We start from the raw sequence: 105,633 nt of genomic DNA on the forward strand, positions 1-105,633 counted from the left end.
GCACATTCATCTCACAAGGACAGAGTGCCTGAAAGGAAAAGGATGGAGGCAACACCTGTGGAGAACACATAAACCAAGTAGGTGTGAGGACTGCAGCAGCTGGAGGATCCTTCCCACTAACCTGTAGGTAGCAAGTGGGAGGTTAAAAGGAAACATCCCTCCATTTCTGGCAGCATACCTCAGGCAAATTTCAGATGATAGATTCAGGTGTTACTGTAAGGAATGACAAAGATGGAGTAGGACACACTGGAATAAGAGAAAAAGCAAGCAAAAAAGGAAAAAAAAGATCTTGACTAGTGGTAAGTCTGGTAAAAGAGCAGATTTATACTGAATGTAACAATTAGCAATGAAGATGCATACAGAAATTTAATCTGTAGACTGCCTTTGTCTTCCTCTGACCATTGTACATTCTATAGTCCAATCAACTCTACATGGAGGAAACAGATGTTTCTCCCTGTTAGTCTGTAAACCAACAAAGCCCAGCAAGTGCCCCTGGTAACCATATGCAAAATCTACTGAATAGTAAAAAGCGAACATTCTATTAAAAGGCAGAAAATGTTAAATCACAATCATCTATAAAAATAATATATTTCTATACAGTAAATCTACCATTTCTCTCTTCTTTCAGGTTGAATTAAAATCACACAAATTAAGAATATCTTACAAACAGCAATGAGGAATCTTAATTTATATTTTGTGGGAAAGCTTTCCTTGCAAACTCCTATTTCTGAAGTGATTTGAAAAGAAAAAGGTCTTTTGAGATACAGGGTTAGTCAAAGTTCAGGAACCTTTAGTCCAATTCTTGTCTCAAAATGTTTTGTTTGTTTTTTTTCCCCTCGGTAAACAGAAATGACAGCAGCCCTGTGGTCAGCCCTTGGGTTCCTATAAGGAAGGAGAGCTTTATCAGCAGTTCACCCATCAGAACAAAGGGAGAAAATGAAACAGCAAAGATGTGAGATGGATATTTGGTATTCCAGACTGTTGAAAGGGGTTTTCTGAGCCACACAATGAGCTCTCCTTGCCTAAAGTCAGCAGAGATAGGAAGTAACTATCTGAACGTACGCTCAAAATGTTTTGAAGAAATAAAGTTATACCCAGGCTGCTGCTGCTCAGTGAGGAGGGTCTCACTGAGATTACCATCAGCTATGTGAATGAGCACAGAGACAGTACACATTTGGATAGATCACTTTTTGTTAAGACCTGCCAAAGGCATAACATTTCCCCTATAGTGAGAACGGTCTAATTTGCAGTTCTGCAATAAGAATTATTTATCATGAATCTTTCACTCTTTTCACCCAGGCTGCTACAGCTGCTACAGCAACTCTTCCAGGATGGCACAAACACATCACTTCTCCATGGCTCCTCTTTATCTCAAGCAGGCTCTGCTACAGGGGTGGTTTTCACCCCTGGCCTGTGAAATTTCTTGAACTGTCTGATAGTGGAGACTTTCCACCGTAAACACAGCAAGTCCAGGATTCTATCCAAAAGTTATTAAGAAATATACAACATAGCTTGAAGTATGGCAAGGGTCATACTGAAACTTCTTTACAGAGGCTTATAGAAGTTGAGCACAGTCTCATTCAGAAGTACAATTCACCTCATGCAATCAAAATCATCAAAACTGACTTCAAAGAAAGGGGTATTTATTTTTATAGTCGTATTTTCTACTAAGATCTAACCTCAGGCAAAAATCACAAATATTTAAGAAAGTCAAGACAGTAGCACATTTTTAATAACAACGATAGTAATTAGACCACGCTGCCTTAAGTTTTCAAAGAATTTTACAAAAACCTTGATTAATCAATCCTCACAACACCCTTGTGAGATAGGTAAGTACTGTTAGTCTCATTTTAGAGACAGGGAAACAGGCATGGAGAGTATGATCTGATCATCACCACAAATCAAATCCAAGAAGAAAACACTTGATTTTCTAGTTTCCTGCCATATATGATCTGAGTTCTTAAAAAAAAAAAAACAAAAAAAGTTGGTCTTTAAATAAAGTTTATTTCTTATTCCTTTTAAGACACCTGGTTGAGTTTCACTCTAATGTGAAACGGTACCTGCCAAGAGCTACTCACAGTAAGCAAGTGGAATTGGGGAAAAAACACTTTTTACAGACTCTGTGCTGCTGGAAGCTGTTTTTTTTTTTAAAAAAAAAAAAAGACTCGACATAGATGCTTCCATGCTGCCAGAATCAAACAGTATCACTTCTCTCCAGGCAACAGGAAACTCACTGAGGCCTATTGCAGTGCTGCAAAGACTTTGCAGAATCTGAAACAAACAAAACAAAGAAGTAAGGTTTCTTTGCTACTTCCAAACAAGGAATCTCTGTAGTGGGGCATCTTCTCCAGGAAGAACTCATGTGAGTACAACTGCACTGAAAGCAAAGATAGATTTATTATCAGGAGATGCTGGTGGTGCAGCCAAGGTGCACATCTATCTCTCGAAAACCTGGAAATGTTTACATATTGTGCTCTACTTTAAAAGAGAGGGTCTGGAGGCACCAGACATCCCAGGGATAGAAAATAACTCCCAATAATCAATTAGAGCAGAAAAATTCCCTTAGCATATAATTCCTGCACTGAACTATCCAGTGACAGTCTAGGATTAAAAATTCCAAACCACCTGACAAAATTCAAGTCAGCAGATTAACTCTTTGTAAAATGTCAACTCACTGCTGACTGCTCACAAAGCCAGGCTCTGATGTTAGTGGAGAAACAGAAATGAAAATAGTCTTTCCACTTTCAGTTACATACGTCCATTAGACATTATGATAAGTCCAGGAAGTTAGTTTCATGACAGCTCAACCTGAAGATCCTCCCCATACTTTCGGATCAGCTTTGTGTGGTTGTGGTCCACTGACCACTGCTCTGGGAGATGTTTGGGCTGCATGCTGTCCAAGAAATGCTGCCGCCAGCGTCTCTCCAACTGCATAAGGGAGCGCAGGCCTCCTTTAGCACAACACTGTACCACCTTCAGTCCATGTGGCATGTAGCTCTCATTGCAGATCCTGCCAGGACAAAAGCAGAGTTTATTTTCACACAAGTCCACTGTCAGACTCCATCTGACTCATCTAAAAGGAACAGCAAGATGCTTAAGATGCCTTCAGCTGCCTGGTTTAATTACAGCCACATGGTAAGCTAACCAGGAGGAGACCCAGGAGGGAGAATTAAACTTTGCTTCAGTGCCAGACTGCTTTCTGGAACACAGCTACAGTGGGAAACCATGTTCTTTGAAATGAGAAAGTGTTATTCTTTTATAGCAATACTAAATAAAGCTCTCAAGGCCCATTATATGCTCCTCAGGAGACAGACTGCAAATTTCCAAGGCAAGAACAATATGCTGCTCCAGAGCCTCAATCCTGTCCATTGGACTCCCTGCCTGGATATGTACTGAGATGTAACACTGGCATATTACAAACAGTGAGCTTAACAAGGAGAAAATATCTGCATGCAGTGAGAGACCAGACACTAGTTAAAAGATGTTTGGGGAGGCTGAGAGAAAGAAGAGAAGAGGAGACAAAGACAAATCATAGCGGCAGTCTCCCACTCTGACGTGCCCTTCAAAAGGAGCAGAAAATAGTGGAAGGGATGAGAGGTGAGTAAGAATAGATGGAGACTTGTGGAAAATAAATGGAAAGAGGGGGAAAAAAAACACAAGGACTACAGTCCACATACCACTACCAGGGTGGGGGCAAAGGCAGTAAATAAAACAAAAACACAGGAAGAAATCCAGGGTTTATCTGTCTGCTTAGAGACTCATGATACAGCACGGACAGTTATCTTCTTTCTCTCCTTGATTTCCAGTTAAGTTTATCAGAGTACTATAAATCCTGACTCTGCAGGTTTATACAAGCAATAAAGTTGTGTTTTTAGAGGCTTATTTTTCCTGTGCAGAACAACTCCTAGACTCAAATTCAGAAATTCCTTAACTTAACTTTTATGGAAGGTGCTTCATATGCCAAGGAGACCAGCAATGGGTCTCATCTTTTTTTCATTTAAAGGCTTAGCAGGAAAATGTCAGCATGTATGAACCTCAGCTCTGCAAATGCTGCTGGATTTTGATTTGTTTTGTTTTGTTCGTATTTACCCAAGGCTCCTTGTGTATGCTTCCTTTCCCTGAATTCACATGCTAACATAAATGACTGAAATGTTATATCTACAGTTGGATTTGCTATACCTGGTTTCTAGACCAGCTGCTTCCTGCAGCATCTCTGGGGTCACAGCTTCTACGTTAAAGAAGTCCTTGATGCTTTGCAGGAGTTCTGCCTTTCGAGGGTCTGGCAGGCTGTCTGCATTCAGCAGAGCTCGGGCCCCGGAGCGCACCTGCCTGCGCAGAGGGTCCTCCAGCAGACGCACTCCTTCCTCAGAGCCAATAGGAGCACCAAACTCCTCAGCCAGCTGCTGCTTGAGATGGTTGTCATAGTAATTGGAGATGGCATGGCAGGAGGTGCAGAGTAGGAGCACATCATGGGAGTTGTGGTCCTTCATCTGAATTGGGAAGTGCCTTCGATACTCATGAGGAACAATGTTCTTTCTGGAGAAGAAGCAGAGGATTCACTAAATTTGCCTGGAACTGCTACTCCCCAGTTCCTTCTCTGGCCCACAAAAGCACAACTAACAATACTGTAGTTGTACTAAAATACAACTAATACTATAGGTGCAGGAAAACAAAGAACACAAGGGTCAGGACTCACAAAGCACCTTGTTGTGACCTCACAGACTTCAGGTCACATAAGCCTTTCAAACATTTAAGGAACAAGTACTAGAAGAAATAGTATATTTATTTTGTTCCCACACCATGGGAACAGCATGTGTTTGCATACTGCTGCTCTCTGTAATTAAAATTGTAAGACATACATGTTCTCTCCACAAGCCAGCTCCTTCCTCGGTAAGAAGAGTGAAGACTGGCCTGTTCAGTGCCAAACTTACCCAGATGTAATTGATCATGGAGCATCTAAACAGCAGTGGACCATCCAAGATGTGAACAATGTTTCACAGTGTTTCAGGCAACTAACTTCTGGATACTAAACTAGATGCAGACTTCAGTCCTGTTTTATGTGTTTTTCTCTTGTCCCACTAAACAACTCACCGAATATAGGACTCCCGTTTGCCACATACAACACACAGGTTTTCTTTAACCATCAGATAATAATCAACTTCAGACTCAGGACGTCCTGAAGGCTCAAACCGCAGCTTCACAACAAACGGGTCTGTGCTAATTAGATCTGAAAGATAAAGGCAAAGAGAATATTCAAGACAAATTTGTATATAAAGAGACATTCAGAACAGCATTTTCAATAAAAAGGGTACCAAAAATTCATGCCCTGTGAATGAAATACAGTACAAAAGTGCTGTATTTCAAACACCAGCTGGAAAAGTGGTACGCTCACCTCCAATCCCCTTGTCCAGATACCACTGCGCTTTCTTGCGATCACAAGTGCACAAGGGCTGTCCATCTGGCGCATGCAGGAAGCAGTTGTCATACAGTGGGGATTTTCTGTAAACAAGGACAGCATTGCAGAAACTACGATAGCATAACAGGTTTATCTATAGTGCCCCATACTGCAGCCACCTGCAAATCAAGCATCAGCTACCCAAGACAATACTTTAAAGTTTCAATAAGATAATTTGTTAAAACTTAGTGTGAAGAGCAATTACTTCATTCTTCCAAGAGCAATGTTAAAAAAAACAAACAAACAAAAAACACCCCACTCTTGGAGCACAGGGAATTCACACAGTATTTGCTCAATCCACTGTATATTCACTCAGTGGAGCTCTATCAACTGAAAATATGTACGCAATCTAGCTAAAGGATTTCTGCTGATGTCCATGAGCATGTGTGGGGAAAAAAAAAATAGCAATAATGATATGGGAGGAATCTTTCCACTACACAGCAATGTTTCAGCTCTAACAACATCATAAGTGAGAGTACATTCAAACTAAACATGCTTACAGAAGGCAAAAGAAGAAAATGACTTGAAATCACATCCAATCTTACTACAGAACCACAGAACAGTGTGCTGGAGATACTATAAAGAATAATGAGTCTACAGATCTCTCATGAAATCAAGCATGGTTAAAAACAAATAAATAAACAAGCAAACATAGTGAGATCTCATTCTAGCTTGGAACGCAACTTTGTTTAAATCTTAATCTTTCCATGAGGTGCAATCTCTGTGCTTTCTATGACACAGGTTCCAAGTTTAAAAAAAAAAATCTGAAGAGACTTACTGTGTACAACACAATATTGTTAATGACTGATAATTAAATCAGTATTATAGACTACATTGCAGTGTCTCCAGCCAATCCAGTAAACTTGAAAAGGAGAAAACAAATACTGAAATGAATGTTTTTTCTTCCCAAATACAGGTAGTCACGGAAAATTTCACAGAAAATCACATGCATGTGATTCATTTTATTAGAGTGCATCTAAACAAAACCAAACATGCTGATTCTCCGTGTTTCCTACTACACTAAGAGACCTCAAAGAGACCTCTCCTACTTGTTTTATTTAAAAGAATTGAACTTGCAATAGCAAAAGAACATAGGAATTTAGGATTTGTCCTACAAAACAGCCTGCTGTTTGGGGATCTTAAATACAGCAACAGCTATCTCTGCAAGGACAGAGTAGAACTGTCCCCTCCTTTCTCCATGGCCCACACAGAAATGCAACACTGTCACTGCTACAGATGGTCCTTCCCGCACTGCCTGGCACCTCATGTCATCTTTCAGGTCTGCTTTGTCTCTTAACACCTCTGAACTGGAGCAGTTCATGAGGCAGACCCTGTTCACAAGATCTGCTCTACCCAGTTTTACACCTTTTCCCTGGAGGAGACGGGGCACAGCTGTTGGGCAGGAAATGTCACCTGAGTAGCCAACTCCCTCCTTCTGAGACTTTGTTCCTGAGCGAATGTCTCAATATTATAAGGAAAGGTAAAAACCAAAGATATCCTCTCAATCTTTTCGAGACCTAATACAAATCTGAGTGCTCCTGCCAACTTTCAATAGAGAAAAGCTGGGAAAACAGAAATAGGACCTGGTTCTCATAACTGCTGAGACTTGTGTTTCCCTCCCTTGCTTGGATTATCCACTTTATTTAACGAGTAGAGCAGGAAGTATCAATCAGTTTTCAGCTGTGGTTCAAGCAGTAAAATTTACTTAGATACTTACCTTGCAGAATATCCCACACCCAGAGGCTTTCGCTTCTGCCTCCGAGGATCTCTCACTTGCTGACTGCCAGAGGAATGGACATTCACCAAAGATTTCCGATTCTTTCCTTTCTGAGGAGAACGTGCCTCTCCACTCTTGTCCTCTCCTGTGCTGCCACTTTTTCTTCCTTTAAATGGGATATCCACCAAGCCTTGGCATTTACTCAGTACTTTTTCCCAAACAGAAACAGAGTTTTCACCTTTAGATGTAGCAGGGAGACAGGCAAATCCCAGCAAATGGAGGAACAGAGCCACCGAGACCTGGGCATCTCTAGCAGCATAGAGAACCTGCAGAAAAGCATAGACATTGACATACTGGCAAATGGCAAACACTTCCATGCACCATCAGTCTTTAACACTAGATCCAGCAAAACTGGATTTATTTCCCTTCAAAGCTCACACAAAATTCTGGCAGTTAAGTGACACTTTCATACCATTGTATATGCCACATTTTAGGGTCAGTCAGACCTGAAATGCTCACAGGTGTTCCCACACACTACCTGCTAACATTCAACATGATTATTTGTCCTGCCACTCCCTCTACTGGTCACTGATTTTGTAGACATCTGCAGCATGACTGAAGAATGTGAGCAATAGCATAAAGATGGTGAACATAGCTTTGGTTTTCAGCATTTCTCCAATATTGCACTGACTGCTATGTATGGGAGAGGGAAAAAAGTGAGGATTTGGGTGCACAAATACTTCCAGGGATCTTGCCTTAAAAATCTTCAAGAATTAAAAGAAAGCAAGTGTCAAGAATCCGCTGAGAATTACAGAAAATCACCTTCACTGAAAAGGAGGAAAACTCAGGCAAAGAGTCCATAACTGACTTCACACCACAGATACACAGAAGTTACTGAGGCAGAACTCAAAAAAGGCACAAATCTCCATATTACAATGCCTCTCCTCTCATAAAAAGGTTCCTTTTTCTCCCAAAACACTAAGTTAAAGTGGAAGACACACCTGATCTTGTGTCAGTTCTTCTGCCTCCCAGTTGCTGCAACGCATATGAGGAGACTTGTCAAGCGGGCAGTTCAGGACTTTTTCAGCTAAAGACTTAAGGCTAAGGCAGTTGTGAAGTAGATCCTTCCTTTAGTTTTAACAAAGAAAGTGAAACAAACATATTAAAAACAGAACTAAACACTCATGAAAATTCGGATGGCCTCATACCGCCTGATTCTGCCAGAACCAAGTGCACTTGATGCATGACTCCCACTCAAGCAGCATATAGCTAGCTGCCTGTCAGCTTTACAAGCCCTCCCCCTCCACTAAAATGTCCATCTTAGACTTGGCAATTATCTAGTGTCTGCAATATGCAAAACAGGCAAGGCTGGGAGCTGATAACATTTAAGGCTGAAGTATTCTGCTCTGAACTACCTGCTTACCAAATAGAGAGATCTGGCATTGAGTGATGGACTGTCTGCCCCAGGGATTCATAGGCTGCTAGGCCAACAGCTGGGCCTGGAGACATTTTCTGAGGAGTACAAGAGCCAGGAATGGCTCAAGAGGAATCCTGGCCTCTAGGGACAAGAAGTCCATCCTCCACAATACAAAGGCACCACCAGGTGAGCAAGATCATGCCCCACACCACTAACATCACACATATACCAAACATGAAGAACATTCAAAGTAAAACATTTTATTTTAGGAGCGATGAGGAATGACATCACAATTGTAACCTATAAATGGAAGCAGTGTCATTATAAAAGAATATTAAAACTAGTTTTAGTCACTTTTCAACAAATCCTGTCATTCAGCAGTTCCACTTATGTGCCACTAGCATATTTACCCCATACCAGTAGGCAGCATACTCAACATCTGCATACACGGTGATCACTATGTCTGCATCATATCACAGTACTTGGCCTTTATACAGGCTGAAGCATGATACTCAGAAAAGCCTTTATGGATATTACAGGAGAAGACTGACATGATTAACATTCATGAAAGTTTCCTTTTCTTTCAGACCACAGAAAACAGGCATGACATGTTCTTGGGATGCTGCTGTCAACGCTCATGCTCTCCAAGAGAGTGCACCACCTCAAGAACTCCAGACCTACCTGCCTGGCATCATCCAGCACACAGAAACTATCTTTTAAATATTTAAACAATACAAACGATGCCCTCAAAACATCTGCCTTTGTCTTCAGACACTCACCGCTGCCTCATGGCTAAATACCGGAGATCCACACTCCCTTTGACTGGAAGACTATAATCCTGAAGTAACTTGCAAGCGTCTTCCCAGCATCCTACTCCTACTTTCAACACAGCATCATCTGCCATGATGTCCAGGAGGGTCTTTGGGACAGGCTGTCCACTGGCAACAAGCCTGGGCAACCGAACGAGAATGCAAAGGCCACTGGAAGAAGCCATCTGTAGGAGGGATACGGGATTTGCTTTTCCCTCCACAGATACCTGAAAGAAAGACAAAAATCACAGGCTGAGTTTCAGCATTACTGGCAATACTGCAGCTGGAACAAATTACAGAAGAGGCCACCAAAGACAGGAAATACTTGTCAGAATGTGCAGTCAAGAGTTGTTACATGTGTCTAATCTTTTTTTTCCCCTGAACATTAAGTGATCTGTCCCACAGCTTATTATTACTGTTCCGCAGCAGCTACTTCTTGCCACACTCCTACAAGAGAAGTTTCCCTCCTCTAACCCTTACCCCCCATAGGGGGGGAGCTGGCAGACACATTCCTTAATCCCTGTCAGCACAAAGCCACCCATCACGTAAGCGCGTATGGCAAACACATTGTTTAACTGCGGTTATACTAATGAATGTGGTGTGAATAAATTTCCAGCCAGAAACAACAGCAAAGTCGAGCTTTATAAATGACTCCAAGTGTGCGCTGAGAGCTCACATAAGCAAACGCGCAAGTGGAATCAGAGCCCTGCTCCCTGGGACAGCCAGTGAGCCCCAGCTACTATCAGTAGATAAGAACATCTCCAATTCTGGTTTATTATCTCTGAGAAATGCTTTCCCCAGTACGCAGCTGGACTGAAGATAGCGTAAATCCAAACCGCTTTTACAAAATCAGACTTAGAGAAACACGACACAAAACACAGAGCGCTTCTGAGCCACACAACGATCACCGCACGTTTAGAACCACATTTATCACAACAACCCAGCAAACAGATACAACTAGCGAATGAACTCCCTACCGTCGGCAGACTTAAACGCGAGAACAATCACCGTTGGCGGGTACCTGGCTGGTGCCACGAGAGATGATAAATTTCAGCGGTTGGCCAAGTTGTATCCATACGGGCAAGGACTCGCCCCTCCCCAGAGGATTTCCTACGGCAACTCGCAACCGAAAGGAGAGGCGCTCCGATCACTCACCCACTCGCAGTCCATTCCAAGCACCGGCCACTTCTCCAGCTCCTTCTTCAGCAAAGGCTCCACCCGGTCCCACTCCTGCCGCTCCGACACGATCACTATATCCGCGCCGAGGCTCCTCTCCACCCAGGAAAGGGTGGGGGATGCGAAGAGGGGCAGCGCTTCCCTGCCCCCCGCCTCGCTCTCTTTCCCCTCCGGCCGCCCCCCCGCCGCCTCCTCCGGCGGGCTCCCGCAGCGCGCTCTGCCCCTCCGGCGCTGGGCGGCCTTCCACAGAACCAGCCCCCCCGCGGCGATACCCAGCAGGGCCGCCAGAGCCACGGGCACGGCCGCCTGCCTGGGCATTTTGCAACCGTGCGCTTCACGCTCTCGGAGCGGCGCGGTCGGGTTTCGTCATGGCCTGCAAAGAGAAAGGAGAGGCGGGCGTTAGAGGCGACGTAGCGACACGCGTTCCGAGCTCCGAGACACCCACGTCCGTAGCTGGACGAAGCGAGCGCCGGGCACGGGAAGCATCCCGGCGGCAGCGAAGCCCTGCGGCCGCCGCTCCCCCGGGCGCCCCCGCAGCGCCCCGATGCGCTGCGTTCGGTCGCTCGGGGCTCCTCCCGGGACGCGTACCGCTACCCCTCGCTCGCGGCTGGGCCCCGCCGGCCCGCTAGCCGCCTGCGTTTCCGCGGAACCGGCTGCAGGAACCCCTCGCGGGGCGGCCGCGGCGCGCACCGGGACGCTTAGAGAGGCGGACGCTTCCTCTTCCCCGCGGCCGCGGGCGGCCCGTGGGCGCCGCCATGTTGTACGGCAACCGGCCTCGGGGGTGCCGCCGCCGCTCCGGGCCTGCGGGCGCGGCCGTGGGGGTGGCGGCCCGCGGCGGGCGGGAGGACTGCGGGGGGAGCGGCGGGCTGCTCCGCGGAGGGAGCGGAGCGATAACGGGGAACAGGAAGCGGTGGGGAGAAGGGAGTAACAAAGGCGGGATGGGAAATGGAAACGGGAGCGTCGCCTGCTTAGCGGCGAGTGTGAGGCAGGTGGAGGGAAACAAAGGGGAAAATCGCGTGGAGAGGAATAAGGGCTTAAGAGAGGAATCGTTTCTGTCAAAGCTCGGGAGAAGCACGTGTGGGGAACTGCGGAGACGTGACAGCATGCCCGCCACACGGAGAGCAGCTGCAGCCACCAGGGATTGTCACCATTGGGCCTTGGTGACAGCAAACGAGTTCCCAGCCCCGATCTCGTGGGAGCTCACAGACGCCAGAGCGCCTCACTCCTTCCCATTTCTTCCCAGTTCCCCTTGTTTCCAAATGTTGCGCTGACAGACCCCAGCTATGTGCATCTGCACAAAGGAGACCCCAAAGCCACAGGAAATACTGCTTCCAATGGCTCCGACTCTGGCAAACTCCATTCTGTTTTACTCTTTGCCTGTTGCAGAGCTCCCTAGCAGCTGGCGTTTAGCAGAGCGCTGCGGCACAGGGGCTGTCCCAGGGGAAGCGCAGACGGAGCAGTGCTCAGTCTGGGGGACATCAGTCACAGCCGAGCTGCTGCTTGCTCTGGGAAGCAGGCCCAAGCACAGTGAGTGAGCTGGTATCAGCCCACAGCTGATGGGATCACCTCAGGAAGTTTGTTTTCTGTCACATTGCCTGGTTTGTGCACGCAAATCCTTTTACCTGAAAGTAACAGCTCCTCCGTGCTATCTTTCTGCAAAGCCCCACAGTCTTGCTCTACAGGGAAAAAAATTGTCTTCGTATTTACATTTATTCACCAGGGCCTAGAGAACAGTGCAATCTGCCAGCCTGCAGTGACTCCCACCTGGCTCACTCACCCTCACAAGAAAGAGGGGCTTCTCCCTCACGGCCATACATGAGCTGTGGCTTTTCCACCCACCCCCTGCCAAACAGTGTAGCAGACACAGCTGGGAGCTGAAATGCAGGTCACAGGGCAGGATCCTGCTACTCTGAGACTCATCGCATGATTCAGTGTACAGACAAGAGGACAAGCTGGAGTAGTCTGCCTGTCATGGAGAGTTCCCAGAGTTAGAAGGGGACTGCCTGTAACAGAGAGTTCCCACAGTTAGATGGGGATGTTCTTTTGTCTTCTCTCCCTCCCCCCTCGCTTCATTTTCCTGCCTTCTTCAAAGCATGTACTGCTTTGTTTTACAGGGTCATCATCACCTAGCACAGACCTGGAGCACCTCTAGGATATTCGCACAATTCCTGTTAAGCCTGACTGACCACTTCCTGCTCCCTTGCTGCAGCACCAGCATTCCTTAATAACAGGAGCACAGATTCAGGGAACTGAGCTGGGGCTGAAAAAAGCTAACATCTGGAGTAACTATACACGTATTTCAGAGACCATGTAATCAAGAGCCAGGGACAGGAAGAAGACCCAGAACCCCTCTGTAAAGACTACAGAACCCAGCTGCCCTGTTAGGGGGTGAAGAGTATCTGTAAAAACGCCGTCAAGAACTTACAAAATCTGAACAATCCTGCAAAGTTTATTAGAAGTGTGCTGTTACAAATAAACTGACATCCACCTAGAAATCTGAAATAGACCAGTCTTTCCTTTTAGAAAGTGTTTGTTTTAGTTTCTAAGGTGATAGGAATTTTGTGTAAAATCATAAAGGAGGGGGGAAATAAAATGCCCTAGCATTTATCACATAATGAAAGTCTTGCAGAGAAGATACGATGTAATACCCAAGCATAACTTTTGAACAATAATGGAGTTGTATTCTTGGCTGCATCTAAAACCTCTGTTCTTCATGGTATCACTGACATCAGCAGAGTCCTGTAAACCACAAGTCTCTTTAACAGCTTGTCTTACTACCTACATACTTGATGAATTCAAGTATGAACGTTAAAGTAAAAATAAATGAAAGTAACAGATGCATGAGTGTGCTCTGGCAGAGAAAAAAAAAAAAAAAAAAAAAAAAAGTTCCCAAAGCCTGATGGGGACACTGCAGAAGAAAAGAACCAAGTGAGTAAAAAGTAACCAAGTGGAAAAGTAACCAAGTGAGTAGACACCAACTACTGGCATAACCTTACCTATGGGAAATCTGTTGTATTTGCTAACTGAGGCTTTTACATGGTAAACAGCTAAACTTACTTTTTCCTTCTCTCTCTGATACCTGATCTGAGATCTTTACAGAGACCGCAGTCAGAAGATTCATTTTTAGCCTGATTTCCTAAGGAAGTCTGTTGGCGCTTTTGCCTGTGGATCCCCTTTCTTTCTCCCTTTCCTTGCCAAAAAAACATGTCTAAGCCATTGCCAATTCCATCTAAATTTGTACAAAGAGATAGAGCTTTCAAAGGTGACTGCTGTGAAATGCAAAGCCGAGTCAATGAAATAGACCGTAATAAAATTGCCACCGATAAAATGGCAAGCATGTGCAGACACTGCTTAATATACATCAGAGAATCCACACAGCAGTGCCACATCAGGACAAGTCCATAGGAAAGCAGACTTCACTTGTTCTGCTGATCACAGAAAAAAAAAAAATATATATATATATATATTTATAATCCCATTAGCTCATCCTTTAACAGGGGGAAGAGTAGAGTAAATGACTCAGTGTTCAAAGGAAAATCAATGATAGTGGAATATCAAAGGAAAGAGGCTCCAGTCAAGACTTAAATTGCTGTTAGCAGACAATGAGCAGAGAGCTGCATGTAGTCCTCACTAGCTCATTAATAACACTCCATTTGGGGCCCCATCCCAAGCTACATAAGAAAGCCAACTCACATTTCAACTGCTAATGTCATTTATCTTCCTCGTGTGGATGCTAGTAACCCCATGACTATATATTCAAATAAGTAATTCTGAGCAGGATTTGTTTTAATAAGGCTGATATCAGGGAAATAGTAGGACCACTTCTTTTGTCAAAAGTTGAAAATCAACTGTCAAGCCACATCCTAAAGGCTCAGTTTCACAGTGCTGCAAGGTGGATGGAAGGTTTAGCACCTGGTTGAAAAAACAATTCTGCTTCCCTCTTCTGCCTGTAGTCTTCCTTCTGCTGCTTCACTTCTACAAACATGGGTGCCAGTTTGATTCAAGGAATTTAGTGAACAGAAAGCTAGTAGCAAAAAATAGAGTTTTCTTGTGGTTTAACTCCTTGGACTGCTCACCATAGAGCCAGATCTCAGTGAAACTATATCCTAAGCCAAAGGATGAATCAGCTGCAACTCAGTCAGTGCAGGAATCTGCCAGAGTTTGCATGTTTTGCAAATAATCTGATCTGCTCTCAGAGGTGTGAGCTGCCAGATTGATCCCATGAGGATGAGTTGTATTAACATGAATCATCATCAACATGTCTCTTCATTAATTGCCTAATCTTTCACTGTAGGAATAGAGAGGAATTTCACAATTTCGTTTCTTGAAGAGCTGATCAACTTACCTCAATGGCTGAGTTCCAGAAGATAAAGTAAGTTGGCCTCAGCTCATGGTTGCTGAGAAAGTGACATTCCCTATATATCCCAGAACTCTGCTCCCAACTATGCACTCCTGACTGGCCTGCGCTGATTTTGGCACTCATCGGGACACTTCTGTGAGCCAAATGAACTCTGCAAAGTGGTAGACAAACAGGTCCAATGTGTAGCAGCACCAGTACAAAGAAAGTGACAGAACACAAAGCCAAGAAAAGTAAATCCTCCTTACAGAAGCTACAAGTCATTGAATAGACTCAGCTGCAAGTTAAAGCTACATCTTAAGCTGAACAGCCCCAAGGAGTGACTGGGAAAAGGTGCGACTGGGAAAAGGTGCTTGTTCTTCCCACCTTTCAGCTGTGAAATGAATGAATAAGCAAAAGACAAAAAACCCAGAAGCTACCTAGTTTCTGCTAGAGGGAATAAACTCAGTAATCTATTTTTTTATTATTTTAATTTATTTTTAATGTTATGGCTAAAATATAACATCATCTTCTTGGCTCGCTCTCCTTTTCCTTCTCTCTCTCCATACCTCCCACCATCAAAAAAAAAAAAAAAATTAAAAAAACCCAATCCTGTTTTCAATAAGTAAAAGCCTTTACCCCGCCCCATCTCCCCCTCTACCTGTCTCTCTGGCGCATTTGTAGACTGACTCCACAGACACCAAACTTCTCCATTTCCACTGTGGATTAACCAAAGCCATTCAGAGGCTCAACAGAGCTCAGAAAAGAATGTACTTGAGTCTCACCGTCTTTGACCTGACACAATTAAGCATGCTTCACTTTAAATTTCATTTTACCTATTTAGCCTTCCTTTCCAAGTGTTCTTAGACAGATTCTCCTCATGCTGCATCACAGGGCTTGGTCTTTTGCTTTTATCCTCCCACGCTTTTTTTTCCAGAGTTATTGCATCTGAAATACAAGTACCATCTCTATGCAGATGATTTACAGATCTGCTCCTTTCCCCAGAGCAATCTATCCAAACTCAAATCGTAACCATTTTCTCTCTCTGTGGATGACTAGCAGGAAGCTATAGCTCAACAAAAGTAGAACTTGGTTCTTTCTCTTCCCTGGATGTCCTCTTCTTTGTCCTCTTTCTTTGTGTTATCTGTGGATAACACCACCAGCCTACCATCCATTTCAAACTTCTGTGTCAACTTTTAGCTCTGGCTGAGACCTGTGTAGATTCTAGCATCCAGGCTACACCTAAATTTAGACTTGTGCTACAAGGCACCTGTAAGACAAGGTCCTTTGATCTATCCACGCAACTAAGACTTTTGTTTAGGTCTTTTTCTTCCATAACTGAATTGCTCCAAACACCTTTCCCTCCAGCATTAACCAGCACAGCTCATAACACAACAGCCTTTAACAGCTGTAAATGCCATTTTGACAATACAGTAAAGCTGACTATAGTTTTCCCATTAACGATCAAATACACCACAGTCATCAAATGGAAACCACTAATGTAATTTTAACTCATTCTGCCAATTTAAATTTCATCAGTAGAAATGTTGATGGGATAATTTTGCACCAGCAGACATTAAAACAACATCAGGTATAGTCAGTCCCTGCAGAGGCAGAGGAAAAACTCTGTAGAATGGGCACAAACTGATGTGAGAACAATGTGACAGCACGGCCATACCTGGTCTGGACTATTTTAGCAGTGCTAGGAGATCTGGTTGTACACAGGCCTAGAATTAGCAACCTTGAAACCACAGCCTAAGATTATTTATGTAGATAATTACTCTGACCACATCACTTCTCTGTTGGAAACATTCTGATAGTTCCTTGTTCTGTATTGCATCAAACACTGTTTACTCATCTACATTTCCAAGAGCCTCCACAGAAAGTCACTCCCTTTCATCTCCCACTTCCTTTTCAGTTGGCTTCTCCTTTGTATTGTCCACTTGTTAAAGTTACAATCAAAACATTTTTGTGCTTTATTTCATGCTGCTTTTGAGGCATGGAGGAGACTACAAACATCCTACAAAATTCAGCTGCTTAAGCAGTCAGTACAAACAGACCCTGAACTATCCTGCCAAACTGCAGCCTGGCCTAACCTAGGCCAGTTCAGCCCACAGTATTCAGACAGTCCCAGTACAGCTCCCTACATGAAAATATGTCCCACAAAATAGTAATTTGTGGAAGTTGAGTTGGTTTTAAAAAGTACTGTCCATACCTCTGTTCCATTCCAAGCTGCAGAAGTTTCTCACTGAACTAGAAAAAGGCACTTCATTGATGCCACTCCAGCATGATTCAGACCTATTGTGCAAACGTTCTGATGAGATTACAGCATTCAGGCACTAACACAGCAACATGTTATTTTCAGAGAAAAAACTACCACGGTACAGGTCACAATGATTTTAAGTGTTCAATATTTTCAAAATTAAATTAAGCAAGGGAATCAGAATGCAATGCAAAAGAAACACCAGTTTTAATCTATATGGTCTTGAAACAATATTGTATTTAACAAAAAGGCAGGCAGTCTGCTATTGGTTTTCTTTCAAATTCTGACAACATGTTAACTTCTTTCTAACTCCTTGTGACTAAAAAGGCTCAGTGAAATCTTTCCTGAAAATCCTGGCAATGGAGTTTTAGGAAGTAATTTAATTTATTTACATCTGACCATGCAAGTACACAGCCTTCCTAGAGACTAGATTTAGCACATGAAGGAAAACCTCTGGAGATTTTATTATACTGTATCACAAATGAAAGGTTCTTACATCTATTTGTTTCAGTATAGAAACAAAAAAATACCTGACCTACCCAATAATTCAGAAAAGGAGAGAAAATGAACCACATGTGACAGAAGTGACAGCCACATTACGTCATGTATTTCTGGAAGGCTCTCGGATGCAAGCTGCATTGGAAGTACAGGGGAGAGAATGGAATACAGACTGCTGGAGTCAGCTCAGGGTCCATAGGTAGAAGAATATAATATCACTAAACTGGGAATTTAGAAATAAACAACAGTTTCAGATGTAATTATAATGCTGTTGAATTTCATAGCATGCAAGCAAAAGAGCAACAAAGTAGGATTTATACCAGTAGAATTCACCTGTGCCTGCAGCTAGGGTAATAAACACAAATCATGACAGACAGGGCCCTTGCCTTCCCACACACCTTACCCTGCAATGGCTGCCTCTCCACAGCAGGAACCAAGCAGCTCAGTTACAGGACAGATTAAGTGTACTTGGTTTCCACTTCCACATTAACATTTCTAACCATCATCCCAACAGAACATTTAGCAGACTGTGTATAGATATTCCCTTTATGCGGTTATTGTGTCTTTAATTAACCTTTAAACTCTGATCTTTACACCTATTGATATCATATACAGAGAAGTTGAAATATAAGAGGCGTTCAGTGATTTTTTAAATTTCATTAGAAGACAAAAGTTTGTTACTTTGTTAAAAGCAAGGTGATAGTGATGCCAACTAAACCGCATGGCTTACAGGTGTAGTTCTTTTTTCCTGTAGACCTAACAAACGAGAATCCCAAGCACTCAACTTTCTCTAGTGAAATTGCTTAAGCTCGCTGAGAAGCTGCCCCTGAACATGGCAGCATCCCAGCAGCACCAGGTGTTGCTACACCTCAGTTTGTGTCAGGAAGGGGTTTGGTTTGTTGTTTTTTTTTAAAGTCTGGGGATTCCCAGTTGTCAGTGGGCACAGTGCTGCACAGGGCAGGTCATGGCTGTCATGCCAATTCCTCACCTTCCCAAACCACAGCTTCCCTGGGTGCTGCTTCTCAGGCACCTGTGGGAAAATGCAGACCTGACAGTTTCACGCTGCAGCTGTGGGACTACATACCTTATGCTTGTGGGACAGCAACCACTTACTAGATGATGCTCCTGTTGCCCCCACACAGTATCGGGAGTTAAACATGGAAGATGCAGTCCTGTGAAGAAGAAGAAAGAACATGGTTTTTCCTCATGAACCCATGAAGTACAACACAGCTCAGTTCCACCTGTTTAACTGTCTGTCTTTTAGGGTTCTTCTGCTGCTAAGTAGAATGAGATTCACCCTCGCTTCCTCTGGAGCAGAGTCCCGAGAGCACAAGGGGCACCCCCCTCTCAGCACCATTTAAGTGGGGGGAGGACAGAGAGGGCAAGCAGCCACATCTCACATTGCCCCACAGAAACTTAAAATCAACAAGTTCCTGCAGACGCACTGCTAGAAATCTCACAGAAGCTGTTCAAGGTTAGGGGAGGATAAAGCCCAGTTCCAGGAGCACACAGGTGGGCATCTTACCCTCACGCCCCTCCAGCTCCTACTCGGCCGTGCCTCAGTTTCCTTCTCGGGCCGGCAGGGGACGGACGGACGGACGGACAGCTCATCGCCTCCTCCGGCCAGGCCGGCTTCCAGAAGGGACGTGGTGGGAAGTAGGACTTGAAACGAGGAGAGGGGAGCGCCGCGATGAGCGACTCGGAGCCGCGCCCGCCCGCGGTGGCACCTGCCCGTCGGCGGCGGGGAGCCTCGCACGGAGAGCGGCCGCGGATCCCGAGAGCCGCGAGTTTCTCGGCGCCCCCCCGCGCCGCTACGGAGTTAAAAACGGCGGCGCGACGTTAGAGCCGGGCCGGCGGCGGGGAGGCGCGGGCTGCAGCTGAGGATCAGCTGCTGAGGGGAGCGGGGAGGAGCCAGCGGGATCAGGAAGCGGCGGAGTGTCTAACACCTCTCTGCCATGGCTGGCTAAAGAAAAATCATCATAACCACCATAACAAGGGGGGAAGCGGGGGAGGGGAGGCGGCGGCGGCGGCGGCGGGGGAAGGGGCGGCGGGGAAGGAGCGGCGCGGCGGCAGCATGAAGAGGCGCGGCCGGGGGGGCAGCATGCGCTCCGTGGTGGGGTTCCTGTCCCAGCGGGGCTTGGAGGGGGACCCCCTGCTCACCCACGACTTCCAGCGGCGACGCCTGCGGGGTTGCAGGAACCTCTACAAGAAGGACCTCCTGGGCCACTTCGGCTGTGTCAATGCCATTGAATTCTCCAACAATGGAGGCCAGTGGCTGGTCTCAGGTAAAGCGGGCGCTCCCCGGCCCTCGCCCCCTTCCCACCGCCCCCTCCCCGCGAAGCATCCTCCTGCCCGGCCGCTCCCCTCGGCTCGGAGGGGGGGGGGTCGCGGCGCCCGCAGCCGTGCCCGGAGCCGGCCCGGAACTGTGCATCCCGTGTGGGGACCTAAAATGGTTGACAGGTTTTAAATTCTGCAGTTATAGCTGGGGAGGGGGATGAGGGGGGCAGCCCTGGACAAAGTTTTGACGCGAGTGTTTCCAAGACGCTGTTGGGGGGGGAGGGAGGGGGGAAGGCTGAGGGGTGCCCTTTTATTTGCTGGATTCTTTGGGTTTACCCCCTTTTATATATTAACATATATATAGATATAAAATATATTTGGGGAGGGGGCACAAAAGTGCGGGGGGAGCTTAGTGACGTTGGTCAGTGCCTGCCAGGAGCGGGGCCAGCAGTGGTGGCCGGGGAGTGCGGGGAGGGGGACAGCGGGGCGTGGGGACTGGCACCCCGCACCCCCAACCCTCCCCATCTTTTGGGGAAGGAGAGGAGCGTTTGTTTTGTTCCTCCTGCCCCCTTCCTCCCGTTCAGGGTGCTGCGGGCAGGGGGATTATTTCGTGGCGACGTTTTCTTTTTGGGGAGGGGGTCGGGGCTGCGCCGCCGCCCGCGGGGCTGCGGGAGGCGGGATGCTGGCAGGTGAGGGCGGCGAGGGCTCGGCATCAGCTGCGGCACGGAGGGGGGGAAGGCTGCGGGGCTTCGCACCCCGTTCCCCGCCGGGGAGGGGCTGCAGGGCTCGGCGGCCGCCCGCCCGCCTCCCCCCACCCTGGCAGCGCTCGGCGCAGGTGCTTCTTCCTCCTTCTCCGCCTTCGGGCCCGCGGGGCTGACGGCGGAAAGCGGGCAACTTCAGGCCGGGGCCTGGCCGGGCGCTGCAGGCCGCGCTCTCCTCGGGCGGCTCGCAGCGACAGGCCGGGGAATCGAGGGCCTATCCCGGCCTCGAGGGGCGGCGGTGCTCCCGTGGGGGACCCGGCCTGGACCGGGGCGCAGCCCCTCGGGGCCGCCGGCCCGGCTGAGGCCGCTGCCGGCGCGGCGTCCGTTGCAGGCCGCGGGGGAGCCCGTCGCCCTCAGGGGAAGGGGGCGGAGGAAGCCCCCTCCCCCCCGCCCCGCCGTGCCCGGGGCCTGCCCGCCCTCCCGCGGCCTAGGCTCGCTGCCGGGCGGGAGGACGAGTCGGGGGGTCGCCCGGCTCCTGGGCGCGAGGCCTCGGCAGCTTTGTTGGGAGCGGTCTCTCCCTCTGGGTGACGGCCTCGGGAGCAGTGCTGCTCAGACTCCCGAGGGTGGGCTGTGAGCGGCGGCACGGCTGGGCGAGTGGGTAAAGGCACGGCTGTAGGCTGTGCGCTGCCTCGTCTGTGTCTGCTGGGCAGGGCGGCATCCGACACACAAAGGTAGCGGGGATGGCTGCGGGAGTAACGTCGGGATTAGTGGAGAGTTAGCATCGGCAAGGATGAAATAAAAGCACCAACGCTTTTTTTTTTTTTTTTTTTTTTTAACTCCCCGTGGAGTCCGTCTGATGTGCTAAGACCTTCCTCAATTTAACTTTTTTAACTGAAAAAACTTTGAAGTGTAAGTCCGGTGACTTCTGGAATAAGCATTACTCAGGGAATCTTCTATCCATGTGCGTTCACAACTTTTAAAGCATGCATCCACTTGTCATGTGAGTGTATGTATGTGTGCTTTTGTGTTGGAGAAGCATTGATTCGTCTAAAGCTCTCAGATGTGCTAGATCTGGCATGCTGGTTTGTACTGGTCCTTTTCCAGCAGCAGGCTATGCATTTCTTGTTCTAAAGTGCTATGAAAAGCACATATCTTATTCCTTTTTATTTTACGTAATAAGTGATAGAAAAGCCATCAGAGTTTTTAACTCTTGCTCAAGAAGGCCTTGGGAGGCACTTCAAGTCTTGTCATATATCACTGATGCACTTAGCTATGTTGACATCCATTCTTTAGGCAGAAGCAAACAAAGTGGAGAGCTGGAAGGGACTTCAAGAATTAGTTTTGTCCAGGTGCCTTAGTCAGAATAGGGGCAGCAAGATAACGGAGGTGTTTTTCCCATCAGGTGGATGTGTAAAGAAGTGATAAAAAGAAGACTTTCAAACCATGTCCGGTTCTCGATTTCTCAACTTCTTTAAAGATTCATATTGTGGACATTTCCCTCAGTATACAGGAGGTGGTACCCTTCTAAACTCATATGATGACTAAGTAGTAAGAAAGCGTTCTTAAAAAAATAATAATAATAATAAAAGGAGAGGGGGAGTTAAGCATTCTTTCCTCCTCTCCTCATTCAAGTTACTTGTGTTAGCAGTGCATGTATTTAGGGTAATTAAGAGCAGACTACCTTAAGCCTGACTTTGCAGTGGTGCCCTGAGAAAGGTCCTAATTACAGTAACTGCTTTTGATGAAGTTTTGCCTTATCTGTGACCACAAGATCTAGAATGCTTTGTGTGACATAGCAAAAACAGGCAGGTGCTTTGTTCATCATTCAAGAATAAAAAGTTAAAAGGCAAAAGATTTATGGATGCTCTTAAATTTTGTGGTTGTAAGTACAGGCCTTGTTGATGTTACACTCAAAACACTACTTTTTAGAGTCACACTTCATTGTGAAATGCTGAGAAATGGCAAAAACAATGAGAAGGGGTGCTCAGAAGGAAGATAAAGGAGGGGTATAAGCTGCCTCTAATCTGAAGATTTTGTGGAAGTGTTGCTTCAAAAGACTTCCAAATGTAGATAAAGCCTTAGAATAGATGGCATGTGGGTCTGTCCTCCCCCAAAATAGTCAGTGTGCTGAGGTAAGGATGAGATGTTAGATACTCCCATCTGCGCTTGTAGCAGCTAAGAGAGTTAACAGGGGATGGATATTGGAGTGTGTGAAAAGGAAGAGTGCAAGCAGTTTTTTTCCGTTGTTCAGTTTTAAGTAATATGTATATTCTCAACATTGAGGAATCTGTCTCAGCTAATTGACTTGTTAACAGCTTAAACCTCATTGGAGCTGCTTTAATAAAGTACAGTGTGTTGGTACTGGCTCTACTGATTGCATTTAAATACTAGCCTGCATCCAAATTAGTGCTGTTCTCATCTGTATTGTCTGGAATGCTTTTCTTGAGTATGTGTCCCACTTTTTTTTTTTTTTTTTTTTTTTTTTTTTTTTTTGGACATATCTCCCAGAAGCAAGTCTGTAAGGCTAATGATTACTGTTTCAGTAAACATTTCAAGCTGCTTAAACAGGGTTTACGTTACAGATAGTTTTCCTGTTAGGATTTTGGAGTGAACTTCAGTGTAGACAAGCTTCAGCAAGCCTTTTGGAAGCAAGTTTAGAAGTTCTTGGGATCCTAACCTCATTAAATCTTGTATTAGTGATTTCATGTTTAATAGTAACTAATTTTGTTCCTAACTGTGGTTTTGAATAGCACCGTATTAGTTGTTTTGTTTATGAAATTCCAATGTTCTGGGTGCATTTGGCCATTTTGGGCACTGTAAAAAAAAAAAGTTGAGGTCAGCAAATTAGATGGGATCTTTTGGCCTGTTGGCTTTTGCTCTGCCTGCATGGAAGTCAACAGTCTCACTTTAGAGAGGGAGAGAAAAAGAAACGCTAATGTTCTAGGGCAGGAGTGCTGTAAGAAGGGACAGGCATAAGGAAATGGATTTAAGAGAAATGAAAAGAGGAAGTGGATACTCAGGAGACAATGTAACAAGCAGAAAAGACCTATTTGTAGAATGACACAAGGGAAGAAGAAAGCTCTATGTAAAAGAAATGTGTAGCTGGGGCTGAAATTGTTAAAACTAGCTGCTAGTTGAAAGATTTAACTGGACACAGTGTCTCATTGCAACTTTTTATATACTGGGTGGTGGTATTCTTTTTTTTTTGCTAACAGTTTGAGAAACACATGACTGTCAGTGCATGGAAATTAAATTCACTATGCAACGATAAGCAGCTGACTTCTTCCCTCAGATATGCCAAGCATCTCCTTCTGCAATTTAACTTAAAAAAATCATCTTTATTTAGTTTGTCTAATAAGCTTGCTTTCCCTCATCCACAAGTTTGGTGGATGAGTCTTTCTATTTGTTTATCTGACTGTCATTTTTCATGTGTGCTATCTCTTAGAAACATAAGTATCTTTATCAGAACCTCCTCCCCCTCCCCCCCACCCAAAGTGTACTTTCAAGATAACCCCTTGGAAATGCTGTAATCTGAGGCTCATTTAATCCATGCATGTGTTCTTTTTCTCCCTCTCTCCACCTCTTTTTTTTCCTTTTTTTTTTTTTTTTTTCCCCAGATAACGTAGAAGTTAATAGCTTCTCCATGATCGTAAATTTGTAGGGTTGTAAGCAAGTGCTGGTAGTTCATCTGTCATTTGGTTGCCAGGTAAATCCAAAAGAATATGAGCCTAGCACAGCAGACACAAAGATAGTGGAATATTACTTCTGAATTAAGGAAGTTTTGTATCAAGTATGTTTTAAATAGAGTTATTCCTGATCTTAGCCTTTTTATATAGAGTTCTGAATGAGGAGTCATCTTAGATTCAGTTACTACATATTATTATCATTAATGTCTGAAAAATTAAAAAAAATTAAAATAAAAAAATTGTACCTGGAAAGGTGGCAATAATTTCAAAGGATAAGAATTGGATTCAAAATTAAAATACTACCTGGAAAAAATGGCATGCAGCTTGATAGGAATCAGTGCAGAATATTTCAAAACGGTCAACTTTATAACTGCACCATGGAAACTTGGCAGTAGTCATGCAGAAGAGAATCCAAATGTGATGGTAGGCCACAGCATAACTAATGCTAGATACAATAAAGCAAGGGAAGTAATGGTTCTGCACTGTTTGGCCCTGGTGGGGTCCCTTTGCTCCATTTTGGGCACTGAATTTTGGGGAAGATGTGGCCTAATTTGAGAATATTCATAGGAGAGTGAGAAGGTTATGAATAGTGATCAGAGGTATAAGAAAATGAAAGCATGGAAGAAGGGATTTTGTTCAGTCTCGTCATTATCTATCAGTGCTCCTTGTCAACAGGTGAGGTCCCAGAAGACCGGAGGCTTACCAATGTGACTTCCATCTGCAAGAAGGGTTGTAAGGAGGATCCAGGGAACTACAGGCCTGTTAGACTGACCTTGGTGCCAGGGAAGGTTGTGAAGCGGATTGTCTTGAAGAAGATCACGTGGCATGTGTGGGACAACCGGGGGATCAGGCCTAGCCAGCATGGGTTCACGAAGGGCAGGTCCTGCTTGACCAACCTGATCTCCTTCTGTGATCTGGTGACCCATCTGCTAGACAAGGGAAAGGCTGTTGATGTAGTCTACCTAGACTTCAGCAAAGCCTTTGACACTGTCTCCTGCAGTATTCCCCTGCAGAATCTGGCAGTCATGGCTTGGACAGATACACTCTTGGCTGGATTAGGAACTGGCTGGAGGGCCGGGCCCAGAGAGTGATAGTGAATGGAGCTAAATCCAGCTGGCGACTGGTCACAAGTGGTGTTCCTCAGGGGTTGGTGCTGGGGCCTGTCTTCAATATCTTTATTGATGACCTGGATGAGGGCATTGAGTGCACCCTCAGATGTTGGTGTCAGATGATACCAAGTTGGCTGAACGTGTCGATCTGCCTGGGGGTAGCGAGGCCCTACAGAGGGATCTGGACAGGCTGGATAGCTGGGTTGAAGCCAATAGGATGAGGTTCAACAAGGTCAAATGCTGGGTCCTGCACTTTGGCCACAATAACCCCAGGCAATGCTACAGAACTGGGGGGGAGTGGCTGGAAGACTGTATAGAGGAAAGGGACCTGGGGGTATTGATTGATGCTCGGCTGAATGTGAGACAGCAGTGTGTCCAGGTAGCCAAGAAGGCCAATGGCATCCTGGCCTGCATTAGAAACAGTGTTGCCAGCAGGAACAGGGAAGTGATTGTCCCCCTGTACTCAACACTGGTGAGGCCGCACCTCGAGTACTGAGTCCAGTTTTGTGCCCCTCACTACAAGAAAGACACTGAGGCCCTGGAGCAGGTTCAAAGAAAGGCAACAAAGCTGGCGAGGCATCTGGAGCACAGGTCTTATGAGGAGTGGCTGAAGGAGCTGAGATTGTTTAGTCTGGAGAAGAGGAAGCTCAGGAGAGACATTACTGCTCAAGCTGCAGGGTGGTAGTAGTGAGCTGGGGGTAGTCCTCTTCTCTTATGTAACTGGTGATAGGACTAGAGGAAATGGCTTCAAGCTGCACCAGGGGAGATTTAGGCTGGCCATTAGGAAATACTACTTCTCTGAAAGAGTGGTCAGGCAGTAGAATGGGCTGCCTGGGGAGGTGGTGGAGTCACTGACCCTGGAGGTGTTCAAGGAACGTTTGGATTTTGTGTTGAGGGACATGGTTTAGTGGGAACTGTTGGTAGTGGATGGTTGGACTGGATGATCTTGTAGGTCTTTTCCAACCTTGGTGTTTCTGTGATTCTGTGAAAGAAAAGCTGGCTAGAGAGGCAAGTCTTAAAACATATAAAAGTGCTTTAATTGTTGTTGCATAAAGTTGTAAACTTCTCTCTCTCTCTCCACTGGGAATAGGACAAAAACTGTCATGAGTTATAGCAAGGAAGAATTTAGGATGTGGTTTGATCTTAAGCTGCTGTAACTCATGTGTACGTCCAACAGGGATAGCCTTTTTTTCCCCTCTTCCCTTCATCCTGTAGTTCATTCGCTTTTCTTTGCCTCTCCCTTGTTTGTAATGTGGCACTTGTATGGCTTAAAGTCATAAACAAGTTTGACTGAAGTATCTGGATAGGGGGAGGAATAGAGAGAGGTTGTTTGTCTGAGGGTTGGTTTTCCATCAGGTCAACCTGAAGGTATTTACTTGCTGGCTGCATCGCTGCTGTTTTTGAGGGAGGGAAAACAGCAGAGCACACATGGCAAGGGGGAGTGGGATTATGTGTCACGTCAAACTGTACCCTTGGGCTAGCTATTAGGATAATCTGCCTTATGGCAAGGATAATGAAGCACTGAAATAGGCTGCCTAAGGAGGGTGGTGAAGTCTACCTCAGTGGAGTTGGTTGTGTTGTTTTTTTTCTTTTAAGACTATATGCATCTACTGGGAGTAATTCAGGCAGTCTGCTGTTTTGCCTGTGATTGACTTCTTGAAATGTCTTCTATACTTTCTGTCACTCTTGCAGCTTCTTGAGCAGATACAAGCAATAAGCATAATCTTATGTTCCTATTCAGAACTGTTGCCCACTTGCCATCTAGGTTCTTCAGTGACTAGGCCTGAAGAGGCATACAGGAGAAAGAACTGTAATGTCTTAAGCTTTGTCTGCAATTGGTAAGGTTAATGCACTTAAACTGCAGTTTAAGTCCTTAGTGGTATGATTTTTTTAAAATGCTTTTCTCTACATGGGGGAGTTCGAGTGTGTTTCATAAGCTATGCAGGTCCTGTTAGGGCTAGATTGGCTTTCAGCAAGGGTATGCACTGGCCTCCTTCAAACTTTTGAGGAGAACTACTTAATCAGTTCAGGTAGACTACTATGGGAGTAGAATTCTCTTCTAGAGTTAATTGTGTGTGAATTTACAGGCTCTGAAGGTAGCCTGTTCAGGGAATGTTTTAGGGAAGAACTAGCCCAAAAGTGGGGCAAAATTGGAATGCTTTGATTTTGACACTGTGAAGGTAGTGAAATGTTTGTTCTTGAATATATGCCATGCTAACTCATTTAGGATCAGTTTGGTTGTTTAAAGTAGACATATTCTACTTATGTTGTGTCTATGCTACTTAAAAACAACCAAACATCACCTCTGATGTGTGGGTTTTTTGTGTTTTGTTTTGTTTTTTGAACACTGTTCTTACTTTTGTTCTCCTAAACTCTTGGGGTATACAGTAAGCACAAACCATTCTGAAGTGGGCACACAGTAAAAGGGTTTTTAATTATTCCCTGAGGTCCTCTTTGGGTCGACAGGAACCAGAAAATTGTCAAGGGTGAACACAATGTTTACTTACTTAGAAGTCTATTTCAGGATATCTGTCCTAAGACTTGAAATGAAAGCTTTATTTTTAGCTATGTTGTGTGTCCTCTGTCCTGCCTGTGTCTCATCAAGACAGAAAACACTAAACATTAACAAAGTATTCCAGTGGTTCAGGGTAGAAGAAGAAATGTGTATTTGTTCTTCATTCATGTATTCTTGTTATTTATTTTTTAAATAATAATTGGAATACTCTTCTTCTCTACGTTGAAAATGATGTGGAAAGGTGATAAATTTTTCAGCCTTGCTGACCACAAGTATTTCTTTGGCTGGAGTTCTCTTCCTGCCTGACTTCCATTTTACATGTAGGAGCAGGTATGACCTATAATGAACACAGAAGCACTTGGCTAATTAAGTCTTTTAAAATATGATTCCTTTCTGAGAAGTGGCTGTGGCGTGACATTCTCAGCTGGGTCACACGAACGTACACTTTTCAAATTGTCAGTCACGCAGTCCTGGACAGGAGTATTGAAGTAAGAAGAAAGTGAATCTTTTCCCACTTTGTGGATGTCAAACTTACTTCTGACACTCTCATAGTTACATTGTCCCAGGTAACTTTCACAGTTCAAGTTACTGGGATTTCAATGAGCAACCACATAGCCCAGTAGGAGATAGCCTCCAATGTGCTATTAACTATTTGACTTATGAGTGCTAGAGGATCAAGAAACCCATAAAATAGTCTTCTATTTGTATCCACACCTGCAAATACTTGCAACTTTTTGTCATTAGCAAACTTCTGAACTTTGTTCAAACATTATTAATGGTATCATAACGTAAGAAAGCAGTACTAGAAAGTGATTGCCACTGCCGTTCTAAACTTGTCAGTAGGTTGCATTTGAATTCTGTATAGTTAAATATATTTAAATAATATCCTCTTGAAAATCAATGCTAGTATTTTTTAGGTATCTCTTGCATCTTTGCTTGACTTTCTTAGCAGAATTCTAAAACACATTCTTTGAAACTTTCTAAAACATAGTTTTCAGATCATGTGACGTCAGGAGCACGAAAATTGCAAAGTCGTGGATAAGTGGGACTTAATTTCTGGAAAATCCCCTAGAAGAGCCTGGTGCTGAGGTGCTTTCCAGAGATCCCATATATCTAGTTTTTTTGAATGTGTAGTAAACATGTTGCTATTGGTATATGCTTACTATCATGTAGTTATACACAGTTAATCTCATTTGGAGAGCACTGCAGAGCCATCACAACTTTGCACAGTGGTTCCAATGCTATTGGAAAACGTTGAGCTTTGCATCTTGCCCAATTAGTGTGTGTGCACAATAAGTCCACTGTAAATTGAAATTATCTTAATTAATCTCTATTCACTGACCAACTGCACAGAGCAAATGCTATAGGCATGAATTTTCCTGTAGTTCTCAGGCTTGTAACTTACATTCCATTATGCACGCGCACTTTGTGTCAGATGAATCACAGTTCCTTTCTACAGAGCCATCTCTTTCCACATCTTAACATTTTCTTTGCTGTCTCCTTGCGTACCTGTACTTGTATGCTTCCATCCTTCCCTTTCTCGCTTTCTAACAGATTTTTGTTTCTGGTGGAACTGGTTGCAATCAGAAGTATTTCTGGAGTAGCTGAACTGGAGGCAGAAGGCAATGCACTTCCAATTCATTGCAACATCAGCATTTTGTTAAGCTTTTTCGTCTTACTGAGTATGAGGGGAATAAAACTGAGTCATGAAACTCACCTGAAAAATGATGTGTAAGTGGAGAAGGGGCAGAATTGTATGAGTGTGAAGAGCATACAAGCTCCTAAGCTGTGGAACAGGTGCCACTATAAGGGCAAGCATAATTCTCAGACCCCTGTAGTAGTGAGGCCTTTTGCCTGGTGTTTGGGAGCAGAGATTCATTAGGGAGAGTTGTTTCTTATCTGGAGCTGTAGGCAACAAGCATTGAAAATAGGGACTTTTTTTTTTAAGGTTATGATAACTTTGATCAAGGCCAAAGACTTTTCTGTACAGGCTGTAATTTCTCCCTCCTATTGTTCTGTATGTTTGTTGAAAACCACAGCAATGATTGTTCTAACTGGTGATCTTCATTTTTTTTGTTTATATCTGGACTAGGTAGGTAGCAAAAGTAAATAAGAGCTTGCTGCTGAAGTGAGGTTCCTAAGTTGCTCTGCTACTGGGTAGGAGGATGTGTAGACTTTAAAGCAGGGGTTTAGCAAATTGCCTTGCTATGGTAACAATAAAACTGTTATTATGTTTTGCTGGGAAATGTCTTTTGCAAAAGTCTTGAAAGACAATAGATGCAGTCTGATAGAAGCAGTAGCCTTAAATGTTGCCGATGTTATTTGTCAGATGATGATAATGTTAAGACCTGGCTGTTGGCAGCTTCTGGAAGTAACCCCTTTGAGTCTGACAGTCGCTCTTTTATTTTAGTGTGACTGAAGTGGCCATGTATTTCACCAGTCATCAATTCTGTGTCGTCTTATTATTAGCTCATCTGCAATCACTGGAGTACAAGTGCAGCTTTCTTTCCTGTTTCTAGACGGAAAGGAATTTAAGCTTATATCGATTTAAATTACCATAAATTATGGGTTTTTCTGGAGACTTCACATTTGACTCTTGTTCTCATTAGTTATCAGATTCATTACAAATCTTTTTACTTGTTTGCATTCTAAAGTACCAAATCAGGGGGAAGGACACACAATATTAATTTCATGGAGAATGGATAAATGTAACATGCAGCTGTACTGTCTATCAAAGTGATTGTCATAAAATCTCTTAGGAGACTTAAAGGCTGAAAGACTGTTAGCTTAAGGGATATTTGATATAACTCAGTTCCATGGAAAAAGACCCCAATAAAATCAAATGGTGTGAAATTTTAGAGAAATCTGAATAACAGTAGTGAAGAGTTCTATTTATGCATTTGCCTCTTTGTGGAGTAAAACAGAACAATTTTGGTTTCCTTTTGTCTCTGTTTTGTGACTTTTTTCCTTCAGGGTGGGAACTCAAAAGGGACTGAGGTTATGCTTTCAATTGTGAAAAAGGCAGTAAAATGTTTCAAGTGAATCAAGCAAGTTTCTAGTGGTGCCTTTAACTTGTGGTGCCTTTCTTTCATTTGTTATTAAAAGGAAGATAAAAATATTTTGATTCAAAGTTTAAGTATCTTTATTTGAATTTTATGAGGCATCCAAAACTGATGTTTAGCACTATCAAATATAATAGAATCTTCTTTTTTTTTTTTTTTTACTTCCTAATAAGCTGTTCCTTAATGCAATTAAAGCACAAACATTATCTAGTATTACTTTTGTTTCTTTTGTTTCTAGTGCTTCTTTTTGTTTTCAGATAGAGAAGGAGGCACTTTAATGTATTTCTGTGTGAAGTTCTGAACTGAGATCCCATCTTTTACAGTGAGGGCAGTGAGGTACTGGCACAGGTTGCCCAGAGAGGTGTTACATGCCCTGTTCCTGGAGACATTCAGGGCCAGGCTGGACCAAGCTCTGAGCACCCTAATCTGGCTGTAGGTATCCATGTTCATTGCAGGGGAGTTGAACTAGATGAGATTTAAAGGTCCCTCCCAACTCTAAGGATTCTGTGATTTAACTGCAAATAGGCTAACTATTAGAAAAAGCATAGAAAGGTAAGAAGCAAAAGAGATTTGAACTTATTTGGCTGTCCTCTTTATCAGGAGTTCACCTCAGAAATATCTGCCTTAACCATTACAGATCTAAAAGTATGACATGACTTGACATGCTTAAGATTCCTGAATGCTTTAACAAAATCTTTTTACGGCCCTATGTCAGTCCCATTACTAATCTATGTGATGGGAACTTTTAAACTGTTAGTGGAGATATAGCTGTTGGTTAGAGAGGGGAAAAAAAACCTCCTGTTTCATGAATGACTTAAGCAATGCTGACAATAAGAAGTTGGTATGAAAGCATTCTGCCAACATGCATATGTTAGTTTGGCATGTAACTTATCTATAGCTTTGTGCAGAATTTTACATGCCAGTAAAATCCCGAGTCACCAGGTTGCTATAGCTTGTCAGTATATATTGGCAGAATAGCAGCTTTTTATTCCAAACTTCCTGCTGATTTCTCTGCTATTGTTAATATTAATTGAATACCCGGCTTCATGGTGTCTTTATATAAATGCTTATGTATCCAAATCATTACAAGGTGTGATAATTTCTTTTAATGCTAATTAGGGATTCTTCAACGAGTAACTGCAGAATTAAATAACTTGCCTGTCACCAATTTACACATGTCTCGAGCAGTAATGTTTCCTTCCTCTCCTCTAGGAGGTGATGACCGCCGGGTCTTACTTTGGCATATGGAAGAAGCCATCCACTCAAGAGTCAAACCAGTTCAGCTGAAAGGGGAGCATCACTCCAATATCTTCTGCCTAGCTTTCAACAGTGGCAATACAAAAGTGTTCTCTGGAGGTAAGAAGGAGCACCCTGATTTCACCAGTCTGCATTGTGGTTACCTTACAGTAGGAGCCAAAAGTGAGATTCTGCCCCACAGGAAAGGTCTTTTCCATAATCCCCTAGAATTCTGGAAGCTGGCATCATCAGGTCAAGGTTCTTTGGGAACAGGGAAGTCTTTAGCTAGCCCAGCATTCTCAACTTTATCATGTTTTGTTTTGTTTTGTTTTTTTTACTTTCCCCAAATCCTGTTGTGTCACAAACTGTCATGAGAATCTTGGGTCCTGTCTTACACATACTTGTGCTGCAGGTTTGAAACATCATCTTTGTCACTCCTTAACTGTGCTCAGAGCAGATCTTTCATCCCGTCTGACACTCCAGCTTGATCCTTAAAACAACTCTGCTGCTACTGATTATAATGTACCCTCAGCTGGCTGTTGCCATCTGTTGGTGGGCACTTTTTCTCAGGTTGGATGGGGCCCTGGGCAGCCTGGTCTAATATTAAATGTGGAGATTGGCCCTGCATGTGGCAGAGGGGTTGAAAATTCATGATGCTTGAGGTCCCTTCCAACCCAAGCCATTCTGTGATTCTTTGATAATCCCTAGAATTTAGGTTCATTTAACTCTCATTGCTTGGGTTGTTTTTTTGTTTTATTATTTTGGGGTAGGAAGAAGAGTTGAAATGAGAGGAAAAGGAGAGGTGTTTAAGTACTTAAGACTGTCAAAATGCAGTCGGCATCCTTTTCTATTGTACTTCACTTCTCTGGCATGATTATTTGAAGGAATAGAAATTTTTATCTTCTATCAGTGTCTGTTAAATGTACAGTTAGACTTATTTTCGGATATTATCAGACCAGAGCATTTCACTGCCTCTCTGTTAGCAAAATTTTTAAACTGCATATCAGTGCCTTAATTGTTTTTAAGGATATGTATATGGTGGAAACTTCCTTTCCTTTAATGATGTGTTAAAACCATAGCACCCCTTAGAAGGGAAAAGGGTAAGAGGAAGAGGACATTACCAAGCTTGAGATAGTGTCAAATTCCAGGGATGAAATGATTCAGATATATTGGAAGTTGAGGTAGAGAGGACCCCAATAGTGTTGAATACTGATATCTGTCTTATGATTCTTGAGACTGGTTTTTTTTGTGAGAAACAGCAGTCAGCGCCATCCTCGAATGCGTTTTTGTTTGAGGCCTGCAGTTATTCCAGTGAAATATTGCTAGAGGCAGTTTTATTTTAGTTTGAATTTAGACAAACGAAATCTTATGTGAATATTCAAGAGATTAACTGGCAGATGAACTGTGATAAATCTTGCTGGAGCAACTGTGATGATACTTTTCCATTTCTAAGTCAACCCTCTCTCCACTGGCCCAAGCTGTCAGATACCATTACCACAGCAGTTAACACCTGTAGTTATAGATTTGTATAATTGATTACAGTATATTATTGCTACGATGCCAAATTAGATGAGCTGTGACAACTGAGGCACAGACAAACTGGCTGTTCTTGTCTCTTTCTGCTTCTCCACATACACACGCTCCACCTCTGCCAGAAATTATTTCCATTGGAGGAGTTGGGAACTCTTTCAGCTGCTCCATCAAAATTCACAGAGATCATCTGCCAGGGCTGCAAGTCTGACTCTTGGATCCTCTGTAAAGAGTTGCTTTGCATGGCCTACATGTACCATCTGTTATCTCTCTGTCAGTAAAATGGGGCTGACTCTATTTATTCACTCAAAAATGTTGATTTTTTTTTAAAAGGCCTGAAAGAAGCACAGGTCCTAAAATCTGTTGATTTTCCCCCCTTTTCTATAAGTTGCTGAAGTTGGAGTTGGAATATAACTTCCATAATTTGACTACTACAAAAAAAATTAGAAATTAAAGTATAGAAACTAGCATGAAGGGCACGTAACTTCATTCATTCTGTAAATAATGTTGCCAACAACTAATAGCTTAGAATCTGAGGACTTTTCTGTCAAAAAAACCTCTTGACAGTGAAGGAGAAAAGATTTTTGACTTCAGTATAAATTGAATTGCATCCAAGGAATTTCAAACATCCTTCCTTTGAAGGAATGGCTGTGTAGCAGGCACCATATTAAGTTGCTTCAAAAATGGATGGCTGGAACTGAGTGGATAGTAGTTGCGTGTAATCTCAGGAGAAAAAGATACCAAGGAAATTCCTGTCTCTTCTTGATCCGTGAACATTGGGAGCAATGAAACACAAGAAGTTGAAGATCTCCTCTTAAACAACTTGGGATTTATTTTTTTTTAAATTCTAGGTATACGCAAAATTGAAATTACAGGAAAATCAATTTTTCTCTGCAAACCTATTATGACAGCTTAGGACACCTTAACTGTGCTCCTCTGTATGTAGGCTGCACTATTTCATCCTCATAAGTATAACTGGAAGGAATGGCAGATACTTTCTGTCTTTTCAATCATTTTAACTGCTGTTATCAAGAGCAGAGATAATATATACTAAGCTGCATATAAAATTACAAGGGAAACTTCTTAACTGGAGAAACTAGCCTACGTTTTTAATTGATGAAATACATAGACATTAGTGTATTTTTACCAGGAGTAAATTTTGCCTCTAACATATAATGGACAGATTCCATTGCAATTAATGGTTAAAGGACACTTATCCATAAGTGACTCGTTTTTTTGGTTTTTTTTTTTATACCATAGAAAAGATGAGCTGCTGCAGTAATCCACGACTAGTACAGTTTAATCAGGGCTTGTACAGAGAAGAAGTAGGTATAGAGAAGTCTGATGCCTCATTAGTCAGAGAGAAACTTTCTTGTATTTATTCTATTGGGACAAATGAATTGAAAGATATATGGGATGAATGGAAATTTTGTCATATGAACACTTGAAAATCATAATAGATAAAGTCTTGCTCCTGAACTTCTGGCTTTAATGTACACTGGAAAAGCTTCACAGCTTGATATCACAACTACAAAGATATACTGAGCATAAAAACGTTTGGTTTTTTTGTTGTTGTTGTTTGGTTGGTTTTGTTTTTATTCATTTGAATAAAATGTGTGTTTCCTTGAATATTTTTAAACAGTTGGTGCCAAATTAGGTAAATTAATATTCAGTGCAGAAACTGGGGGGAAAAAAAAGTACTTTTCTGTCCCTTGAAAAGCACAGCAGAAGCCAGTGGAATTACTTTGTAGCTGTGATCTTATTCTGCATGCATGTGATTAGTTTCCATTGTATTCAATGGATGCAATCAAAGAAAAATGACATGATTGTCTGCATACTTGGCTTGGTTTTTGTTAATACAAAAGAAATTACAATTCATGCTGTCACATTTGTGCCTTCTCAAAGGTTGCCAAACTCTGAAGGCTGGCAGCATGAGCTGGCATCGTTTGACATGTGAGCCCAATGCATTTTGCTTTGGCACCTTTTTGCACCCTCCATTACCTTCTTAGGAAGCATTCTCTGAGCAGCGAGAAAGGTGCATTCAAAGGTGAGAGCTAAAGGTGTTCTGCTGCCTTGCAGTATATTCTTCTCTTTTCTACAGATGTCCTGCTCAAGCTCAAACTGAATGAAGGATGAACAGTAGCACAATTCAGTAGAAGTATTTGTTAAGCAGTAGAAAATGGAATGCATTGGTGCATTAGGTTGTGACTGGAAATGTCGCATGGAGCTTTTCATGAAACTGAGTGCAGGACTGACCACTTGGCAACAACACTGATCTTTTCACTGTTTTGGTTTTAATTTCAAAATAGAAAAAAAATTAAAATTCCCATTAAAAAAATTTTTCTCACCCTGGTGTTTTTTAACCGCTAAAACATCATATTAACTGTTTGTATTTATCTTTATAGGCAATGATGAGCAAGTTATACTCCATGATGTTGAAAGGTAAGCAGTATACACAATTCTTGTTCTTACTGCTTCATGAGCTCCACGTTGGATGAATTTATTTGGTGGTTGTTCTAATTTAACGGTCTGAGAGAAGACCATAGTTTTGATTTAACCCTGAAATGTGCATTTTATTTATCTAAATTCATATCTGGAATAAAGTGTTCCTCTCCTCATTAATTTAAGTACTTGGTTTCCGCATCATTTTGACCTTGGTAAGAGAGTGATTATTGAATACACATGCCCTTCTACTGGCACCATAGCAGGTTTTATGTAGATTTAGAGTCAGATTATTCTGGCACGTATACAAAACACACCTATGTGTCATAATATTTGTTTGTTTGTTCTGTGCTGTGTTGTTTTGTTTGTTTTGTCCTTTCCCCCCATAAAAAGCAAAAACCCACAAAAAACCTCAATCAACCAAAAACAGTTGAAAATTGAGCCTTGATTACTCAAGACTAGGTTTATTTTTTGAAGTAGAAAATCTGTAAATTAAAACTTTGATCTGTACTCATAGCTTCTATAGATTGAAGCATAACCACTGAAATAACATGAACTCAAGAAAATCAAGTATAAAGAAAAAGAACAGGAAGAGAGAAATGAAAGAGCAGAGAAATATAAAACCTTAAACCTTTTTAAATTTCTTAAATCCTGGTTGATGTAATCTGGACATACTTCCTGCTAGGTTAGTCCCAATTCACTGTACATCTATGTTCCATCATACATAGTATCTACTTCTCTTTAAATCTTGGGTGAGAGTTGGACAAAAGTAACTTTGCCTTGCTCTTCTAATGCTTTCTAATAATGCTGTTTTGTCTACTTGTCAGTAGGTGGCTGTGCTTGTTTTAATTAAATCTAGAAATGTCAGAATTTTAGATGCTGGTGTTTGTTGTGATTTTTCAAGCTTCTATAAGAACTTTGTTGCTGACAATTTGCTGTATAAAATATTTGTTCTACTCTTGCTTAGATGTTAAAACAAGTCGTCTTTCTTTAATTCTGATGTATTTTTAATGTGCTTTTGTTTTCAATTTGTTGTCATTGTGTTTTTTTGTTTTGTTTTCTCTAACTGTGCTAAGTCTAGTTTTAATCTTCTATATAATTCTTCCCTATAAAGCTGTTTGCTTCTGAAATGGAAGGAACCTGTATTAATCTGCCGCTAATTCTAATTGAATTTTCCAGAAAGCTGCTCTATTGTCTTGCTTTATAACAGTGTATATACTTAATCCATCAACTGTTTTTTCGTTCTTTAAAATGGCTGTTATTGTTTTTCTGGGCTTTTTGTTAACTGTCCATGGAACAAAATTAGATCTCTCACCAAGAGGAGCAATTTACCATATTGGCAAAACACTGATTTTGTATGGTGTCATTTTGGTGGAGTATCCAACAGATGTAGAGATTCTATACGAAGTATATTCCCTAAAGAATATTCCCCTGTGCCATGGCTGAAACTCAGACACTTGTTTGACTTATTTTTTTTGTATTTCTTTCTGCTTTTTCTATATGAGATGGGTCTGATTTATCCTGGAGACCCAAGTAAACCTATCTGAAGAGTCAGCAGGAAAGTTGTTCTTTTGTGAACTTTGGCTGAACTTTTGGGTGATACAGAAGCCTGCATTAATGAATCAGCTTCTGTATTGTTTTCCTTACCAGTCTAAGCACTATAACTTGGTCCACAGGTCCTCAGACCTCTTTCCCATTACCTCCTCCCAAGAATAGTTGTTGCATGACCTCTTGGTCACTCTACATGGCTTTTCATTGTGTAATTGTTTTTGTTTGTTTGTTTGGCTTACCCCAATTAAACACGAGAATCTTTATATATAAATGTACCTTATCACTATTACCGAATAGGTAAAACTGTGTCTTTCTTCCAGCACCGAGACCTTGGATGTGTTTGCCCATGAAGATGCGGTGTACGGCCTTTCAGTGAGCCCAGTTAATGATAACATCTTTGCCAGTTCATCAGATGATGGCCGTGTTCTTATCTGGGATATCCGAGAGTCTTCTCATGGAGGTGAGATATTCAGAGAAAACGATCGTGGATGTGGAAAGAACTTGGTATATGGACAAGGCAGGGAAAGCAAAAGCTATTTTTATCTGGATTATCAAAGAAGAGAATGTTGGAGAAGGGTGAAAATAATGCATAATTCTTGTGATTCGTTTTAGGTAAACTGTAGTTTTTACAGTTCATTGTTACTGTCCTAAATGACTTCATAAAGAACCTGCATATAGCAAAGGGTAGCATAGAACTTGGTATGGAATAGGTTTTAACTTGAGTTAATGAAGCAGTGTTTCTTCAATAAAAAACATCTTGCGAAACTTGAAATCAATTAGGAAAGTGGGTCAGGTGTTTGTTTTAGAACACTGTTTTTGTATATAGCCTGGGATAAAAATTTTTTGGAAGTTTAGGAAGCTATTATTTTCATTTGAAAAACTTTCCAAAGCTAATTCTAGTTTTCCCCATTACACTAGTGATTGCTTTTGTGTGTTTTTCCGGTTTTCTTGTGATGTGTAGATAAAAATTGGCAGAGCAAAATCAGTTTATCTGGGGAAAAAAATGTTTTTGCATTTATGTAGAAACTTAGAGCCCTTATGACATAACTAAGAAGCTTAATTTCTATGCTTCAACCTTAATTTTCTAAAACAAAACCGAGTGCTGTTGGTTTACATAGCAAACCTGCAGCTTCTCAAAACGCTTAACAATCTGGGTGTTAGTGGTTTGCTATTTTTTTTGTTTTGTTTTAGTTTTTCTCCTGGAGAATCTCAATTTAGCTCTCTATTTACGTAATTCTGAAGTGAAATACTTCAGTATATGAATATGTCAGTAAATTGTTATGTATTCACCCCTTCCTAAAGAACACAAAGCTGATAATTTAAAACTGAGGAGTCTGCAGGCAGACAGAATCTGGTTCCCTTCCATCATAGTTAAAGTGGCATTTCTTCTGTAACATGACTAAATAAAATTGCCTCAGTCTGTAGATTCTGTTGGTCTTGCAAGAAAGTTGTTTGTGGCAATTTGTTTACATTTTTTAATGAGTCAAACTTGCTGTTTAGCTGAACTAGGTTTTTTTGGTGTTTTTTTTTTTTTTTTTTTCCCCAGAGCTAGTGAGTTTGCTAACATATTGAGATTACAATTCTTTTCCTTTTTGCCTAGGAAGTGAAAGCTGAAACTTTCTAGTCTTGTATCAGTCTTCTAGCCCCTGTGACATGACTAGCTCTTTAATGAGCAAGCACAAGCAGAACAAGGTCTTCCTTAATAACCCTCACCAGAATACTCACAATAGATTGCTTACTGATGCTCTCCCTATGCTGGATGTATTGCCTTAAATGCGTTACATCTAATTTTCTGAGTCTTACTGTGAATTCTGATTGTGTTGTGCAGTTGCTATACCCTTTTATCTCTGTCCCATATGATAATTTTATTAATACTTCTGAAAAACAGAATACACACTCAGGTGTGGGACATTTAATAACAACATCCACAATGTTTCTTCTCTGGATCATTCTCTGAAACTTACTAGTAACTTACCTCTTGCTCAGAAATCCCTTACTATTGCAGTGAAGTGATGTATCTTCTCTTCAGCCAGTTGCTTAGCCACCATAGAACTCCCTTTGCCAATCCCAACTGCCTGTAGCTAAACTTATACCACATGTGAAATGTAGTCCTGATTAGAACTGCCGTATTTTCCCTAAGTAAAAGGTCACTTGCTTTTTCAAAGAAAGAGCTAAATTGGTCTGATGTGGCTGTTCTAACTTTGATAAATCCACGCTTCTCGTTTCAGCCCCAATTTTCTATTTTTATAATATCCAAGTGATTAGACCACCAGGCACTTAATGTGGCTTCCAAGTTAGAAATGGCAAAATGTTACTTACTGCATTTTCCTGAGCTCTGCATTATAAAGATCTGTTAGGAGAGCTGCCTATGGTTGACAATTGGTGGAAGTGAACACTGCTTGAATTCATCTGTATGAAACTGTTCAGTATTATAAGCTAATGCCTGATCTCATCTAAGTTTTTGAAAATGTATAGAATAACGTTTGCCCTTCTTTCTTACAATTAAACCTTTCTACTGCTTTACTGTTGCTGAGACTTTTAATGCAAATTCTGCACAGGTGGACAATAGTGTGAAATAAATTTAGCTGTAGTATGTCTGGGGTTCTTTGAAGTAGTGTCTTAGGTTCTTTGAACCCCCCTATTTTTCATTAAAGTGACTTAGTGCCTTGTTAGTTTGGCTGCTGTAATATCTCTTTAATTTGTCAGGCTGAAAGGCATCTTTTGATATGTGGTTCCAGGCTATTTGAAATACAGGTGTGAAGGTGTAGCAGGGCATAAGAGGAGGATACAAATGGGGGCTGGACTGTCTCAGTTGTTTGCTATGCAGTAGATTCAGGTATTAGGGTATTTGGGAGGATTGTCTGAAACATGTCTTAATGAGAAATGTGAGTGAAGATGATGTGCCTTTGGAGGTGCTTGTAGGGCTAAATGTGCCTGCAAACAGTGACCTAAATAAGGGTAGTTAGTCTCCTAAGCACATGAACAACACAGTGATTGCATCAAACAGTGAAGTGGTGAAGACTGGCATAGTCTTGTTTCTTAGTTGAGTGAAAGCATGGCAGCATGCCACAAAAGAGGTACACAACAGAGACTTAAGCTATGCCTAAAGCTATAAAGCTAGCAGAAAGAGACAGAGAAGGATGACAAAGTCAAGGCTTTTTCCCACTCTTTGTAGAGGCAACATTTAGATGGAATGAATACAGCAGAGTAGCAAGCCAAGCACAGTCTTGTTATTCCTACCCAAGCTGAGAGGAAGAATCTGGATAAGCATGTTTTTAACTCTATATGTGAACAGCAATCCCAACTATTAATATTTTCATATTAGAGGAGCTCCCTCTCTTGCATACTTGTACAGTTGCTGAATAGTACTTTAAAGAAGCCTCTCTTTCCCCAGGGATAGCAACTTGCTTTTAGAGTGCTGTTCCATACAACTTATCTCACTTTTTGTGGTATTGTACTCCAGTGTAAGCAATTGCTGCTATATTTATAGTTTGGGTAATCATCAATGGCTGTGGAGGCTTCCAGACATACGTGGTCTTTGCTGGGAAACTTTGAGAACTCCCCCATATGATCCTTCTTAGATGACCACGTGATCATGAACCTTAAGAAGACTCAAATGCTTTATTTTTGTATGTGGCTATTTTTAAACTCAAAATTTATAAACAAAACAATGCCTTGAAATCCAGTATGAACCTTTCTGTAATCATACAAAGTTAATGCATATGTGGGTGGATTTTAAAACCTCAATTTTTATATTGCTTTGGATTTGCCAGCTTTAGAAATTGTTTGAACATGTCTCTGTATCTTCAGATCTTGTTATGCTGTTTCCATGCTGAGCTGCCAAACTCATTGCATCAAACAGTTGTATGCTTTGTTTGTTCTTATGTCTGAAATCACAACTTTTTCAACAGAGCCCTTCTGCTTGGCACACTACCCATCAGCCTTTCACAGCGTGATGTTTAATCCAGTAGAACCCAGATTACTGGCTACTGCCAACTCTAAGGAAGGTGTGGGTCTCTGGGATATTCGTAGGCCTCAGAGGTAAGTTTTGGCTGTCCTGCTTTTAGGCCACTTAATCTTTTTCTCTTAAGAAGTGATGCCACTATTTTTAAGTTGGGGCATATGGTAGTAAGAAAAAGATGCAGAATGTATTTAATAGCAATGTTAGTAATGCTGAATTAAATTATTTTACATAATTACCCTTTCCAAACATACTATCTAGTATGGATTCCAAGTGGGGCTAGATCTTCAATGATAAGTGATGTTTTGGAAAGCTACCTGGCCTTGTCATTGCAGGATTAACTCAGGCTGTTGTCAAGTTCTTGTCATTACATATATTATGTATAGCATTGGCTTGCTAAGAATAGAAGAAACCGTGGTGGGGTGCTACATGGCTTACAGTTTTGTTTGTTTGTTTCTACCCAACAATATTTGCAGTGGCTAGAACTAGGGTCAGCTTTTTGCACAACGTCTAAGAGTTATATATGACTTCCTAGACACCTGGATAATCAGTTTAGCTTCATAGGATTTTGAACAAATTTACATCTAAACAGAATAAGTTTACAGTATGAAGTGTGGTTAGACTGGGTTCTAAAATGTACTTTGCAATGTCTGATACCGGAGTTAGGTATGTATTTTAAGCAAATGGTGCTCTTTTCTTCTCCTTAAAAAAAAAAATATATATATATATTGTTACAACTTTTATGTTTGTAAATTCCCAGTTACAAATGGAAACAGATTAATTACAATGAAGTGAAAAGAAAGGAAATCTGTAGTGTTTTACAATACAGTAGGCTCAACTATTTAAAATCTTCCATAGAATACACTGGACTTTCTGTTTATCAGCAAACTTTATGGAATATCTAGAAGATGTGTATCACTAAAAATAATTGTTGAGTTTGTTCTGTACAGAGAGAAAAAGCAATATCATATGGAATTACTTATAACTGGCGTAGAAATAATCCAAAATGTCTAGGCATCCATTACAACAGCAATCAATTAATGGTTTCAGGGGACTTTATTATTCCTAAACTATAAACATTAATGGTTTGAGTTGAGTTTTGTTTGTAAACTGGAATCAAAACTTGATTGCTGATGCTGGTGACTTTAAAACTCTTTCATCTGTAAATTTTGCAAGTGTTCCTGGTACCAGCTGTTGTGCATTCTGCTATTGCATTAAGTTTGATTAAATTAACTAAAGGAAGGTGCTATATCAAGCCAAATATAATTATAATGTAATTGTATTGGTAATGCTTATTGGCAAGCAGTTTGTATTTCTTCAAGTTTAGCACATGTATGAAAGACTTGTTAACCTCTGATAAATCTGAATTCTACTGTCTTTTCTTTGAATGATGAAGGGGGCGATGAAAGTTTACCTTAAGCCTTCAGCCTGAGGTTATAACTTTGAATAAATTAAATGGGTGGAAGTTTGTATGCGCATGTTTGATGAACAAGAACTATTTTCTTCTGAGTCTTAATCTGATCAAAGTAAATCCTTCCAATTAAAAATCTAAGTGTTGGTAGTGAAACACTGTGCTGAAGTTCCTGGGTGGGTAGGTCATGCTGCTTTTTCCATGTTTAGGGAATGTTTGCAACACCTCACTTTACAGGTGGATGTACACAACATGTAGCACGCAGCTGATTCTTAACACTGAATTGACAGCACTTGTACCTGCTAAGTATGTATAGTCTCTTGTGACTAATAGGCATCATGCCTGCAGCCTTTTCCCTTCTGGTCTGAGAAACTGCAAAAAGAATAGTAAGTGCCCTTCTTCCATTAAGTGATGTTTGGAGTCTCGGACTGAGCAAGCTGTAAATTAATGCAGGTGAAAACAGTTTACTTTTAGCTGTCATCTTCTGGGATGGGCATCAGCTTTCCTCCTTTGCCTGACCAGAGAGATGCCCAAAACATGTTGAAAATCTTTTGGTGTTGGTATCTTTTGGTGATAGAAAAGAAAATGGTCTATGGTGCTGTGCTGTCGTTAAAATTTGATTCCAAGAAACTCTTAAGAAGGAGAAATCTTTGATGGGCTGTCCATGTTATGCTGGTTTGCTGCCAAAGCCAAGTCCTCAGATTTAACTAAATTGAATTATCTGCTGATGTAGTTTACTGATCATGGAACTTTGACTTGTAACATATTTGGAGCAATTCACCTTGTCTTATAAGGAAACAATTTTAAAATGTGTAGATCAGTTAAGATACAATCCTCATTCCAAACATAATGTCAAATGAAAGCCAAAATTCAGATTTTTGTTGTTGGCTCTTAATTTATTACCATCTCTTCTGGAGAAAATATACTGTGAACTTAATTATATTTAGAAATAAATTTAAAAAAACTATCAAGAGTGAAGTAACCCACATGGTGCTGTAAGTACTTGAGATAAACTTTACATAGAACTGGAGTTGCTATGTGAGTCAATTTTCATCTGTTTTCTCTTTAAGTGGTAATACTGAAAGATACAAAATCTAATTTCAGGTAAGATAAATTCCAAAAGCCTTTTGACGGCTAAGAAATTTTATAGGGCTAAGGGGCTAAACAGCCCTGAAGTTCTCCATGATCCCAGGAAGCTGCTTGTGTAAGTGCATGCCAGAATACCAGCACAGCAAGAGGGGTTACTGCATCAGCTGCTTTTCTTGTTGTCAAGAGTTTGCTAATGGTAGAAATTCTCTACTTTGTTGTTGCTGTTTTATAGAAGTATCTAAGAAAATGTAATGCTATGTAAGGTGTGGGAAGGAAGAGAGGAATACAGACTTTGTTGATGCATGATGTAGAAGCAGTAACTTGCTGGGATTGTTGTAGTACTATGTAATTATAGTTATAAAATTGCTAGATATAGTTATGGGAAGGCATAGATCTCTTTTTTATTTCCATTTCTGTGCATGAAGAGTATTTGTGAGGACTATTTTACACTCTAAGCAGTTAAGGGAACTTCTCTTGTTGATATTGTGGGAATTTTTCAGTCCTGTCATTCTACCTGTGGTTCTAGCAGAAGTGACTTGGTCAGATAAACTTTAGATGTTTTGTCATAATGTGTAGCAGTGGGGGTTATGATCTGAGGCTGAAGATAGAAAGGGGAAGTAGTGCATGTGCTTGTAGAGATTTGCTGTATATTGCCAAAATAGTGATTTCCAGAGGGTTATACATTTGTACAGCATTCTGCTACAGGAAAAGTGAAACCACTGTAAGTAATTAATAATTTTGTGCCAGTAAAGCAGTCTGTGTAAACTGATGATGCAGCTCTGGTTTCCCAAAACTATTGCTCCGTTTTCTGTCAAATATCAGATGGAAGCAGAGTCCAATTGAAATGTGCCCTACCTGTTTTTTTCCTAACTGGAGACTGTTCCGGGGAATCCTGCTGTTTCTACCCTGCAAGATTCAGAAAGCTAATGAAAAGCCTAGAATTCTGAGTAACTTGTAATACTCTTCACCTAACATGTACTACAGCTGACAGCAGCAGTGCAGTAATATTCTTTGCAGATACAGGTGAGGTTTGATACTCCCATGGGATTCAGCTACCTTGGCTCATCTGAATGGGATCAGGCTTAATGTAAAACTTCTGTTTTTAATCAGCAGAGGTCCTCAAGTGATTATAGTCTAACTTTGATATGATGCACTGTCAAAAAAAAAAAAAAAAGGATGATTTGCTGTTATCTTTATAACTTAAGGTGGTGGTTGGTAAAATACAGCTACTTGACTGTGCAGTTTTAAACTCTGAATTTTTAGAGATACTGAATTTAGTTGTTTCCAAATGTCATCTTTTCTGGAGGTTTAGTTTGGTCAAAATGTTTCACCATCTTACTCTAATTAGTGCTTTTGAAACTAAGACTTAGTGTGTCTTAATACATATTTAACTTTTTTTTTGTCCTCAATCTAGAGAAGTAAAAGTCCTCTTAAGATGTTTGAGCTCATAATTTCTTGTAGTTTGTAGAACCAGGCATCCATACTGATCACTCAGTTTATATGATCACATTCTAATGACTTTCTGCAGCTGCAGCAATAGGGTTATGCACCTGGAGGTGGTGAGTTCTCTTCTCCACTTACTGTAACCAAACTTAAATAACACCCACAAATAATCCCTTGATGCCATATGGATGAAACTGCAATATATAGAGGTCACTCTGAAAGAAATGCCTCTTATATATTTCCGTAGAAAATATAACAGCTACAAAGAGTACAATAATGCTGTTTGATAGAGCAAATTCTCAGCTACAAAACACTGATCTTGCTGTCTTGCTGCCATAAGAAGGCTAACTTTGCATTTTTCAAAGCTCACTCACAGCTTGGTGTCTCTTCTGTCTCAGGTAATCTTAGTGCAACAGCTGAGAGTCTTTACCATCCCTGCTCCAGCATTAATAGAATCTGAATGTGGTGGGCTGGCTTATCAAAGACAGTACGTGATGCATCTTAAAATGGAACTCATGGAATTCCAGTATGATTTTGAATTGACTGATTCTTCAAATACTCTTTTCTTTTTTTTTTAAAGTATGCTAGTATTGCTGTTTTATTTACGTGCATGTTAAACTACAACCAATTGTTTTGTTTCATCTTTTAAAATCAAGCCGAAGAGCTTAAAGATGTTCTTAATTAGTGAAGCTGTTGTAAGGCACTCTCACCACTAGATAGCGCCTAGAAGCTGTGCAAGAAAGCCACTTCTGTGTATCACAAAAAAATACATTGTGGGTATGTATTGTTACAGAATTGCTGAGGTCAACTCAGCAAATCAGTTTACGTGTGTATTTCAAGCGGTAATGTTACTCAAGGTATTTCTTGTTACTCCCATATTCTTTTTTTTCCCTCCTTCACATGGCTCCATGACCTTTTGACTTTTTTTTTTTTTTTTTTTCTGGAGTCAAAGCTGTGTGGGTTTTTTTGTCCCTCCTTTGGAATGGCCCAGTGATTAGCAGAGATGATGGGAAAGAGTATTCTTTCTTCTGTGCTAATAGCTTTATTAAGTTAAAATGCAAGAATCTCTCTACTCATATTAGTCTAGGGAAGTAGAAGTCTTGCAAGGGTTGTTGTTGGATTGACATACTGATGTGTAACTGGAAAAGGTAGGTGAACTTTAGGGATCACAGTCCTTTGTTAGGTATGGAAAAGAAGCAGTAGCTCTTGGAACTATGTAAATTATAGAATAGTTCTTCAGAGTTTAGTCAGATGCACATCAAGCAGATCATCTTTGCAAAAGAGGGCTGGGTAATAAAGGCTTGTGGTGGTGGTGGGTGGGAGTACAAGAAGGAGGGAAGAAATGCAGATGATGGGTATTAGTTGTTCTGCCTGTGCCACAGGTGGTATATTTCACTTGTGGAACAGAAAAGAGTGTTGAGAACTTGTGTAGTGGCAGGGAAGATATTAAAGGTTGTAAAACCATCATTGTAATTGACTCCTTAGGTATAGATCTCCAGCAGTTGTCAGTTTTAGTTTCCAGACTCATACCTGGTCCTGGTATTATTTGACTCTTTAAAGATGATGTCAGAAGAACAAAGCACATACATAAATGTTCCTCAGAAAATAGCTGCTAGGTGTTGTTAGCCTTTCTAGCTTACTTTCTGGATCTCACTCTAGCGAGTAGCTGTCACCTAGTTTGATCTGTGTGCTGCTAAGATGTCTGGTATATTGACTGAAATATACTTAGCTCCTGGAATTGCAAATGTGGGATCCAGTTGTTGATGGTTGTGCTACAGGAGATGTTAGTCCAGGGGTAGCCATGAGCATTGCTTCTGACAGCCAGGTTTGGAGTTGTTAGGAGGATAAAATTGATGGAGTGGGAATCTTTGTTCAAAGCAACGTCTTTGGTTGTATTTGTTTTATCCTTACAGATTTTTAATCTTTGGGATGACAGAAATTTGTGGTGGTTTAAGGTTTTTCTTTGACAATTTTGCATTTTGACCCTGCATGTAAAGGAAGGAAGCCTGTGATGCTACTGATCAATTGTAATACCATTGTAAATGCATGCGCATTACCAAAGTTCCTGTGGATGGAGGAGGAGTCCTCTCTCTACTGCTGAATCTCCAGCTACCTGTTTGAATTATTTCAGTGCAGCAATAACATGCTGTGTATTGCTGTTTTGAGACCTCTGCCAGTCCTGTTCTGAGCAGAGCACTATAGCAATGAGTGGAGAAAAAATGTGTGTTTCTTGGCAACCGTTTTTCCTTGTCAAGCTTAACAGTTCATTTCTTTCCCTTCTCAGTTGAAAAATTTTTTTTACGAATTTTGATTAATTTTGTACTGCCTGAAGTAACTGATTTAGCTAGGTTAGAACATCAATTTTAAATTCTCTTTAGGCACTTACTGGTATAGATCAACCATACCACCTCAAATAGTTAAATAGTTATTTATCCTCTCTCACAGTTCAGGAAATAGAACTTGCCTGCAATTGTAGAATCCTGGTCTGATTTGCTTTTGTGTAACTGAGTCAGTTCAACTGATTTTTTTGTGTCCCAGCCTGGAATTTGAAGATTTCCTGACCAGTTCCAATTTAGTGTACTTTCCCCAATGACACAGAAAGTAAACATAGATTTCCCCCCCCACCTCTCCCTCCATTTGTTTTCTATTATTTCTTTAACACTTTATTTTATTATACAAAGTGAATTTATCACTGAAATTTGTGAAGAATTATTCTTTTATGGAAATCTTTGGAATGTGTTGAAGGAACTGTTGAATGGTTATGGTACGGTATTTTAGTGGGATGCTTTTTGGATTTGTTTTCCTCACTGCAATCATAAAGAAATCTCCAAACTGTTTGCCACAGATTTTAGGCAAAATCAAATGACAAATTTCCCTTTTTAGAAGTGGGGCAGTGAAGGAAAAAGGGAGAACTTTCAAATATACCTTTCTGAATTTGCACAAAGAGAAATGTTTACAATTATTAAAGCTTTATGTGAGTGATATCTCTGCTGAGCAGATCACTTTCCTGCACTTGCACTCTTCGTGGTTGCCACTTTGAGCCAGTAGAGTTTTGACTACCATTTAATGTCCCCAAATGATTTGTTGATCAACTTGAGTTTTGGAGTACTAATGATCTTTTTTTTTTTATGAGTAATTGTTGGTAGTTCAGCTTTAAATTCTTTGGTGTTGTTCTCAGACAGTTTCTCACACAATCTATACTCAGTTCTGCAAGGTGCTATTTCTGGCCAGGGTGAGTAATAGCCTGTAGAATTCAGAGATCAGAAAAAGAGAATAATTATGAGATGATATAAATGGTTTGCTTGTGATATTGGACAGTTGATCTTTACTTTGTGTTGTCTATTTTCTTGTTTTTAAACTGGCCAAATGTTTTTTTTATTTTCTTGCAAAACTATTTCTCTACTAGATCTTATTTCTTACTTAAATTATAGTAACACATAGAGAATTCAAGTGGAATGAGAATAGGGCACTTTTGTGCCTGCTGACTCACATCTGCAGTGAGGGCAAGGGTAGGCTGGTGAGAATGTTTGCGAACAAGTCTTTAATAAGACTAAAACACTAAGGAGAGCTGTAGGAGGATGGGAAACAAACAAACAGGTTGTTGTTGTCATATCCTAATGAAAGCTTAATTGCTATAGTAGCCTTAGGCCCTGAAAGGATAAAAGTAATACAGATGAGGGGGAGAGTACGCTTTATGCCTGTGCTCTGTCATCCTACTGAAAATAATGAAATTCTGCAGGTTGTGGGTTTTTGTTTCTTTGTTTTTATGAATGAAGGTAGAATAAAGAAAAACAATGCTTTCTGGAGAATTGCCAAAGACCACTGATAAAGCATGGTTAGTGTTCAGCTGCTCAACTAGATAATAAGGGTTAAACCACACAAGCATTTGCTGTTACAAGGTCTGGTTGTTCTGAATACGTAAATGTGTTTATATCTGACGTTCATAAAGTTCCAGATTCTGAAGTCAATTATCAGATAAGAATCTCCCTTATTTAAATAATAATTATTGCTCTCTTGGTTTGAAGGGAAAGATGAAGCTTTTGTTCACTTTACAGTTTGCCAAGCACAGAAGTTTATTAATATTGGAGATTTCTTTTTTTATATTAATTTACATGTTCCTGAGCCTAACAGTAAAGACTAGAAAGAATGACATGTTCTTGAACATACAGGATCTACCCTAAATTCCCTACTTTTCCAATCTTGGTGGATGCATGTGATTTTACATATGTATACTTTCTGAAGATAGGCCCCTCCTTTGTCCACCAATGTGGTCACTCTATTGTAGATGTCCATCAGATGGGTCAGGCACGATCTGCACCTGGTGAAGCTGTGCTGGCTGCCTTAGATTGGGCTCTTCCTAAGTGTTTGCCCCAGATTAAGTAAGAACTGTGTGGCTTTCTATACATGCACAGAATTTCTTTCTTCCAAATAAAAGCCCAAACCTTCCTGCATTTTTCCAACACTGTATGCCAAGATTTTTTTTTTTAAGTTCCTCAATGTAGTGGTTACAGAAATGCTGACAAACACAGTTGTATGCAATCATATGTATTAGTTACAAGCATTCAACACATTTTTTTCCTTTTAAGGTCATTCTTTCATTAAGTTAGCTTCACACACTGCTGTTTATGATACCAACACTTTCTCACTTCCTTCCTTCCTTCTCCCTCTTAAATGACTTTTATTTCCCAAGTACAGTGTCTGTACTGCAGTTCATTGTTGCATTTGTAGCCTATCAAGAAAAACTACTCAATCATTGTATTTAATGGTGCTATTTAATTCTGTCATGCATACATCTTTTAATTCTACCTGGACACTGATTTTTCAATTCTGTCAAACTAACTCTTGAATAGTCTGGATTAAACTTATGTTGCCAGTCAGGCAACTGACCTTCCAAAAAAGGATTAAATTATTTATTTTAAGGTGAGGTAGGGGAGAAGAGGAGAGGGAAACTCTTGTTTCAGATATAGTCTTTTCCTGCAGAAGAAATGTTTAAGTGATGCAAATTCTGACTGCGGTGAGACTGCTGCTTCCCTTGCCCCACAAGCTGCCAGTAGAAATGGATTTATTTACACTAGTAGCGCTACTCTTGGATTGAAAGCCTTCCATTGTTTGGCTGAGCTGCTGTTTAGTTAACACTTGAGTGCTGTCTGCATCCAGCATATCCAACTGTGGAAATGGACAGTTGTATGCACTATGGTCATTCTCTCTCTCCTCAGCGTCCCTCCAGCACCAACACGTGTTTGGATTGTAATGTTCCATCTGTGGACTAAACATTTCTCTTTATCACACAAGACGGCTTTTTAAAAATTCGGAGGTGTGCTCGTCTCTTTCCATGCTGATTCCTGAGCTGGTAGGCAAACATTAACATTCCACAGCTACCTGGACGAACCAAATTTGGAAGAAGTCTAATGCCAGGAGAAGCCAGGGAGTGGTGTGTGAAGGTGTTGCCTGTGGCACAGAGTGGGTGCTGCCCATCTTGCTCAGACATGCCCTTTTAAGATTGCCCTCTGACTTCTCAGCAGCTGTCCCGGTCTGGGTCTTTAGGATGAGTGTATTGCTTTTAGTCTGACATATCAGATGTGCTTTTTGTAACTGCAAGAAGGTGCTGATTTCTTTGTTGGGACATGAAATAAAGAGCAGGCAGAAGTGGTAGTTCTAACATGAAAAATGTATCCAAGCACGTCTACAGTGGCCCACCTAGTCCTGACAGAAAAAAATCCTGAAGTAGCACTGACTAAAGGTATGAAGCAGCATCGTGATGCCATCCAAAAAGTGCGGGTGGTTGTTTTACCACTGAACATCAGCTGAAGTACAGGTTTTTCCTCCTCTCCCTACTGCTTCCTCGACAAAGGGCTGCCTTGGTTCTGGTTTTGATTAATTGCAGACTATAGAGAATCTTGACCAAGGCATCCTCTTGAGTATTAATAAGTATTAGTAACAGTTTTAATACTGTAAAAATAATATAACTTGCCTCAGCTTCTTTCCTTGCAGTTTCTTTCTTTCTTTCTTTATTCCTACAGTTTTAACAGAGACAAAATATGCTAGAAGATGTCTTAGGAATTTTTTTTTTCTGAAGCCAGTACAGTTGTTCTGTAATCAACTATATTTATAATGGAAGATCATTAGCACCTCCATTCTAGATATCTAATGTGTGCTGCCCAGAGTAAAATACAGAGGCAGAGAGATGTCATAAGGTGAACTCTGTGAGCTGGGCTCCTAGCTCTTTCACCAGTAAGGACCCGTGAGTTGTTTTCTCCATCTTACTTCTAACCACATTTCTCAGACATTCTCTCTTAAGATTAGAGATTGAACAAATTCTTCTGCTATGTTTGGTCAGGAAATTATTTTGGGGGGGGAGGTTAGTGTCATTTTTTTTCTTTCATCTTCACTTAACTACATACTACCTCTTTTTCACAGCTTGTTAAAAGCAAACACTTTAATGAGCTCTGGTTGAAAACTTTAGTTACAGAGAGGCAGACAGGAGCAAGAACACAGCAGGTTGGGAAAAACAGAGAACTCTTGTTTTGTGCTTAGTGCAGGAAAAAAATGTCTGATTCTGGAGACAGAATTGAGGCAAGTGGAGGAAGCATGTTGCTCTTGTTTGTGAGTGCTAAATGCCTATTTTAGCATTTCTTTAGCAGCCATACTTTGCTCATGGTCTCTTTTTAATCTGTGTTTCTTATTTATTTTTTTTCTTTAAGGCAAATATTGCCAAGGACAGCACAAATGATTTCCATTACATGTTTGGCTGAACTGTGTGAAGTAGGCAAAACTATCAGCCTTTTGAGGGGTCTTAACTATGTAACTTCATAATACTAGGGTTCTCATATTTGTACATGATCATAATTTCTAAAGTTCTGCTCTTTTTCACTTCAGTTAATTTCAGTAGTATAATGTTCTTTTAGAGCTTTATTTCACAGAAGTTACTGAAACATGATACAAAATTCTACTTCAAGAACTGTTTTATTTGATAGCTTAGGCTGCTGTAGGAGCCTAATAAAAATATCTATGTGCAGAATGGAAGCTAGTTTAATATTACACTGCTATTACTATAAAATATAATCTCAAAATATTTCAGACCAGAAATAATAATAGTAACCATGGCAATTTTGCTTAGAGGTTTGGAAGGATGGGATATCTGGTAGTCTTGCTCGTCTACGTGAGCTGCAATTAGAGCTGAGAAAGAGAATTGGTGATGAGGAAGAGGGCTTGGGTTTGGTCTTAAGATGCAGGTCAGTGTTGCACCAACTCTGGTGCATGTACGTTATGGTGTTCTACTGTGATGGATAACTTTTTTTTTTTAATAGAAAACCTGATGCTTGTTTACCAAAAGTGTATGGGCTTATTTCTTCTGCTGTTCTGCTGCATCTTTTGTGATGCTGTGAACTTTTTTTTTTTAAGAAACTAGAAATGTCTTGACAAAACTTCTCTGGGTTAAGAGAAGAAAAAGCAAAAAACAAGCCAATTGTATTTTTTCTTTTTGGTTTATGTATTTTGAGTTGCTGAGTATTTTTTTTTTATCTTGATGAATGTAAAGTAGGGCTGACTGGGGCGTGGGAGGGCAGAAATCCTAAATCTTTTTCTGTAAGATTGCAATTCATACCATTTTCAATTATTTTCTAATATTATTCTATTTTTTAATTACTTTTTCATGTTTTCATTAAAATCCATAAATGTAATTAAGAGAAGCTCAGCAGCTTTACCTAGGAGAAGGGGAATGCACAAGTGAGAGGGAAGGACTCTTCCTGATGATGCAGACATTCACAATAGATCCTCTTGATATATATATATATTATTTCCACATCTGTACCTAAATGGCAAAGCTAATTGCAATTGAGAATCGTTTCTGTACGTACTAACTAAAACTAACAGGTAAGTATCACTTAAAGCAGTTAACTTGTGACATTTCCCTGTGCATTGGCAGCTGTTTGGGAATGCTGTCAGAACTGCACCAAGTTGATTTAAATCTGCTGCCACCAGTGAGGTATTCTCAGCTCATCTTTTGCTGGTACTCGTGATCATAGGGCCATAGGGAAAGCTTGTACAGAGGTTGTGTCTGGCTGTACCTTCCATCTCCCTAGAATTAGTGTGACCAGATTGAAGCATAAGTGCATGAGAGAGAATCAGTGCATGAGAGAGAAGGAGACACAAGGGAGATGCTCATAGGTCATTTCTGCCCCAGCGGGCACAGGTGTGCTTAGCTCAAGTCTAAGTGAGCACATTTCCCCTGGTGTGACTGCCCTGTGTAACAGGCCTACTTGCTCTCATCTCAGCTTGTTCTGGCTTTCTATGACTTCTGCCCTATAGCGACATCAGATTTTGTGTGCTCAGCAGGAAAGGGGAAATGAGTAGGATCAAAACTTAACTCTGTTTCTTTGTATGCTTGCTTTCTATTTCTTTCTACTTAAGCCAGTTTCTTGGTGTGGTTTGCTCCACACCAAGGAGGTGAAGGTGTCATTTGCTCTATCAACAGCAGGCTGGTTTATGCTGATGTGAAGTGGTGATGAAACTGCAGGTGAAGATAGGTGAGCTGATCGATGGGATGGGATGGGATAACTTGCTGTTACCAAGTGAGGGTCGTCTTTCCCTGCTAATGAACAACGGGCTTTGTCCCATTTCTTACCCACCTACTCAGATACTCATTAGGCTCTTTAACGAGCTGGCACAAACCAGCTGTCCAACAGGAAAGCTGTGTTCTTTTTTCCCCATGTTGCTGAGCTGACCTGGCTCATGGAACTGTCCAGTGGCACAGATAAGTCATAGGAGCAAGTGATTGTGATTAGGGCCTAAGAGGAAGGGAGTGAAATGAGCAGATAAATCAGCACAACTGTCCTATGTTTTGTTCTTTTACATTTTATTTGAACCAAGTTTCCATGTAGCCCAAATCTATATTCATCAAAAGTTAAACCATATGTCTCACTGCTCAAAGCAAAACAGTAAAACATGTTAAAGATTTTTGTTGCCTAGCTTTTGAAACACTCTTATTTGGCTTTGAAAAGGCGATTTCTTGTTCTTTTGTAGCACCATGGCTTTGACTGTTGAGTTAAAAAAGCATGTGTGCAGGAGCAGTGTGCTTCTAGTGCCTTTATTAGGTGGAGTCTAGCCTCCTGTTTTGTTTAACTATGGTTTATTATGAACAATAGTTTAACTTTACAGTATCTCATGTAATGATGCATGCTTCAACCTGTGTGGAATGTGTCTTCTCATACAAGCAGAGTGACTCATTTTTCACAAATGCTGAGGCAGAAGGCTACATCAGAAAACATTATGTATTAAAACCAGTGAATGACCTCCCTTCTAGAATTTGCAGCTAATGTTCTGGTATGCACTATCTGGTCTCGAAGGTGTGTAAAAGTCACAGCTCCTAATATGCAAGATTTGATAGAGATTGCTCAGACCCTGTTAACAAAAAATCCAGATTCAGTACTTCTTAAGGTAGTTTCAGTGATCTATGAAGGAAAAAAAAAACAAACCACAAACTGACAAGGAAAATATCTTCTTTCTTTGTCTCCCTCTCCATACACATAATGATTTTGAGTAAAAGAATTGAATGTGTCTTTAAGAAGAGAGTCTGTGCAATGCAAGTTGAATTTCAGACATACTATGATTATTGTGAAGTTTCTGGATGGGACAAATTCCATATTCTGTTATGGTTTTAAAGAGAGAGATTAGAAAATTGTGATTCTTAGTTTTTGTATTGTATATGTCACTAAGAACTGGAACAGATAGTCTAGCTCTGATCATGTAGCCTTATATGGAATAAGGAAACCAGCCATTTCAACCTTGTGAGATTTTTAGGTAATAGTGTCATGTGTTAGCGTAATTGTCCTGCCTATTTGTTCATGAAGCAAGACTCAAATTAGCTAAGTGTCTTATTTTAGCATTTTTTGTAATAACTTGTTAGTAATGTGGCTTTTTTCAGCTGGAACTGATTTTATAATTCAAACATCTTCTGATGCTCTGTAGAGATGTAAATAGAAGTGGAAGTGAGATAATAGTCAGAGAATCTGCAGTTGGAGGAAATACCATCTAGTGTCTGAGTAGAGGGAGAAAGGGTAGTTTGACTTGGCTGGATTGGCACCATCTGAACACAAAGAGCAGGGCCAGACATCCCAGAAATACAAGAATGGCTGTTTAAGGCCTATGGTTACTCTGTGAGACTTTGCTCCCATGCAGGAAATGTATTGGTACTATTCACATCATTCAACTTCAGTCTTCTGGAAACTTAGCATTTTGAAAGTTTGTCATTCAGATTTTGAATTAAATTTGTTCAGGAATTGATGCTTTGTAGCAGAAGCTACACAAGATTAGAGTTTATGGGGCCTGTTTGTTTGAAATGACTCAGGAAAGTTTGAGATTTCTGTTTATAAGCAGCTCAGTTTGTATGTGCAGCACATCTCATTCGTTCCCTCCGTTTTTTCCCCAGTTCATTGCTGCGCTATGGTGGAAACCTCTCTCTTCAGAGTGCCATGAGTGTCCGGTTCAACAGCAATGGAACTCAACTGCTGGCACTGCGCCGGCGCCTGCCCCCTGTCCTCTATGACATCCACTGCCGACTGCCTGTCTTCCAGTTTGATAACCAGGGGTACTTTAACTCGTGTACCATGAAGAGCTGCTGCTTTGCAGGTGATCGTGATCAGGTAATAAGCAATGCTCTCTGGAGTCTACAGAGCTTCTGGGAGTGGATGAAAACACGTTTGTAGGGGTTGTTTGGTGGTTTTTTGTTTGTTTGCTTGTTTCAGTTGGTAAAACAGGAGACAGAACATATGTAGGGTTACTTCAGAACTGTTTTGCAACATAAACTCTGAATGAAGAAAAATGTATATTAAAGCATATGATAAATTTTACCTCTTGGTCAACAGAAGGTTGTATTCATAAAAGAAATACTTGCTAAGCCTTTTTAGGTCCTCTGATTATGATTTTAGAACCATGACTGGACAATAGCATTCACATATGATAAGGAAGTGTATTACTTTCATTTCAGTATTGCTTTTGAGTGTAGTAGAGACAATCCCACCTAAATGTAAATATTGTGAATTTTAAAAATCCTTAATTCTTCTTCCAATTTCCCTTATTTTCCATACTGATGGAAATTGAGATATTGCTCAGTGTTCTGCAAGTGGTGATGGTGTGGGGTTATGAAGGAATGGTTTGTTCCTCTACTGAGTATGGCAGGACTATGTCCCTACTAATAGGTCATTCATAAAGTGACTAACAGCAGTTTACATATTTCTAGAGCTGAACATTGTCCTTGGACAGCTGTATTTGATTACCAATAACAATGTTCGGGGACAAAAGATTTATTTTCAAAACACAATACTGCAAAACTGAAATCTGAAAATTTCTTTGCTGTCATCAATAAAGGTCCTGCAGTCAGAATTCAGTCATTAATTCTATTGCTGCTACAGGAAGCAGAGTTGAGCTTTTTTCACATAACAAGTAGAAAACACATTTGCGTCACTGAGCTTAACATTGTGACAAATGAAAATGGGAAGTCTTTGTGTTGCATGCTGTTTTTAAGTTTTACATGGATTTTGGCAGGAGAATGATAATTCAATATGAAATCATCTTGAAAAAATAGAGATATTTGCTGTAAAGAATGATAAACACATGTATTGTTGAAGGAATAAAAAAAGAGCTGATGATTTGGGGTCCACTGTTTAGTAAGCCTAAAGATGGCACAGATTTCTCTTTTAGAAATCAGAGTTAAGCCTGCGTACGCTCTGACAAACAATCTAGCTACCTGCCTGTTACTGAAGGTCTAGAGAGAAGCCTTAGCGTCTGTTTCGTTTAAGCAATTTTCTCATGGGTACGGGGTTATTTATTTTTAATGGGAAGAATACAGCTGTTTTGTATTGGGCTGATGCTGTGCTTGGGAAGCCTGCTTTTTTTTTTTTTTTTGAAAGCTTGATGTTCTTTTGGCTGGGTGGATCTTTAATTTGGATAAGTACCAGTACACAATGGTACTAGTGAGTGGGAAATCAGAGCAAAAGGAGATCTATTCTCTTACAAGTGCTATAAGAAGCTATTAGGAAAGATGAGATTTAATATGGAACATGAGAGAGCTGTGATCTGATATTTAGGTACAGACTTGTATCTATCGTTCAATGGGAGCGAAAGAAAGATAATGAATCTGCAGGAAATTCCAACACATGAGCCAGTTGTATATGTCTAAACCTGGCCAGCGTGCTCAAATTCATCTGGTTATGTTTATCAGCAGTGTAGAAGGTCCTTAGATACTGTCCTTTACAGAGAACCCAATTCCATTTCCAGGTTTGCCTAGGTAAGAAAGTTAGGGCTGGAACCTACTGAAGATAGACAAATTGAATAAGAAAAGAAACCAAAACAATATTTTTTGAGATCAGTCCTTCTATACAACTAGCGTGCCTCTACTTTTTGGTCTATTTTGTGAAAATGAAATAATGCATATAAGAACTGTCCCCAAAATTGGAACTACCAATAACAACAAAAAATCTGTTTTCAATTTAGTCTGGTTCCAGCCCCTGCCCCCCTTTAATATTGCTGTCTTTTGCCTTAATAAAGAAAGTCTTTCATTCAAGATCCGTATGAAGTCCCTACTGAGTTTCATAGAATTCCTTGCTTGTATTTCCATGTAGAATCAAAACTGTGTAGGCTAAGGTTCTTTGCACAGGGGTTGAGTGGATGTAGGAATAAAAAAAGTTCTGTTCAGATTATGAGTATCACTTGTGGTAGGAAAGATTCCTCAGAAGTTTTCTTTTGTTGCACCTCCCATATTATCTGTCTCTGACTTTTCTTTTCATCTTCATTAAACTGATAATTCAATTTTTTTTTTTTAAGTGTCTTAAATACTTAGGTTTTAATATTTCATACGTTGTCTCTAGTAAATTAAAAAATGTGACTCTTGTTCAGGAACAATCATGTGTTCTCTGAACAGTTAGTTCATCTGATAAAGTTACACTTTTACTCTATTTTAACCTTAGTGAGAGAAGGTATATCCTTAATTCACCATTGCTTGGTGGTCATAACAGGTACTCAGTAGTTTGAATCAAGCTCTCCTGGCTTGCCACTCAAATGGGGAGCCTGCATCTAGCAGATTTGCAATGATTTGCATACCACCTGCATAGCACCTGCGATGCAAGTAGAATTGAAACCTCTTAACAATGAAATACTCTTAATACTTTAAGGAGCAAAAGCCATAAAGATCCACCTGTTAATCCCAGTGATTTATTTTATTTTGTTATTATTTAAGTCTAAAGCAATACAATCTGAGGTGCTTTAAATGGTTTTGAGTTTTTACAGAAATGGGGGAAGAGGTACAGCACAAGCAAGGTAACAAAGATCTCTGAAGATGAAGAGAGGATGAACAGCCTTGCTGCTTTTTGTGTTTTTAATGGTGGTGTTTTCCTCCAAAAGCACTGTTGCCCTTGTCAAGTTGATTTGAAAACCAGTGAATAATATATGCAAACATTTTCCTTAGAAATGCCTCAGTCTTGTTTATTCCTACTGCCAAACCATGAGAGGCGGTGTTTAGTTGGTGCTTTGTTTGCACCCATTTATAATTGCCTTCATTTGTTTCTCTCTGAACTCTGTCTTTTGTCTGAGTGAAATGACCTCATTCACGTGCCACTATTTTTTTCTCTTTTTGTAGGAGAGCTCTGATGTTGGCAGATAAATATGTTCAAAATTGTATGCTGTTGCTGTATCCAGGAGCTCACTTGAGTCATACAGCCGTTAAAGGATAAGAAGGATAAGATAGGCTAGATGGATCATGTGTGATGACCAGAGTGTAATCTGACCATCCTTCTGGTACAGGCATCCAGGACCAGATTCTTAAAACCATTTCTTATTTGTCTAACTCCCACTGATTATACAGTACACAAATGTTAGTTTACATACAAAGCATAAACCATGTGAGAATCTCAAGTTGTGTCAGTAGGACTGGTGGGGAACTTCCATTCTACTTGTCAGCATCAGAATTTGGGAAATGTTATTTAAATAGTAAGGATTTTTTGATAGACAAGTATAGAAATCCTCTTCCTGGGTCTGAGAATACAGGAAGTATTATGGAGCTTCAGGTACTCGTGTGTATTTAAACATAGGAGCTTTGTAATGACGATGGGGGGGGGGGGGAAGAGAAAACCCCTCAGAACAAAAATAGACTAGAAGCTTTTCTTGCTCAATAGCTGTTGTCTGTGTCACAGTGACAAATGCTATCATTTCATTGTGGTTTGTTTTTTTGTTTTGTTTCTTACCTATGCGTTAATGTGGGACTCTGTAACACTTGTAGCTGTAAAACTGCCTGCCTCAAAAAAAGTGGAGAGAAATAACTTATGCCCTGTGAATCAAACGCAGTCTTAACTCTGGCATGCCCTCAGACATTACATCACCACTCAGCCTTTTCTTTTGGCATTACACTGGTATAGGAGAGTTTCAGGAATGTACCACTCACAGCACTGCAGTCTGCTGCAAGCCCTATAAAGTTACTTCCTTCGTTATGTTCAAATTTGTGTACTAAATAGCCCTAGGTAGAGACAACAGAGTTTTGACACAGCAGAACTATTACGTGAACATAAAACTTTTAAGATTAGAATTGGCAGCATAGGTGCCAGATGTCTTACATAGCTGTACACTGCTTTTCTAAAGAAATAGAACTTTTTGTATTCCTCTGTCATCTGATTTAAGGACCATTTATCTTTGGAAGTAATACTTATCAATGTCTAGCTTGAAAAAGGAAAAAGACAAATCCTTTTTCTAAAAAGTGCATTTTGTTTTCTTTGCATAGAAGACTTCTTAATGAAGAGTAGCTTCCTGCAGTCATTATTACTTAATATATATGCAAAGCAGTCTGTGCAAATATTTTGCTATCCTTGGATAAAAAGAAAATTAGTATCTTTGTCTGTCTGAAGTTGGCATCTTTGAAGAATTAGTGATGAGGTGATATTTTGTTTTTACTGTATCTGATTGGCACGTTAAATCACAGGTATATGCATAAAGTCACATGCGTATAAAATACATACATGAATAATGCATCCGGCTATGGATTTAGTTATTCCCCATTGCTTTGGGTGATTGACATTTGGGAGGCTCTTCAGAGTCTGGGCTTTGGCAGGATGGGCTGGGACTTTCCTCTAGCCCTTCTGGTTCTGAACACCTCTTCTTCTGTTCCTTGGGGCATCCTCCCAGCCCTACTTCTTCTCCCTCTTCTCTTCTGAATTCCCACAAGCCCTTGGTGGGTGTAGTTAGACCTCTGGAAAGTATGGCATGAACTCAAAGGGAACCATTTTGAAACTGAATTTTAGAGCCCTAACAAGAAAAACTGAGGTCTGCACGCATAGGCGCATCACGGGAAACATGCAGCTTAGTAGTATAACTCCCAGGAAAGGGGAGAGGAAAGGGAAAGAAGAGTGCACAGAGTGCATGTTTAAATATGATGAGCAATACACTGACAACATTTCTTAGTGAACTATGAAACAAGACCACTCAGCCTTTTCTAGGTACTGAAAAAGTGACTGTGAATTCTGGATCATCCTGATGAGTAGAATATTTGATTTAGCATGTCTTTAAAAAAGGAATGTAGCAGATGGCTGGGAAGAGCAAAACAGCAACTGGGGGGCGTGCAGTTTCAGCCACCTATAAGAGGAGTCCCCTTCATATGTTCAGATAATGTTGCTTTCTTTGGAATGTAATAAGAATATTTTCCTTACCCTAAAAATCTGCAGTGAAAGTTTTGAAGGAAGTTGCTTTTGTTCATTAATAAAATCACTGTTATGGCCTTTCTGCATAGCAAAAAAGGTAGCTGTAAAAATGTTGATGGATTGTTTCCAATGATGCTTCTGTAAGCGTTTAGAGCTGCCCCTGACAGAGTTGGCTGCTCCTGAGGCTAAGGATTAGAGACTGGGAATACAACGTTTTGGCTTTGAACTTTATGTACTAGAAGCAATTTGTATTTCTCCACTCTCCTGTGTCATGGCTTTTCTTTTTCCAGTTCATGAGATAGGCATGCTTCGTGCTGAGGAACAAAGCTACTGTTGTAAAATGCTTTTGAATGTACCTGCCTGACTCTCAGGCCAAGATGGAAATCTCTTAAGCTCTTGTTTGTGCCAGTTTGAACCCTCTTGAACAACAGCCTTCAGAAATGAAGGTTTCAAGCTGCTCCCCTGACTTGCATGAAAGAATACGGCTGTTCTCAAAGCAGATGTGTTCCTTAACACCACGGTGTTATGAGAGCTAATTGTAAGGTGAATCTTTCGTAGTGTCAGACACTGCACAAAGGATAGGATTCAGGACCCAGGATTTAATGCGAGGAAGGATATGAAAAAAACATATGATTCAGAAAATAATTTATTAAAAAGGATAAGTTTTCTGAAACATTCTTTAGTAGTAACTTTCCCAGTTCTCTCTTCTACTTTTAGACCTTGCCATTGAGACAGCAGCAAGAGAGAACCACCTGCACAGGTGGGGCTGTTCTTTGCATCACACCACTCCCTCACCCTGCCCTCTTATTACCTCACCTGGAGGAAGAAATTTCTTAGCAGAGGGCAGTGAGAACTCCTGAGACAAGAAGAGGCAGCCACTCTGCTGGGCTGCAGTATGAGGGGACACACCAGGCAGTGTGGCATTGAGAAGAGAGGCCCTGTGTTATACTTAGGCTCTGCTGGCCCCTGCCTGTACCCTGTGCAAGCTGGCTAAAATAAAACCCAGGAATTGTACTGACCCAGGCTGCTACTGTGTTATGACAGCTACAAGGGTTGTAGGTGGGAGCATACCTATTGAGAGGGGTAGCAGATAATCATCAGAGCAGGTCTTCAAGCCATATTCAGTAGGAACTCTATACTGTAAGCTTAGATTCATCAGTATAAAAGAACAGCCTGACACAAAGATCAGAGCATGAAAAAAGACAGAAATGTTTAGCCAACTGGCTTTTGTTTACTTCTTGGTTGCTTGAGGAAAGGAAAAATGCAGTATGTCTGCTTTGTGGGAAATCTTTTTTTATACCTCTGGAATTGCCCATTCCAATTACACAAATTGCATTATCTTGCTGGTGTGTGTGTGTATGCACACATCTTGTTGCTTTTTGAATAGAAAAAAAAATGTTTTTTCTTTTCATAGAAACACTTAGGTTAGAAAAAACATTTCAGATCTTTAAGTATGACCGTCAACCATGTATATGTCCTTAACTTGTTTTGTTATTTCCCCGATCTGTGGGTGCTGTAAGCAGAAATATGATATGGAAATAAATCTGTGGACTTTTGACTTGCAGAAAAGAGCAGACATAGCACTAAACTCTATTCAAATTGTGAATTAAATATATATATCATTAAAAAAAAAAAAATCTAGTCCTGTTGAGATGCCTGTACTGCTCTATGCATCTTACTTATAAATGAGATTCTTCTGCCAAAGAGGCAGCTGTATTTGGAAAAAATAAAAGAAATTGATTATCTTTCATCAAACGTTTTTCATCTAAATGTGTAATGCATAGTGAGACCTTTATTTTTGGTCAAGATCTGTAATACGTATACACACAGTCATGAATTGGTCCTTTTATTTCTTGTAGTTTGCTTTCTAATCTCCTTTGAAATAGTTTCATAAAAAGTAGATCATAGTGATTTTGCAGGCATTTTGTTTAGTCTGTAACCTATTCTAGGGAACCTGATTTAGTAGGGGTTTGGACTAGATGATCTCCAGAGGTCTCTTCAAATGCCTACAGTTCAGTGGGTCTCCATTTGGGCTTCCTGTTGCTCAGTGGGGGTGTGATTATGGTACTGTCTTTTGCTCAGTGCCTGCATACAAGTCTTCACCTGCGTGACTGCTTAAAATAAGTTGATAATTCTGGGGCCCTGTGGTCTTCTATTAGAATTGAAACTGGCCCCCAGTCTTTAAGGTTCTTTAAGTCAGATTGGTGCCACAGAGCACAAAATAACCTAAGTCTTATTTCTTTAGGAAACCTTTCTCCTTTGGAAAAAAATACTTCATTTTTATATTCTTCGAAGTGCAGATTGCAATGAATTTTCATCTCCTGGATAAACAGTTAACATTTTTTTCAGACTTTGTGTCAAGTTGGTGCAGAGAAGATGTCCAAGATATTCCTTGTGGTCAAGAGCAATTAAGACTTCAGCCTAGCAGACTTGCATTTCTGTCATTAATTATATTTAAGGCAATATATGGAAGTCTGTACTGCTTGCTTCTTAAAGGGGCTACGCAAAGCACCATCAGAACTCCTTTAAATTTTGGATGACTCAGTACTTCTTCCTTAGCATGTGAACCTTGATGTACTTAAAGAAAATAAGGAATGTCTCCCTAAAAGCCTGAGAAAAGTTTTATCTAATCTGATATTTTGTGTTGAAAGTTTTTTTTGCCTCATTGAAAAAGAGATAAATATGCTCAGGTGAGCGGGAATTGACATTTAATCTCTTTCAGAGCTGATTTGTTGGCGAAATGATAAGCAGCAGCATGGAATTTGTGTCTCTCAGACCTCTTGCTGTCTTTAGGAGGAGTGACCTTAAGTTGGGCATCTGTAGACACATGGCTTTTTCAGTTTGGCATTCCCTGTTAGTTACTTAAAAAGTTGTTATTTTCTCTGAACCGTTACCATTCTCTGAACCATTATATATGGAGGTCTTACTCATCCATATATAATGATGATATGATGATTGCATGTTTTTCTGTTGTGCATTTTAAGACAAGTTCTTCTAAGTTTTTCTTATTCTCTACATCAGCAAGCCCAACCCAAAGATCCACTCATATTTTTGGAAAAATGATCCATGTTTGCAGGTCCATTTGTAGGGCCAAAAGCTTAAAAATATCTCTGATCTTACTCATAAACAACGGGGAATTTTATGGAAACAGGAAACGTGGATGTTGCAAATTATAGAATGAGGCTAGATATAACTTTATTGAAATACTCCATATTCAGTAGTACCTGAGTAAATGTAGCCTGTGGGATTTCGAAAGCTTTCAGAACAGCAGTGGTAAGAATAAAAATAAATTCCCCAGAGTGCTAGTATTGCAAAATGCAATGCTAATGCTACTGTTAAGAGACTATAGCAGCAGCAGATTAGATCTCCGCTTATTTGTATCAACTGTTCCAGTCTCCTTGGGGAAAGAGAAAACGAGATGTATTGCAGTGGAATGAGTGGGAAGCACTAGTCCAGCATAATTCTGCCAGATTCCTGATGGCAGTTCATTTTAAGTAGTTCATGCGTACATGAAGCTCAGACTGAATTTGTCCTTTCTCTAGCAGCAGACTCTAATCACGCCTGAGAGTTTTCTTCCTTCTAAGGCAAACTTCTGAATCAGCAGCTTGTAGTCATCTGGAAGCCTTTTCCTGTCATTGTTACTAACAGCTAGACATGGAAGCTGATTCTTCTTAAAATAATAATAATTATTAGCAACTACTTTTTTCTCTAATCTTATGTATGTGTGAATATGCTGAATGTCCCAGTTAGATACAGCAGCAAAAATGCAGACAATGGAACAGGTGGTTTTAATATTGGTCTCTCCCCTCAGACATCTGAGCATCTGTAGTCCTGGCTCGGTGTCTAGTCTGATGCAGAATTCTGCATAACACTGGTTTTCTGGGTGCAGAAGTTTAGAGTTTGTCTTTTGAGGGGAGAGTAGAAGGGGAGTGCACTCTGTCTGTGCATTTACTCATCTTTGTGAGTGCATATACTTCTGCCTCTTCTTAGCTTGCCTCTGTGATTTGATTATCTGGGCTTCTGTTCTTGAAGCAAGTCAGAAAAAGGTATTCTCCTAGGAATTACTATTTGCACATTCCTTCAGGACCAAAAATCCTTGGACACAATTAAAGGGGAGTCTAAGCAGCATGATGTTTTTTTGTCTACTCCACTCCAAAGCCCTCTTTTTTCCTTTCTCTTCCTTTTAAAAAGTCTGCTCCCTTCCCTCAAGATTTCAGCCTTATTAACAAAGGCTTGGTGTACTTCACAGCAATTATTTCTTTGAATTCTCTCGTAGTGTCAACTGACTTTAATTTCTCAATCCTTATCCTATAGCTCTCAACTTGTGTGGGAAAATTATTGACTTATTGGTATATTAATACTGTATACATGAAATAAAGATTTATATAGATGATCATGTAAATGTTAGTCCAGCCGTGCCCTCCAGACGCCTTGGGTTTCTGCTGTCTTGTGCAGATACTACTCATTGGAACTGACTTTCTCTTTTAAGTGTCGTGGCTGTGTCTGGGTTTAACAGCTTGAATGTCTGCTCTTGAAGCTTCAGCTGGCCATAGCTATAAAGTTGTACTTCTGGCTGGCTCTTGGTCTCCAGCTGAAAAGCTGTGTTGTGCTTCTAGGAATTCAGTTCTATATTGTGAGAACATCAAGAGAACATGCATCCCAGTGGTATTGTTAACATGATAAGAGAATGGAAAGCCATGCTTGCTGCTTCAGAGGTGGCAGTGGAAGACCACAAAGTGTTGGACATTTTGCAGAACATGGTGTTTCTGGGGATTACTAGTCCAGCTAATTGTTGAAATAAAACTTCAATTTCTGTAAAAACTTCACAGTTGACTACAGTTTATAGTTTAAAAATAGTCTGTAGTTTAAAACATTAACCTTGTATATAAGACTGTATCAGTTAATTTTAATGGCACCTACTGAGGGCTATCTTAATTGCAAGGTTAGACACAGCAACTTGTTCAGAAGCTGAGCTACTTCTTTGATTTAGACATAAATTGTAATACTGATGCTGTATTCATTCATCCTCATTGCCTCCTAAAGCACTTCAAAATACGTTGGCCATATTTACATTTGGTTGTTGCAAATGTTATAAAGCTAGAAGGGCATGACTAACTGAAGAACCTTGTGGTGCTTTTAACAGAGATAGTTCATATCTACTTAGAGCTGGCTGTCTGAATGTAGTCCTGGGCAGCCAGATCTTAAGTGACCCTGCTTGAGCAGGAGCACTGCAAAAGATGACCTTTGGAGATTTCTATTGATCTCAGCTATTATGTGAATGTGTGAATTAGTTAAAATATTGTGCCAATTTTTTTTATTAAACTCTCCAAATTGTACACACCAGAGTTTATGCAAGTCCTTGTGCTGAACTACAACTTATGTCTCTGTCTGCGTGGCGAAGTTTGTCTTCCTGTTGGAATTTTCATGATGTTGTGATGTACTGTAAAAATTCAGATAGGCATTTTCCTGCCTCTGCCCTCTGCAACCAAACCAAGAGAAAAACACAAAAAACATTCTAAGATTTTTTTTTTTCATTGAATAAATTGCATCAGAAAAGAACTCAGGAAGCCAGGTTTTGTGAACGGGCAGCTGTTTTCAAAGTCAGATCATGTTGTTCAGGGAGTTGTCTGGTTAAATTTTGTATTTGAAAGGATGGAGATTCCCCTGCATTGCTGGGACATTTGTCACATTCCTGAACGTTTTGTTCCTTAGTGCTCAGCTGGAACTTCACTTGCTGTGACTTGTGACTGTTGCTTCCTAAGCAATTGCTGCACACCCTTGAGGAGAGTTATCCCTGACTGCTCTGTGCTCCTTTGGGCACTTAGAAGATTGTTGGGGTCTGCTCTGTCCCTTCACTTTCTCCTCTGGCTAAATAAGGCCAGTTCTCTTAGCTTTTCCTCATGGATTGTGTGTCTTCACAGCCCCAATTGTCCTTCTCCACTCTGTCCAACTTATTAGTGTTGCTCTTGTGTCCACTTGGGTCCCCCTGACCCAGTACTCAGATGTGGCTCCTCAAGGGACAGGTAGAGGGAATAATAATTTGTCTTGACCTCCTGGTTACATTCAAGATAATGCAGTCAAATTGACATTAGTCCCCATTGCTGGGAGAACACACTTATCTTTTTTCCTCTAAGGAGAGAATATCCTTAATCAGGAGTTTTCAAAAGGCAGTGAGTGGTATGCTAGATTTCCTAGAAAATTGCCCATTGAGTTTACAGGTCACACTGTTTTCATCTGCAAATCAAAGGATACTCTGTCATTTCTGGGCCTGTCATTGTTAGGCTCATTTGATTTATTGCATGAAGTGGTAAACTGCTCTCATATTAAGGAGTTGGAACTTTTAAAAAAAATATGCATGCATTATGGTCATAAGTTCAAGATATTTAGCATTTTAGAAGTTCTCATTTATCTTAACGTTTTGTAGGCAAAGTAGTCATTGCTTAAACTGCAGTGCTTTGGTAATAAATGCCAATGGTTGGCAATGTTTTCATAACTTTAAGCAAGAGTTGTTTTTTTGTTTTTTTTTCTTTAAAGCATTCATTTTCCGTATAACAAAATGTATGAGAGCTGCTTTCTTTCTGGTTGCTGGGAGGTTGCCTATGAGAGCCTTAATTTGTGTAGATCTGGCACCGCAGTTCAGCCTGCTGTAGTCTAACATTTACAAGTACTCAAATGAAAGGGGAAGCTTGTATTCCTGGCACTGTCAGGTCATTTTGGCAGAGGTTGGCTGCGTAAGTGCTTGAACATGTTGACTTGCAGAAATTGCTTTTTTGGCTTGGAAAGGAAAGGTCTATGAGTGATGCAGAACTAGTGCACACAAGTTTTTAATGGGACCAGTGTTTGATCAGTGCTTCTTACCTACCAGAAAACAAGCGGAATTGCATTCATAAATGCTTACTCACATCCTTAGTCTTTAAAAAATAAAAGAGAGAAGAATGGTTGGATTGTGATAGTTGGAGACCAGAGAAGGAACTTCAGTGGCTGGTAATTGCGTTTTTTTTGTGGCTGGAAACATCCAAACTCTGCAGGAATGTAATTAGCATTGCAAACAGAATATATGCAAATTTGTATCAGCTTTCTCCATGTTGGTATATATTTTTTTGTTTATTTGTTTCTCAGTCCTATGTTATTCTTGTCTTCTCACTGCTTGATGTTACTTTGCCTGATGAGTTTATATATCCCTGGAGAATGAAAGACAGAAACCAATTATATTTCAGCCAAAGAAAACAATTTTCTTTCTTATCAAAGATTAGAAAAAAGATGGTCTTGCTCCATTTGTTTCTTTTTCTTCCTTCCCTCTGTTCAAATAATTATAATAATAAAATAAAAAAGCATCTTTTTGATTGCATTGAATAAGCAGAAGTTGCAAGTCCATTGAGGATGGTAGATTTACTCTCTCTGTATAACTAGAATTGGTATCTGCCTGTGTTTCTATTATAGAATCATAGAAAGGGCTAGGTTGAAAAGGACCTCAATGATCATCGATGTCATCTCATCTGTAATTTGGGATTTACAGTTCACTGGAGAAGAGATATTTGAAGACATGGCACAGTTTATGGCCTCTTTGAACTGAGGCCCTTTTTTCCACGTGAGATGTCAGCTGTTATTCCAGTGCATGTTTGTAGTATATTATGTAGGGCTATTACAGATTGACTATTGCCTAAATCGTTCATCTGTCCATCTCTTCAGAGTAACAGTAATCAGGAAAAAAAAAAAAAAAAAAAAATCAGTGTGATTCACATGTTTTCTTTCAGACTGTTTGAGACTTGGTAAGAGTGTTCAACTTTGGTTTTGTTCAGTGTTCAAGAATATCACCATCACTGAGTGACCTTTGCTGGTCTCTAGCAGACTGCCACGAGCCATGCGCGTTGTGCTTGTGTGTAGCGGATGTGCTGGCTCTCTTTTTAGGAGCGTGTTTGAAGAAGTTTTCCTTTGTAGTTCAAGAGCTAAGGGGGAAAAAAGAACAAATGATTTAACATTAAAAAAAGACAAGTGTTGCAAACTGCAAGATCTAGGCCTGTATGCATTAAAGCCAGTCATTATCTATAGCCTTATTTAGCGAAGAAGCCATACTCTTTGGGCACTGAGTGTTAGATATGTGAAGAGTACTTTTGAACTTTGGTCCATTTACAAGTATGAAGCGTTTTTCTATTGCACTTTACCCCTATCTAAGGATAAGTGAGGTGCAACGAATGAGAAAATCATTTCATTTTCTTTCTTTTTACGTTTGGAGAAACCAGATTAAAAATAACTTAATTCGGGTGTTACCTTGTGGTAAACTGCTTTTATTTTTATTCTTAACAGTACATTCTTTCGGGTTCTGATGACTTCAATTTGTACATGTGGAGGATTCCTCCGGATCCAGAAGCAGGTAAGTTTTTTATTATTATTATTATTTCAGAAATTTGGGTTTAGTCAGGGAATGTGTCTGACATACTAGTTTGCATTTTCAACAATTGCTGTTTTCACTCAGCCACTATTCTAGAATTATTTGAGTGAAACTTGTAAGGATAGTCATAGGCTATACTACGTGAGTCTGTGATATAGTAATTTTCTTCTTATTTCTGTTCCAATATAACTATCATCTAAATCTTCTAGAGGAACTGGCTAAGGGAAGGAGCTATGGCTGGAGGCAGATTCTGTCTTTTCTCCCTCCTGTCTACCGACTTCGCTGATTCTAAGCTGAACTGAGCTCACTGAAAAACATAGGGTCTTGCTAAGAAATTTCATCCCAGGAAGAAGCTTGCAGTATAAAATGCTTCTGGGTTTCCAGACTGCTCCTTACAGTTCCAGTACGTTGGTCTGTTCTGTACAGTGCACCTGCCTTTTCTTTTCCTCCCACCCCAAGACCCTCACGCTGAATTCTACTACAGAGCAGTTATTCTCTTGGGCTTTCTGAGTGGGGGAGTGCTGCTGCTGGTAGAAATTACTGCTTTGGGCTATTTTTGACTGTTCTCAAGGTGAGGCAGAGGTGCGAAGAAAGTAACTGTAGCAAAATCTGTGTAAAAGAATTGAAGAGCTGATGTTGAGTAAAGAAAAGCAACAGGCTGGGATGTAACAATAGCGTTTGCAAATGCCACTCTTGGTCAGTGCCTGATGTTATATCATTCAGTAATATATAGAGTTTGGCAATACAGCATCATCCATTATTACCTCTGGGCCATACAATGTCAGCATCTCTAAAATGTTGGAGTGGTTTTGTATTTTCATTAAATCTCTGGGTAAATCTACTGTTTCTATTTTGAATGACTTTCACAATTTAAATCGTGCATCTTAATGGTATTAAGGACAACCAAGTGTTATTTCATGATTTTGAGGTACTCCAGCAATAGTGAGAACAAATTACAATCTGCCATGGAGTTGAAGTGAGAAGATCTTGTTTCATTTTAGAAGGCCATTCATCACCATTGTTTAATTGAAGCTAAGAGGATAGTTTGCCTCTAAAAGGTTTGGTTACCAGTAGAGTTTTGAGTAAAATGTCATTTGAATCTTGGATTGGTTATTCAGTGAACATTTGGTGTTGCAGTCCAGAAGTTCTGAAGATGGTCCTGTTAAAAATGCCAGTTCCTCATCCCAGTGTCCTTTGTTATATACCTTACAGAAACATCCCTCTGCTTAGCTTTTAATTTGTATGATTCTCTTTTTGTTTTATTATATTTTTGTTAATTATGGAATTTCCTTCTCTTTAATATTCAAATGCACGTAACATTTGTCTTATTTATCAGTAAGCTTTCATTTGAGCACTGTAGAATTACATTTTATGCATGTTACTGTACTTGTCCTGACTGTATAAAATTAAGGTTTTTGTGTTTGGCTGTAATACTCCTGAATTTTTTTTCTGGATAACTGCAGGTGACAAACTTTTTATCTGGGATCTTTGCACAGAGTGGTAACTAGAATTATTTCAAAACAATGTCATATGTGTTTCAGTCAGCTTTTTTGTTTCTGATTCTTCTAACTTGAGGAAGGGTGTCAGTAAACTTGCAACATTTCAGTTACAAAATTAATTACTTAATGTCAATTGCCTTCAGTACTTGCTTAATGGGATCAGAAGATCCTGCAGTAGGAACTCGTGTGTCTTAGAGAACTGCTCAATTTACACAAGATTTATTGGAAGATTTTGGAAAGGCTTAGTTTTGATAAACACAGAAATTCTGTTTCTGTGGCAAATAACACATTACCCATCCAAGTCACCTGTGATAGTCTTCTTGAAGCTTTTCTTCACTCAGCTCTTGAAGGGTTGTGCTTGTTCTGATTGATGAAACATCCTCTTTAAAATGCGATTCTGTGGTTCATAATAGTTCATCTGTAGAGTTTGCTCTGCTTCCTTCTTGAAAAAGAAGTCTTGTTATCATGTGTGGAGACCTTAAAAACCTTCTGCTCCTTATTTTCACATTCTAGTTTAACTGAGGAACATATTTGGGTCTGTGGTATTAAGGGATAGAATGTGGTTTTTCATTTAAATATTTCACAAACTAGACAGGATGATATAATGTCCTGTTGGTCACCGTTTTAAATAACAGCAGTGTCCTAACTGATGTCTGTTGAATTCAGACACTTGCTATAAATATTTATGGTACAACTCCCTTAAATTATATCATTTATTAGTAAATAACTTACTTGCAAGCATAAATCTTTTTAGAGATTGTCTCCTTAGGGACAGCTCTGAAACAGTTCCCTTTGGTTATGCTCAGGTATAGCTACTACTTGCTATCTAAAGGCTAGCAATGATACTAAAAAAAGATAAGGAATGGAAAGAAACACACCAGTCAAGCAACTGCAAGTTTATTTTATGTTGGAGGAATCCAGTTACCTGCTTTGAAAATTTGCCTGGAAAATTGAGCAAATTCTGGTATTTTTTTGCAAATAATCACAATTCAGAGATGTCCTACCAATAGGTTGCTTTGAGTTGTTTTCCTTCAGCTGGAGATTCCTCCAGTGGTTTTGTTCAGACTAGTTTTTTAAGACAGGATTTATGTGAAAACTGGGGAGGAGGAAAAGGTATTCCCTAAGCTGCTTAAGAGGCTCTTTGGTTGAAGAATCTTGCTGACTGTCTCTCTCTACAAGTTTAGATTGTTTAAAGCAGGCCGGGACTTCCAATGCCAAAAGAGTTGCTTTTGAATCACCTATTGTCCTTACTTGAAAATAGAATACTTTGTTGGTTATTCCACTTCCTTCTCCATCCAGCTTTCCACTATTGCTTCAGAAGTAATTGCCAGTTGTTTGGTAAGTCTGTTAGCCAACTTCCTCTTTGAAGCATTTATTCTATTTTCTTCAGAGGCAAAGTTTCTAGCAAAATATATACACTGGTCTGGTAGAAGAAAAGCAGCCCTGAGTTTCCATGACATTTATCTGACTTCAAGGCAAGCTAGAAGTGAGAAGTGACCTGTTCAGCAAGCCTGTTAAACAGCACAAACACTTCAGGCAGTATTAGAACAATCTCCCATAAACATGGTCTCTAGGTAAAGAATCTCTGTTCAAGACAGAACCTGGCATGTCTTGTGAAGTAATGGAGGGTTTGGTAGGGCTTTACATTCCTCTGAATCGCTACTCTGAATCATCTTTGTAATTCAGAGTCTTTTTTCTCTTGCTTTTGAAATACTCCTCTAAGATGCTGTGTGATGTGCGTGATATTTAGTTGTGACTGGAAAAAGGCAGTCTGCAATCCTTCAGTTTACATTGTCAGGCTCTTACCAGACTTTGCAAAAACTTTACTAAATCAGAACTGCAAACTGATTCAAAACCTCTTTTTAATTCTGTCTTTGACTGCAATTGCTAGCGAGAAAGGGTTTGATGTTGTGGTACAGTTACTAAACTAATTGCATGAATTTGCAGCAAAACTGATGCAATTTTTTCTTCCCTTTTTCTTGGTCACTGTAAATGCACTGCTCTTTAGATTGAAGGATTCAGCAGCAGATCTTTTAATAACAGCTGAACAGGGTTGTCTCATTGGAGACAACTTGTGGTTTCAGCTTCCTGAGTTGCAGGCTGACAGATGAAGATGAACAATCAATGATTAGTTGCTTCATAATGCCTAATTATTTTTGAACTTTTATGTATGTGCACACTTGGGGGTCAGTTTTCTGACTCCACTTACAGGGGAGAATGCCCTGGAAGCTTAATTTTTTTATTTTATTTTATTTTTTTTTTTTCAGTAAAAATGTGCTTGTTTGTAAGCAGTGGTCTTGGGATCATTTTGCTTTTAGGACTGTAGTTTGTCTCTTCCTTCAGGTCAGTGCTGGCAGCAGTGTGCTACAGGACGTTTGTGCAGTGATTGCAGCAAGTCTGCAGTGGGGCAGAGCCACAGGAGTCATCTCAGATCAAGAAAGGGATTAGAGTGGGAAGGGTGTGCCAAGGTTCATTTTTATAGTAAATTTGTCATTTGCTTTCACACTGTTGCTTGTCTCTACCAGTAACAATAGAAGGACGGTTGGCACAGACAAGGTATGGATACTGCAGGGATTTAGCAACAGCAAAAGTAGGGACAAAACAAATGTCCAAAAATAGCCTCTGCTACTACAGCTTTCCACATATTCTTTAGATGTTTAAGGGTGATTTTTTTTTTTTTCTTTGGCTTTTGGAAGCTTTACGGAGGTCTGAGATCACCACAGGGTTGGCTAGAGGCCAGTGAGGTGCAGTAGGGATTGCCTGGAAGGGCAGGTTGCCCAAGGCAGCTGCTGACACCAACCCACTACTCCATGTGCTTTCACTGGTCCTTTCACCTGGAGTGAGCGGTGCTGGGCTGGTGGGAAGATGATGGTGACAGCCTGCAGCTAGTGTTGGAGCTGCTTTCTTATGGAAGACACAGCCTTTTGCTTTCTCCTGGAGCAGCAGGAGTGCTAAGCCAGACTTCCCTGATGCCATCTCCCAAACCATCCCTTACCTTGCTGAGAGGAAACAGATTCTCAGCTAGCCCTTGCTGTTCTCACCTCGTCTTTGGTGTGACCAAAGGCAGTTTTGCTGCTGAGAAACCTCAAGTTTGCTCTGGCTGCTTCTACAGCTGGAATCAGGTCCTGGTCCTGCTAGTGGATATGTTGCAGAAACCTGTGCCTGGGCAGCAGTGTTTGTGTTTAAGTTTCACTATAGACAGGTCTCTGAGGAGCAAAACAAATGGGGGTGTGTGAGTGACCAGAGACTTTGTAAGGGCTTTAAACATAATCAGTTGTCCCAAAGGCAGAGGTCTTGTATGCTAGAAATATTTGTTTGCTTGACTGGTGCAAGAACATGAAGCAATGTCAAAGTTCTTTGGCATGCAGCAGTGCTGTTGCTCTCTCCCATGAGCACATTGTGACCTCATAGGATTCAAATGTGGGGTTGTGGCCTATGGTCTAAATGTGTCCTGTATTGTTATTAATGAAAACCAAATTATTTTTAAGTTAGATTTTTATTGCAGTGCCAAGTACTACAGTCAAATGGCATGCTGTGGCACACTGGCAGCAGCTGTATATATCTGGTTCTTCTCAGGAGCTTTCAGTGCTTTGAGTAATTCACAAGGCGTGTATGAAGTTATGCATTACTCTATGGAGCATCTTTCTACCTTATATGAACAACCAGCAGTGCTGCTTTTGCAGTGTCCTAGATAGGAAGGACTTCTTTTAATGAGGTCATTTAATTCCTCTGTTACAGTGAAGATTGTTCCTTATCCCAGGAAATTCTCCAGTGATTTGAATTGTTAAAAATATTTGTAACATAGCAGCTTTCGTTACTTTAAAGACTGTCTCATGTTCTTAGAGGATTTCTGCACTAGGGTGCTCTTTGTAATATTCACTTCCCTCTTTTCCTTATTCTCCAAATAATTTCTACCATTGTTTATTTGGTTTAAATACTGCTATGTGTTGTGAAACTTATGCATGGGAAGTCAGATTGCTGCCCACATAGCTTGCTCTCACTTTTGTTTTACTAGCATGTGCTTGTTTGTTTTTAATTTCTTGGTGTGTACCATCAAGCATGTTTCTTAAATTGAGAGCATCAACTTATTTTCATAAATATGCAAAGCTGCATAATTATTAGGGTTTCATTAGCATAAAATTTAAAACGCAAATAATAAAACAAGTCAATATGTAATCCCTTTGGTAACTTAGAAGATACCCACTACTTTCAAGGCACTGTACTGTTGTTTCCTTCTGTCTATATTGTAGCATGTGGATATGCCTTGGTGTTACCACCATCTTGTCAAATGTGTGTAGAAGAAGCAGCTTTTAAAAATGTATATTTAAAGATGTACACTTCAAATCTAAACTTTAACAAGTGGTTTGTTCCATCTGCTCAAATAGCAGAGTAGGACATTATTTAAAGAATTTTTTGAGACTTTGTATTGCTTCAGAGCACCTATTTGTAGGGTGTAGGAAAAGGGATTTTCCTGATGTTTTACTTTATGTACCACATAAAAACAAAAAAACACTGATTAGTACAGCTAGAACACTAAATAACTAATCAGAACTGTCTTTAAGCATAGTAATTTTTGGAAAATATTACAAGACCAGCTACTGTATTTCCATCCCCTCTCCTAGTGGTTAGGAAGTGAGAAACATTCTAAATTCTGTGTGAATAATCAGCTTGTGAAGAATTTTAAAGTAAATAAATTATTTAATAATAACATGTGTCAGCTCTATCTGTGGCTTCTGTATGAATACTGCATATACAAATGTGTAACTGGGAATATAAAAGCTGTCATGCTAACCCAGCTGCGCAACCTGTGCATGCCACTAAATTCAGAAGCTAGCCATTGCTCCACCCCCAACAAACTTCAAAAACAAAATCTGAGATTTGTTGGGATAACGGAGGTGAAATCAGGCAAATAAAAATATCATTTTAAGTGAAGATAGCAATACCAATTTGATTATTGCTGTTCCAGCGACTGGGCCACTAACCAGCTTGATTCACATGATGATTTGACCATAGCATGCTACTCATCATAGTCTTGCTTGAAAGCAGTTGAGATGTTGCTTTGCAGCATGAATAGGCAAGAATTTCTGAACTAATACTCTCAGAAGCGTGGTTTGCATTTTAGGTGGCTCTGTGGGAAGCTGGGAGTTGGACTTGATGATCCTTATGGATCTTTTCCAGCTCTGAATATGCTGTGATATTAGAATGGAAGATGGATGGCATCAGGAATTTGAGTGGCCAACCTCAACTTAATGTACAGTTGCATTTTATTTTCCCTTTTTTTTTCCCTTTTTTTTTCTTTTGCCAGCAGACATAAGCAGATCATATTCATGCTGTGAGATGGCTAGAAACTGTAAGGCTGCAGCTAAGTCTCTGCTGAGCCTGGATTCTTGAGAGACCGGGGCATTCCAGACAAGTCTGAACATGAGTCTGCTGCAGAGATGCTCATGTAATAGGATATCAGCTTTGCTGTGCTGCTATAATATATGGAGGGATATACTGAGAGGATAGAGAAGACTCTGCATTAAGCACTGACTTAGAGATATCACTGAAGTTTGTAGGAGTTGGTAGACTAAAATTGCATCAGGCAAAGGAATTCTCCAAAATGAGGTTCTGGGACAGCCTCTTACATTCAGCACTAAGATTATTGGGGCCTTGCTGGAGTCAGTGCTTTTTATTTTAAATAATTGAAACCTTTCACACTGCTGGAAAAGGCAGACTGCTAAGCTTTGTGATTCCACTAATCACGAAGTTCATGAGGACTTTTCCCGTAATTGGCAGTTAGTTGTTTTAAGGGGCTTTGTGGAGAAGTTCGATCAAGTTCACTGTGAAAGGAGTGAAGCATGTTCTAGGACTGTGCTTCATCTGGTTTTACTATTAACAGCTTGAAAGGTATGATCTTTAATTTATGGAACTTTAGTACTAAAAGCAGAAAGCTTTGGAGTTCAGTCACACTGACTGAATATGAAAAAGGCCCAGGGAGAGCTTGTTCTAGATGTGGCATGCTGTGTACTCTTCATCCAGTGCTCTTGATTTATTTATAAATATCTGAAGTTTCAGAAGATGGTTCTGGCATTAAATAACTGTTAATACTGTCCTACTAGGTAAATAATCATGGGTTAACTCAGTGCTTGATGGTCCCACAAGTGGCCAATGACTAACTTAGAAACGCAGCCCAAGTTATGATGCCCTGAATTTGTATATCATTTCTGTTATAATTCTTTCTTTGTTCATTGTTCCTCTAACTTCTGAGTTTTCTGTAAGTGTCTCATTGGGCATATTTGTTGTTTTCTACTGAATTCAGGCAGCTGGATCCTGTGGTTGATTACAACTTATTTTCAGCATTACTTACAGGCTTGGAAACATTTCCTAAGCAAATTGTCCCTTAGGTCCCAAGGCCTTCTTTCCTGGAACATTTGTCTGCTGGGTCAAGACAAACACATTGAGAACTGGACTTGATGTAACCATGTACAGTTGGCTTGATAGACACAATTGGATTGACAATTATGATTAGTCTGGAAAGAATGCTGTGGGAGTAGGGCAATTTGCCATCAGCCACAAATGTGGTCGTGAACGTCTGTTGGGATGAGTGGAATGAAAGGTTGTGAAGAATCTGAAAGAAAGGAAAAGAAAATTAAAAGAGCCCAATCGAACATTTAATGAACTATTGCAGGTAGCTCAGTCTCGCAGCAATTCTGATGAATGCATCTTGAAGATAACTGGAATGATCTTGCTTTCCAATTAGTTGAATTATAAATCAGCCTTAATTTTGTAGACAAATTTGATGCATAAAGTTTTATTTGCTTTTTTCTTGATTTGGTCATCATCTCTCTCCATCTTTCTTTCCTTTTCAGGTATGCTATCTTTCTGTCTCAAAGTGTTATGATACTGCAGTTTGATCTGCAAAAAATGATCTGAGCAAATAGATCTTTACAGCTTTTGGAAACTTTTCTGTTTGTAGACAGGCCTGAGATTATTAGGTGTTGGGTGACTCCCCATTTCTGAATCCTTATCACAGTTCGTACGCATCAGTCTGATATTTTGAGTTTAGTTATGGGTGGAAGGCATGGAGTACCTTTAAGGGGAGAGGAGGAAATGGATGTAAACTCCAGTTCTTTGTCATTTATGTAACTTAAGAAATAGAAGGTGATACAGGAACTTTTTTTTTTTTCCTCCATTTTGACAATTTTGTCTTGCTGTTATACTTCAGTGATAAAGCAAGCTTTTCCTCAGGAAGCTTGTTCTGTAGGAGAACTCCTGTTTCAGAAGACAGGCTGTTCAACACTGGGTTTAGGGCTCAAACCAGCAGCTATTTCAGCTGAAAGATCTCCTCTTTGAAGACAAAGGAGAAGAGCGAGCAACTTACAATGTCCTTACAACATTTGGATTTGTAAAGAGCAAGGTTGTTTTCCTCCGAAGTGGTTTTCAGCTTTTACTTCCTGTCTTCTATCAGTCTCGTTTTTTTCACTTACACTGTTAATCATAGCGTGTTTATTGAATCTTGTTTATTCAGATATGGAGATATGCTTTCCAACGTATCTATGGTTTGTTTATGTGAATATATATATTCGCAGATTACATTTTTAAAAACAGACAAAAAAATTGAAACCAGCTGTGTGATGAGTTTCTTTCTTCGGTGTATAAACTTAGTAAGAGTCAATAACCAGGAAGAAAAAGTTGTCTAACTTTCATTTTGAATTTTATAGTTGCTGCAATAGTATTGCACTTCAGCTAATTCCCTATCCTTTTGAAAAGAATTATACAACCCACTGGTCAGATTTGTTATTTCAGGTCCATCTTTAAGCTTGAACAGAAATATGAGCTGATATAGATCTTGATCTAGAGAAGGCTGCACTAAATCTAACTGTAATATGGTAATTAAGGCTAGTAGTCCTAAAATTGATTCCCCTAAATTCTTATCCATCGGACTAGGGTCAGTTATGACTGCAATGAATTGCTAATATAAAAAAATAGAGCTATTAAAAAGACAACTTCTTTATTTGTCTTCACATTCACAAGCTGAGTAGTGTCATGCCTTAGGCAGTAAAGTTTCACTGGTGATTTCATAAAGTATGTATGTTGTTCTTATTCACACACTTGTCATGTTGGGTCAAAAACCTTTAATGTTTGTTTAGATGGTTGAACTAAAGCTAACTTCCAAGTCCTAATTTACAGGAAGGATGCGTTTCATCAGACTTGCAGCTTTTCATAGGGGCATTACTCATAAAATTGGAATTCTGCAGCCAGCACATGCCTTAAGTATTGCAGAAAGCTGAAGCACATTGTCAAATATAATGACTTTATATGATTACAAATGAATGCAATATGGACACGTAATTATTAATTTCAGTTGTTTTTGTATTTCCCCTAGGTGGCATTGGCAGGGTTGTCAATGGTGCCTTTATGGTATTGAAAGGTCATCGGTCAATTGTAAACCAAGTCCGGTTTAATCCTCACACTTACATGATCTGTTCTTCTGGTGTTGAAAAGATTATAAAGGTAAGATTAGTTGTCAGAAAACACGTTCTTTTACTAATTCAGTAAGAAGTGTTTTGTTTTGTTCAAATCCTTCAGATAATTTTTTTCCTCACACCCTCTGTCTTCTCATTGTGTTCTTTTCTAAGAAGCTGTGTCTCATTTGCTTGGTTAAGATTATGCAAATGTTTTATTGGGTTTTTCAACTTTAAACTCCATTTCAGTTCTAAAGGTTTTAGAGGTAAGGGGTAAGATCAGGATTGCATGAGTTTGTACCTCAAGAAAGACTTTCTTGTTCCTAGCTTCATTCTTTGTTCCTGAAGTACCATACAAAGTTTGGTCGCAGCCATAGTATGTGGTCTTTTAAGACTTCTAATACTGTGTGTGAAAAGTTTAATACATCCTTTCTGAATGGTGTAGTTGAACCTTAACATAGCCTGACCTGAACTTAGTCCAGCTACTGCTTCAGGATACCTGTAATTTTTGTGCACGCCTGCATTAGATCACTTCAACATAAAGTTCTGTGGCTTCCAGACACTGTGTATGTTCTCTGAATTATATAACAATTTAATGTATTTTTTTGAAACTTGTCTTGTTATATGAAATGCAAAGAGATGGCATTGTTAAGCTCTGGATTTTTCTTTTTTCCTTAGAGAAAGACGGCCAGTATTGTGGGAGCAAGACAGATTTTTTTGTTGTTGTTTTTGACAGTAGGGGTTGAAGGTGGAGAGGCAGGGGATTATGATACAGTAATGCACTTTGCATTCTGCTGCTCTAGAGATTATGCTATAGAAATTATATAAATTATTTGTCTATCAATCATAGGAAAGAAACCAGAATGATTAATTTTTAAGTAGGATTATAACCAGTGCTGCTACTTCACATTTGTTCAGTATTTTCATAAAGATCTTACCTCATTTATAGCCATATGCAGGAAATTTACGTCTCAATAATAACAGATACTTTAAGCAGCTACAAATTAGCAGAATTAATTTGTCCTGAAAAGGAATACTTTAATGGTCTGCAGCATGCAGACCAGAAGTGGCCCTAATTCCTTAGGACCATGGCCCAGTGACTGCTACACCACTTGCTTTAAAGCCTTTGGTATCTGATCCTAGTTCAACTTCTCTGTCTTCTACTGATACTCTAGTTTGCTTTTCTTTATTTTCCTTCATCTGTCCCTCTGACAGGTTTGTATGCAAATATCTTGGTCATAAATCTATTGAATACAGGCTCTGAACAAAAGTGCACTGAATAAGTGTAGCAGCTCACTGACCTTTCAATTTCCAAGCAGCCAATCTGCCATTGTTTAAAAGCAGTTTGGCCAGAGGAATTTATTTGCTTTGGGAACTTGATTTGTGCAGTCTGAAGCCTTTCTTTTGGATTTTTAGATCTGCTGACCCTTCACCCTGTGGATCCTTCCTGCATGAGTGTGCTTAGACTATTGGATTAGCATTGGTATAAACATCCCCTGTGCTGCTTTTGTGTACTTCTGCCAGGGTTTTGTTTTTGGTGGGTTTTTTTTGCTTTGTTTTGTTGCTTTTTTTTTTTTCTGCCTAGTGATTAAAAGGCCAGTTTGAATGAGGATCCTGTCACAGGTTGTGTAACTCTTTGAAAGATATCTCTGGTTGAATGCCTCCTTAAAAGGGAATGCCTGTTCTGTCACGCTGTGAGCAATGAAACTTTTGTGACAACCTTCAGCAACTCAACTCCTTGGACAGTGCAAACTAGAGGAAAATCAAAGGAAAGGTGTACAAAGTTTGACAGAGCCAGAACTTCTTACCTTTTGTTGTATATTGTGCCCTCTTTGGTGATCAGATTGTTTTAAGGCTCCTGTCTTGTCTGATCTGCATGACTTTACTGCTTACAGCATTGTCTTAGTCAACTGCAAAATGCTCTTTACTAGGTGCTGGTGGTTTCTTCTCCATTTCAGCTCCTTCTACAAATAGATTGGAGGATAGTATCAGCCGCTAGCAGTAGAGAAAATCTAGATGACCTAATCTAGGTGTTCCTGCTCTGGCAGGGGCATTGGACTAGGTGATATTTTGAGGTCCTTTCCAATCCCTGATGTTCTGTGATTCTGGAAGGGGGGAGGGGGGAAAAGGAAAAATGGCACCGGCAGTTCTGAGAGACTTTTGGGTCTGTCTGGCACAGTAATGCAGGAGCAGCTTGAGGAGGGGAACCTTGAGGGAGCAGAGGAAAATGTGACTGAAAAATGTGGATGGACAGAGGAATGAGGGAGCAAGGAGAACACTTGAGAGGGGAAATAAATAAGTAAAGGTGGTGGTGACTGGCAGGAAGGTGGAGGAAGTGATGAACTGAACACCTGAGAAAGACAACTGGATAAGCAGTGGAAGAGGTTTACTGCAACCTGTGCTATTTACTGCATTGAAAACAGCTGAGCACACAAGTCCTTCCTGTCTATGGCTGTCTTTCCCCCGCACAGATGCTTGAAGTGCTTGCCTCTAGAAGTGGAGGAGATGAGAGGAGGAGCCATACATAAAAACTGCAGCTAATATTTCTTTGTTTTAATCAACTCCTTCAGAAGTGTCTGTCCTTCAGGTGTCTTCTAAAAATCTCTCCGGAATTAAATCATAAGAGAACTTCATAGTGATTGTCTGATCTTCCATTCCCTCTGTTGTAGAAACTGTGAGAATTAGAATATGGATGCAAGTGGTTGGTTTGTCTGAGCCCTTAATTTTTAGACTAGCTGGCCTAATTTTAGTACTTGTAGAAGCGAAGAACTGATAGCACCAGCATCAAGGCATGATACAGACAAGCCATTCAATAATGCCGTGTGCTTCTGCCAACACACTTGCTATTTTAATGCTGATTGCAAATGAGATACAAATTCATCTCAAGCCTAGTTTCACTGAAATTGATAGTATTAACAAGAATGATTTTGACCTTTTGGTAATGTTTTTTGCTTTATTTTAATCTTGTTTTAAGGCACCTGCAGGAATATAATTAACTCTGTAGCTTAAGATTTGATTTCTGCTAGTAATGAGAATACAGTGGTTAATTTGGAGTGTGTATGTGTTCAAATCAGACTTTAGAAACCTAAAATGAGATTTAGAAGCTTGTTAATAAAGGAGAATTAAGCCTCCACTCCAGATGTATGCTGGCTGCATTGACCCAGCTGAATTGTTCATTGTCCTCCATTTCAGAGACCTGAACCTCAGAAACACAGTATGAGAAAGCACAGCTGTGTACTAAAATTAACACCTTGCAGCAAGCATTTACCACTATGGCTAAGCAACACAAAATAGGAAAAAACACCTCTTTTTCCTCAGTTTAGTGTAAGACATTGGGATGTGCTGGCAAGAATGAATTTCATTACAGGAGGAATGAATGAGGCATTCCCTGTAATGTGTGGGGCTTAGAGGTGGGCCACAGAGAACTATGAAGTTAGAAGACAGTTCCAGAAAAGATAAAATGGATAAAGCTATAAGGATTTTTAGCAATAAATACTGTTTTGTGTTGGAAACGGAGTACTTTGTAACGGTAGTTTTGAGGACAACTGTTATAGGACCCATCTATTAAACAATCATCAGTATGTCAGAGATAGCAAAGTCTATTTGCCCTTGTTGCTATGGTGACAGATGAATGTCACTGTAGTTAACTGCCTTTGCCTAATCAGATAATCTAATATAACTGGCTTTAATTATTCTCATGCTAACAGCATAACTACTTCTTTTAAAAATTTGGGGTTTTGCCACCATGGAATACAAGAAATTAAAATATGCTTTCTGAAGCATCTTTGTTGAAGTAGAGAACTAGTTTTGTACTCTGTTATTGTTCCTATTTTTGTATCTGTACTTGGGGCATCAGTGACTAATGTTCAGCTCCTTAATCCTCTAACAAGGGAAGAACTTCATGATAGATAGTTGCTTCAGTGGGATGATTTGCCAACTTATTTTCTCTCACTTCCTCACATTCTTCTCTGATGTGGCATCGGTCAGAGGATAAGAAAAAGGTTCCATTTAAAGAAGCCCATTTCAGGTGCCACAGAGAGAGCTCTGGGCAAGTGCTACCAATTTAAAGGCTTCCCAGTTTTGCTGAGGAAAGACATTTAGCCTGAAGTCTTTCTGAGTCTCTGGCAGGTCCTTCAAATCTCTCACAGAAAAATGTCAAGAAAGTAGGGAGCTGAATCTCCAATGGCATCTGATTCTATACAAACAGGCATTCATGGGGATAAATTCTGAGTTCCCTGACTTCTCTTGAGAGGAGGGAAAAGCCCCACTGTGGACTCTTTTTTTTTTTTTTTTTAATCCATATTTTCAATATTTAGATTTATCTTTTCTGATGCTTGTCGACTGAGGAGGAAAATCTGGTGGCAATAACAAAGATATGAAACCTCTATGTTCACTTTTTTTTAATGATGAAGAGTATATAAGGTATATAAAATAGACCTTTCCCAGTGTAATTTCAGAGCAGACATCCTCTCTGGTTCGTACAGAACCTAAGAGTCTTGCTTAAAAAAACGTCTTGGCAAAATCTAGGAGCTAATTTGCATTGGTGTTGCATGCCCAAGAATACTTAAAACTTGACCTTTTCATTAAAAGTAAATACTGTCCAGGTAGAATTGTACCTGAAGGAAATCTGGGAATCCATCCTTGGAACAGGGACAAGAGAAACAGGAAGCCCTTCCCTTTATAAGCTAAAAACCAGCAATAATCATTATGGCAATTCTGCATTGAAGATGCAAAAACATACATGAGATGCTGAACTGGAAGGCAAAACATATTCAGAGCAATTGTTTTATAAAACCTAGAGATCAGTCTAGTACCACTAGGTCTGTCTGTTTGAGGAAGGGAAATGCCTGTCTGCTTGTCCAGGAATACAGCATAAAGCATACAAGAAGGCATATGGTTTCCTAAATACAAAAAGGCCCCATTTACTCGCTGAAATGCCTGAGTTTGGGAGAATTCTAAAATACAGGTTACCTTTACCTCTTAAATTTGACTGCACTGAACAATTGGCTACAAACTTATTTTGTTCTTTTGTCTTGCTGTTCTCTATTGAAAAACTGGATACAGAATTACTGGCAGTCTTGCAGCATCTTTTAGAGTGCTTGTCAGCTGATATGTGTTACAAATGTTAACTGTGCATCTTTGGAATGAGGGCGGTTATCCCATTTACAAAAGCAAAATAACTGCTTTTGTTAGTGGTTTTCTCTTTTTGAAACAAAAGTTGTCTGATTTCTGTTGGGAAAAGATTTGAATTTTTTTGCCAAGTTTTATTCTAAAAGACCAACCTGGTGTAGACAGCAGGCATGGAAAGTTTTCTCTGAATTTGTTAGCATATTAGCATGACTGAAATCAGATATTTTATCAGAACTCTAAAGCAGTTTTGAGGATAAGCTATGCCTACACTAACTGTTGTGGTCAGATTAGCAACGATCTAGAGGAGGGGTGGTAATAGTTGTCCAAACGAGTGTTTTTATCATATTTCCCTGAATCTCTGAATAAAATTAAGAAATGTAAGAAGAAACATTTTTGTGTTTGCTATAGATTAGCAGTTTCTTGAGGACATTGATGGGTTTTCTCTTAGGTCAAAAATGTTTCTCTTTTTTTCTTAACACTGAACATTGAGAGGAGGATAGGCTGGCAGTACAGTCAAGGCTGCTGATACAGGTGAAAGCATTTCATTTTGCAACCTCACTACCTCTCCCCACTTCAAAAATAGCTTTCATTAAAACTCTGCTCCTTCATCTTTCCCCACTAAACCTGCTGCTGCATCTTGAGAAGCTGTTGGAGGCTTTCTCCCCTTCACAACTGTTCTCTAAAGGGAATAGTGCAAGTCAACCTTCTACCTCCATGTATTCAGTTCCCTGCCTGTTTATCAGGTGTGACTGACTGTGGAGCTGGATGAAGTGTTGCTCTACATCACTGACACAAGCAACTCTAGTTTCCTGGGAAACAAGTGCCTTCATTAGTGCTAAGACTATATTGTAGGCAACAAACTATTCTTACAGTTAGTGAGTAAGCATCACCTATCACATAAAAATAGAGTTCTGCAGTTTGGAAGAAATTATTACATGCTGAAGTATTGAAATGGTGGATGCTGTGAGGTTTCTGGATGGGTAAATTAGATGCAGGAAAAACAAATTTGCAAAGGGAAAAAAAAAAACAACAAACCTCTGGAATACTTGCCAGCATGGGCTTAAGGGGTAAACATTAATAATAATAATAATAATAATAATAATAATAATAATAATAATAAAATATTCTGCAACCTGCAGTTGTTTGTAGTATTTGCACTACTGTCCTATTTCAAATACTTCAATAATTTATGAATTCAGAGCCATGTGTTTTGCTTTTTTTATTTTCTGTTACAGATCTGGAGTCCGTATAAACAGCCTGACTGCACAGGGGATCTAGATGGTAGAATTGAGGATGATTCGCGTTGCCTCTACACTCACGAAGAGTACATCAGTCTTGTGTTGAACAGTGGTAGTGGTTTGTCACATGATTATGCCAACCAGTCAGTGCAGGAGGACCCACGGATGATGGCCTTTTTTGACTCCTTGGTACGCCGAGAGATTGAGGGCTGGAGTTCTGACTCTGACAGCGACCTCAGTGAGAGCACCATCCTGCAGCTCCACGCGGGAGTAAGTGAACGCTCCGCTTACAGCGAGTCAGAGTCCTCCGCCTCTTTGCATCACTCCCCACCACACGTGGCTGAAGAGTCTGCTGAAACTGCCTACAACTTAAGGGCCTTAAGATCAGCTGAGTCCCCCTCGGGCAGAGAAGACATGGCTTCCCGTCAGCAGAGGCTCTCAGCACTGAGAAAGTATCAGGATAAGCGTCTGCTGGCCCTCTCCAATGAGTCTGATTCTGATGACAATACCCATGAGGCAGAATTGGACACGGACCTTTTCCCACGGCCACGATCCCCAAGTCCTGAGGAGAACGAGTCTAGCAGTTCCAGCAGCAGCAGCAGTACAGAAGATGAAGAGGAACTGAATGAACGACGTACATCTATGAGGCAACGCAATGCGCTGAGGCGCCGACAGAAGGTGCAAAAAGAAGAAAGGACTTGTACTAACACAGAGAATGTGACCCCCTACATAGGTGAGGATATATATGATTATCCCCAGATCAAAGTAGATGATCTTTCTTCTTCTCCAGCTTCTTCACCAGAAAGGAATTTAGCCAACAAAGAAGTTCTCAAAGAAAGGACCTCTCCTTGTTCAGACAATGAATCAGTGGAGAGAAAGATTTATAAAGCCTACAAATGGCTGCATTATTCTTACATATCATATTCAGCTAATAAAGATGGTGAATCCTCCAGAGGAGATGTGGTGAATGATGAAGGGAAACCAGGAACTAGTGGAAGGCACAATACAGCACACTCGTTAAATAAGGAAGATGCCAGGAACTTGAGTTCAGCAGTTCCTCAAGGTTCCCCAGTTCTTTCTACTGAAAACCACAACAAAGAAACTTTAAAAGAATGCGGTTTGGTGGAAAATTCTAGTAATGGTCAAACTCATGAATGTGACAATCAGCGGTGGATGGAGGGTCAAGAAAATGCATCTGAAGACACTACCAGTGGAGGTACGGAGCGTTCTTTTGAGACTAAAAAGCTCAATGGAAAAGCTAACTGCAAAGGGCTAAATAGTTGTACTGAAGAAGCTTGCATTCAGACTGCAGGACTTGTGGAACAGAAAAATAGTCAGAACTGTCAACCAGCATCAAGCCATCACTCACTGGTCCCTCCGTTCTCTGCTGTTGCCATCTGCAGCTTGTCAGGTCACTGCTCCAGAAACCAGACTGATGACAGTGAGGAAAGGAGCCTCGACGCTTCCTGTGTTAACCACAATAACGGCCACTTGCATCTTCGCCCTTCATGCTTCAGCAATGGACAGAGTTTTGGAGAACAGGAGGCTGTGATTCAAGGACTACAGGTGCACTCAAATACTGATAATGGCAACCTTGAGCAGATGGTTGTGACCTTGCACAAAGACTGCTGCCTGTCTGAAATGGACTCCAACAGCTACAATGTGAGCACAAGAGAGGATACTGCTGACTTGCATCCTGCAGGCAGTGAGAGCGCTCAGTCTCGTGGAGGACTGAAAAGACACAGAATGGAGCTGGAAGATGCAGATTCAGAGAAATCATCCTTAGAAAAGAAGTTAAAAACATGATAAATGCAAATGTCTGTCGTAGTGTGCACTCTCTCTCTCTCAAAAAAAAAAAAAAAAAGAAAAAGGAAAGTATTAAAGGCACATAGAGCTTGGATCTGAAACATTGCGTTTGATTCTCCATTCCATTCTTCAGTGGGTCTGTTTTAGATTGCCAATGGTTCATGCTGTATAAAAATCCAACTTACTCCTTAATGAGACTGAGTCTAGTGTACCCATACAAGGTTCTGTTTAAAGTAAATCCTTATTAAGACGGTTGACTGAATTATTCTTGTGTGAACATGTGTCTTTTGTTCAACCAGCCAACCAGGATGACTGCTTTAAGTTTTAATTGTTCTTCTTAGAAGGAATTTTTCCATTCTGACACTTATTACATATTACAGACTGAAGAATGATTGAATTAGATCACATTGGTGGTAGCTTGGGCTGTGTTTCTTGTTGAGGAAAATGAGGAATAAAGCTTTCTGGCCTCTTTATTCTACTTCAGATGCTGAAGAACTGCAGCCCTTAGGGTGGATGTTTTCACAGCTTACTAATACCTTGAGAGATGATACTTCATAAAGCTCTTGCGTCTGATACAGTTCAGTGACATTTTCTTTTTATGCCAACAGATAAGCTATAGGAAGTGAGCCTCTTTCCAAAATCAACTTCAGACTGTTCCCATGGTGACATTCAATTTTGTGGGTTTTGTTAAAGAAAATAACAGAATAGCACAGTGTTATCACTACTGAAATGTAATTGTTTGGCAAGAGGGTATTATGCTGCAGGCCTCGCTCTAACCAAGGGCTATCAAAAATCAGGCTCTTAGGCATGCCTTTCTGTGTGCTTAATGCACGGTGAGTCGTCATTATTCAGAATACAGCTCTGAATGCTGGGATGTACCTTGACTATGCCCATGTCTCATTTCTGGGGGGCAGCAGGCCGAAGAGGCAAGAGTGGAAGGACGGAGATTGTGATGCCAGCACAAGTGGCAGCACGCAGTACAGTCTGAAAACTGTTGTTAAAGCTTTCTCAGCTTGAAGGTGGTTGGCAGTGGAGATCAGGCTGGTTTTCTACAAGTGCTGCCAACATTTAAAATGGCAGGTGGTGAGATGAGCTCCACTGCAATGTGAGGTGCATGCAGGAGGCCTCTGACAGAGTGACGCTGTGTGAGCGTGCCAAAGAGCAGCACCAGTGTCTGCCCTGGGAGCTACATCCATCACTGTCCAGTGCCTGTTTATAATGGAGCATCCAGTGAAACCTGGCAGGCCTCAGTCAGGGGAGCTGTGCTTGCTTTCCTGGCAACAAGGTAAGAAAATTCAATGCATGACGGGAAAAGAACCCACATGTGAAGGCTGTACCTTGTAGTGCTGGCAGGACAAAACATGCTGCTGTTGACCTGGTAGTTGTTACAGGCTTTCAAGCCCCACACTGACATAAGACTGGCTTATCTTAAGGAAAAGGAGGTTTTTGCTTTAGATAGGGCTCTAGCAGTACAAGACCATCAAGCAGTGGTCTCAGAATAACTCTTTCCTATAGCCAGCTGCCTGCTATGTGAGGAAGGGAGCAAGTCACCCTGTTAAAACACAATGAAAGGAGAACTTTAGAAGAGATGCTAGGAGGTTAAGTGATGAGAGGGAGGGTGAGTGTGAGCCAAAAACATGTAGCAGCTACTGTGTTTGGGCTGGTTTTCCCATGCCTGATCAGCTTTGCTAGGTGAGAACTTAGAATAAACATGTGATGCAGTATTTGAGAAGTATGTAAAGAGGCTGGAAGGGATGTTTCCAGACACCGTTGCAAGTGGCATTAATGGAGTTGATACACTGCTCCCTTACTGACAAAATCGTTCTGTATTGGTTATATTTTAGATCACTGCTATCAGCTGTAGGAGTGTTTTACTTGGTTGTATAAACATATTACTGTAAATGCTATCTTCTAGCTAAAATATTGTTTGCTGTGTCAATTTTTTCTTTTGAAGTAAGCTCTTTATATTGAAAGGATTTTCTCTCAGTACAGTTGCTTTTCCTGCCCTCCTCTGAAGAATGCCCAGGTTGCTATTGAGAGCATCCCAGCTCTTCTTGACATGGCCATGGCCATCTTTTCTCATCATTTCCCAAACACCTACCTTGTGGGCTTATTTTGTGGTTCTTGTCTTTGCCTCCTTAAGCAGAACAGAAGCTCCTTGCTTTTGTGTTCATGCTCTCCTACAAGCATAGGGCATAACAGGTTTGCTGTGCTTCCCTGAGGCAGCCTCCCATGTTGTCTGCATGCTGTTGTTTCTGGTTTCTGTAGAACAGGAGCAGGAAGGTAGGTCGCAGTCTTAACCTTTTGTTCACAGGAAGTTTCACTGCATGCAGGATTTTGTAGTTTCCAAATCAGCATGTTCTCCTTCTTGCAGAAATAAATAATGTTATCAGTACTGGGCAGCTATGCTATCTGGAAAAGGCAAAAATAAATTTAAGAAATTAAAAAAAAAAAAAAAGGAGAAAAGAAGCATGTCTGCTACAGGTGGACAACAAGAGCTTCTCTGCTCTTCAGAAGTTGCTTTGCTTCACCACTGACCCATGTGCAGAGCTCTGCCCCTCCCTCCTGCTCAGCTGGGGGCTGTTCTGTGCCGGCAGTTCCCCATTCACCAGATCAGAGTGCTGCTGGATTCTTCTCTGAGGTGAGCAGCTCAGTGAAGGTGGTGCTTTGCCATCTCGGGTGGCTGTGTCTGATAGACAGGGCTTGTTCAGAAAGGTGCAGCTGACCTGAGAAAGGGGGAGCATGGGATTTGACCATGGGTGCATCAGTGACAGTGCTCTGAAGGCCAGCTGGCCTCAGTTGTACTAATTGGAAAGGACACCTTATTTCAGAATCTAATTTTCTCCTAAAACTAGTGTGGTTTTTTTTCTTAAACTTTGTAACACAACACTTTAAAGTAATTGAAACCTGATCCTAATGCCTGTGTAAAAGCTCTGTCAATTGAAAACTGGAAAGCCATTCTTCATGAAATACGGCAAAGAAGATGAGCAGCAGTGAGGACTGCTTCTGGGGTGTTGTACTTCTCTGTGTTATCGCATCCTAGATCTCTTGTGCCCATCAGAAGCCAATGTGGCTTGATGTTGAGGTGGTCTTGGGATGCTTTCGTTTTGCATGAATAAGACCAGATTCCTTCATTGAGTTAAAGTTATAGAATCATCGAATGGTTTGGGTTGGAGGACCTTTGACATCGTGTAGTTCCACCCCCCGCCCCCCCCCCCCCCCCGCTATAGGCAGGGACATCTCCCTCTAGGCCAGGTTACTCACAGCCCCATCCAGCCTGGCCTTGAATGCCTCCAGGGAGGGAGCACCCCCAGTGCCCCATGTTAGCAAGCTTTCCTAAGTTACAGGGGTGCTGCTGAAGAATCCCTGCAGCCTGTTAGCACAGTTGACCGCATCATTCAGGAGTGGGCTCTTTCCTTCTTTTGTCCAAAATGCAAACCAAGGTAGTTCCAGCAGTACAAAAGCAGGGCTTTGAACACATCTCTGTGGATTTATAGTCAGTGAGAGCGGAAAATGCTCTTCCTGCCTTCTCCACTATGTGCAGCACTTTTTGGCCCATAGATCATCAGAGAGATACAGACCTGGCCCTGTGCACGACTCATTTCTCTTGAAAGGGCAGTTCAAGGGTTGTCTGTTATTTTCCTGTAAATGTGTGATTCCTTCCTCCTGAATGAGTACATGAGCTGCTGCTTGTTGTGTGATATGGCTGGAAATTGCTGATTTTCGATCTCATGAATATGTTTCCATTCAGGCTTAGTGTGAAGCATAGGCCCCCACCTACATGGTGCTGGAATTGCTGCATGGATGCAGATTGGCATTGGTGCTGCTTTTAGAGCTCATCTGAGTCACTGCATTGCTGAAGCGGGCAGTAGAAATGAGTAAAGTCATTTCATGTGTTCCTATGAATAGTCCAAAAAAACCAAAAGCCTGAGTATGAACTTTGTGACCCAATGGTGTCGCTGGCTGTAGGCACAGCACTTGTGTGCTCAGATATTAGCAGGGCTGCTCATTTCCAGGCACGCTACCCCTGGGACTGTGTTACTATGAGCTGCTGGTCTGCAGGCCTCGACGATAAAAACCATGGCTGCTTACAGCAGCGTTAGCAGCCGAAGCCACTGCTTCCCAGGCATTCTGGTGATTTGCATTCTACTCATTTCAAAACAGTAGACCATATGTTCTTTGGGAAAGTCTTGTGTGTGCATCCTACTTCCAGAACGAGGACTAAAAGGGCCAAGTTCTGCTTTTTTTGGAAGAAAATTGGCTTTGAAGAAAGCCTGGCCTATGTTTTGGAGGAGCCTTGGCTTAAGCTCAGCATTTAAGTTTAGATCCTAATGGGATAAATTCTGAACTCTTTAGGAATATACAGCTGAGAGAGAGAAAATGCATGAACTTCCAGAATTAATTCTAGCAGAAAAGGGGAAAAGGAACTAAAATGTGTTTAAAATGAATAAGCCAGCAATATCCCCATACCCTACATACCCATTGATTCCTGGCTGAAAATTCATCAGCTGCATGACAATCCGACTCTTATGAGCCAGATAAGCAAAGGGTTCTTAGTAGCAAGCAGAGCTTGACTGAGGTTTCCCTGTCAGCTGCCTAATGGTGTCTTTTTCCTATAGCTGCCTGGGTTAGCCTTGTATCAATTAGGACTTACTAACGAAAGATCTGTAGTGATAGACACTTTTAGTTCACATTTGCCTTTGGACCTCAGGAGGAAGTCCTGGGATTTCAGGGTGATCTTTACGCAGCCTGTTGAAATGAGGAAAGAAAAATAGGGCATCCTTGCAAGTGGAACAGAGAAACTCCAAGGCAAGAACTGCCTCTCACTTGCTCTTCTCCTTTCTGAGAGTTCCACTCTATATTGAGGAACCTAATTCCTCTTTCTTCCCTCCAGACAAAGACCTCAAAGGGCATACAGTGCCCCAGGGAATGGCAAGCAAAAATGAACCTTGCAGTACTCTGCTCCAATGACATTTCCTGCCTGTGATGGTCAGATCTGGAATTTCTTGCTTGGATCATATCCTTGAATACAATTTTCTCCAAAGCATGAGAAATGTCTTGATTCTCACTGATGCAACCTTGGGGTGGAGAGAAAGGCAGGTGATACAACCTGGAATGGAAGGATACCTGTGCTTCAAGCTGTATATGAGTCCTCCCGAAGCTCTCAACATTACTGGGTTTTGATGGTTGGCTCTGCCATGCTATTTGCTTCTGTGCCCATGGGGATGGAGAACAGCAGCAGCCCTGTATTTCTTTTTAATTCAGTGCAAGAATGGAGGGCTGACTCAGTGTGTCCTCTGGGGCAGATCTCCCACTTTCCATAAAGAAGTTTTTTTTAGCTCCTACATGCTTCCGATGATGTGGAAGTCTTATTTTCAAGCTGGGAAAGTCTGCAGCAATGTTTTGAATTCCTAAGTCAGTTCCTGGCTAGGATAATCTATCTGAGAAGCAGCGGGAGCAGTTAAAGCCTTAGATGGAGATATTTGTTTACATACACATACTTTTTAAGTCAAAACTGTGGCAGTTTGTCACCCAGTGGATGGGCTCTTCAGCTTTCATCTACCATGTGTTTTTGCCAGCCAGGGTGCACCTCTTCCTTTGTCTCCCTAAGGATATGGATGCAAAAGATGCAGGCTGTGTGGCCCCATGTCCTGGCAGCTAATGAGCCCATTAGGATGGGACATCACCTTGCTGGAGATGCACAAACTGCAGCAGGAGGAACAGCTCATTAATCACTTAGCTGCCATCTTACATGTAAAATTGGTACAAATAGGAGTGTTTCAGTCAGAGTGACACATCTTGATGTCTCACATTGCTGGTCCTGTAATACCTCTGATGTTTCTCCATGTTATGTTGTTGTTTCTGAAGCTAGGACTTGTTTCCTGCCCAAGGGCAATTCTATGTTAACCTTAATTTTGCCAGATGAAAAATATCACAGACCTCCAAGTTCATGTATTGCTTATCAAAATTTAAACTAGATGAAGTTCTCAGCTGTTCACCCTAAGTGACAATTCCACTCATCAAAAAGGAAGGATTTCACCTGTGCACAGCTGGGGAAAAAAGCCATTTTAAAGAGCACGCTGCATAAGGAGGAGCTGATGGCCTCATGAGCAACTGAGGCTGTGAAGCTGCTGCAGGGATAAAGCTCCACTGCAGCGCTGAGGTGCCCCTGTGCTGGTGGAGAGCTGAGGAATTTCTGTAGGTTTGCCCTCAAACAAAACCACACAGGAAGCAGCAGAGCGGTTGGTTGGAGCTGGGCTGGGCTGGGCTGGACTGGGGAAGAGGGAGAGGGTTCTTCCTCTAAAGCGTTGCCTTGGTCAGAAGTGACTGACCCGGCAGGGAGGAGACCGGCAGTCTCTAGATCTGATGCCATCGCGACGCGAAGACACAGTTTCGTTGCCAGTAGCAGGGCATAACGTAGCTGCCTCCTTTCCCTCTGGCCCTGACTTAAAATAGTTTTAGGATGTTTTCCTAGAAAGCCTCAAAGACACGTTGAGGGAGATGAGCACCTTGCAAATGAGCTCAGGATCAGGGACAGTGAATGTGATAATAAAACACATCTATAATTAGCAAGCAGTGAAAAGCTCACAGCAATAAATATAATTTAGAGATGAGGAAATATGGGAAAGTAATGAGGGAAGCCAAGGCCTGGAGCAGGCAGCATGCAGTGGAGGTCCCAGCAAGGCACAGGGAGGTGTCTGAGCTGCTGCCACGAGGGGGACTGAGGAGTCTGGGAGCTCTGGGACTGGGAAGCACCACAGAAGCAGGGTGACCTACTTCTTGGTCCACCAGCTGCTCACAGCACAATGGAAGGATTGGTATGGGACAGGAGCTAAAACAAAACGGAGAAAATACTGCTGTGGCTAGCTACCAGGTGAGCTGATAGCATAGAAAGCAGGCTGTGTTGAACTAGGCACATGTTACGAGGCTTCAACTTCAACCAATAGATGTGAAAGCACTGGGATATGAGACCAGTGCCTCATCTGTGGGAAATCAATGCAGCATTGGTTTTGACTGTCCACAGAGAAGGCACAAGTGTGTATTTGACTGACCTGGCTTGTTTTCCTTTCACTCTGTGTGATCATGCTGTGTGTGCTGTGAGCAGAGCAGAGCCACGCCAGTGCAGGCCCTGCACATGGAGGGACACAGCTGTGGTGATGCTACCACTGCAGGCATTCCTCCCCATAACTCATGTGCCAAACAGCCCAGATTCCCAATGAAATTAGTGGTGCTGTGAACAGTGCCCTGCAGAGGTAAGCCTGCACCAGCCTGAGGTACCAGGGAGGCAGGCAGAGAGAGGAACTTCCTGAAAAAGCCCAACCATTTCAAATGCCATCTCAGGTATCAAGGCTGTGAGCATCTCCTGGAAGCTGCGCTGAGCCCGAGCATCCTAGATCTAAGGCACTGGAGCTGGTGAGTCTCCTTGCCTGCAAGTAGATGGATGTGAAAGCTGTGGTTCCCCTGTGTACAGAGACAAAAGCCCCAATTGTTAGTCAGTTGTTAATTGTTATTTTCAAACCTATTAACTCAGACAACAGAGGATAGCCCACAGGGATTCTCTGAGGTGACAGACTGGGGAGGGATTCATTCTGTCAACTTCCAGTGATCTACTTCCATGGTAGTATCCCTACTCTCCGAGAACACTCTAAGCTACTTCACTACACAGCCATGGTGGCGTCTGCTAAATTTATCACCAGGTTTCTTGTTCCTCTCAGAAAAGCAGCTTGAAGATTCTTCTGCAAAATATCAGGCATTAAGGCAGTACTGAGCACCTTCAGCAAACCCCACAGGGCCGAGCCCAGTTCTCCCAAAGGGGGAGCTGATTGCTAGGGAGCTCATTGCCACACGAACAGAGGAAGAGGCTTGAATTAGTGTTGGTGAGAGAGCTATGGATGTTCCTGGAGAAATTGTATTACATGAGTACAAAGCGCTGACTCTGGGGCTCAGCCTTTTCTCCTCAGCTCGGTAATGTTTCCCAGTAGAGCTCCTTGTAATGAATAATGCCTCTGTTATTTTTCTTTTCTTAAATAAATTGAATTATTTTTTTCCATGCAGGAAATGAAGTGAAATTATAGGTATCACACATCCATCCTTTTAAAACTCCCATAATGCTAACGCTGCCATGTCCTGTAGGTGAAGGCAGCAGCATGCTTGGCCCTGGACATTAAGTGGAAGAAAATGGAAGTACCTGATCAAATTACTCAGGTTCCCAAAGAAACCATTTTTAGATGATGATAATTTCCCTGTCTTCATCAGACCTTGTTGTTCCTAGATGTAGAACATCACGGTGATGGTGAAGCACTGTTGGACTGAGGGATGGGGCTGGTATGGGCTGCGGGGGTGGCATGGGGGTAGCAAGATGTGGTGCCTGGTGAGGTACTTAGTAATGTATGGAGCTTGGATTCTTACACAGGGCTTGACAGACGTGAACACAAATCCTGAATTATGCATGACGTAGCGTATCTGTGTGACCGTGGTGTTAACCATCCACCCTGCCAGATGGCAAACTGCGACTGCCACGCGGGCTGCCTGCGGTCTGACACCACTGCAGCCTCCCTCTCCCATGCCATAGGGCTCAGCTGCAGGGCAGTCCCAGTGCAGGATCTGACCCTGTCTCAGCAGGGGAAATCTCGGGCCGTAGGACAAGGGGCTCCTGTCCCTGCCTCAGCCAGGAGCTGACCTGGCCTGAACCCAGGTCTGTTTGTTTCCTCATTGTTCCTCCTCCAGTTGCATGCATACCCCTTGCACATATTCATACTGTGCACCCATGTCAGCGCTGGGCCAAGCGCTGGCTGCAGTCCTGCACACCCAGTGCTCTCCTTGTGTTTGGTTAAAAGGTGGCAAAAATCCTCTAATCTGGATTACCAAGTACGAGGAAGCAAAGTTATTAAGAAGGTTGCCCCAGAAGTAATGCCTCTTATTTTATGATGTTGGCCCACAGCATCAGAGGCAGATTTTGATGGTATGGCAGTGAGGTTGAACTTTGCCACCAGTATTATGTTATCTGCTAGGAAAAGAGAGGGAATAGGGCTGTGTGGCTTTTGGGAAACAGCTCTTAGGAGCTGGAAAGTTCCCGTCTCAGACTGGTTGCGTGGCTATACTGGTGTCTCATCTCTGTCTCTGCTGTTTAGAGATGTCTCTGCATCTACAGTGTAGTGTTAAGAAGGATCTTCCTTTATACACTAGGAGGTGGGAGGAGAGGAAGAATGAGAGCCTAGAAATGTTGGCCAGAAGACTGAACACAGCACAGATCCCAGTAGTGAGCCTCAGTCTCCCCCGGCTGTGGGTGCTGCCCCAGCTCTGCCACCACGGCTCCTCAGTGAGCTGCCAGATGAAGCCTCAGCTGCTTCAAAGCTAAGAGATGGCATCACCCTAAGCAGCTCAGACATCTGTCAACAGCAATTCTAAGCTCACCAGATAACAAGACAAAGACCAACTCGCACCTGGACTGCAGCCCAGTGTAGCATGGGTTGGTGCTGGGCAATCCTGCAGGGTGAGCTGATGCTGGAGGGAGGGCACTGCCTGTCCCTGTGCAATGGCAGCTCCCGTGGCCCCACAGCAGTGTCCCCGTGGTGCCTGTCCTGCTGCAGGCACCCCACCAGCTGCTTCCCAAGCCTCCTGCTGTGAAAGGAGAGCGGAGACACCACAGCGGTGTTCTGTGACCTGCACCTGAAATCACTTCCCCTATCTGATGCTGCCTCTGGATGGGATTTGGCGGGTCAGTGCTGGCTGGTGTGCGCGGGGTGGGAGCATTTTTAAATGGATGTTGAAAACTCTTTTGTGGAGAGTTTCCAGCCTGCTTATTGCTCCAGGTGGGAGAAGCCTGGAAGAAAGCCACATGCATGCAACAGTCTAGACATGTTTGATTTCTTTTTGGAATTAAAGAACAGAAGTCCCATAATACTCTTCGTTTTTTTTTTTTTTTTTTTTTTTTTCCCCAGCATTTGTACAAGTAGCCAATATAAACAATTCTCTCACTGCCCTGAAATTCAGAGTTGCTCACAGGATGAAGTGGTGACCTGCTGAACCTCTGGGAAGAGTAACATTAGCCTCCGTCTGGTCTGCAGCCTTCTGGCTGGGCTGTGACGCCTGCAGCCTGGCTGCCCCCAGGGCTGGTGCTGACGTGTCCCCAGGTTGCTGCGGGGTTGCTGCTCCCTTAAAAGGAGAGAACGGCGCAGTGAGATTGCTGAATGCAAGTACTGCCCCTACACTTAATCCAGCTGTTCCTCAGGTGTGAGTTTCCCAGCTCTGCTTCCATCTACCTGGAGACAGCGGTCCCTGTCATCTCTGAGGATAATCCTGGTGTCTGCAGCTGCCGTCAGGTCCCAGGAAAGAGTTGATCAGAGTATGCTTTCCAACGTGCCCTGAGCTGCTGCTCAGGATGGATTTCCAGGTGTCTGCAGACATACACTGGTGGTTGCAAAGCTGCAGGTTGGCTTGAGGGCAATGGCTGCTTCTGCAGCGGAGATTGCCTCTGAGCTCCTCTGCACAGACTGGTTTTCATGCAGGAGTGATGAAGTTTTTCATCCATTTTGTTTCTTTCATGCAATTAAATGTTAGGATAAGTGCTGGGGAGGCCACATAAAGAGTGTGCTTACTCTCAAGTGAGAGCAGGGGCTGTTGGCTCTTCCTGCATGGGTGGTGCTGCTCCTGTGGGCTTCTCTAACCACCTTGCCATTGCCACCTTGTCATTGCCTGGGCTACTGCCGCAGCCACCTCCCCACCTTGTTTTATGCAATCACATTTTTTTTTCTAGGTTTTCCATCTGTTCAGCTGAGGTTCTGCCGCACACCCAGTCGTGGCTGGAACTGCATCAAGGGCACTCAACAAAGAACATTGCCCGTATATCCTGCTTGGCTTCAGGTGCAGTGGAGGAGCTGACAGCTGCTCAGGTTGGACTCCTTACTGTGGAAGTGGCTCACAAAAGGCCAAAAGCATATTGAGAGAGCAGGTCTGCTCAGGATTCAGCATTCCTGATGGCTCATGGAGGAGGACCAGTTGCTGATAGGTTTGTGATGGCTGTGTAAACCATCCTGTTAAATTAGGAGGCTTATTTTTGATGAACAATTGCAACAGCTGTGAGTGGGGTGTCCACAACTTTGTTATAGTGTCAGGAATGAGTGTAGGGGACACGAGGAACTCCTATGTGGTGTGAAAAGGTTGTTGCCTTTCAGCTAAGCTCTTGTCCTTGCCTCTTTAGGACTCCCAGATAAAGAACGTGCCTTTGGACCTGGTCAAGAAGCAGCCAACCTGATAACACATTTGAAGTCTTTCAAGCCTTCTGTGTTCATTCTGGTCTAATCCCTGTGTAGTTAATTTTGCTTCTGAAATCCCATTGCAGCCTCTGTCAAAGGCTCTGCTCTTTCTCACATCCCTCCTGAAGTGTGTGCAGCCCCAGTGAGTCACCATGCACAACCACTGTGCCTACCACAAGTGCGGGCCATCAGCTGCCTCGGGCTCAAGAAGGCAGCTTGGTGTATCCTGGCCCAAAGGTGCAACCCCGATGTGAGCTGCTTCTGCTGCTGTCATGGCTGAAAATTCCTCAGTATCTCTCGCTGAGCTTCATTTCCTGCCTCTCTCTGGCAAAGCTCCCTGTTTCCATAGTGATGGTTTATTCCTTTAAATAGTCCTCATTCAAGAACAATATCACGGGTCCTCCTCTGTTGTTGGTTTAATTAAAAATAACCTACTTGTCTTCTGGCATTGGCCTTGGCTGAGGCGGCTGGAGCTGTATGTCAGCCTTCAGCCTCTGCCATCCACTCTCACTTCCAGCTGAGGTGATCCCCATGCTGCAGGCACTGAGGGTTGTCCATGAGCCATTCTGCCTCACCCTGCCTTGCAGCCCCATGCTGTGAGCCCTGCCCACATCTGCTGTGTTGTGCTGGAAAGGATGATGTGACAGGTCCCCTTCCCACAGGGCTGGCTGGGAGAGGGGCGTAGGGTGAGGGCATAACACAGGGGCATGACTCCCTGAGAGGGGCAAAGCCTTGAAGCTTTCCTCATTGCTTTTCATTCTCCACTCCTGCTCTGGAGGCCTATCAGCACCAGTGAGCCTTGATAGGAACAATGTCAGTGTGATGTGATCCATGTGGGAGCCAAATGCTTCTCATCTTGGTCTCACCAGTGACACAACCCAAAGGGGAGTGTGGCCCCGGTGAGGCTGTGCCTTTGGGCTTTCCCTGTAGTGAGCAAGGAGGCTTGTGAGAAACAGGGAGAGCAGCGTGGCTGTGATGAAATCGTCCATGGAGCATCACTCATCGGGGCAGCCCGGATGTTCAGCTAGGCTGCCAAAAAGGGAGCCATTCCCATCCTCCCCAGTGCTTTGCTTTCAAAACAACTTCTTCTTCTTCTTCTTCTTCTTTTTTTTTTTTTTTCCCTGCAAGTGGAGCAAAGATTTCTGATCCCAAAACTCGATGTTTCTCAGTGTTTCTCAAGACCCTTCTTGCTTTGCAAAAAGAGGAAGGTAAAGTATCTGGTTTCTTTGCTTCATCTTAAATGCCAGTGCTTATTCTGTTAGTATGTTTACATTCCAGATTTCCTCACATGCAGTAAAAAATGAACTCTTTGGGGATTTTCTAGATAGAAATACATTAGTTTGGTTGTTTTTTAGGCAGCAGTAACAAATGTGTACTCAGAGCACGGAGCTCAGACCTCAGAGGGGGATAACAGAGTTTGAGAAAAGTTTTCTGATTTGCCACAGAAATATTGTGAGCAGGAGACAGTGAGTTAGGCTGGGAAAGGGACAACAACAACAAAAAAAAAAAAAAAAAAAAAAAAAAAAAATCTACAAAAAGTCCAAAGGTTTACAATATAGCCTTTTAGATGCTTTTTGATCAAGTATCCCAGGCATGCCTGGCCCCCAGGAAGCTCAGGATGTTGAATACCAGGTAATGTTTCCTTCTGCAAATCTGTGACCTTTTAAAGCAATAGCAGTCCCTTTTGAGTGAGTGATGAAGTTCATCCTTATAAGGTGGAAAAGCTCCATGTTGTGCTCCTGGAAGACTGGAATGCGAGGATGGCGAGGATTGCCTCACATGAGCCTCTTATCTGAGAGATTTGTGATAAGACTGAAGAAATTCGTGTGATACAAGAAGAATTTCCCTCTTATGTTGAGGAAGCCAGAGATGTACAAGAGGTACAACACGCAGGATGAATTATGAGAAGGAAATGATGTAAGCAGGCCAGACTGTTCGGAAGTCTGCCTGCTTGCTTGAGTGCGTCCTAATTTGTTCTTTGAAGGATTTTGTTGACATCAATACGACATTGGCTTTACAAGCGCTTGACTGGGAACATGATTCTGTTGACTGTAGGGCAAAGTAACAAAACCCAAGGTTTCACAGACCTTCACATTGTGCCATCCCTATTTTTTTTACCTTTTGCTGATGTTGAGTTGGGCAAGAACGAGGGAGGACTTTGACAAAAGCCTTTCAATCTATCAGTTACTTGTAATTTCCCTCAGGCAGCTTTTGCCGAAAGTAGCAGCCTCTGCCCCTCTTTCCATGCCAGAGGATACACTGTGACATTGAAACAGCTCATTTGCCTCTTACCGGACGCCCTCTGTTTGCCCAGCAGTGAGCTTCTTCCCATAGTGCCTTTCCCCTGGTCCTAGGATTCAGCCCAAATGCTGATTACCCTGCTCAGCATTGCCTGATAGAAAACCAGGTGCCACATCTCCCCTTGCCTGGTCCACGGACTGCAGTGAAAGCTGTTCCAAGACTGGGGCTGTGAGAGAAGGACCACAAACCCACCAGTCTGAGGGCAACACAGAGCCAGAGACTCTCTCTGGCCAGAAGGTCACCAAAGTAAACCCTGGTGCCTCAGGAAGAGGTTATCTGTGCTATTCTGTTGGTTTATTATGAGCCTGTGCTATGGCAGATGTTGCCTTTCAGACAAGATTTATTTATTATTTTAATTGAAAGTCTTTGTCCTTCAAGAGGAGCTCAGAACATGTTTTTAAAGAGTAGCCCTGGGTTATATTATCAGAGACAAGGGCCAGTAGAAGTAGCATAATGGGGATCAGAGCAACTTGCTTATTTCCAGAACAATGGCCATTGTTCTGGTGTAGCTGAGGGCAGTTTGGGCCCTTAGCAATTCCTGTTTTTTTTTTTTTACTAAACCAGGAGGAAGAAAAATAGAACCTGATTCCTAGCTGGGCAGAGCTGCAGCAGCTTTTGTATGGCGAGTGTGACTGAAATGTGGTAAAAACACAATCCAGTCTCAAGCAAGCAGAGAGGATGAATAAGGAAGTGTTAGTGGAATCGTGCTTTTTTGGCCTGAGTTACCTGATCAAGATTGGCCCGACTCTGAGCAGGCGGCCAGACCAGATGTCCTCAGGGGTCCCTTCCGACCTAAATTATCCTGCGATACTGAAGAATAACAGGCCTGTTGGCCTGCAGGAAAACCACTCCCAAACTTCTATAAACACTGAGAATCAGATTCACGCTCTGTCTGCTTTCTTACATTATAAGCCCAGTACTTGATGTGGCTTTTTGGTTTTATTTTCCAGCAGCCCACATGGCAGCCCAGGGCTCCCGGCAGCCCTCCCAGCCCTGTTGCTCAGCCAGTTCCTCCCACCCTGCAGCCGTGCTTCTGCACGTCCTCTCCGATGGCAACACCCTCAGCAGGAGATCTTTCCAGGCCTCCCTGTTGGTGCTGGAAGGGAAGAGAGTGAAAAGCAAGATCTGATTTTTTCTCAGCAGGGCTGAGTGTGGAAGGAATGCTGCTTCTGCTCTTCCAGAGGAAGTGAAATGCAGAAACTGGCCCCGTTCCTTCTTTGGGGCACCTTCCCAGGTGCTATCTGAAAGTAGAGACACACTGAGAACAAGTTGGTCTGCAAGTCATTTTCTGCTTAATGAAAGGGATGGGGCAGACGTGAGAGGATCATAGAACAATAGGATGGCTTGAGTTGAAGAGGACCACAAAGACCATTCAGTTCCAACCCTCTGCCATGGGCAGGGCTGCCACCCACCATCTCAGGCTGCCCAGGGCCCCATCCAATCTGATCTTGAACACCTCTGGGGATGGGGACATCCACAACCTCTCTGGGCAGCAGTGCCAGTGCTTCACTGCCCTAGAGGGTGCTAGCACACCCAGCCTGCAGACGTCTTCAGGGAATACAGCTTGAAAACCATCAGTGCTGGCCATGGAGGGCTGGGGGGGTACCCAGACTGCTTGAGGGGGTAGAGTGTGGAGATGATCCTCCATATTCCACAGATTCTCCTTTGTGGGGACAAGCTTGCTTCACAGAGATCCATACTTTAGCTGAGCCAGGCTGGAGAAGGGTGGCAGGAATTTTCCAGCTGCTCACACTCATCTCTAATTTTCTCCCACCGATGCTCTGGCAGAGCTGAGGTCTGTTGATGTTTTAGAAGTTCTTGGAGTTAGTTTCTTCTCCCAGGGTGTTCTAGATGTATACAACATGCCGTGAATATGCTCCCTTGAAACCTGCTGGATTGGCTGCATTTTGTATGTAGGAATGTACATATAAAGTTACAGCTAAGTAGGGAGAAGAGAGAACACTGCTGTAAACCCAAGGTGTGCCCTCTCCTGTAGCTTTATTTGGGAATCAGGAAGCTGCCAGCCTCAGCCCTGTTCTGTAATGGTAGCTTTGCTACTAGTTACACACAATCTGGACCAGGCCCAGGTCCTCTTTCTCCCTCTCTCTTTTCTTAATTGCTCTTTCCATAATTACCACTATTGTTGTGTGGTGTTGGCTGTTGGTCCTTTTTTTTTTTTTTTTTCTTTTCCCTTGTGAAAGTTTTCATTGCTTGAGTGCAAAAGCTATGATGCAAATGAGTCACTCCCAGAGAGTGCCCCTGGGCTGGGGTGCGACTGCTCTGAGATGGGGCATGCTGTAAAATAAGAAGGCTTAGGGGGCTCCTTCCAGACCAGCTATCATCCGAAAAGATGCTGTGCCATCGCCATGGTGCTTTCTCTCCCCATCTGAAAGACCTGGGCAAACAAGGAAAATGGCCCTGGGGAGGAAACTCGGCAATTGCACAGTGCTGACAAATGTCCAGAGAAAACAAACCACAAATGTGCGGAGAAAACAGGGAGGCCTGAGCCTTCCACTTTGTTTTTCACTTGTGGGGATCTCAGGTGTCACCTACAGAGACCAGACGTCTGCAGAAAACATTTTATTTTTAGCTAAAGCAATGTACCTTGTGGCTAATTAGCTGTTTTAAGTAAACAGCACTGGAAAGGGGTGAGGTTACTTATGTGTTCAGTGAGACACAGGCAGCCTGCTCCAGCATCCCCATGGCCCCAGCCTCAGCCTTGGGCAGAGGGGACGTGGATGCCACCACACCAGGTGCTGCACTGAGCTCGGCTAACTATCAGCAGATGTCATTTGAGAATGTAACAAAGTGATATTCCTGCAACCTTTATCATATATCTCCCCTTTCCTCTTACTCAAGTCAAGCAATGGCACTAAGCCAAACTGAGTACGAGGGATGTTTTTCCAAATCCAAAATGGAACCCTGATTCAAGTGATAGATAAATATTTATCTTTATTAATTGTGTACTCATATTTATCTTCATTTACTTATAAGTACGTGGAACAGAGTATGTGCACAGAGTGATCATGGAAATTGCTTCACCTTGACTCTTTCTGCAAAGGATGACCCAAAGGGCTGCTGTGAGGTTAGAACTGAACCAGCAATCCCCAGAAAAGCCATTCAGCACCAAGTTTATATTTCTGTAGTACTGAGGCTGAATTTGGCATGGGCTTGGCAGTGGTTTGCAAATGAATAATTTGCATGTAAGTTCCCCGAGGTACGTAGTCAAATGTTTGCTCTTTATCGCTTTCTATTCCCATTATTCTACAGAGGCACTCCAGGTACCTCAGGTACTTTGGGTATGAAAGAAAAAAAGAGATGGATATTAAGGCATGCTTCATTGGTTGCAAGTGGATATCTAGCAGCAGAGAACTAGAATTGTTTATCTGAGAGAGGTTTTCTGGTGCTGTACCTGAGATTGTCACGAACATTAGGAAACATTATAGTTGCAATGATTTGCTTTGTCTAGTTCTACAGCAAAGAAGAGCATGTTTCACAGTGATTCACAAAAGATATTGTTTGTTCGCTTTACACCTCTGGCAGCCCTCTTGATTTTTTCACAGATTCCAAATATACCTTCAAAAAATACCTGCCTTTCAAAAAGAATCTAACTGTCTTTATAAACACATAGGCAGACTGTCCCACAACAGTTTTCCTTTCATCTGGGTGTTGCTGTAGAGAAAGAGGGATTATAATTTAGAGCTGTCACCCACGGGACAAGAATAACTCCTTACTACAGCCAACCAATGAACCTTTCTGAGCCTTATGCCTTGTTAGCTCAGCTTCTCTAGCCCAGCACTTTGGTACACCATACGTAGCCTATGCAGCGACTGCTGCAAGAGGAAAACCCTTGATGTCTTCAGTCCCAGGCCCTGTGCACTGCCATCAGCCACGGGAGGCTTTCTGCTGAGAGTTTCTGAAACTCTGCTTCCAAATACCTTCGGGCTCAGTTATCACAGGAATTACTGTGGTAAAAATGCCATCTGAGATGAAGTCACTGAAAAATAAAAAAGCTAGGGATGAGCAATGAGAAGACAGAAGCCAGACTCCAGGCATTGGAGATGGCCCCTGAGCCCATTCCCCTGGCTGCTGGGCCATGGCTGCGGAGCACCTGTGGGGCTGCAGGCTGTCGCAGCCCAGAACCTGTGTTGGCTGCAGGGCTCAAGGAGCCTCCTTCCCTCAGCCTGCAAGCGTCCCTGGCTGCATT

General features: G+C 41.5%; 2 protein-coding genes across 12 annotated transcripts; one reads left to right on the plus strand and one right to left on the minus strand.

The window, feature by feature from the left end:
• Positions 1–2,153: 2,153 nt before the first annotated feature.
• EXD2 (exonuclease 3'-5' domain containing 2) lies at positions 2,154–19,465 on the minus strand. 8 transcript variants are annotated; one of them, XM_090141144.1, is made up of 15 exons: positions 19,197–19,442; positions 18,785–18,843; positions 18,660–18,701; positions 17,713–17,894; positions 17,126–17,208; positions 15,747–15,878; positions 14,920–15,085; positions 10,554–10,947; positions 9,369–9,625; positions 8,174–8,300; positions 7,173–7,498; positions 5,393–5,499; positions 5,092–5,227; positions 4,180–4,536; positions 2,154–3,010 (listed from the first exon to the last, which is right to left on the minus strand). In XM_090141144.1, the coding sequence occupies exons 8-15, from the start codon at positions 10,890–10,892 to the stop codon at positions 2,794–2,796; spliced, it is 1,866 nt and encodes a 621-aa protein (XP_089997270.1). In that variant the 5' UTR covers positions 10,893–10,947; positions 14,920–15,085; positions 15,747–15,878; positions 17,126–17,208; positions 17,713–17,894; positions 18,660–18,701; positions 18,785–18,843; positions 19,197–19,442; the 3' UTR covers positions 2,154–2,793. The 8 variants fall into 8 exon arrangements, with proteins under 8 accessions (XP_089997270.1, XP_089997272.1, XP_089997269.1 ...); XM_090141146.1 differs by lacking the exon at positions 18,660–18,701; XM_090141143.1 differs by lacking the exon at positions 18,660–18,701 and having other exon boundaries at positions 15,747–15,858; positions 18,756–18,843.
• A 209-nt stretch (positions 19,466–19,674) lies between these two features.
• On the plus strand, positions 19,675–87,907 carry DCAF5 (DDB1 and CUL4 associated factor 5). Of its 4 annotated transcripts, XM_090141140.1 has the most exons (10): positions 21,119–21,380; positions 21,498–21,558; positions 32,234–32,377; positions 36,193–36,229; positions 38,101–38,240; positions 41,692–41,821; positions 56,111–56,324; positions 69,666–69,732; positions 79,618–79,745; positions 86,062–87,907. In XM_090141140.1, the coding sequence occupies exons 3-10, from the start codon at positions 32,266–32,268 to the stop codon at positions 87,868–87,870; spliced, it is 2,637 nt and encodes an 878-aa protein (XP_089997266.1). In that variant the 5' UTR covers positions 21,119–21,380; positions 21,498–21,558; positions 32,234–32,265; the 3' UTR covers positions 87,871–87,907. The 4 variants fall into 4 exon arrangements, with proteins under 4 accessions (XP_031449522.2, XP_089997265.1, XP_089997267.1 ...); XM_031593662.2 differs by lacking the exons at positions 21,119–21,380; positions 21,498–21,558 and adding an exon at positions 19,675–19,956; XM_090141139.1 differs by lacking the exons at positions 21,119–21,380; positions 21,498–21,558 and adding an exon at positions 20,471–20,637.
• The last annotated feature ends 17,726 nt before the right edge of the window (positions 87,908–105,633 follow it).

This window comes from Phasianus colchicus, chromosome 5 (genome assembly GCF_987193195.1).
Source record: "Phasianus colchicus chromosome 5, bPhaCol1.hap1.1, whole genome shotgun sequence".
NCBI lineage: Eukaryota > Metazoa > Chordata > Aves > Galliformes > Phasianidae > Phasianus > Phasianus colchicus.

Bases quoted from the DNA above. Each gene is read 5' to 3' on its own strand.
- EXD2 (XM_090141146.1), bottom strand. From the start codon at position 10,892: ATGCCCAGGCAGGCGGCCGTGCCCGTGGCTCTGGCGGCCCTGCTGGGT. The intron at 7,499-8,173 runs GTGTGTCTTCCA...GCTTTTCTGCAG, and splicing joins AAGAACTGACACAAGATCAG to GTTCTCTATGCTGCTAGAGA. The intron at 5,500-7,172 runs GTAAGTATCTAA...CCTTGTTTACAG, and splicing joins GGTGTGGGATATTCTGCAAG to AAAATCCCCACTGTATGACA.
- DCAF5 (XM_031593662.2), top strand. From the start codon at position 19,746: ATGAAGAGGCGCGGCCGGGGGGGCAGCATGCGCTCCGTGGTGGGGTTC. The intron at 32,378-36,192 runs GTAAGAAGGAGC...TTATCTTTATAG, and splicing joins TACAAAAGTGTTCTCTGGAG to GCAATGATGAGCAAGTTATA. The intron at 69,733-79,617 runs GTAAGTTTTTTA...TATTTCCCCTAG, and splicing joins TCCTCCGGATCCAGAAGCAG to GTGGCATTGGCAGGGTTGTC.